We start from the raw sequence: 115,959 nt of genomic DNA on the forward strand, positions 1-115,959 counted from the left end.
ACAATGCATTAGCGTTCCAATTTTCCCACATCTTCTCCAACATGTATCATTTTCCTGTTTTGTCATGCGTTAGCCAATCTGATAGGTGTGATGTGGTACCTCAGAGTTGTTTTGGTTTGCATTTCTCTAATCAATAGTGATTTAGAGTATTTTTTCATATGACTATAGATGGCTTTAATTTCTTCATCTGAAAACTGCCTGTTCGTATCCTTTGACCATTTATCAATTGGGGAATGACTTGTATTCTTATAAATTTGAATAAGTTCTCTATATATTTTAGAAATGAGGCCCTTATCAGAGACTGGTTGTAAAAATTCTTTCCCATTTTCTGCTTCCTTCTAATCTTAGTTGCATTGGCTTTGTTTGTGCAAAAACTTTTCAATTTAATGTAATCAAAATTATCCATTTTGCATTTCGTCATGTTCTCTATCTCCTGTTTGGTCATAAATTCTTCTGTCCTCCATAAATCTGACAGGTAAACTATTCCTTGTTCTCCTAGTATGCTTATAGTATTAGTCTTCATATCTAAATCACGCACCCATTTTGACTGTATCTTGGTATAAGGAGTAAGATGCTGGTCTATGCCTAGTTTCTGCCATACTATTTTTCAGTTTTCCTCGAAGTTTTTGTCAAATAGTGAGTTCTCATCCCAGAAGCTAAAGTCTTTGGGTTTATCAAATAGTGGATTAGTATAATCATTGACTACTGTGTCTTGCATACTTAACCTATTCCACTGATCCATTACTCTACTGCTTAGCTAGTAGCAAGTAGTTTTGATGACTGCTGCTTTATAATACAATTTAAGACCATGGACGGCTAGGCCACCTTCCCCTGCATTTCTTTTCATTAGTTCCCTTGATATTCTGGACCTTTTGTTGTTCCAAATGAATCTTGTTATTAATTTTTCTAGCTCTATAAAATGATTTTTGGTAGTTTGATTGGTATGGCACTGAATAAGTAAATTAGCTTAGGTAGAATTATAATTTTTATTATATTAGCTCAGCCTACCCATGAGCAACTGATGTTTTCCCAATTATTTAGATCTGACTTTATTTGTGTGAAAAGTGTTTTGTAATTGTGTTCATAGAGTTCTTGGGCTTGTTTTGGGAGGTTATATCTACATTAACTTTAAATAGAATTTCTCTATCTCTTGCTGTTAGGCTTTTTGGGTAATATATATATAGAAATGCCAATGATTTCTGTGGGTTTATTTTATAGCCTGCAACTGTGCTAAAGTTGCTTATTATTTCAAGTAGTTTTTCACTTGATTCTCTAGGATTCACCATCATATCATGTGCAAAGAGTGATAGCTTTGCTTCTTCTTTACCTATTGTAATACTTTCAATTTCTTTTTCTTCTCTTATTAAGCTAGCATTTCCAGTACAATATTGAACAACAGTGATGATAATGGACATCCTTGTTTCATCCCCGATCTTTTTGGAAATGCTTCTAGCTTATCCCCATTACATATAATGCTTGCTGAAGGTTTTAGTTCGATGTTACTTATTACTTCAAGGAAGACTCCATTTATTCCAATGCTTTCTAGTGTTTTTAATAGTAATGGGTGTTGTATTTTGACAAAAGCTTTTTCTGCGTCTATTGAGATAATCATATGGCTTCCGTTAGTTTTGTTGTTGATATGATCAATTATGCTGATAGTTTTCCTAATATTGAACCAGCCCTGCATTCCTGGTATAAATCCTACCTGGTCATAGTGTATTATTCTTGTGATAAGTTGCTGTAATCTATTTGCTAATATTTTATTTAAAATTTTGCATCTATTTTCATTAGGGAAATTGGTCTATAATTTTCTTTCTCTGTTTTGACTCTTCCTGGTTTAGGTATCAGCACCATATTTGTATCATAAAAAGAATTTGGTAAGACTCCTTCTTCACCTATTTTCCCAAATAGTCTATATAGTATTGGAATTAATTGTTCTTTAAATGTTTGATAGAATTCACTTGTAAATCCATCTGGCCCTGGAGATTTTTTCCTAGGGAGTTCATCAATGACTTGTTCAATTTCTTTTTCTGAGATGGGGTTAAGTATTTTACTTCTTCTTATGTTAATCTGGGCAATTTATATTTTTGTAAATATATCCATTTCACTAAGATTGTCAAATTTGTTGGCATACAGTTGGGCAAAAATTCCTAATTATTGTTTTAATTTCCTCTTCTTGGTGGTATTCACCCTTTTCATTTTGATACTAGTAATTTGGTTTTCTTTTTTTTAATTAAATTAACCAAAGGTTTATCTATTTTATTGGTTTTTTCATAAAACCAGCTCTTAGTTTTATTTATTAGTTCAATAGTTTTCTTAATTTCAATTTTATTAATTTCCTTTGGTTTTCAATATTTCTAATTTGGTGTTTATTGAGGATTTTAAATTTGTTCTTTTTCTAGTTTTTTTTAGTTGCATGCCCAATTCATTGATCTCCTCTTTCTCTATTTTATTCATGTAAGCGTTTAGAAATATAAAACTTCCCCTAAGAACTGCTTTTACTGCATCCCATAAGTTTTGGTATGTTGTCTCATTATTGTCATTTTCTTGAATGAAGTTATTGTTTCTATGATTTGTTGTTTGACCAATTTATTCTTTAGGATTAGATTGTTTATTATTTATGATTAGGTTATTATTGTTTCCAATTAATTTTTAGTCTATCTTTCCATGGCCCTTTATTACATATAATTTTTATTACATCATGATCTGAAAAGGATGCATTTAATATTTCTGTATTGGATTGTGAGGTTTTTATGCCCTACCTAGTACATGGTCAATTTTAATACAAGGGATTCTATAAGGAAAAAACATTGCTTTCTTTGAGTCTAGGAGTCAGAAATTATTCCAAGATTGAGATCTAGAAGATGTTAGATTTGGAAGGATGTGCCATTTTGATGGGGGAAATTTGAGCTTTGCTTCTTGCCCCCCATGCTGGGGGAAGGCACAGCTGGAAGGAAAGTATGGAAGTTGTGGAAAGACAGATCAATGGAAGGAAAAACTTCTTAATGTGACACTTGTGGGCTGTGTGTTCACTTGGTGGATCCTTGGAGTGACACTTGGGGTGCTGTGGTAACGGCTTACATCAATTTCTAAACCTCCTTGGTTAAGTCTACAAAAAACCAGTGTACCATTAGATGAGTGTAATATCGGAATTGTCCAACAGGTGGCATTATATTCACTCCATCAGCCAACTGGTCTCATCAGAGTCTCTCTGGCTTGCTCGTGTGAGCTTCTCACCTCCTTGGAGATGCAGGGTTCCAGGTGGCTGAATAAATTAAAACCATTGCTAGCCACGTTCTGGATTTAGAATAAAGAATGATGAAATAATAGCTTTCCAATTTTAAAGTTTTTAAAATAATTTTTAAAACTTTAAAATTGGAAAGCTATTATTTCATCATTCTTTTTTAAGATTTTTAAAGATTTTCAGTTATAAATTTTCTCCCTCCCTCCCCAAGATGGCATGCAATCTGATATAGGCTATACATATACAATCATATTAAACATATTTCCACCTTAGTCATGTTGTGAAAGAAGAATCAAAACAAAAGAAAAACCACGAGAAAGAAAAAACAACCAAAAAAAAAGAGAGAGAATATAGTATACTTTGATCTGGATTCAGACTCCATAGTTCTTTCTCTAGATGTGGCTAGCATTTTCCATCATGAACCTTTTGGAACTGTCTTAGATTGTTGTCCTGCTGAGAAGAGCTAAGTCTATCAAAGTTGGTCATCGCCAAATGTTGCTGTTACTGTGTACAGTGTTCTCCCGCTTCTGCTCACTTCACTCAGCATCAGTTCTTGTAAGACTTTCCAGGTTTTTCTGAAATCTGCCTGTTCATCGTTTCTTATAGAACAATAACATTCCATTACATTCATATACTACAACTTGTTCAGCCATTCCCCAACTGATGGGCATGCCCTCAATTTCCAATTCTTGGCCACCACAAAAAGAGCTGCTATAAATATTTTTGTATATGTGGGTCCTTTTCCCATTTTTGTGATCTTTTTGGGATACAGACCTAGCAGTAGTATTGCTGGGTCAAAGGGTATGCACATTTTTATAGCCCTTTGGGCACAGTTCCAAATTGGTCTCCAGAATAGTTGGATCAGTTTACAACTTCACCAATAATGCATTTAGTGTTCCAATTTTCCCACATCTCCAACATTTATCATTTTCCTTTTTTGTCATATTAGCCAATCTAATAGTTGTGAGGTGGTACCTCAGAGTTGTTTTGATTTGTATTTCTCTAATCAATGGTGATTTAGAGCATTTTTTCATTTGCCTATAGATAGCTTTAATTTCTTCCTCTGAAAACTGTTCACATCCTTTGACCACTTATCACATAATTTTAAAGTACTAAATCTATGGTCTGAATATAGCTCTCTAAAACTGTGACCCCTTCCCTATATCTGACCTCTTCTTTCTTATCAAACCCCAACATTCAACAAACTCAGGCAATCAATATATTGTGGCTTCATAGTTTAAGTACTGAGAAAATAAAAAGAAAAATCGTTCTGTGCTCCCCACGGGGAGCCCTCTCTCTCTACTCAACCCTTGTAGTGACATGGTAGAGTACAAATGAAAACTCCTAGGAATATTATAGCGAAATTCCAGACCTCCTAGATTAAGGATAAAATACAGCAAGCAACCAAAAAGAAACAATTCAAATGTTATGGAGCCACATTCAGGATAACACAAGATTTAGCAGCTTCTACATTAAAGGATCAGAAGATTTGGAATATGATATTCTGGAGGCCAAAAGAGCTAGGATTACAACCAAAAATCACCAACCCTTCAAAACTGAGTATACTCCTTCAGGGGAAAAAAGTTGACATTCAATGAAATAAAAGGACTTTCAAGTATTCCTGATGAAAAGACCAGAACTAAATAGAAAAATTGTTTGTCAAATACAAGATGCAAAAGAAGCATAAAAAGGTAAACAGGAAAAAAATCATAAGGAATTTGATAAGGTTTAAACTGTTTATATTCCTACATGGGAAAATGATATTTATAACTCCTAAAAACTTTCTCATTAGTAGGGCAGTTAGGAGTACATATAGACAGAAAGCAGAGATGTGAGTTGAATGTGATGGTATGATAATTGAAAAAAAAAATTAAGGGTTGAGAAAAAAGAATGCACTGGGAGAATGGGAAAGGGAGATGTAGCATGGGATAAATTATCTGACATAAAAGAGGCCTGAAAGAGATTTTATGGTAGAGGGGGAAATGAGGGAAGCAGGGAGGAGAGCCCATGAACCTTATTCTCATCAGAATTGGATCAAAGAGGGAATAATATACACACTCGAGTACAGAAATCTATCTTAGCATACAGGAAAGTAGGAAGGGAAGGGGATAAAAGAAATGGGGTAGCTGACAGATGGGAGGACAGTTTGAGGGAAGTAAAAGTCAGAAGCAAAACACTTTTAGGACTGGACCAGGGTAAAAGGAGAGAGTAAGATAAACGGGGAAGATAGGATGTAATCATTACTGTGAAAAAAAATTTTTTACAGTGAGTTTCTCTGATAAATATTTCATTTCTCAAACATACAGAAAACGGAGTCAAATTTATAAAAATAAGAGCCATTCCTCAATTGATAAATGGTCAAAAGATATGAACACATAGTTTTCAGAGAAAGTAATCAAAGCTTTCTATAATCATACACAAAAATGCTCTAAATCACTACTGATGAGAGAAATGCAAACTAAAAAAACTCTGAGCTACTAACTCACATTGTCAGATTGGCTAATATGACAGAAAAGGAAAATGAAAAATGTTGGAGGGGATGAGAAAAAATTAAAACATTAATGTACTACTGGTGAAGTTGTATTGTGATTTGAACATTCTGGAGAGCAATTTGAAACTATGCCCAAAGGGCTATAAAACCATGCATATCCTTTGACCTAGCAATACCATTACTAGGTCTGTATCCCAAAAGAGATAAAAACAAAAAGGAAAAGGACCTATATGCACAAAAAATATTTATAGCAGCTCTTTTCTGGTGGCAAAGAATTGGAAGCATAGGGGATGTCTATTAATTGGGGAATGGCTGAATAAAGTGTGGTATATGATTATGATGGAATACTATTGTGCTGTAAGAAATGAAAAACCTGGAAAGATTTATATGAGCTGATGCAAAGTGAAATGCACTGTGTACAAAGTAACAGCAATATTGTAAGATGACAGCTGTGAATGACTTAGCTATTCTCAGCAATGTAACGATCCAAGACAACTCTGAAGGACTTAGGATGAAAAATGCTATCCATTCCCAGACAAAGAACTGACAGTGTCTGAATATAGATGGAAACATACTTTTTTTACTTTATTTTTCTTTAAGTTTTTTTTGGCTCTATGTTTTCTTTCACAACATGACTAATATGGAAATGTTTTGCATGACTACACATGTATAACCTACATGGAATTGCTTGCCTTCTCAACGAGGGAGGGTAGAGAGAAAGAGAATTTGGAACTCAAAGTTTTAAAAAATGAATGTTAAAAATCATTCTTACATGTAAATGGGGAAAAATAAAATAACAAAGAAAAAAAGGAAAAAAAAGAAACCAGTGCTAGAATGACCAGAATCTGAACTATTTACCCATTGTTGCCCTAACAAGATTGACGCATCATGGATGACTAGTTCTTCTGTCTCCCCTGGCCCCCTCCTCAGTTTGGGCAGGGGGAAGAAAGGAGGGAGAAGTTATAATATGGGACTGAGGGTGGGAGAGGCTAACAGGAATGTATCTGGTAGGAAGGTGTACCCGGATTGAAAGATTTTGTAACCTATGCCATCAGTACTTTGTACTTTTTTGTTGCTTTCCCCCATTAATTATGTAGCACCTGGGAACACCTCCCAACTTACAAAAGGATCCCCCAGACACGGTTACTCTGGGGTCAAGGTATCTGATGGGTCCCTATCCTCTCAAAACCATAACTCACACTAGTGTCCCTTTATTGTGTGCCAGAGGACACAATTAATTCAAAGACATTAGTTCAAAAATTAATGACGTTGCAAGAAAAGTAGTTGATTTTCCTATCACCCCCACATGTAATAGGCACATGGAAGGAACACACGTGGGGAATTAGCAAATACCATTTTGTAGTCTGGTGTTCACTTAGAATTTGCCTTTTATGCACAATCATATAAGGTAAAAATCCAGCCAAGAGATTTGAATAAACTCAGAGCGTGTTGTTATTTCAGTCTTTCTGCAGTGGTTATGCACGGGCTTGTCACTTTATAGGAGAATGTCGACTTGAATAAACTCAAGAAGAGGAAAAAATACTTTAAAGAGATAGTTCTGCTCACGCCCCACAAAAAAATGAATGGGAGAGGTAAGCATGTATGAAGGCTCTGTTATTCTCAATGACTCATGTGCCCCCATTTCATTGAAAAAAATCCCCATTTCCTCCTAGATCCTGCTGGTTGTTCACAAATCACTTAAAGCCACTGTTAAACAGTTCAATTAGATGTGTAAAAGCATGGTAATGGCAAAAAAACACTAGATAACTATATCATAGGATCCACTAACCCAGGAACTTCCCATTTCCAATGCTCCCTTTCAGACTATATAGTCCACTTTCACTCTCCTAAGCTGAGAAAAAGACAGCCTAGAAGAGTCGAGTCTTTTAATAAATTTCCCATCTCCAAGTATGCTTGCCATATATACTGGGATTGGAAAGTGCTACAAAGGCTTCTGGTTACTCTGTCGGTCAAGGCTGCATGGGAGAATGCGGTAGCCCATTCCGATTCCACGGTCCCAGTGGCTCCCAATTTCTGGAAACTCCCTGGCATATTGCTTTGGCTCAAGAGAGAGAGAGCATCTCTGCAACACCATCCCCAGAAAGAACTGCTTCTTATATACCTCATAGGCTAAAAATGCTATAGGAAGCCACTCATCAAAAATTTAACACACATAAATCGGGGAAGGGGAGAAGGCAGGAATAGCTGTGTGAAAGCCTTAGCCACCATTTTTTTTCTCTTCCCTTTCTTCAAGTTCCTCCTGCAACCCCTGATGTCTGGTGTCACATCTGCAGTCAAATGAATTTGGGTCATGCTGACACCAAAGCCAACTGTAAAGTGTCTTGGTACTGGCAGTCTCTGTGGAAACAGTGTACCTCAACAAACACACTACGTATTTGAAGAACTGTAAAAATGTAAGCTATGAGCTACACTTACTATTTTTGGATTATATGTCCCTGTTGGGCCAGTTCCAGGACTTTTACCTTCTCTGGCATGACACAGTACCTAGCACAGAGAAGGCACCAAATAAATATTTGATCAATAAAGTGGTAAAATAAAATTATCTTACCAAAACATACCTCGCCAGAAACATGCTTATTTGCAACATAAAATGGGAAGTGTGACTATAAGCTTCCTTTTTTTTATATCAGCTAATTTTTGCATGATTTAAAGTAGGGTCTGGGTCTTCTTTTAGAAGCTCCAAACTATAACTAGGGGAGCTCATGCAAAGTCAGTGAGGGCCCCCAAATCTACTTTCATTGCAAACCTTCCCCCACTGTGGTTCTTTCCCCTTTTCTTTCCTTCCCACCCTTCTTTCCCACTTCATCTCATTCATTTATTCAACATTTAGTGAGAGACACACTGCCCTTTTTTGTAAGGCCCTGACGGGAGCTGGGAGATGCAAAGATTACCTTGTCACTGTCCAAATGAGACTCAGAGTCTGGTAGGGAATACATAACATGTTTACAATTAGAATGTAAGAGAACATGTAATAAGATGCCATATAAACAGAGGCAACATGGGCAATGGAAAAAATGTTGCATTTGGAGTCAGGGGCCTGAGCTGCCAAGTCCAGCCCTGCCATTTACTAACACAATCAAAGCCATAACCTCTTGGGCCTCAGTTTCCTCATCTGTAAAATTGAGGAGTTAGAGCACTTCTAAGATCCCTTCCAACTCTAAATGTACGATCCTGTATAAGGAAAATGGTTCCACAGCTTGAGGAAGGGTGGTGGGTGTATATGTTCTGCCAATAACTCCCTGTGTGACCTTTCAAGCCCTCTCTGGACCTCCTGCATATGGTGGATGGGAAGGGTGAAGACCTGGACCAGGTGGTTTGAGGTCCTCTCCTCCTCTGACTTTTTGCACTTGATCAGGGAAGGCTTTGCAGAAGACTTATTTAATGATTTCTGAAAAAATTTTAAGCCCAGCCTTCATCAGCTGGTACCCTGGGAAGATGGGACGGAGGCTTTTCCCCCTGCTCCCACTGGAAAGGACCTCCAACTCTATCATTTACAGAGGAAGAAACTGGAGCAAGGAGAGCTGAAGCTACTTGTCCAGGGTCATACGGCTAATAAGAGACTGGGGAGGGATTTGAACCCTTGCCCTAGGAGCACCACAACACGCCTCCGGGTCAAATTTCTTCTGAGGGATTCCATGAGGTCACTGTGGGGATCCAGAGCAGCGCGCGGGGCCAAGCCGGGGGAAAGGTGGCGCGCGTGCGCGCCCATTGGCCCCAGCTCTCTCGCGGGCCGCGAGCCAGCCTCCCGCCCATCTCTGCCTCTTCACCTCCAGTGCACGTCGCTTCCCCGCCACCTGTCAGCACCCCTTCTACAACTAACCTTTACGCCCCACCCCCGTCTCCTTCCGTCTCCTGGGCTGCACCCAGTGCGCAGACTTACGCTTCCCGGCCCCGCCTCCTTCGTGCCCCGCCCCCTCCGTTCCTCCCTCCCTTCCGGGGCTAGGGAGCCTCCCATCCTGGAGCGGCGCTTGAAGCCAAGTTGCTGCGGCCTGGGATGTGCGAGCGCTCGGGTAAGTGAGGGGATGCCCGGGACGGTGGCCTGCGAGGGACACTCTCCAGGAGACTTCTTCCATTGCAGAGAGCAGGGAGGGGCCGTATTCCTCTCGGCTGGCCGCGGGGAGGGAGCGGGGGTGGGGCGGCGATGGGTCTGTGGGGGCTCCGGCCTACGTGGAGCCGGCTCGCGGCCCAGATCCGAGCTCGCGTGGGGGAAGAAAGAAACTCCTGGGCCGAGAGGAAGGACGGGGCTGGAGCCTCCGAGCAAAGGTCCCCCGAGGCGGCTATGGGGCCCTGAACCCGAGGACATCCACGCCCCTTTCCCCGGGCCACCCCCGCCTGCCTCATCCTCCCCTCCCTGGCTGCGTCCTCACCCTTCTACCCTCTTCTTCCCCTCCTTCCCTCTTTTCCCCTCTCCCCCACTTCCCCCTCCTTTCCCTTTCCCCCTTCTTTCCACCTCTCTTTTTCCCTATCTCTTTCCTTTCCCCTCCTCTCCCTCCTTTCCTTCTTCCTCTCCTCTCCCTCCCTTCCCCTTCTTTCCTTCTCCTTCCTTTCCCCTCCCCTCCCTCCTTTCCCCTTTTTTCCTTCTTCCTTTCCCCTCCCCTCCCTCCTTTCCCTCCTCTTTCCTTCTTCCTTTTCTCTCCTCTCCCCTTTTTCTCTTATTCTTTTCCCTCCTCTTTCCCTCCTTTCCACTTCTCCTTTCCCCCTCCACTCCCACATTCCTTTATCCTCATCCACATTCCCCAGCCTCTTCCTCTTTCCTTTATCTCTCTCTCTTCCCCAACCCCATCCACGGGGGTGCCCCAGCAGCTTCTTTCCACAGTGGGGACTTTGGTGCTCTTAGACTCCCAGGGAAGAGCTCAGGGTTTGGAATCAGGATCTGAGTTGAAATCCTGTCTTTTCTATGTGGCCATGAGCAAATCACTTTTTTCCTACTGTGGCCCCTAGTTTTCTGATCTGTAAAACAAAGTGACAGGTTGGAAGTGGTAGTCTTATTTGAGATTTCTTCCAGCTCTACATCCTGTTTTCCGTGAACAAACAGGGGCAACTCACTCCTCTTTGCTCTTTTCTGGGAATAAGAGTACCACATTGTTCTTGTCCTTGAGGATCTCACAGTCTGATAAGAGGTGAGGGTAGAAGATGAGGTATGTAGTCAAAATAAATACATTAAAACATAGTTACTGTTGTAGTAATAGGATAAAGGCAGAGGGAGGGCCAGGCAAGGTGCTATGAGAAATTTAAAGGATAATCCTTTTATTCCTGCACAGTGGTGTTGTGAAAGGGAAAAAACATTTTAAGCCTTAAAACCCTACAGAAATGTGATGCTATTATTCATGGTCCTAGAGTCAGGAAGCCTAAGTTCAGATCTATTCATCTAACTGCAGATCTTTGTCTGGACAATAGGCATATTCAATTGGTAGTTTCCCTTCCCCCTCCTGAAATTATTATATTTGTTCTATTTTTTCCATGTCTTTGGTATCCAGAGTACCTGGCACTTTTTTTTTTTAAGTAGGTAGGGAGAGTGGAGTATCTGGAACTATGATTTCTTCCCCACAGGGAATTGCCGGTGTGTGAAGCCAGTTTTCCATCTGCTACTCCAGAGTCTCTCTCTGTCCCCTCGCCCATCACAAAGCTCCCTCAAGGAGCTTACATTCAATAGAAATAATATGTCTGTATATTAGTATCTACAGAATAAATAGAAGGTAATTCCCACAAAGATCTCATGTAGGAGATGATCTTGATTTGAGCAGATCTTTGAAGAAATCTGGGGATTCTGGAGCATGGAAATGAGGAATTGCATTCCAGGCAAGGCTCAGAGATGAAAAGATGTCATGTCTTTTGAGGAACAGATAGAAATTTAGTCTGGCTGGACTGAAGAGGGTGTGAAGGGGAGTAATGTACAAGATTGGAAAGGTAAGTTAGCATTAGGCTGTGAAGGACAAAAATTGAACACAGGTCTTTCTGGCTCCCAGGAAGGAGCCTAGACTGAGCTGCCTCTCCTCTGGCACTTGGCAGTTTTGAATAAACGCTTGTTCAATGAGCGGTGACACTTAGTAGCTTTTGTGACCATCTTCAGATTACTTCATCTCTGTAAAAGTCAAGAGATAACTTGTAATATCTACCTTACAGATTTTTTGAGGGAATGGGGTAGGGTAGATAGGCAGTGCTATGTGGACCTTATGGTTTATTATTAATTGGGAGCCCAAACCCTAAGGGAGCCAGAAACATACATACTCAGTCCACTAAACCTGAATTTCCAGTATACTGCAATAGTTATTTTTCTTGCCAAAGTACTTAAAAACCCCCACCCCATTAATAGAGCTAGATAGTCTCTCTTCTCTTTCCTTTCTCTTTTTTTCATTTTCTTCCTTTTCTTTCCTCTCCTCTTTCTCCTTTTTCTCTTTTCTTTCCTTTTTTCTTTCTCCTCTCTTTCTCTTCTCTCTATATCTTTTCTCCATTATCTGTCTTTATCTCTCCAACTTCCTCCCTCCCTTCTCTACTCCCCCTTCCCCCATCAGTAAAAGGAATTTTTTCGCTTTGGAGTTCACTATGCTAATGAAATAATAGATCCAGTCCCTATCCATCTATATCTTTAAAGCTCTTCATTTTCTAAAACCATCTGCCTGGATCATCTGGATGGTCCCTGAACAAGACTATACTGTTTAGTTCCAATTAAACTATGTGTTTTCTAAAACTACATCAGATCATTTGCGTGTTTCCCTGAATAAAGGTATATTTGGTACAGTTTGAGGCTCCAGCGCCTATATACTTGAAAACCCAAGGATGTACATATATACTAACAGGTTCTATCTGCACAACCCTGGTCTGAGAACTGTTAGCTAATACAGAACTGTTACCAGAGAGGTGTGGCCCAGAACATGTCTGACTTTGCTATGAAGCAGGCCTCAGCATGGTGCCCATCCGTCTGCCTCGGGGCAGGATTGAGGAAAGCTTGCCTCCTGGTAACCATTCTGATGAGCTAACAATGCAGTGGCTGGCAGAGCAGTGCCCCAGTTAGGGTAGTTAGAGCCTTTTTAAAATAACAGCAAGATGGTACAGTGGATAGAGCACCGGCCCAGAAGTCGGGAGGATCTGAGTTCAAATACAGCCTCAGACCTAACACTTACTAACTGTGTGACCCTGGGCAAGTCACTTAACCCCAATTGCCTTAAAAAAAAATAATAACAGCAAGAGAGCTAGGAAGCCAGACCTGCCCCCCCCTTCTCTTCTGACCCCTAGTCAGGTAAATAGATAGAGCAGAGGTGGATGGGAGTAGGTAGGCAAGAGCTGGCACAATTGAGCATCCGAGGCAGAAGACCTGGATTCTCATCTCTGACTCTGCCACCAATATGCTCTATCATGTTGGACAAGTTACTTCACCTCTCATCTTTAGTTTCCTCATCTGTGAAGTGGGGATAATGATATCTCACAATCAAATTAGGTAATATATATGAAAATATGAAAAGTCACTGTAATATTGCAGCAGAAGTGCTGGATTTCAAGTCTGAGGACCTGGTTTTGAATCCTAACTCTGTTATTTTAATACATTCATGGCCTCCGGAAAATCACAAAATCCATTTGGGTCTCAGGTTCCTGTAAAATGAGAGGTTTTGGCCTAGATTGTCCTTTCCTACCTTAAATCCTATGTTAGTCTATACCAGGGTTCATCGGCAGCGAGGTGGTGCAGTGGATAGGGCACCAGCCTGGGAGTCAGGAGGATCTGAATTCAAATCTGGCTTCAGACACTTACTAGCTGTGTGACCCTGGACAAGTCACTCAACCCTGTTTACCTCAGTTTCCTCATCTGTAAAATGAACTAGAGAAGGAAATGGCAAACTACTCCGGCATAAGAATCACAGAAATTGGTTAGGATCTCAGAGATAATTTTGTACAATCTAAATACGATAACATGTGACCATATTATAACTATGAAGTATAGGCAAATGTAAGCTTATTATTATAACTTTACAGATGAAATTAAGAAAACAGGTCCATAGAGGTAAGATAGTATGCCCAAGGTCACAGAATCAGTCAACAAGCATTTTAAAATGTTGTGTATCAGACATTGTACTAAGTACTGGGGATATAAAGAGAGGCAAAAATATGATTCTGTGCTCTCAAGATGCTCACAATCTACTAGGGGAGACAACATGCCAATAATTGTGTGCCTACAAGATAAATATAGTATAAATGGAAGATACTTCCAGATGAGAGGGACTGGGGGATTGGGGGACAAATGGATAGGGAAGGGCCTCTTTGAGCTGGGTCTTGACACCAGGCAAACCAGGAAACACAGGTGAGGAGGGAGGGCATACCAGGCATGGGGCACAGCCAGGGCAAAAGCTCAGAGATGGGACATCTTGTATGAGGAACAGCAAGTAGGACAGTGCAGTTGGATCACAGAGTGGATGGAAGATAGTCAAGATCAGAAGACTGGGAACATAGGAAGGTACCAAGTTGTAAGGGCTTTAAATGCCCAAAAGAGGATTTCATATTTGATTGTAGAGGTAATAGGGAACCACTGGATTGGGGATGGGGTGTCGTGTGTGTGTGGTGGCATCATCAGACCAGAGCTGTAGGAAAATCACTTTGGCAGCTAAGTGAAAGATGGTTTAAAGTGGGGAAAGATAGGGCAGGGAGACCCAATAGGAGACTATTGTAGTAATCCAGGTAAGAAGTAATGAAGTTCTGAACTAAAATTGTAGCTAAGTGGAGAGAAGTGTGTGTGTATATGTGCTTGGTGATGAGTCCAACTCTCCACTTGAGGTTTTCTTGGCAAAGATACTGCAGTGGTTCGCCATTTCCTTCTCCAGCTTGTGTTACAGATGAGGAAACTGAGGCAAACAGAGTTAAATGACTTGTCCAGAGTCAAACAACCAATAAGTGTCTGAGGCCAGATTTGAACTTGGATCCTCCCAACTCCAGGGCTGGCCTTCTGTCCACTATACCACCTAGCTGCCCCATATATTTGAGAGATGTTGTGGAGGTAAAAATGTCAGTTTTTGACAGCAGACTAGATCTGTCCAATGAATGAATGAGTGAGTAAAATAGCAGACCTGAGGCCTTGGTCTCTGTGTTTCCTGCAGTCTGTCAGTTCTCTACCACCTACCCATTCTAAGCAGGAGTCCAAATGTAGAAAGGCTACACAACTTTGGGGATCATGGCTTTAGAGCTGAAGTGGACTTTGCAGCTCATCTGGTTCCACCTGCTTGCTCACTGTATGGCTGAGGCAGAGACAGAGGGAGCACAGTGGCCTCATGTCACACAGGTAGTGAAATCAGGGACTCCCACCCACTCCCACTCCCAATCCCAATCCAGTGCTGTCTCCACAGAAGATGAGTTAATACAAAAGCCCTTCTATAGGGTTGTTCGGTGGCTCGGTAGCCTCTGTAACTTTGTCTCTTGCCTGTTGTAGCAGGGGTGATGGCGGCCAGCTGGGAAAGCATTCTGCAGAATGAACAGCAGCTAGAAGAGCTGGCCCGGCAGGCCGTGGACAAGGCCTTGATGGAGGGAGTGCTTATGAGAACCAAGCAGGACCCCAGCTCCTCTAATGTAAGCTACACTGAGTCTTGTCCGGGGGAGGAGGGTGGTGGCCTGGAGTGAGAATGTTGGCTGCTTTGCTGGTGAAGCAGCCGCTGGAGGCTGGTAATATCATTGATCCAATTGCAAGGCCTGGGGCTTCTCTGAGCCACAAGCCGTGGCAGGACAAGACTTTTTCCTTCCTTTCATTCCTCCAGTCAGTCAGCAGACACCGATCTGCTGATGAAGGTCCTGTACTTGTCTCTGTGGAAAGTTAACTGACAGAGGGATAGGGGATGTGTGTGTATGCTTGTGCATGCCAGCATATCCATTTGTCCAGAGAGAGAGTATTGTCAGCAAGAGCACCTATATGTGGGAGTGCAGGAGGTGCAGGTCATGAGACTGTTGGATGTTGCTGGGGCCTGACAGGACACATTTGGGAACAGTGAGTTCCAGGTAGAATTTTAAAGAAGGGAAAGGACTGTGGAATTCTCATAAATCAGTGCTTATTCCAGAGTTAAACTCCCAAGCTGCCCTATAAACCTGTAGCACTTAGAAGTTCTTCCCTCATAAAATGCTTCAGCTTGAAGTTTCAAGACTGCTGCCAAATTCTTTACCCTCAAGTAACAGCTAACGTGCATTCACTCCAGTGCTAAAATCCTTCAGGTTGTGAATTACATGCTAAAGCCATATCAGTTTTTACCAGTTTCCTAAAACAGATAGCCCCAGGTTGTGAATATACTTTTCCAGAAGATTTTATAAACTTGCTGTTTGGAACTAGAACTATATTTTTGTATAGACATGATATTAATATTATAATTCAACTAATAATGGATTAAATATGAGCTTTTCTACATTGGCTTGAGCACCTAACCTGATCATTGATTCTCTTACCCATTCTGAGTTCCAACTCCCTGTCCTAGGTTTATGTTTCTCTTCTGAAGCTCTAACAGTGAGATCAAGGAGCTCTCCTACCCCCCCATTTCCCCCCCTTCCTCCTGGAGCACAAGAAGGCCTTGGGTCAGCATCATGGCCTGAAATTGGAAATTAGCATACAGAAGGTTAATTGGCTGTATAAGACTCTGGCTTCACAGGCTTGCCAGGTGGCTCCAGCAGGGAGCAGCAGTGGCCTGGCTGGGAAGAGCTTATTGCCCATGGACACCAGGACTAGGAGGGAGCTCTCAGTAAACCATAAGCACTCATGTTGGTTATAGCTACATGGGGTGAATGGGGTGAAAGGCAGGGCAGGGCCTGAAGCAGAATGATGGACAGCAGCATAATGATGATATAAGCTGGGAATTGAAAGGCTTGGGAAGCAGGTAGAGCACAGGGTCAACAAAACCAAGTGGATATGGGTGGAATCACAATCCATAGAATCAGAAAAAAAACCAGGAAGTTTGAGCAACAAATGGCAGAGGTGAATTACCCACTGACTGGGCTATTTGAACAAAGAGCCAAGGAGGATCTGTGTAGAATACTATCTTCCCTTTTAGGGGAGCTAGTGGTACAGTGGATAAGAGAGTGCCGGGCCTGGAATCAGGAAGACCCACGTTCAGACTCAGCCTCTTAAACTTACTGGTTGTATGATCCTGGGCAAGTCACTCTGCCTCAGTTTCTTCAACTCTGAAATGGGACTAATACTAGTTCCTGCTACGTAGGGTTGTTTAGAATCAAATGAGATAATATTTGGTAAAAAAATAAAAAGCATGCCTGGCGCATGGTCAGCAGTATATAAATTCTTATTCCCCCTCCCCTTGGGGTGGGATATTTTCTGGAAAATTGGGAATCAGCATTTGGTTGGGGAGTAGCCATGGAAAGCTTTTGGAAGCCTAGAAGCACAAATACCAGTTCTTATATGTAGTCCTCCAGATAATAGCCTGTCCAGGTCACTGTGATAGGTAACACATTACCCTATAAACAGGCACTTCATAAATATTTAGTGAATTAAATCATGGCAGCAGCAGGAGACCCTAATGGCCCAGGTCTTAATCTTATTCGTTTAATACTGGAGGGGCATCTTGGGAGCTATAGGATGGAGAGTTGGGTCAAGCCAGACCTGCCAGAGCAGACACTGGTAGAAAACAGGGTGGAGAGGTCATTTGATTTACCACTTATAGTATAGGAAGGGGTCCCTCTTAGAGGTCCTCTTTTTCTCTCTCACCCCATCTCCAATCTTTGCTGGCCAAGACCAGTCTTTCGTTCAGATTCTTGACTGGGCCCCCTGCTTTCCAGACTCCACTTCACTGGCTTAATAACCAGTCTATTCCCTGCTTCTCAACTTCGGGCTTGTGCCAGGGCCATTCTCCTACTCCCCTGACTTTGCCCTTTATATACCATCCCCCATCCCCACCCTCTCCTTTTCTCCCAACTTTCACTGAGCATCCCCTAGAAAAAGGAGCCCTGATCACTAAGGCCATGCTCAAGGCTTAGCAACACCTAAACAGGACCCAAATAGTCAGGGAATGGGAGAATGGGTTACCCCAACCTCACATATCTACTGACAACCATAAGCTAAGTCAACAGCAAATATTTGGTCTCTAGCCTGCATATGATCAAATTTATATAATCTATACCATGTGTCTAGGCATGAGAATCAACGGGCTGAGATACTCTCACACAAAACCAAATACAGGGAGCCATCATGCCCCACCCCCATGCAGGCACCCAAATAGAAGTTAGCAGAACTTCCTCCATCAGGGTTCACCAGCAAACAGCAAACCATACATAAGCCATGCTTACTGCTCTGCATGCTGGCTCGAAGCTGTCCAATGAAGAGGTTTCCATTTCATCAAGAGCCTCTGGTTATCAAGGACTTCTAGTGGCCTTGGGTCTGTCAGCTACTACATCAGCACATGCAAAGCCTGTGCCTCAGCAAAGGATCCATCCAGTCAGGAAAACAGAAGGCCTCTGAGAGTTCCTATCACCCCCTGGCACCTGCAGGCCACATTATCTCTCAACTTCATAATTCACTGTCTCCTAACTCACACCTATAACATTTTCTTCCTAGAAGACATTTTCACCAGAAGGGCCCATTTTTTCCTCTTGCTCTGATCCTCCCAGAATCCCAAGTCAGCTCACCCATTCTTCAAGAATGACCTGACTCATTTTCAGATGAAGAAATTAAAGCTATCACTGTTGATTAGAGAAATGTAAATCAAAACAACTCTGAGGTACCACATCACACCTATCAGACTGGCTAACATGACAAAATAGGAAAATTATAAATGTTGGAGAAGGTGTGGGAAAATTGGACACTAATGCGTTGTTGGTGGAGCTGTAACTGATCCAACCATTCTGGAGAGCAATTTGGAAATATACCCAAAGGGCTATAAAATTGTGCATATCCTTTGACCCAGTAATACCACTTCTAGGTCTGTATCCCAAAGAGTTCATAAAGATGGGAAAAGGACCCACATGTACAAAAATATTTCTAGCAGCTCTTTTTGTGGTGGCCAAGAATTGGAAATTAAGGGGATGCCCATCAATTGGGGAATGGCTGAACGAGGTGTGGTATATGAATGTGATGAAATACTATTGCGTTATAAGAAATGATGAGCAAACGGACTTTAAAAAAACCTGGAAAGACTTATATGACGTGAGGCTGAGTCAATCAGGAGCAGAACCAGGAGAACATTGTACACAGTAACAGCAACACTATGCAATGACTAACTTTGATAGACTCATCTCTTCTCAGCAATACAAGGATCTAAGACAACTCCAAAAGACTCAGGATGGAAAGTGCTACCCACATCCAGAGAAAGAACTATGGAGTCTGAATACAGATGGAAGCACACTATTTGCTTTCTCTCTCTTTTTTTTTCATTCTTTCTTGTGGTTTCTCCCATTGATTCTAATTCTTCTTACAACATGATTAATGTGAAAATATGTTTAATATGAATGTATATAGCCTATATCAAATTGCATGCCATCCTGGGGAGAAGGTCCTGTTTAGGTGTTGCTAGACCTTGAGCATGGCTTTAGTGATCAGGGCTCCTTTTTCTAGGGGATGCTCAGTGAAAGTTGGGAGAAGAGGAGAGGTTGGGGATGGGGGATGGTATATAAAGGGCAAAGTCAGGGGAGTAGGAGAATGGCCCTGGCACAAGCCTGAAGTTGAGAAGCAGGGAATAGACTGGTTATTAAGCCAGTGAAGTGGAGTCTGGAAAGCAGGGGGCCCAGTCAAGAATCTGAACGAAAGACTGGTCTTGGCCAGCAAAGATTGGAGATGGGGTGAGAGAGTGGAGGGACGAGGAGACATGGAAAAAGCCACACTTGGGAACCTGGATAATCAACCAGAGAAATGTTTGGTGTGCCCAAGACTGATAGGGAAGTTGGAACGAGGGTGGGAGGGAATGAGGGTTTGTGTCTGTTCATTGCTCTTTGCCCCTAAAAAATGGGAATCATGGATATTTGTGTGTTAGGGGCCAGGAAAAGGGCTTACAGGCTTCTGTGGTGAGAACTTGTCACTGTGGTAATGAGAGACAAGGGGAGTGGGGGGTGGGGTAGGGGGGTGCTAGAAATTTGCCTACACAGCTGCTGCTGGTGCCTATGTCTTGTTAGGGTATATTTTTTCCTATCATGAGGAGGCTATGTCTCTTGTAGCCAGTGCAGGCAAGCTATAGAAGCAGGCAGAGGGAAGGAGTATTGAACAGAGATGATATGATTGTGACCACAATTGGTTATGAGGAGAGGGAGGGTGGGATGTGACCTATCTTCCCTCCCTCGATTTGTTTACTATACCTTGGGATCAAGCCACTGTTCTCAATTTGAAGACCAGTGTAGGTGTGAAGGCTTAGGAGGATGTGGTCATCAATGCTATTTCAGGATCTTAAAGGGCCAGCACCTCAGTGGACCAGGGCCTGACAGTTCAGAAATGGAAGTCCAGAGATGTGGATATCATAGTTCATGGTTGGGTGGCAGTGGTTTTTAGTATATGTGAATTGTTTCTGAGTTTGGACTAACTGTAGCTGGAATACCTTGTTATAGAGCAAGACCCAAGAACAGTTTCTGTTGATCAGAAAACTAGAGCTTTGAGAGGTGTTGGCTTGCTGTGGGGGTCCTGCTTGTGCATGAGATACTTCTGCGACCTGCATCGTATCCATGTGTGTAGAAAGGCTTAATAAGCTGTTTTGTCTTCTGTCATCTTTTCCTATTTAGATTGTAAGTTACGCCCCCTTCACCTTGTTCCCCTCCGCAGTACCCAGAGAGCTTCTGGAGCAAGCTTACGAGGTACAGGTGGACTTCAACCTTCTCGTGGACACAGTCAGCCAAGACTCAGCCTTCTTGGAACAGACTCTTTCCAGGTACCAGGGCTTCCAGGTAGAAGACATAGAGGCCAGGGGAGGGAGATGTGCAGGGTGTCAGGACAGAGACTGTGACTTCACCAGTGCTACTGACTTCTCATTTTGAAGACTGGCATTCCCATTTGGAATCAAGCTGGGTGTGAGTGACGTAACCACTATTTTCAACTAGATTTGCCCGACTTCACCCCAGTTAAGAAATGCTCTGGTTTGTTGACTTCTGCTCTCCCTGCTACTACTTTACATAGCCTGCCCTGCTTTAGTACAACCAAGCCCATGCCTGCCCAATTCCAAGGTTCGTGTGTAATCTGTCACAACCCCAAGAGCATCTGACCTTTTTTCTCCTATGAGTCATTCTCTTTTTCTTCCAAGGGGCAGGAGGAAAGAACCTGTCTTCATTCCCCAAAGCTCAGGTGGTCTGACTTTGTATAGTTCATGACCTATGGCCTTTAAATAGATAGAAATGTATTTCCACCATTGTTAATGTGGGCCGTTCTTGTTGTAATGGTTTTCCTTTTCCCTACATGTTCCTGCTTCCCTAACCCACCCTTTCTACCACCTCAGCCCTCTTGTATTGTCCAGATTCCAGGACGATGAAATCTAGGCAGCACTAGGAGTTCATAGGAATAGAATAATGTCCCCTTGTTGAGGGAAAGTGTTACCTCTCTGTGCCTCTGAGGGCAGAGTAGTGCTTGGGACATTTTTATTTCCCTGAACTCTGGGATGGGATTTTTCTGTGAGAATGATCTGCAGGGGGCAGTGGGTTTCTAGTAGAAGATAACCCGGGTGATACGCTGCTCTGTTAGTCTGTCTCTTCTCCATCTCAACTGAGTCACCATGGAAGAACATGTGAGCTAGATCATTTGGAAAGGCTGTTTTGGCTCTGATGGTACAACAAACTTAGTTTTACCCACAGGTCCTTGTGAGGGGCAGCTAGGCGGTAAAGTGGCTAGAATGCTGGGCCTGGAATCAGGAAAAGACTTGAATTCAAATTTGGCCTCAGACACTTATTAGTTTTGTGACCCTGGGCAAGTCACTTAACCTCTCTGTCTACCTCAATTTCCTCAGCTGTATGTCTCACAGTTTTTGTGAGAGTTAAAGAAGATAGTATTTGTAAAGTGCTTTGAAAACCTTAAAGTGCTAGCTATTGTTATCATCATCATCATCCAGTGTAGTTCTTTCTGAGCCCTTTTTAAACTGTAACAGGACAGAGATAGCTTTTCCTTCTTACTGCCTCAGATACACATCCTGAGAATTAGATCCTTTATATGGAGAGCCCTTCTTCAGGGAAGGATTGTTGGTGGAAATAAGAAAAAGGCCACAGGTGGCGTCTGCTCTGTGGTGAGTGACTGCTTTCTGCTTCTTCTTCTAGCACCATTAAAATAGACGACTTCATCGCTCGGCTCTTTGGCATCTACAAACAAGTCCTAAAAGAGGGCGTTGCCCAGGTAACTCCCCTGCCTTGCCCTGACCCCACCACACCCACTGCCAGGTGTGGCCTAGGGGGCCGCTTTTCTCTTCCACTAAAGCCTTTTGTTGGGTGCTGGAGCTCATTTGAATTTATCTGGTAGAGGTGACAGGGAGGAACTGAAAAGCTGTCTCATTGGATTTGAAAAGTGTTAATGAGCTCCCATCGGATCTCTGGTAGATTCTCTGAAAGCTGTCCTGTAGTGATGCAGCCCCATGGAAACAGGTCCGAGTCCCTAGCTTACTGACAGTGCCCACACAGATCCCTGGTGACGGCCGTCCTTGGCATTTTGTTTTCCCTCCTGCAGACGGTGTTTCTAGGACTGAATCGCTCTGATTACATGTTTAACCGCAGTGCAGCTGGCCCCCCGGTCCTGAAACAAATCGAGATCAACACCATTTCTGCCAGCTTTGGGGGCCTCTCCTCCAAGACCCCAGCTGTGCATCGGTGAGCCCTTGATATGCAGCCACTTCTAGGCCAGACTTTCTAGGCCACAAGGCAGACCTAAGGTGTCTCCATTCACAAAGGGCTGTGAGACCCAACCTGTCATAGGCAGAGACCACTGGCTGTAAAGAGAGAATTTCAGTCACACCTGGGGAAAAAAAAAACCTTGGCTCACAAAGACAGGCCTGGGCTTCCATGCATCCCACTCCTTAGCCCCTCTTTATACCTCCGAGTGAAATTTTCAGGGTTCAGTTTGTTTCCACATCGGTGTTGAGAAGATCGCTGTGTGCCTAGCCCTGTTCAGCGTACTGTGTACAAGAGAACCCACCACCCCTGACCTCAGTGAGCTTTCGGTTTGCCTGGGGAAACTAAGCACAAACCAGATTTAAGAGATGCTGTGCAGTGGTGCGGCAAGGAGACCGATAGCCCTCCCAATCCCTGAAGGGGTGTTGTCCTGTAAGCACAGTAGCTCCACGCAGGAGGCGTGCACTTATTTCAACTCCTCCTTAGAAACTGCCTTCAGTGTCAGGTTACAAGCCCTCTAATGAGAGAATCAGCCTCATTACTTAAGTTATAAATGCAGCTGATATTTACAGAGCATTCTGAAGTTTGCAAAATACTTTGCTTGTGTTCTCTTGTTTGACTATTGTATAAACCGCAGCTTGTTTCTATGCCTAAATAGTAATGATTGATTCACCTTATTCGCTAGACTCCACTTGGCATAGTTTTTGGCTATTTCTGCCTTTGCAGGACAGAGATTTGCCACTGTTAAGGCTGTTCCAAAAGGAAGGGCTTTGGGCTTTCTCTGAAAGCAGCTTCCAAAGCAGCAGTGGCCTCAATGAAATCAGTTTGATGCTTCCCAGGGGATGTCTTTGCGTAATAACACTCATGTGGATGGATGAATTGACATAATTGGCTTTTTAAAAAAAATAAGTAAACTCATTATATTCTCGCTTCATATGAGATAGTGCCAAGGTGTGTGGTGCAGACAGTGAGGTAGGTCTCTCTTCAGCAGGAAGAGACCATGGGCTGGAATTGCCAAGGAAGACTCTCTGGACAAGGTGGAACTCCCAGTGGAGGATTGTGGTTCTAAAATGCTTTGAGTTACTTAGCAGCCTGCATGATTTAGCAGTGCTGTTAGGAGAGTGACTAGTTAGTAAGAAGCAGACCCTCAGGCACTCCCCTGGCCTGTATTATAACCCTTGTCTTTCCTCCTACAGGCACATCCTTGATGTCCTGGGCAAAACTAAGGAAGCTGCCAGTATTCTCCCCAACAATCCCAGCAAGGGAATGGCCCTGGGCATTGCCAAAGCATGGGAACTCTACGGTTCACCCAAGTAAGGATGAGGAAAGGAGGCAGTATCTTTATAGAGGTTTTGTGAAGATGGTGGTTACAGACAGCAGCACCTCATTTGTTCCACATCTCTAAGGAATAATTCTAGGACTAGGGAAGTAATAGTCCACTCACTGTACTCTGCTCTGGGTGGCAGATAATGGAATATCAGCTTCATTCCTGAGTACCACATTTTAGAAGGAACGTGGATGAGCAGAAAAGTGTCTAGAGAGGGTAACCAAAATGGTGGATAGCTTTGATATCGTGCCATGAAGATCATTGGAACGAAATGAGAACTTTTAGCCTGGAGAAGAGAAGACATAACTGTCTTCAGATATTTGAAGGGCTGGCCTGTAGAAGAGAGATTAGGTTTGTTCTGTTTAACCCCAGAGGGCAGAAACAGTGGGTGGAAGACACAGAGAGGCAGATTAAAGTTGTGGCTGAAGGAAAACTTTTTAACAGTGGGAGCTGTCCAAAGAAACACAGTGGGTTTCCCCTCCTTGAAGGTCTTTAAACTGGAGATATGGGCATTTGTGGAGTTTTTTGTAGAAATAATTCTCATTCAGATAGGATTGGACCAGATGACCTCTGAGGCCTCTGACTGAGGTTCTATGAACCGAATACTCCACTGAGCCAACAGTTAACTGGTATTTTCCCTCTAGTAGCCTGCTAGCAAACTCCCAAGTCCTGTCTCAATCTGTCTTGCCCCACTCCCACCCTGACCCCACATAATTGTGATTCAGAATCAGAGTCAAAGCAGAAAACCTGCCCTCTTTTCTTTTGTGGTGCGAGTGTTACTATTCAGGTCTAGTTGTCCCTGTTATGGCTTCTGGATTCCATAACATCTGGTTTTCTCTATAATAGTTCTGTTTGGCTATAACTGCATCTAGGATCCATGCCCTTAGAATTTGCTGCTTTTAATCTGCTGTGGCAAGCCAGAAATTCAAGTTCATTAGAATTATGTAGAAAGTAAGAGTAGAAGGATCCTGAATGAGGGCTGAAGGACTTCCCTAGGAGCTTTACTGCCTGAGCTTTTGATGTTTGTTTTGAGTACTTATTTTGCATTACTTTATTTGTTTTCATTTGGTTCTTACCTACCTTCCAGACCATTTGAGTTGTATACTACAGTTAGCATTATTATTGTTCATGAAGCCCTCTCTAACACTTGAGGAAATTCAGGCTCCTGTTGGTGAAGTGGTCTTTCAGAATAATCTGTCATATAAAAGAATTTGTTAAATCATATTTTTAGAGTTCTGGACAAGAGAAAGATGAGCTTGGGAGTTTGGAGGTTGTGTTATTTGTCCTTCTAATAAGAGGACAAGAGCAGCAGAAAACTTGAGTGAGGAGAGAAAATTTATTTGCGTAATCTCTCAGCTGTGGAGCAGCCCTAATTTGCATTATTCTTTGTCTGGTTTCAGGAAAGAGCAGTCACCTTTTGGGAGAGCAGTACTTTGTGAAGGGGAGGTAGGCAGCCTACTGCCCGCAGCAGGCTGTCTTCTCTCTTCCATTTGCCCCTCTTATCTTATTTCTCTCCTTGTTTCCCATTCATCTCTTTTTTTCCCTTCTGTTTTCCACTGCCTGCCAATGACCTCCACAGCTAGAACATTTTTCCTTGGTCAGATGAGAAGCCATGCTGGCTTGCACAACCTACATGTTTCCATTTTATAACCCATAAGGCCGCCAGCCTTTGCCTCCTCCTAAAAAGAGGGAAGCCCAGGGCCTTTCACCATGGCCAGAGAATGTACTGTTAAGCACGTCTACAGTTCCTCCTGGCTATCAGATAAATGCTGTGGCCTGTCTTTGGAACTGTCACAGGATCGAGTAGATAGTAACCTTGTTTTCATTTGTTTTCACCTGGGCCTATCATTAGGCTAACATTCCCAGTATTACACCAGGCCTTGGATAGTGACTAAATCAGGAAGGCCTAGATTTGAAGTCCAGGGGAACCAGCTAAGAAGAGTCCCATGAGGTTCAGGCAGGTAATGGGTCCATTTTCAGAAGTCAGGCAGTGGGCATCAGGAATTTGAGGAGACAAGGGAACCCAGGCCAAAGCACTGAGCATCCAAGGGGTCAGGATCTAGGCAAATGAACCAAGTATCACAAAGTCACACTGGAGCCCCTGGAGCTCCTGAGGCAGCTGGAAGACCCAGCCTCAGTCCATCTTCATTCCTATCTCACCCTGGGAAGAACCTGTCCCTAGGGAGCCCAAACTATAGGTGTTCCACCTGCCCCCCAACCCCATCCTTCCGTTCTTTTTTCCCCAGGTGATTTGCAAGTAACACAAGGGCCTAAGAAATGATCTGACTCCTGCCCAGCCTTCCCCATCTCTGCTGTGAAATAACTATATGGGTCTTAGCATCAGGACGTATTAGGAGGCTCCCAATGATGATATGTTGAAAAGCCTCATATATAGAACTTTGGATGAGTTGAAAGATGTGTCTCAGTTTGGGAAGTTAACTCACCTTTTAAGTATCGGGGAGGTATAACGAAAGGAAAATGGAATCTGTGAACTTCAGTGTCCTTTTTGTAGGGCCCTGGTTCTTATCATTGCTCAAAAAGTGGAAAGAAATGTTTTTGACCAACGCTACATAGAACATGACCTGTTAGCCAGGTAAGTGTGACCCCTTCTGACCTTGTCTGCAACAGCAGTCCAGAGCTTCTCCAGTGACCTGTGCCTTCTTTCAGGAACATCCGTGTGATTCGGCGACGTTTTGAAGATGTTGCTGACACGGGATCTTTGGCCCAAGACCGGAAGTTGTTTGTGTAAGTTCTTAGGTGGGCTACTTCCTAAGAGGGAAAGGTAAAGAGGACTCTGGAAAACCCACATCCCCTTCACCTTCCGTAGGAGAGAGTGTGCTAGCCACGTCGTCCAGTCGAGGAAAGTGTGTTTCTGATGGTTTGGACAACAGTGCTAACAACTGTGTTCTGGCCCATAAATGAGAACGTCCTTAGCACTGCCCTCCTTGACCCTGCCAAAGCCAGTATACACAGCACATGGGCTCCCACATTCTGTCTCTTGTCCTCCATGTCTCAGCAGTCATGCAAGAGGAAGGATCCAGTGGAGGATGTATCTGGTACTCTGAGTGTTGAAGCAAATCTTTTTGGGTTTTTTTGGTTAGACAGTTGGGGTTAAGTGACTTGCCCAGGGTCGCACAGCTAGTGTCAAGTGCTTGGTCTGAGGTCACATTTGAACTCAGGTCCTCCTGATTTCAGGGCCCATGCTCTCTGTACTGCGCCACCTAGCTGCCCCCTGGAGCATGTCTTTTAAGAGGCTACTTAGTTCCTTTCTGAACTCTGCCCTTCTCATTGGTGAACTAACTCAGCCACTTGTTTAAGTAGTGACCTTTAAGAGTGGGAAGCCGTGAATCCCTAAGGAAATCCCTCATCTCTAAGGATTTCCCTAATATAACCCTATACCAGAGTTTTTATACTAAGAAGACCCATTGATTGTAACAACTGTGAAACTAAAACTGATCTCTCCCTCTTTTAGTGTCCTTGGTGTGTTGTCTGGCTCTCTCCTTTGGTTTTTTTTCCCATTCTCCTTCATGTTATGCGTGTTTGTGTGCCCGTCTTCCATCATATTGGACCATAAGCTCATGGAAGATGTGGCCTGTGTTACTTTTCTTCTTTATTGCCATTGCCCATCTTAGCATCTCGTGTATGGGAAGCAGTTTGTTGAACTGAAGTTAATTCATGAATTATTTCTCTCATTTATCAACTTAAATAGATAAACCAAACAGTAGAGCAGAAGTAAAGGAGAAAAGGAGTCCTTCCAAGTGCAGAAGGTTATACTGTGTCTCTTTTAAGCGGGACCTCAGCCTAGTCCTGGGTACTTTAAGCATGAAGGTCCCAACACCCTGTCACCATCCTCACAACATGTTACTGTTCAGTCAGGAGTGGCACAGTACCTTGATTTACCTGACCTGTTTGTTTGGTTTTCCCCCCGTGGTTCTTGATGCATCCAGTTTCTTCTTTTCACTTCTTAGATGAGCTCGATTTCTGCACTAGCCTGAAACGAGCCTCCTTTCCCCAGTCTACCTGTGCCTTTTGTAGTGGGAGACATGTCATGTCATGAGGGTTTACCTAGACTGGTTCCACTTCACTCCTAGCCAGACTTTTGCTATGTAAATGACACTGCAGCCTAGCTTTCTTAAGGAGCCAGACTCTTTGATACATGAGACGTACGTTATATTTAATTCACTACCATTACTCATTAACATAAAAAGATTTCTTTACGTTGTGTTCCAGGGATGGCCAGGAGATTGCTGTGGTTTACTTCCGTGATGGCTATATGCCCAGTCAGTACAGCCCCCAGGTTGGTATTTTGGGTTTAAACCACTGTTTTGTTCCCAGGAATACACCACTGCATCCAGCCTCAGTTTGGCCTAGGGTTCTATCCCCTCCTCTTGAGGCTCTTCTACCACCACATCCTAATAGTCCCTTGGCCTTTATGTGCTTCCCCTCCCCACCCTGGCTCCTTGTCTTCCTCATCTAATAAAATCTATTTCCTTCCTTCTGCTTCCCTGAATATGAAGCGTGAGGGGTTCGCAGCACCTCATCCGTGCCCTTTTGGAGCAACTGGGCATCGATGTCCCTCTCTTCTTCAGCTTCTCTCTTCAGTCTTCTCAGAGGCCTTCTCTCCTCTTTTGTGGTCACTTGAGGCAATGGTGGGACTCATTTCTCCTCAGGCATGCGGTGGTTCATATTTATAGATATGCCACAGAATGGGTCAAGGATCACAGTGAATGTTAGATAGGCCCAGGCTAATAGCAGATAATACTTCATGTGACACACACAGACACAGAATCTAGGGCTTGTCATACAAAGGAGTTCAGGACCTGGGTTGTCACTTTAATTCTTCCACGAGCTTGCTGTTTGACACTAGGCAAATACCTTCCCCTTTCTAGGCATTGGTTTCCTCCTCTAAACTAGGGGGTTGGATTGTGGGGTCTTGAAAACCCCTTCCAACCCTGAAATTCTCTGAGTCCATGAAAAAGTTAGGAAACTCTGCCTCAGATTGGAGGCTGACAGGATCGGAGATGAGAAAGTCAGGATGACTGCAGCAGGCCTGCAGCTTGTCAGAGGGTTACCCAGGGCCTTCTGGATACATTGGATAAAGAGGTTGTTGGGGGATATATGGAGGGAGGGGAAAACCAAATGTGTAGTGTCTTTATCTGCACTTGTGACTGGATCACACTTCTAGAGAATGGGAAATAGGCTGGGCGGGAAGCCAGGGAGAGCCAGGCGTGTGCCTGGAGGGAAGAGCGTGCTGAAAAATTTTTTTTTGTCTAGTAAAGAAGGGCGATTCCTCAGGGAACTGACTGAGAAAGGGTGACTCCTTAAGGAACTACATACATTCCATGCCAAGGAAGCTGAGCACTTGGGGAGCTGGAGACACGTACAGTCTGAGTGATAGTCAGTGAGAAGCCTTCTCAAAGACTCTGTGTCTGGTCTGTGTGCCAGTGATTGCTTGTCTCCTAGATAGGCTGTGCCTATTGAAATACCAGTGTAATTGTGTTATATGCGAGAGGACTGACATGGAGAGGGTGTTGTTGCTGGGATAGCCCATGACACAGAGGAAGATAGGCATAGAGGAAAGACCAAATTAACTCTAGTATGTTCCTGCTAATTCTTACATTCTTGATTCTGTCAAAGCATCTCCAAGCCCTTGGTTGTAAAATTCCTGTCTTGTGTTGCTTGTGGAGACTGGAGCAGGCTCCTCGGTTGTCTTAGATGTGAAGCCAGAGCAGCTGCCCCATCACGGCAGTCTGGGATGGACAGTGGGGAGATTGGAACCCTCTTTTCCCTTTTTGCTGCAGAATTGGGAAGCTCGCTTGCTTCTGGAGAGGTCGTGTGCTGTTAAGTGCCCAGATGTAGCCACTCAGTTGGTTGGGACCAAGAAGGTCCAGCAGGAGCTGAGCCGCCCAGGGGTGCTGGAGGCCTTGATACCAGACCAGCCAGAAGCTGTGGCCCGCCTGCGGGCCACATTCGCAGGCCTCTACTCCTTGGACATGGTAAATAGTCACCCAGGGCATCTTATCTCCCGAGAGCCCTCCAGCCTATTCTCTCTCCTGAGATGGAATTGGCCCCCAAGAAGGAGGAAGATCTGGTGGGGAAAGCTGGGCTGTTTGGGGCAGGATTTGTGGCAAATTCCTTAGTAGAAACAGGGGGAACTCTAGTCAGGGTCAGGCCTGCTTTGTGCTGTAAATCAAGGCTGACTTCTTGGTGGGACAGCCCCAATGTGTGAGAAGGAGCCTGGGAGCTGTGGCCAGGGTCAGTCTGTGAGGGGGGCAGGGCTCAGTGAAGATGGTGAATTTCTGCAGCTGCTGCTATTTCTGTGCCCGTTGCATAAAGCAGTGGGCCCCTGCTAGTGCCAGTGCCAGGAGAGGAGGGGCTGTCCTCATGAAGCTCATTTTTCTGCCTTGTCTTAGGAAGGACGAGGGGCAGCCCTGAGTTAGCCCAAGGAACTAGCCCTGGCCTTCCTCTGTTCCTGGCCACTTAGTCTTTGGGTGGCCCAGTGCCAGTATCTTCTCTGGGCTCTTCTCCCAGCTCTGTTTGGTATTTGGTTTAGTGTTGGCCAGGCCCCCACCCCCACAGTAGATCCATATACCACAGCTGCCAATAATGGGTCCATTGCCTGCTGCCAGGGCGAAGAAGGTGACCGTGCTATCATGGAGGCCATCGCTGCCCCAGACCGATTTGTCCTGAAGCCCCAAAGAGAGGGTGGAGGTAGGTGACCCATTCTCTAGGATGTCCCAGTGAGGGAAGCAGGCAGTGGGACCTCAGGCCCTAACTATTGCTGACACCTTCCCCCTTCCCCAGCAGCACCCCCACACCATGCCTCAGGGATCCCCACCTGTCACCAGATCCTGGGGTCTTGTTTCCTCCTTCCTGTTGATACAAGGAGAGGCCAAACCTTGCCACATGTGTTCCCGAACACAGCTGTGTTCCAAAGAATGGAGGCTTTCTCTGGCTGCTAGGGACCAGAATTGTCCCTCTAGCCCAGGGGCAGGTCAGCATTCTCCTCCCCGATGTCAGTTGAAGTTTTGACATCACCCAGACATTCTAATTAGCCTTAATAGAACCCCTTATGTGTCTGCCATTTGGGGATTAATTTAAATGTTGCTTGGGCCTGTTTATACCTTCAGCCTAGACTGTCTCTTGGGGGAATGAGTTCCCTAGGATTTCAGCTCACTTGTACTTGTCCTACATTTGCTTTTGAGTTTCAAAGGGCTCTCCTCATGCCAGGGAACAAGCCCCGTCTGCCCTGCCCATCCATGGGATGATGTGGATGCTGGGCAGGTCCTCCCTTGTTCTTTAGGTAGGAGGGAACCACAAGCCCACCGTGTGCAAACAGCCACTAGAACAGCCGTGACCTTCAGCATCGTGTTCAGGGCTGTTGGGCCTCTGTCCTGGTGGTTTAATTAGTATTGACTCTAATGCTAGGGACCAGATTTTAAGGACACTGACAGTTAGATCCATGGCCAGAGGAAGGTAATCAGAAGGCTGAAGGTCCTGGAGACCATAGAGGAGAAGGAGGAAGAACAGTAGACCATGTAGAGCATTCTGAAGTTTGCCAAGTGTTTCACATCCTTATCTCATTAGAGCCTCACTATTAGGGCATGATCTCAGGTGTCCTCCACACTACAGATGAGGGACCTGTCAGAGGTGGAGTTACATAAAGGAGAATGAAAAGGATTGGTTGGTTTTATACCTGGAAAAGACTTAGGAGGACTGTGATCACTGTCTTCAAGCATCTAAGGGTTTGTTGGGTGAGAAATTGTCCTAGAGAGAGGATGGTGGAAGTTACAGGACATTAAGAATTTTTAAATAATTAGAATTGTTTTGCACTGGAAAGAACTGCCCTAGGAGATGCTGAGCTGATCAGGAGTGTTTAAGCAAAGGTTGGATGACCATGTGTCAAGGATACTATTGAAGGGTCTTTCTCATCCCCCCTCTCTCTCTCTGTCGCCATAAGTAGGGAAGTAGCTCCTGTCATCATTCCCGCTCCCAGTGACAGCCATTAGGATAGCCTTCTTAGACTGAACTGATAGGATGCCCAGCCCCAATGATCTAAGCACTCAGGTAGGGGCTGAGCTTGCTCAAAATTGAGTCAGCTTGGCCCCATGCAGCAGCTGGAGAATACTTGATAGGGCCTGAGGCCCCAGCAGTGTGGGGACAGGGTAATGGAGCCATTGAGGTCCCCAGAGTAACTGGCTTTGGGGCGCTCTGTTTCAGGAAACAACCTGTATGGGGAGGAGATAGCACAAACCCTGGAGCAGCTGAAGGCCAGTGAGAAGAGAGCTTCCTACATTCTCATGGAGAAGATTGAGCCTGAGCCCTTTGGGAACTGTCTCTTGCAAGCTGGGGTCCCTGCACAGATGACCCAGTGCATTTCAGAGCTGGGCATCTTTGGTGTTTATGTCAGGTGAGCCAGTATGGAGGCTTCCCCCTACATACCGCAGCTTCCTTCCACGTGGACATAGGAAGACCAAAGTTGGAACCTAGTCTCTTGTACAGTGGTACATCGTGGGTGCACAATTTATTATGTCCTGCTGGTTAGTCAGGAGTCATTCTGTTTCTTCATAGGTGCCTATGGCAGGCCCAGGTCACCAGCAGGTGGGTAGGGGTGGCATGAATGGGGATGAAAGGTATAGTAAGCTGCTTCTCAGAGAGTCCTTGGTCTGCCCCCTCCAGAGAGTCAGCCATCAGTCAGTCAGGCAGTCAGTCAACATCTATTTAATTTGTAGTATATACCAGGCACTGAGGTTACAAAGAATAGCAAAGAAAGAGACCCAGCTCTCAAGAAGCTCACAGTCTAATGGAGGGAGACATCCTGAAAACAACTGTGTAGAAACAGCTATATACAGTAAGGGGGAACAGGAAAGGCTTCTCTCAGAAGAAGGGATTTTGGCTGGGACTTCCAGGGAAGTCAAAGGGTGGAGGATAAGGAGGGCGAGGATCCTAGGCGTGGGGGAGAGCCAGTGAAAATGCCTGGAATTTGGAGGTGGAGCAGTTGGTACGAGGAGCAAGGTGGCCGGCGTCACTGGATCACAGACTGTGTGGAAGGGACAAGTGTAAGAAGCCCAGAGAAGTAAGATGGGGTCAGGTTGTGAACGGCTCTGAACCCCAAACCCAGGATTTTATATTTGATCCTGCAGCTGATAAGGAGCCACTGGAGTTTATTGAATGGAGGGGAGAGGAAAGTGATAGCCAGATTTGAGCTTTAGGAGGATTAATTTGACAACAGAGTGGAGGAGAGACTGGAGGCAGGCAGACCCACCAGCAGCTTTTGCAATAGTCTGGGCATGAGGTGAGGAGGGACTGCACCAGGGCAGTGGCAGTGTCAGAAGAGGAGAACATCTTCCAGAGATGTTGGAATGGTAAAATTTTGATAGCACTTGGCAACAGATTGGATGTGGGGGAGGGGAGTGAGGAGTCAGGATGACACATTGGGTGAATGGGAGGATGGTGGGGACGTTCAGAAAGGGGAGAAATTAGGGGGAAAGATGATAAGTTCAGTTTTAGATGTATTGAGTTTAAAACAGGACATCCAGTTTGAGGTGCCTAATAGGTAGTTGGAGATATGAGCCTAGAGGTCAACAGAGAGGTTAGAGCTTGATAATTCTGAGAATCATCAGCATAGAGATGATCATTGATTCCATGGGTGTTGATGATGTCACCAAGTGAAATAGTATATAGGAGGAGAGAAGAAGAGGGCCCAGGGGGACACCCATCGTTATCAGGTGTGACATGGACAGAAATCCAGCAGAGGAGACAGAGAAGGAGCAGTCAGATAGGCAAGAGAACCAGGAGAGAGGGGTGTCATAAGAAGAGGAGGATCACCAGTGTCAAAGGCTGCAGAGAGGGCAAGAAGGAGTAGGCTTGAAAAAAGGCCACTGCACTTGGCATTTAAGAGGTCATTAATAATTTTGGAGAGAACAGTTTGGGTTGAATGATGAGGTCAGAAGCCAGAATGTAGAGAGCTGAAGAGAGTGAGAGGAGAGGAAGTGGAGACACCCACTGCAGACGGCCTTCTCAAGGAGTTTGGCCAAAAAAGGAAGCAGAGATGTGGCATGATGGCTAGTGGAGATGAACAAATCAAATGAAGGTTTTCTGTGGTTGGGAGACAAGGGCATGTTTGTTTCTAGGCAGTAGGGGAGCAGCCAACAGACAAGGAGAGACTGAAGGTAAGTGAGAGTAGGGATGATGGAGGGGACAATCAGCTGGAGAAGATGGGATGGAATGGGATCATTTGTGCACATAAAGAGGAGGCCTTGGAAGAAGACCCACCTCTTCCTGTGAGCCAGGGGCGAAAGGGCAGGGAGTGGCAGGAGTCTTCTGGGTGATTTGAGATGAGGAGGTAGGGGAGAGGACAGAGCTCTTGATGAGTGGCCTTCCAATTTTTTTTTTTTTTAGTAAAACATGAGGCAAAGTTCTCAGGTGAGAAGGTTGGGGAAGGGGGAGCCATACCAGGTTTGAGGAGGGAATCTTAAGAGAGTAGGTGAAAGGAAGGCCTTTACTATTCTCAGGTGATTAAAGGCACTGTGGAAAGCTGAGGACTTTTACCAGAGGCAAAGAACAAGAACCTGGTGTCTTTACTCCTGATGTTACTACTCCCTCTGGAACCTGCCTCTTCCTCCTTTCCCCCTCCCCCAGCACACATTCCCCCATCCCTCATCCTACGACAGTTGGTTTCCTGCCAACAAGTATTTCTTCCTCTCCCTTTGCAGGCAAGGGAAGACGCTGCTGCTGAACCAGCATGTGGGGCACCTTCTCCGTACCAAATCCACGAAGTATGCAGATGGCGGGGTGGCCGCTGGGGTAGCTGTCCTAGACAACCCCTACCTAGTGTGAGCCCTGTGTGTATGCAGGGTGGGGTAGGGCCTGCCTAGTGAACGGCCTTGGATTCTCCCCGCTTTCTTCAGATTTCCCCTCCCTTTCTCTCTCCTTCTCACAGCTTAGATTGCCTTCAGATGACCAGAAAAGCAGCAGGAAACTTTTTTTCCTGACTCTTAGGTCCTTGAAACCCAGTGGGATCAGAGGCCTGACCTGCCCCTCCCTCCCCAGAGGTCAAAGCTCAGCCTGGAATGGATTAGCTCCCCACCTCTCAAATAAAGATGCATTGATTAAAGCTGTGTTCCTGGTGTAATACTGTTCATGCAGATTCTGTCCAGCCCAGGTTCAAAGCAGACATTTTCTTGCTTCCATGTGAGCCTGAGTAGCAGGCACCATTCTTCGGTCCAAGAGGATCAACCCTCATGGCCAGGGCCTCCCAAGAGGTGAGTGGGCCCTGCCCACAGGCTAGGTCTTTTTGGTGTCAAGGATCCCTTCTCAGTGTTTTAAATGCTTAGATTACAAAGGAAACCAAATATAGTGAAACAGGGCAGCTAGGTGGCGCAGTGGATAGAGCATGGGGCTTCCTGAGTTCAAACCCAGCCTTGGACACTTGCTAGCTGTGTGACCCCGGGGCAAGTCACTGAACCCTGTTGGCCTTCATCTGTGAAGTAAGCCAGAGAAGGAAAGAGCAAACCATTCTAGTATCTTTGCCAAGAAAACCCCAAATGGGGTCACAGAGAGGCAGACACAACTGGAATCACTGAACAACAAAAATAGTGAAACAAAGATAGAATTATTTATTCCCATCCAGATTCGCAGACCCTCTAAAGTTTATCTATAAATCCCTTGAGGAGGATCTGTGAACCCCAGGTTAAGAGTCACTGCTTTTTGGAAGGCCCTGAGCAGACTCACTCACTGGTGTGCGGTAGAGTTACACTTAAAGGACTTTTGAGGTCTACAAGAAAGAATGTCCATTCCCTCCATTTTAAAGAGACTTTATTCCTACAACCATAGGGCTTGAGGGATTTTTCAGCCCCCATGACAGTGGGATGGAGGCAGGAACGAAACCTGAGACCAGCACAAATTCTAGCAATGGCCCCTCACTTTTCCTGACCTGGACATCATGGGGTCCTGAGTTTTGTTGTTCCAGGGAGAAAACACCAATGGGGTCCAAGAAAATGGAAGAGTTGCAATCCTTCCAGGTGGTGAAACTAATAGGTTTCTGGTCAGTGCCCTCTGGAATTTGTGGACATGCTTTCCCTCTCCTGATGCCTCCACCAGTAAAGGGAGCAGGATTTTGTTTTTGTTCTTCTTTAAAATCACCTTTTGCAAACTGTCAATAAGGAGCAGTTTCTAAAGAGGGATCTAAGGTAGGTGCTGAGGCAAGTGCTGGTGCTCCTGAGGAAGGGCCTGTGACCCAGTCCAGCTGAACACGGACCAAGCAGGGCTTCAGCTCCCTTTCCACCCCCAACTCCCCTCCATCACCTGACTCTGGCAAAGGCTCCAGCTCCTGGCAAGGCCTAGAGGAAGGGGTCCAGCCTGTCCTGTGCCCTGGCTGTCAAGGACAGAAGGCACTAGGCCCTGCCCCACATCTTCTGGCCCTGAGGGTAAAAGCTACATCTCCTGTCAATACTCCTAGTAGGTGAGGGTTGGCAAGGGGTGCCGAGTTAGACACAACTTTGAACAGTCAAGCAGGGGTGCCTGGAGAAGGAGCTGTGGGTGGAACCTTGGCTCATAGGACCGTCTGGCAGCGGTGGCTGAAAAGATGGCTGATGACAGACTGGTCAGCCACAGTGGACGTATCCCCCAGGTCATGGTCATTCTGTGCGATCTTCTTCAGTACCCGCCTCATGATCTTCCCTGTGGTACATGATAGGACTGTGGTTACACCAGGCTCCCCCTCCTTGACTGCCCCCTTCCACAGCTCCCACTAGCATTGGTCAGCACCAGTCAACCCACAGGAACGAGGACGAGTGCCTACCTGACCGTGTTTTGGGCAAGCCCAGTGCATTCTGGATGTAATCCGGGGTGGCGATAGGGCTGATTTTTTCTCTAACTGTAATCAAGCAGCAAACCTTTATTGAGAATTTGTGCTAGGCACCAATACTAAAAGAAAAGGCTTTCAGGGGAGGAAGGTCCTTGCTTTTGCTGGACCAAAGCCCACACTCTCTGTCCCCAGTGGATGAGAGGGATGCTCACCCTGCTTCTTGAGCTCCTCAATGAGGGCAGGGGTGAAGCTCTGGCCCTCCCGGAGAGTGACAAAGCAGTAGAGACACTCGCCCTTTATGGGGTGGGGGTGGCTGACCACGGCTGCCTCAGCAATGGCCTTGTGCTCCACCAGTGCTGACTCGACTTCTGCTGTGCTTAGCAGGTGACCTGGCAAGGATAGGCATTGTGAGAAGGCAGTCTTGCTCCAAGCCTCAGAGCAAAGCCCCTCAGCTGCTCACACTGATCCTGTACTTGCATCCACTCTGCCTCACTTAACAAAGGCCATCATGATTGTCCAAGGCTGCTTAAATCTCAGAAGGCACCTGGTGCAACCTCCTTCCCAGGCCTGACATCCCCAACGAGTGGTTATCCGGTCTCAGCTGGGACACCATTAGTGGCAGCAGGCTGCTCATTTGCTCCTAAGGCAGCCCACTCCACTTCTGAGTAGTTCTCAGTGTTAGAAGTTTTCCCCAGGCTTAGCCAAAATCTGCCTCCCTTTAACCTCTACCCTTATACTAGTTCTGCCTAGTGAGTCTAAGCCAAGCAGGTCTAATCCCAGCTCTACAGACAGCTATCTGCCCAAAGTTCACTCTTCTCCAAGCTGAGTATCCCTAGTTTCTTTTTATCAGTCATGATTTCTCTCCTTATCCTTGTTATTTTCTTGTGGTTGTTCCATCTTGTCAATATCCCTCCTAAAATATGGTCCCAGACTTGAGGCTAGGGTGTGAAAAAGGTGTGAAAAAGGACTGATCAAATGAGACAAGTCAGCATCCCTCACCAGACACATTGAGCATATCATCAATCCGGCCTGTGATCCAGTAATAGCCATCTTCATCCCGCCGACAACCTTAGGAAGCACACGGAAGCACACCGGGTCACACCCCTTTCTTGGAATGGAAACCCTCCCCAGGCAGGGCCCCAGACCCAAGGAAGAAAATGGAAGATGGTCCTGCAACTAAGCAGCTCAAGAGAGGTATACTACCTGACCCGGAGGGTAGAGCCCTGCCTTTTCTGGGTGATTTGACCATAAGACGTCAGAGGCTGGGAAAATAGGAGAGCTCACCATCCCCTGTTACATAATAGCCTGGAAACTTCCGGAAATAGGTGGTCTCAAAGCGCTCATGGTTCCCATAGACGGTACGCATGATCCCAGGCCAGGGCTGCTTGAACACCTGAAGGGCAGGGAAGGAATATCTGGCATGCCTGTTAAGTGTCATACTCGCCCAACTTACCCATTATATTGTAAGATATTACCTGTGTGACCTGTCTCATGAGTCACATACAATCTATCCCCTTTCCATGCCACACTGTCACATATCATCCAAAAGAACCATGTCACCTGTCACACATCACAGATATCACCCAAGTCCCATTTCCTATGGACTCAGTCACGTTGTCCTACACACTACCCCGTCACCCCAGGCCTCAGTTGCAGCCTTACCAGGTAACCTTCTGCTTCTCCTTCCAGCTCCTCTCCAGACTCATTCAAGATCGCTGGTGCCACGCCAAAGAATGGGAAGGTCTGGGGGTGCAGGGAGATCCAGTGTAGGCAAAGGGTAGACACTGATAAGGGGATCCTCAGTTTCCCATTGAAGCCTAGGAACCCAGGGCCCACAGAATTCATGGAGGCAACCACTCCTTAACCTTTCACTCCCCCCTTAATCATTATCTTCCTTGGGGGTGGGGTGAAGGGGGAAGGCTGGCCTCACTCACCGCAGAGCCTGGCTTCATAGGTGTGGCACCAGGGAGAGGGGTCAACATATGGCCACCCTGTTGGAGGTCACAGGTCAATCCTGACATCAAATCCCAGCCCCCCCCCCCAACTTCCCAGGCATCTCTGTACTTACTGTCTCCGTCTGCCAGAAGGTATCCACAATAGGGCACTGCTGGGCTCCCACCACACGGTAGTACCATAGCCAGGCCTCTGGATTGATGGGTTCACCCACTGTCCCTAATACCCTCAGGGACGCCCGACTATATCTGTGAGGATAAGAGCAAGGATTTGGGCACCAGGGACACTAACGAGTTCCCCTGTTGCCCAGTGGGAAGAGCCCTGAATTGAGAGTCAGGAGATGTGGGCCCTAGCTGGTGGCTGTGTTATGACTTGATAGTTTCCCCTTCTATAACACAAGGAAAGTGGCCTTGACGGTCTTCAAAGCCTCTAACTTTGCACCTCTGTGATGGAGTCAGGGCAGGGGCTTATTTCTCTCCCCTTTCACAGCAAAGTGACTAGCCTCAGCGTCTCCATCTCTACAACGAGGAATATTGATTCCACTGCCTCAGAGTCACTGCAGGGGTGCCAAGGAGGAAGGCAAAGGTGACATGAGGGACTGGGCCTTACTTGGTGACGGGCTCATTCCCAAACTTCATGAGCAGGCGGATAGCTGTGGGTGCTGTGTAGAACTTAGTCACCTTGTATTTGTCCACAATGTTCCACAAGCGGCTCACATCAGGGTACGTGGGAATCCCCTCAAACTGCACACAACCAAGATGTTACCCCATGTTCCCTCAACCATCCCCAGGGCCTACCCCCTGGAACACCTTATCCCACCAGAGCCTCTGCCCCTCTCCCTGTCCAAAACCGTCCAGGCCCAATTCCCTGGAATCCTTGGGGCCTGACCCTTGTCCCAGGCTGGACAGCCCACCCTGTCTCACCAGGACACTTGTAGCCCCATTAGCCAGAGGCCCATAGGTGACATAGGAGTGCCCAGTGATCCAGCCGATGTCTGCTGTGCACCAAAACACATCATCCTCATGGAAGTCAAAGACATACTTGAAGGAAGTAGCAGTGTAGAGCATGTATCCCCCTACTGTGTGTACCACTCCCTGTGGCAGGAGTGGGAAGCAAAGGGTTAGGGCACATCAGAGTCCCTTCCTATTGACATGTCCCCCCAACCCTCACCCTGCCAAGCACTGACCTTGGGCTTGCCAGTGGAGCCACTGGTGTAGAGGATGAAGAGGGGGTCCTCTGCGTCGCACCACTCGGGCTCACACTCCTCCCCTGCATCCCCCAGGATCTCATGCCACCACAGGTCAACCCCCTGATTCCAGGGGATCTGGAGGGACAGGAGGAGGGGAGGGAGGACGAGAAATATGTCCAGCGCAGCTTTGGACAGATGCCCTAAGGACATGCCTGAGTCACCAGGTAAGAGGAATTCCCAAGGCGTGGGCTCCCCAAATGGCCATAGCACCAGTCCCCTTCATGGTCTACCTGGGATTGGTACACAAATCCCACAGATGCATAGTCAGGACTTTGTCTGAATCCTTCTGTTGAGTCCTGGATGGGCCTCACTCAACTTGTCACACAAAATCCCAACTATGGCCTGAGGGGGGTCCCAGCCACTGGGCCTAGCTAGTTCTTGAGTGTCTTTCACATCTCATTTCTCTCCCTTTGTGCCACTACCATCCTGTGTTTGGCCCTTAACCAACTTTCTGGATTGCCATCATAGTTTCCTCCTTGATGGTCTCCCCCATTTTCAGGCCTTGCCCCTATGATCCACGGCCTTCATACTACCAGATTAACCCTCCCAAAGCACAGATTTAGAGCCAAAAGGCCCTTAGCGGTCACCAATAGCTCCTTCATTTGGCAGATGGGGAAACAGGCCCAGATGTCCTTTCCCTGCCCATGAACCTAGGGTGACTCCAAGCATCTCTGCTTGATACTCAATGCCCTCTATACCCCAGCCCCACTCTCCTGCTCCAATCTTTGACGAAACCCTCCACTCCAGCCAAATTGGTTTCCCCCCTTTCTGACTGATCCCCATTTCCTCTTACACCGACCCACCAGGGTTATTACAACTTCCCCTTTCTCCCATGACCACACCCCTGCCATCCAAAACCTGTTCACCCTTCAAGTTCCCCTTCTTTGGGAAGCAATCTCTGATCACCTCAGCTACTCTGATCTCCCTCCTCAGAGTTCCTACAGTGCTTGGAGACTAAACAACAGTCCTAAATTCCTTCCTCTGGTATAGTTCCATGTATAAGTCACATCTCCCCAACCATAATGAGCTCAAGAGCTGAAACTACATTTCTTTCTTCCCCCTAGAAAGTACTGTAATGCAGTGGCCACAGGGCACATAGTAGGTGCTCCATAAAATCATGGGGACTTGAAAATGGGAAGAACCCCCAACAAAGACCATGGAATTGACAGCGTTCCCAAGAGTCAAAGTGAGCAGGGTCAGAATTTTCACTGGTTAACAGTGTGGGGTATGGCACTAGCCCCCCCCGGCCCTTATCTCACCTTCCCAACCCAGAACCACTTCACTCAGGGGCAGTGGTCCATGCCAGGAGGTTCTGCCAGGCTCCCCAGGGATCAGCTCCCAAGGCTGCAGTAATATGCTCTCAACACACTCACACACATACACATACATAATGTAGGCAGACAAACATGTTGATGCGTGAGTGTCCACAGCTTAGGAGCAGGAATGCATGTGCACAAACACTAGAAGCAGCATCCAGTCAGCACCCAAAGGCCCAGATGCCACTCAGTCTTGTTAGCTCTGCGGTAGCTTCTGTGTGAGTCTCTAGTTCCTTGTATCCTAAGGCTCAAAGCCCAAGCCCCGAGTCCACAAGGAGGATGTCATTCCTACTACCTGGAGTAGGCAGGACCTCCCTCACCTCCCCGTGAAGAGCTTAGGAGGACTTTGTGCACACATGCTGCTTGTGAGCCTGGGCATCTGTGTCTGAAGCCCCCTGTCCCAGGCCAGGATGCCTACAGAGACTTCTGTTTATAGGGTCAGGCTTTGGAAATGGATCAGTTCCAGAGACAGCCCAGAAGACAGTCACTGATGGTGTCCCTCACAATAGCCGTCCTCCCATAATGTCCCCGAACATCCAAATTTCTCAGCCTTGTGTATCTTCTGTCCAGCAATCTATCAAAAACCTCCCTAAATCTGCTTATACTTTCAAACTATGTCACCTCTCGGGGAAATTAGTTTATACGCTGGGTGAGGGTCTGAGGGCCTCAAGTTTGTCCTAAAATGGCCTTTTGGGGGCAGGAAAAGTGATGCAACTCCACTGTCCAGTGCTAGTGAATAGCATCCTCTGCTCACCCCCATGGCTTCTACTTGTCTCCCCTCCCTGTATGCCTCCCCACACACACAGCTTAGCCGTTCATTTAATCTGGACTGAGGTCAGGTAGTAGTCTCTGCATACCATGATATATCGAGGGCCAGCCTCAAGGCCAGTATCCGGGAATGGCTAATCTGAGACCCACCTGCAGGGAAACAGGCCAAGTTCAGGATTCAGGGTTTGAAAGGACTGTGGGACATATGAAACCAAAGCAGCCAGGGCTTCTGGTTTTCTACCCCACCAACACCAACACTGCTACCAAAAGAGCCTTCAGGGAGATCCCTTAAAGTAACAGCCCTAGTTTTATCATCATTCAAGTTCCTCCTCCAAAAAGGATTTCTCAAATGCTGTAGCTCACAAAGTCCATTCTTCTCTGATTTTGAATCTCTCTTAAATATGAACTATTGAACTATGCAGGGACCTCTACCCCATCTAGGACTTGATTCCATATGCCTGTGGGCATGCACACCCTGCCCTCCCAGCAGACTCTCCTCTGGTCCTATGTCTCCAGCAGGACTGCCCGCCTCGCACAGGTCTGGAACAGCCCCAGAGTTCTGGCTCTGCCACAAACCCATGGTGCAGCTTTGGGCAGCTCACTGCCACTCCTTGCCTCCTCTGTAAAAGAGGCGGCCTCTACGTTCTTTTCAAGCTCTAATTCCTGTAACTAAATTCCACCTCCTTAGCTTGCTTACAGATGAGCAAACCGAGGCTCAGAAGAATGTAAGCACCTGCAGGGGAGGGATTTCCATTTCTGTCTTTGTATCCCCAGAACCTCGCTCAGGACACTGTATACAGCAAGCACTAGACAAATGCGTGTTGAATTGAAAAGATTTGTGCAAGGGCACATAGCCAATGACGGACTGTATCAGAGTTAGAACCCAGGCCTCCTTAACCCCTCCCACTGTATTGGTTTTTTTGTTTTTTCTGTTTTTGTTTTATTTTTTTACCAATTACCGGGCTCCCTTCCCAGAGAGATGTGCCTCATTTTGTTATCCTGCCCGGTCAGTCAGAATCCAACAGCATTTTTTGACCTCCTACTATGTGCCAAGTACTGTGCTAAGCCCTAGAAGCAGATGCACAGTGTAGTGGCTGATGACCAGACTAAGGTCAGCAGGGGTCTCAGGGACCACGAAGCAAGCTCAAATCCACATGAACAAGGCAAGCAGGTGCAAAGCAGATGGACACACAGATAATGGCACAGTGAAGCAGTGCCTGGGACAGTGGATACCTGGGGCCTCTTGGACATGGGTTTCGCTTTCGTTTTGTCCTGTTAAAAGCCCATGGAGAGGCTGGTGAGTAGGGGAGGGAAGTAACAAAGGGATGGAACTAAGATCCCCAACCCAAGCCACCACCCAGGGGTTCCTCAGCCACTCCTCTGACTGCCCCCCCCAAGATCTCTGATCTCCCACCTCAGGAACCCTGTGACCTCAGAGCTGCCCCAAACTTAGCTCTTAGGTCTATAGGCCCAAACCTAATCTCTATCATTTTCCAGCCAAAAGCGGGTGAACAAAGAACCACTGAGTTTCCAAGATTCTTTTCTGGAGGACCTTCTAATAAAGGGGGCGGGGCATCCCCCAACCTCCACACATGGGCTCACCACAAGGGCCAACTACAAAGCAGACCTTGCCAAGAGGGTCAGTCCCCAATCTCATAGGTCAATACTGCCCAGATGAAGCCAAAAGCTCACAAAGAATGGATACTGCCCCCCTAGAGATTTCATGCCAACTAGAACCCCCAGGGAGCTGGAGGCTCCCAAATGGTACTTCAATGCTGCTGCCTCCCCCCATCCCCAATCAATATATACATACTACAGCCTCCCAAGCCAGGCTATCTCCTTGCTGTGGACACTGTCCATTCTCCCTCACTACATTCCTCTCCTTGCCTGAGTTGCCCCAGGAGTAATTATGATAATACTGTGATAGTCAGAGACATAGATGAGGGCAGGTGGGAAAGAGGGGCCTACCTGCAGGTCCTGGCAGGCCCTCTTCAAGGGTGGGGACTGGCTGGGAGAATCACCCGTGCCCAGCTCTGCTCGGCCAAGGTGCTTGACTACAATGCAGCTCTTCACAGGGAAGCCCCTAGAGAACAAAGAAGACCCAGTGAGGTAGGATAGTGGGGAGAACCCAAGGAGAACCTAAGGGAACCCAGAGTAGAACACTTACTTCTCCCGGCACTTGTGCAGGGCCTCATCCACAAGCTCCTTCAAGTTCACTAGTTTCTCTCCTCTGTAGAAGGCATCTGTGGGAAGAGTGGGCATTATGCTCCCAGCTCCCTCCCTAATTGCCAGAGGCACAAGAAGGCCTCAGCCAATGGGGCCAGTGCCAGAGGAGGGACAGGTGAGGGGGGAAGCACTTGGAAGGGGGCCCTCCTGAACAGCTACTGGTCTTCCCATCAGAGTGTCCATATAGGAGTTTCACTTATAACCTTCCAAGATTCAGTGCAGCCCTGCTCCTCCTCCTCCTCCCCCTCCTCCCTTGTTCCCACCCCAACGTGGGAAGAGCCAACCAGGAGCTGGAAGGTTGCCTAGAAGAGCCAGCCTAGCCTAGCTAGGGAGGAGCCAGTCACCTGCTGTAATAAGGAGGCTACAGCTTGAGTCCAGGATCCGCTCACATAGGGAATCAGCTGAAAAGCCTGCAAACTGAGGGAGTAAGGGGAAACTGAGCGTGGGGTCTTGGGGTAAGGAAATGAGCTGTATTGAGGTCCCAGAGCTTCTAGCATCCCCCACCCAACACTTTCTGTCCCCTAAGACCCCTACCACAATAGAATGCAACGCGCCAAGACGAGCACAGGCAAGCATGGCCACCACCAGCTCCAGAATCATGGGCATGTAGATGGATACACGGTCACCCTTCCGAATGCCTGCAATCAGGAGACATGGCCTGTGGGCTTCTGGATCTCCCCACTCTCCAGCTAGCTGTCCCCGCTGGCTTACTCTCTCCCAGTCTTATGCCCCTCTCCAGTCTCCTGGGCCCATGAGTGTGTCACAATGAGTTCTGTCTGAGGCCTTTCACTTGGTAATACCATCAGCTCTCACGGATTCAATTATCATCTCTATGCTGATGATAGAAAGATCTCACATCTACTTATCCAGCCTTAACCTCTCTGCTGACCTCCAGTCTTGAATCTCCAACTGCCCACGGAACATCTTTACCTGGATATTCTGAAGACACCTTAAATTCAACATATACAAACTAAATTCATTGTTTTCCCCCTAAACCCTCCCTCTTCCTAACTTCCCTATTACCATGAACCTCCCAGCGTCCCAGGCTCAAAACCTAAGTGTCATCCTCAACTCATCACTCTTCTTCACCCCCCATATCCAATCTGTTGCCAAGTCCTCTTCTCTGACACTGCCACCACTCTGGTGTAGGCCCATATCACCTCAGGCCTGGACCATAGCAATAGCCTGCTAGTTGTTCTCCCTGCCTCAAGTCTTTCCCCACTCCAGTCCATCCTCCACTCAGCTTCCAAATTTAATGTCCCTAAAGTACAGATAGAATCATGTCACCCCACCCACCTCCTCCCACTCAATAAACTCCTAACATAAAATCTTGTTTGATCTCTAAAGCCCTTCATAAATGTGGCCCCTTCTTAAACTTTCCAGTCTTCTTACACCCCACATCTTTAACCCTAACATTTAACCTTAGCATTTTCACTGACTGTCCTCCATGCCTGACACTTCTCTCTCCTCATCTCCATCTTCTGGCTTCTTTCTTCAAGATGCTTTCCCTAATGCTCTTTAATCTTAGGACTTTCTCTCTGAGATCACTTTCATTTTTTCCTCTCTATACTTTGTTTGTACATAGTTGTTTGCATGCTCTCTGTCCCATCAGATCATGAACTGCTTGCAAGGGGGAGCTGCTTTCTTTTTCTCTGTTTGCCTTTCCTTGCGTCCCCAGTGCTTAGCATAATGCCTGGAACACCACAGGCACCACCAAATGCTTTCTGATTTGCCTTGCCTTATGCAACCATCAGTACTTACCCTGCTTCCGGAGGGCATTGGCGCACCGACACACCTGGGTCAGGAGCTCTTGGTAAGTGATCTGGGTGGCTTCCCCAGGCTCATTGCCTTCCCTGAGAGACACCAGAGGAACTTGTGTCAACAGAGATACTTTGGAAATCTCCAAGGAAAACCACAAAGCTAAATCCCTGTATTCAACCTGCTGGCAGGCAAGTTGACCTCCAAGATCTCCTCTGTCAGGGCTATTGCTCACACTCCTGTGCTCCAGATGGTTACACTTGTTGTGTGACTTTGGGAAAGACATTATCCCTCTCTGAGCCTCAGTAAGACAGGGTGATTATCCCTCCCTCTTCTTTCCTCCCTGCCAGGGCTGTTCAGAAGAGGGACTGGGACAGTGGGAAAGCCAGGACGAAAACTCCTCAGGGCCTCCAAACTTAGGACTTTTTCACATGGAGACAGGTACAACAAGCACCTGAGGTGGTGGAGTAAAAAGGGGGAGAAGCAAGGCCCAGGAATGTGCTCTCTCCCATCTGATGAGGATGAGACTGTCCTAACCTCATCAAGGGCTTCAGAAGCTAAAGCACTGCTGGGCTGAGCAAGTCATCACACTCCTCACTTCTTCTACTTTTTTTTTTTTGCATATTTTATTAATTTATTTTGATTTATCAACAATCACTTCTGCATGCTTTTGAGTTTAAAATTTTTCTCCCGCTTCCTCCCCACCATCCTCCCCAAAACGGTGCACAATCTGATACAGGCTATACATTTACATTCCTATTAAACATATTTTCACATTAGTGAAGGTGTAAGTAAAAATTAAAACCAATAGGAGGAATAATCAGAAAGAGGAAACAAAACTCAACAGAAGAGGAAAAAAAAGACAGCGATTCAACTTTCACAGTTATGATTACTATCTGTGTCTTTTTCTCCATCCTTTTTCCCCCTGTTTATGCTTTTCTTTCTCCTCTCTCCCTTCCCCCTCACCAGTACTTTGCTTTTGACCACCACCTCCTTCAGTCTCTCCTTCCTTCTATTATCCTCCTCCCCCCTCTTCCCCTTCACTCCCACTGCTTCTTCCCTCCCTTTTCTTTCCCCTTTTCTCTCCTACTGCCTATAGGGCAAGTTAGATTTCCATACCTAACTGATTATGTTATTCCCTTCTTGAGCCAAATCTGATGAAGCAAGGTTCAAACATGCTCACCCCTCCCTTCTTTCCCTCTGCTGTAATAGGATTTTCTGTCTTTTCCTGTAATGTAATTTACCCTTGTCTGCCTCCTCCTTTCTCAGTACATTTTCTAAGATCAGACTAATCCACTTACTTGGATCCATTTAACCCACTTGATTAGATTTTTTTTATCATTACATCAAAGTCAACTAATATCCACCCCCTTTATGTATACTCCTTTAACATGGTGTAATAACAATACAGTTCTCAAGAGTTGCAAGTGTCATCTTCCCTTGTAGGGATGCAAACAGTCCGCCCTTATTAACATTTTGTATCTTTCTGTCCCATTTACCTTTTTTATGTCTTTCTTGAATCTTGGACTTGAAGATCAAATTTTTTGTTGAGCTCTGGTCTTTTTATGAGGAAGGTTTGGAAGTCCCCTATTTTTTGAATATCCATCTCTCCCTTGAAGAATCATGCTCATTTCTGCAGGGTAGTTGATCCTTGGCTGCAATCCAAGCTCCTTTGCCTTAAAGGAATATCATGTTCCATGCCCTGCGGTCTTTTAATGTAGAAGCTGCAAGGTCCTGTGTAATCCTGACTGTGGTTCCATGATATTTAAATTATTTCATTCTGGCTGCTTGCAGTACCTTCTCTTTCATCTGGTAATTTTGGAATTTTGCTACTATACTCCTTGGCGTTGTCAATTCTGGTGGTGAGTGGTGTATTCTTTGTCTGGTTCTAGGACTTCAGGGCAGTTTTCCTTTATGTTTTCCTGAAAGATACTGTCCAGGTTCTTTTTTTCATCATGATTTTCAGGTAGTCCAGTGATTTTTAAATTGTCTCTCCTGGATTGATTTTCCAGGTCAGCTGTTTTACCAATGAGGTATTTTAAGTTTTCATCCATTTTTTCATTTTTTAATTTCCGTTTGACTGATTCTTGCTCTCTCATAGAGTCATTAGTTTCCATTTGTCCAATTCTAGTTTTTAACAGATTGTTTTCTTCTGTTAGTTTTTGTACTTCCTTCTTCAATTGGCCAATTGTATTTTTAAGGGATTTGTTTTCTTCAGTGTACTTTTTTTCCAATTGGCCAATTGTATTTTTTAAGGACTCTTCTACCTCTCTCATTAGACTTTTAAAATCCTTCTTGAGCTCTTCTAAGAAGGCTTTTTGGGCTTCAGACCAGTTCATATTCCCTTTTGATGTTCCAGATGTGGGTTTGTTGACAATGCTGTCCTCTTCAGAATTTCTGCCTTGTTCTTCACTCTTCTCATAATATGAATCTATGGTACATTTCTTTTTACTCATGGTGTTTCTTTATTCCCTGGCCTTTAAAGAGATTGAGCTCTCCTGCTGGGGAACAGAGGACACTGACCCAAGCTTCTTGTATTGGGAGCCTAGGTCTTGGTTACTGGCTTTGCATGCTGGGGCCTCTTATGTTGGCAGTTGGAGGCTGTAGAGTTCTGGCAGCTTACCTCGTGTTGAGCTGGAATCAGCAAGCCTGGAACTTTCAGGCAATTCTAGGTTGCCTGCTTTTCCTTTCCTTTAGCTTTCTTCAGCTCCTTTTAGATGGGTGCTGCAGGGTGTTTATCTGCCTGGGGCCCCTTGCAATGCTGCCTCCCTCGTTTTTTGCTAATGCATTGGGAGATTCCTTTGTGGTAGTGTGCCGAGGCACCTGGTGGTTTTCTGAGCTAGTTTCCACCGGTTTCCCCACCCCCACTGAGGCACTTGGAGGTCCAGGTGTTGGTGTTTGCCTGCTATAACACCTGGGCTTCAGGATCTCCTTCTGGTTGACAGTTGGAGTTATTGGGTTGGAATCAGCAAGGCTAGGACTTTACAAAGACTCAAGGTTGTTTTCTTCAGCTCCTTTCAGATGAATGCTGTGGGGTGCTTATCTGCCAGGGGCCTTTTGTAGTGCTGCTTCCCTTATTTTTGCTGAAGCACTGGGAGACTGGTTTCCTGGGTTGCTGCACTGCTGCTCCCCGTCCTTCTTCTAGTTCAGCTGTTCCAGGTTTTTTTTTTTTCTCCCTAGGGTGATATTTTCTGGGTTATCAGAGGTTGATAGGGGAGGGTGAGAGTGACTACCTTTTCACTCCACCATCTTGGCTCATGGAAGCGGAAGTCCACACTCCTCACTTCAATCCAAACCTGGAACACTGAGGAGGCTTTTTAGGAATCAGGAAACAACTTGAATTCCCAGGCCAAATACATGGAGCTTAGATCCATGAACCAGTGCCTAAAGTGTTCAGGGTAGAAAGACCATATCCTGGCCAAATACATGGTAGCAGAGAGCCTTGGGAAAGTCTCTTCAAGGCATCAATTAGGGTACTTTTCAAAAAGCAGTACCTCCCATTCCACACACCCATGCTCACCTGAATGCACATGAACTAACATGTGTGCATGCTCCCTCCACACGAACCAGCATGTATATGAGGACATATTAAAAAATTCCTTTTTGGGGCAGCTAGGTGGTGCAGTGTGATAGAGCACTGGCCCTGAAGTCAGGAGGACCTGAGTTCAAATCTGGCCTCAGACTAAACACTTGACATGTACTAGCTGTGTGACCTTGGGCAAGTCACTTAACCCTGATTGCCTCACTAAAAAAAAAATCCTTTTTTTGGCTTCTTTAGAAAAATTAAGAAATAATATTTTATATGGATTAAGAGTAGTACCAAACTTTTTAATAAAGAAGAACTCATCTTGTTCACAACATTGCCTTTCCCCCCGCTAACATGATTTGGTTATTGACCTATCTAAGGGCAGTCTGCTCTTTACCTGTCCACAGAAGTGATTGAGGGCTAGCACTCACCCTCCTCCATTGAGAAAGGAGTAAGACAGAAGGAAGGAGGCCCCTTTGTTTAACTCCAGGAGTGAGGGAAATGGTCCTGGAGACATGAGATGGTGACTTGATCACTCACTTATGAAATGTTAATCCAAAGGGAATTTTAAAACATCTTTTCTTGGTTCCAGATTCTTATAAATGTTAACTGAAATCTTGAGGCAGAGAGTCATGTCAGAGGATATGGGGAACTATGTCAGTTTGGACATCTCTCTAAGTTAGGAATGACTTGGATATAGATTAATGATAAATAACTTCTGGCAAGCTGGTGCTTAAACACATAGTATATTATTAGTATTAATTTTTTTACTTCAACACCAGCCTGCATGAAACAGTCATACCTTATGCATAAACCTACCCAAATGTGCACAGATGAAAAGGCATACACAAACATACTTGCATGTATGAAACACATGTACAGCCATTTCCTTTCATGCTCATAAGGGATGCCAATCCATTCTTATCCTGAATTACTGATATGGTCATCCCATTTCTCCTAGTGTTAACTTTCTCTGAGAAAATGCAGCTCTAGGCCAGCCATAAACACTATTCCTCTAGCAGGGGTCAAAACATATGTCCCAAAGCCCAGCCTAAGGGGTAGACAGATTTCCAACCTTGCCTAGGAAAGGAAGGAAACAGGCATTTAAAGTGCTTACTATGTGTCAGGCACTATGCTAAGTTCTTTGACAAATACTGACGTTTACCCGGGGAGGTAAGTGCTTTTATTGTTTCCATTTTACAGATAAGGCCCTGAGGCAGACAGAGGGTAAATGATTTGCTTAAGATTACACAGCTAGTAACTAAGTGTCTGAAGCTGGATTTTAACTGGGGTCTTCCTGAATGCGGGGCCCAATGTTGTTTAAGATACCTAGCTGCCCAGGTGGCAGCTTTAACCTATAATCCAAGCAAAACAGGCTCACAAGGAGGCTCAATTCCCATCAGCAGGGCTAAAATGGCCCTCGGACAGAAGATTCCCCAAGTTTTAATCAAGCTTCAAATCGTACCTCTTACATGAAGCCTTCCACAATTACTTTAGCCCATAATGATCACTGACCTTTCTGAGTTTCTATAGCAATTGTGAGCCTAAACCATGCACCTAATTCTATCCTGTCTGATCTTATTTTCTGACTGTACCATGTATGAGTCCTGTTTCTCTAACCAGGCACTACATAGGAACAGGTTTCATCCTTTTGTCTCCCCTCCTGCCACACAACACAAACCCCAGAGTTTGCAGCGTGAAGGAACTACTCTGGGAAAATTCCTAACACCCATTAGATAATTGTTTCTTTTATTTTTTCTTTTTTTTTTTTAGTGAGGCAATTGGGGTTAAGTGACTTGCCCAGAGTCACACAGCTAGTGCGTGTTATGTTTCTGAGGCCAGATTTGAACTCAGGTCCTCCTCACACCAGGGCTGGTACTCCATCCACCTAGTTGCCCCCCTAATTGTTTCTTTTCAAAGGACGGCAATAACCTTGATGCCTCCTACCCTCAGAATCTGGATTAGGGTTTGGCTCAGGAGGACAGGGAAGAACAGTCAGTGGGCAAGGTGAAGCTGGGCAAGCTCTGAGCTTCTTAACCTACCTCACATCTCATCTAAATGGCCTCTTTCAAATGAGGAAGTGAAAGCCCTGACTCTCATAACCAGTAAAGAAAGGGCCCAGGTGACCCACACATAAAATAATCCTTTTATTACCAGTAGAAATGGTCTGCCTTACTACTGTAGATTTAATCATTTGTCCTATTATGCTATGAGATTGTGGAAAGTTATATGGGGTGGAGCAGAGAAAGGCACCTGAGTCATGAGTTATCACAAATAGACCTGAGGAAGCAGGTGGAGCTGAGAAGCTGGTCCTGAAGATGTCTATCATTCAAGCTCTGTGAACGGGCAGCTGAAAATGGGAACTTGGATGAGGAGGTATAGTGAGGAAATAAAAAGTACTGGGTTCATAACAGAGATTTGCTGTTTTGTATATAATCCTATTTTTCAGTTCTTCTTGGGGTATGGAAATGTTTGTGTTAATTGGTATTTGTCAGGTACAAAATAACAAAAATTAAACAATTTCTAAAAAAGAGTCCTAGACTAGGAGCCAGGTGACCTGGCTCTGCCATTTTCTGGCTGTGACCTTAGTTTCTTCCCCTTCAAATAAAGGGTTTGCACAGTCTAGTGGAAAGAGCGCTGGATGTCTGTTCAAATCCTTGCTCTGCTGATTTCTAGCTCCTGGATCTTGCACAAGATGAACTCTAAGGTCACTCCCTGCTCTAAGTCATATGACTACCTCAAGAGAGGTACTTTACTAAACCTACTGCATCACAGAGATGAGAAGGAAGGGTCCCTGCCCCATCTATGGAGTTCAGTCTTGGCCAGCTGGTGTCACACTGTCCTTTTCTACTGCTTTGCCCTGGTGTCTCATTCCTGCCCCAACACCACCCCACCCCTCCTCAGGCTATTTCAGTCCTAGACCCAGAGCTCTCTTGCCTACCCCTCAGGCCTCCTGCCAAGAGAGCTCAGGTACCTGTCTGCCCTGGCCCTCAGAGAGACAGCATGGCATATCGAAAGGAACACCATAGCTTGTTTGTACACAGTCGTTTGCAAGCTGACCTACCCCTCCACCCCACCTCAGCCACACACAAAGATGATCATACCCTTGATCTTGCCATCACTGCCATGTGTACCACCTCCACATTCCAGAATTCTCAAATCTCCTTATCTAACCATAATCTATTGGCTTTCTGCCTCTCTGCCTTCTCATACCAAATCTTGCTCTTCCACACCATGACCTCCAATGCTTTGACTCTCAATTTTCTTCCAGGCTGTCAGCCCTTCACTAGCCACTCTCTCCTCTTTTCTCCATCTTGAAACTTTGGTTGCCCAGCTCAACTCTACACTGTCCTCTTCTCTTGAGTCCTCGGACCCCTTAACACACTGCCAACTGCACCCTGCCAACCCTCAGCCTTGGATAACCCCCACCATCTGCTGCCTTCACTCCTACACAAGTACTACTAAATGAAGGTGGAGAAAATCAAGAAATTGTTCTGACTGGGTCCACTATAAATATATGGTATGTCACCTCAATTGGGCCCTCACTGCTGCTAGGCAATCCTACTATACCTTCTTTACCAACTCACTATTCCACTCTCCAGTGGCTCTTCCAAACCTTTTCATCCCTCTTCAAATTTCCCATGGCTCCCCCTCCTCCTACTCTCTCAGCTGAGAACCTTGCTTCATATTTTACATAAAAAATTGAGGCCATCCACCAAATGCTCCCTCTCCTGTTCCTCATCTCACATCACTCAGATGCCTTCTGCTGCTATCTCCTCCTTCAACCCTATCTCAATGAGGCAGTCCCACTTCTTGTCAAGACAAACCCTTTTACCTATACAGGCAATCCCATTCCATCCTGTCTTCTCCAACAGACTATTCCCTCTGTCATCCTCACTGTCACTTATCTTCAATCTCTGTCTACTAGTTCCTTCCCTACTGCCTATAAACATGCCTATATTACTTTCAGTCTCAAAAACAAAACAAAAAAAAAACCTGTCCCCTGATCTTTCCATCCTGTTATCCTGTATCTCTCCTGCCCTTTGTAGCAGATCTCCTGGAAAAGCTCATCTACAATAGGTGCCTCCACTTCCTCTCCTCTCACTCTCTTCTTAACCCCTAAAAATTCAGCTTCAACCTCATCATTCCACCAAAACTGCTCTCTCCAAAGTTACTCATGGTCTCTTGGTAGCCAAATCCAATAGTCTTTTCTCAGTCCTCGTTCTCCTTGAAGTCTCTGCAGCCTCTGACACTGTTGATCACTCGCTCCTCCTTGATACTTTCTTCTCTCTAGGTTTTCTGGACCCTACTCTCTTCTGGTTCTCCTCCTAGCTGTCTGATCATTCCTTCTCAGTCTCTTACTGAATCTTCATCCAGATCACGCCCTCTTGCCATAGGCATCCCTCAGGGCTCTGTCCTAGGCCCTCTTCTCTTCTCCCTCTATACTTCTTCACTTGGTGATCTTATCAGCCCCCATGGATTTAATTAACCTCTCTATGCTGATGATTCTCAAAACTGCCTACTCTGTCCTAACCTCTCTGCTGATGTCCAATCTCATATATCCAACTACCTTTTAAACATCTCAAAATGGATATCCAATAGAAATCTTAAACTCAACATGTTCAAAACTGAACTCATTATCTTTTCCCCTAAACCCTTCCTCTTTTAACTTTCTTATTATTGCGAAGGCAACATCATCCTCCTGGTCTCTTAGCCTCACAACCTAATTGTCGATTAAGTTCAGAGGTAGAGCCAACATGGTGAAGTGAAAGCAGTGACTTACATGAGCTCTCCCCCAAAGCCTTCCAAATACCTGTAAAAAAATGGCTCTAAACAAATTCTAGAGCAGCAGAACCCACAAAAAGACAGAGTGAAACAAATTTCCAGCCCAAGACAACCTGGATGGTTGATTGGAAAGGTGTATTGTGCTGGGCTGGAAGAGGAACACAGGGCAGCATGGGCATGCAGGCAAAGACCAGGCCTCAGACAACCTGGAGCAGCTCTCAGAGGACTGAATCACCAGCAGCTGTGGTGGTTTCCAGATTTCACAACCTAAGTGTCATCCTTGACTCCAAATTATCTCTCCCTCCCCATATGCAACTTGTCAATTTCACCTTTGCAACATCATTCAGATATGCCCCCTTCTCTCCTCTGATATTGGCAGCACTCTAGTATAGACCCTCATCATCTCACACCTAGATTACTGCAGTAGCCTGCTGGTGGGTCTGCCTGCCTCAAGTCTCTCCTCTCTAGTCCATTCTCCTTTCAGTTGTCAACGTGATTTTCCTAAAATGCAGGTCCAATCATGTCACCCTCATACTCAATAAACTCCATTGGCTCCCTATAATTTCCAGAATCAAATACAAAAGCCTCTGTTTGGCATTCAGAGCTCTTCATGACCTTCCCCTCTCCCGTCTCCTTCCCTACCCCCAAGTACTCTTCAAGCCAGTGACACGGGCCTCCTTGCTGTTACATGCACAAGATATTCCATCTCTTGGCACTGGGCATTCACTCTGTGGCCATCCTCCATTCTTGGAATGCTCTCCCTCCTCATCTCCACCTCCTGGTTTTTCTTGCTTCCTTTAAGTCCCAACCAAAATCCTACCTTCTACTGGAAGCCTATCCCAATCTCTCTTAATTCTGTTAATTATTTCCAATTTATCCTGTATATAGCTGGTTTGTACATATTTGTTTGCTTGTTGTCTCCTCTGCTAGACTGTGAGCTCCTTGAGGGCGGGGGCTGTCTTTTGCCTTTCTTTGTATCCCTAGAGCTTAGCACAATGCTTGGCACATAGTAAGCACTTAAAAAACGTTTGACTGACCGACATTTGGAATTGAGATCTGAATTCTATGTGACAAATAATGTACCTCCTTAGGGTCTAAGTTTCCTCATCTGTAAAATGGATACGGGGTAATATGAGAACCAAATGAAATAATGGAGGGCACTTCAAATCCTGCAAGAATGTTCTACATGGAATGGTTAATGATTGATAGACAACAGTCTGGATGTCTTCCAAATAGCCTACAAGGAACAGTTCATAGGCCTGGGGATTTTAGCTTAAAAAAAGATTTAGAAGGAATATGCCCACTCTGCTCAACTATCTGTCACAGTAAAGAATGACTGGGCTTATTCTGTGTGGCTTCATAGGGAGGAACACGTCAGCTGGAGTTATAGTAAGGCAGACATCAGCTTAATATAAGGAAGAACTTCCCCATAATCAGGGCACTGCAGTAATGAGGTACTTTCTGGGGTAATGAAGTTTTTATTACTGGAGGAATTAAAACAGAATCTGCATAACTCCTTAGGGATGTTATTATAAATGGGATTCAGAGAAGCTGAGTGAAACAAACAGAACCAAGAGAACAATTTACACAACAGCTAACAACGTATAGGAAAAGATCACCAAAAGATAACCTGTGTAACAGGAGAAAAAAAAACCTAAGAGGTCAGAAAAGAGAGACAGACCTATTTCCTCTCTCACAGAAGGTGGGGGTCTCCTAGGCCAAAGTATTGTATACACTGTCAGCCATGGTCAAACACCAACTAGTTAAGGCTGGAAGAAAGGGGAAGAGAACAAAGAGGCAGGAAAGTAAAGCAAAGACAATTATGGACATGGAACAGATTTCCATGGGAGCTTGACAAGAGGCCTAAGTGGCTAGAGAAGGGATCGCAAAGGATGGGAAAGAGATTCAGATCTAGTCAAGAAGCCAGTGAGAAAGAATGTTCAAGGCTTGATGCTTAATCTACTCTGCGCTACGGATGTAAACCTGACTCACTTATAGAGCCAGGGGATGTTGCAACTGAAAGGATCTTAAAGATAGATGATCCTATCTATGTATCCAACACCTTCCTCTTGCAGATGGGCACCTTGAGGCCCAGAAAGGGGAAATGACTTCCCAAAGACCACACATGTTAAATGTGTAGTATAATGGAAAGACAACTGGATTCAAAGGGCCTAGGCTCTGCTACTTGCCATTTATAACACTTTGGTTTTTCCCCTCTAGGCCTCAGTTTACTTATCCGCAAAATATGGAGGTGACACTAGATGACTTCTGAGGTCTTTCCAGCTCCAAATCTATGATCCTAGGATCATGAATCTTGGTGGCAGAACTGGAACAAGCCACACAGCTACTTACTGGTAGAAACCAGCAAACTCATGTGTGACCCTATATAAGTCATTTAGCCTCTCTGAGACTCTATTTCCTCATTTGTAAGACATAGGGGTTAGATGAGATGATCTCTAAGGGCTCTCCTAGTAGCATTATGTGAAAAGGACACTCTGAAAACAGCAACCCGAGGCTCTGAGAAGGATCCGATTTCTTCCTTCACAGAGACTGGCAATGCTCAGGTGACAGCTGGAACAAGGGAACAGGGAAGCACCAGCACCTGGGGAAGAATCCCACCCCCTTCACCTGCTGTGATGCAAGGAAAAACACAATTCCCTCCCCTCCCTGAACCAAATATCCCCTTCCCAAGTTAAACTCAGGCCTGGAGGTCAAAACTCTGTTTTAATCATAGAGCAGAAAAATCCTTGGATGGGGAGTTAGGCTAAGTGGGTTTCCTTCCTAGCTCTGCTATGAAGTTGTTGTGACCTCTAGCAGGTCACTTCTCTTTTCAGGGCCACTATTTCTTTCTCTGAAAAATTAAGCTAGGCTACAGTCTACCTTTTGAAGCCTTTTTCCCATTGTATACCTCCTTGTGCATTCTATGTTCTAGCCAGCCTAGCCTATTCCTTGCTCCTGCCTCTAACTTCAGACAAGGCATCCCCCCAAGAATGGGACCTTCTCCTGAAGGGTCAGCTCAAGTGTCACCTCTTATGCCCTGGACTCTTTAATTATTAGTGCTCTACTCCCCTAAAAAGCTACATTGTAAATAATTTGTTTCTTTCTCTGTGTATATATCATAGCCACCAAGCGGAAGATAAACTCAAGGGCAGAGACCGCTTCACTTTTGCCTTTGAATTCCCTACCACCTAGCACAATGCTTTGCACACAGTTAAGTACTTAATAAATGCATGTTGGGTGAATAAAAAAAAAACTTGAAGATTGTCAAATAGAAGAGGGGAGCCATATTATTCTACAGACCACAGAATTAGGTGCTAATACAGAGGGCAGATCTCAGTTTAATATAAAGAAGGATTTTCCAACAATTAGAGCCTTCCACCAATAAGATAGGCTGCCTTAGAAGGTCGTGTTTTCTCCACCAGTGGAAATCTTCAAGCAGAGAGGCAGAATGGGTGGGTGGTTGGATGGCTGAATCTGGAGTCAGGATGACAATGACTCCAATCTTGCCTCCAATACTGAATAGGTAAGGTAGGTGATGCTTTGCCAATCACTTAGTTTCTCTGAGGCTGTAAAATGAGGTTAATACCTATAGTACCTAGCTCCAAGACTGCTGTGAGGAAAGCATTTCACAGACATTTAAGCACTATATAAATGTCATTTATTATTACTGTGTTGTAAAGAGGACTCATGCATTGGGTAGGGCTTGGATTGGAGAACCTCTGAGATCTGTTTCCAGCACTAACATCCTATGATAGGCACCTTTAGGAGAGAAGTACTAGGGCAATTTTACCTCTTTCTGCAATAGGCACATGTGCCCAATCTCTCCCAAAGCACAAGTGGGAAAAGGATAGGGCATCTCCAGCTCCATGGCTAGTATTTTGTGAGCCACTTCGGTGGGTGGTTAGGGGGCAGGGGAAATCCAACCTCAGTGAGGAGAATGGGACATTCCCCTATGGCATTCATCCAAATATATTTCCCAAATGCCTATTCAATCACACCATAGAAGCATGCAGGTAGGGGCTACCCCCAGAACTGGGGAACCAAATCAGAAAATATCACCTGATGAAATAAGCCCTAAGAAGAATACAGAATGGATGAGAAGTCAGTAAGGAGATGGTTTGTAAATGGTTTCTGGTTGAGACAAGTGTCTCTTCATATCAGTTGAAAAAGCTGTCACCTAATTAATTATAATTTGTCCTTCATAAGCTAAGGCTGTTATGGCAGAAGAAATTGATCTACGTGGTACCTGGAGAACCCAAGAGGAAGAAAACACTGCCCTGGGGAAAAGTTACTCTGGTTCTAGGTGACACCCAGCTTCTTTAATCAGAAATATCCTTAAGACTAGAGAAAGAAAGTTTACCAACCTGTTCTAGCTTGACAGAAATAATCCCTTAATACCACTCAGTTTCCTTCTGCTCTGATTCTACACTTACCAAGAAAACTTTCTGACAAGTTGGATTTCCTGAGTAGATAGACTTACCCACTAAAGTGAGGGCACCTTACAGACAGGTAAGAATATTTCTGGAGCCAGGAATATTCCTACTGTAAATTAATACACTGGCATCTGGTTAATCAATCTCTGGTTTGTGTGATTAATAGGAAGCAGGTTCCTGTAGCCTGATCACCTTTAAGAAGAAGGATAAGATCAAATTACGGAGCCTCTTGAGCTAAGGCTCAGACCCTGGGGCCTGAAGTGACCCCCAGGGTACTACCACCCTGTGAAGCTTGCTGCCTCTCTTTATCTTCATTATCTGTTAACTGAAATACCTACTTGAGTCCAGGGAGATATGAAAAGGAGATGTGACTCTTCTCACACAGCTCCCCAAAGGTTGCAAAAGAACTCCTGAAAACCACTTCCTTCCTCCTACTGAGACAGAGTCATAGAACCATTGGATATCAGAGGTAGAAAGGATTTTGCCCAACTCTCTCGTTGTGCAGCAGAAGAAAATGAGGCCTAAAGAGGCAAAGTAGCTTTCCAGAGTTCACCCTAATCATTCTCAAATGTTTATGGAATTGATGACACCCAGAAGAGGAAGCCACTCAGCACAGCTGCAGGACATGAATGTAACTACCCACAGCCTACCCACCCCACTTAGCCTTGCCTTCTCAGGGGTAGATTCTAAAAATACCAAGGGTCCACCATGGAGGGAGAAAGTCACCACCTACAAAAGGCAACTGGGATGAATGGTGGTGACAAAGGTAAATCCATTAGATACAGAACCAGGAAAAAGAAGAATGATGCTGGAACAGAGGGGAAAACTCCTTCCCTTTCTCTCAAATCTGGAACCCCATCCCTTGGTAGCAAGAGTAGAGAAATGACAAAGCCAGGACACTTGAGGAGACTGTGGCATCTTGAAAAGGGGGCACAGGAAAAGGATGTACTTTTTGAGCAAGGTCCTGTGGTCTTAGGGTTAGTGATTCTTTGCCTAGAGGTGCCATGGACACTGGGTCAAGACAAAGTCTCTCTCTCTCTCTGACCCTCTAGACACACACAGCCCTAGAACACAGACACAAGGCACACTTCCGCACTCTCCCCAATCCAAATACACACAGGGACTATACCCCAAATATGCAGAACCCCGCTAGAACCTCATTGTCCTATCATGACCAACACCTGCTTCTTTCTTCTCTATGGGTTTTTTCACCATCACCCCACTCTAACCAGGATCCTAAATCTCACATTCTGAAACCCAAAACTCAGGGCCATCTGGAAGAGCTCAGCCCTCTCTGGTGCTTAAGGTCAGAGCAAGCAAGAAGCAGAGCCTTCAAGGTTACCCACAAGGTCATCAGTTCCTCAGCATCTCTAGTTTCAAAGGGAAGGTTTGAAATAGGTCCAGGAGCTGGCAAAAGGGAGAAAAGTGATTTCAGCTGACCTTGTTCAACCAGGAAAGGAGGGAGACCTTTCAATAGGATCTTAGCCCCCTATCCTAGCTGCAATACCAGATTCCTTGACTAATGGCAATGGCTGCAGGGGACTCAGGATGACGGCAGGCCACTGAAAGCAAGGGCAGGGGGGTGGTCCACAAGAAATGGCAAGTAGGAGTTTAGACTAGGGGTTTTCCCCAGCCATCCTAAGGCCATGCAGTCAGAGGCAGTGATGCAAAAATTACTAAAGGATCAGTGATGGCCCTTTATCCACAGTCCCTCTCAAAACTCAGCACTATTCCTCTAATACCGACCCATCCTCAGATGCTCCTATCCTGACCTCCATCCCAGTCTCCAAATGCCCCCATTGTCTCCTCCCCTTCCTACCTCCTTTCAACAAACACACAAACACCCTGTCCTACTTTTGAAGCCCAACTGCTGTGAAGAGTTACTGGCTAGGGTTATTGACTAGTTTTAGGGGAGAATATATGAGGCTAATACCTTTTCAAAACTAAAAGTTCTAGATACAAATTTCTCAAGGCCCTATAAAGCCTATTTTGTAAAACCTCTCAAATCTATCCCCATTTCTTCATTTTTACTACTCCCACCCTAGACTAGACCCTCATTACTCATTTCATGGACTATTTCAAGACCCTAATTGTTCTCTTTGTCTTCTCCTATCCCTCCTGTACAGGCTGCTAGACTAATTTTCCTAATAAACAAATCTAACTGTGTCATTCCTTTGCCCCCAAATCCTTCAGCTGCTCATGGATAATTTCCAGATTTTTCAGGTTAGCATTCAAGGTTTTCACCATCTAGCTAACCTACCCTTCAGCCTAAGCCCCAGCTGCTCTCCTTCACGTACTCTCTAGCCAGGCCAGTACCCTAACCCCTCACATATCCCATAGTCATGCTGGCCTCTGAATCTTAGCTCACCCAAATCCTCTCATCTACAAGACACCTTCTGTCCCACCATCCAAATTCTACATATTCTTCAAGGCCCAGCTCAACTCCTTTTTGTCCTATGAAGCCTTCCCTGATCACTTAATTTCTCTGAAATAGCATTTAATTGTTCTCTTGAATTTGTTTCCTGGGTAGGTTTCATTTCCCCAATTAGACTGTGAGACACTTAGGAGTAACAATCAGGTCTTCTTCCTCTCCATCATGATATAGCTTAGCCTGGGCTGGGTACCCCAAAAGGTTCAATAGGGATGTTTATTGACTGACTAGCTGATATTTGGTCTCTTCCCATCTGCCTTCCTGTCTCCTAGATCCTTTCTTGCCTTGTGAATAAATAACCTCGTCTCTTCTAGTCTGTCTCCATACAGCATCTCACCCATGGGGTAGAAACGGGGCTTCAGGGTGGACACAAGATTTCAGAGCTCCAGTCAAATAACAATAATAGCAGCTAACACTTATATAGCACTATAAAGTATCCAGCAATAGTGCCCAAGTAAAGTCTCCTGGGTCCTGGCAGTTAAATATTCATTCCTGGCTGGCCTTTAACAGTCTTTGATGTCCCCAAAATGCTCAGGAGGTAGCCTGAGCCCACAGGAAAGGACTCCAAGCTGGAAGCTGAGCAGTGTCCAAGAGAAGACAGTTGAGTGGTGCTGGAGACAAGACTGGAGCAATAATAAATATAAGATAACCATAACAGCCCATCATACTTAGAGAGCACTAATAACTTTTCAAAGTATTTTCATGTCCACAATTTCATTTCACAGGACCACAGACTTAGAGCTGGAAAGGATCTTAAAGAACATCTAATTCAAACTTCTTATTTTACAGATAAGGGATTTACCCAAGGTCACAAAGGCTCTGAGTGAGTGGCAAGGCCAGGATTTGAAATGAGGCCCTCTGATTCTAAACCCAATGTTATGCCTTTTGTGATTCTCACAATCAGACCTTGGTGCAGGCAAAGAAGGTATTACTATCCCCATTTTAAAAATAAGGAAACTCAGGCCCAGAGAGTTTAAGTGACTGACCTAAAGTCACTGGAACCCAGGTTTCCTGATGACTGCCAGAGCTCTTTCCAGCATACCACACTACAGAAGGCTAAGCAACCAGCACTGTTACTCACCCTAACCTCCAGCACTTTCCTAGGGTGCCTGCTGAGGAAGGCAGAAAAAAACCCAGAATACAATATTAGCAAGGTCCTATCCATGTTCAAGTGCATGATACCCACAAAGGGGCACCGGGAGTAGAGACTCTCCAGTGGGGATGGGAGCAGATTGCAGAAGGGAAGAACAGAGACAGCCTGGTCCCCTTGTACATGCAGGAATAAGAGAGAAGACAGAGTTGCCTTCTTCCAGTTTCCACCCTAGCTTTTACTCTGGCTCATGTTGCCTAAGGAGCTATTCCCTGGGACTAGGAACTGTTTGTTTTTACCAATAAAAGGCCACTCGGTCTCCAAGTTTCTTCTCATTAACATTTCGGTCTAGCACATTGTAGCAGATGTTGGTGGTTGCTCCCTTCATCCATTCAATGAAGATCTTCCCTTTAGTCACATCAAAATTATACTGAAGGAAAGGGCCAGAACATGGGGTCTTCCAATAAAATTCCTTAGCAATATCTCCCCAAAACTCTGTATAGAAAAAGAAAGCCAGATCATTACTCAGCTTCCCAGAAATCCTGATTTTTTTGATCACTTCCAACTGCCTAGGGACCAAGTCCAAACAGCTCCCTTCCTGTCTGACCCCATCTACCCTCTCTCATCTCCCTAAAGTTCCACCACCTGCAACTGGCACTGGGTTCCTCCCTATTCCCTACACAAACTAGACTCTAATTTCTCCTCTTAGCTCCTATTGCTCCCTTTCCACAACTCCCTCTCCCTTTCTTCACCTATCCCACTCCTGCCCTTCAACGGAATAGGGACAGGGACTCAACCCTGTGGTTTCATTTGTTATGGATAACTCCTGAGTGGGGAAATTTCCTCTTCCTATACAAGTCTTCATCTCCTTTGCAACTTATAGTCTTAAAGAGCTGCCTAGAGTACTGAGAGGTTAGTAACCTGTCCAAGACTACACAGCCAGTTTGTGTTTGAGACAGGTCCTGAACCCAAGTCTTCCTGGTTCCAAGGCCAGCTTTCTATCCACTGTGACACACTGCCTCTTTACTGTTCAAGGCTTAGCTCAAATCCAGCTTTCTCTAGGCCCTCTCTCTTCTCTGAACTGCTGCTGCCTTTGTAACAAGACAGAATCATATCAAGAACTAGGCTGTTTGGTACAGATTGTAAATGCTGTAGGAATTCAGGCAGGGGAAATAAAGGGGACAGCAGAGAGTATTAGGAAATGGGCCTTGGTCCCTAGGCAGCTCTTTCTAGCTGAGAGACCTCGGGTAAGCCATTTCACCTCTCTGAGATTCAGTTTCCACATCTATAAAATGGGGATAACACTTGAGTTATCTACTTCACAGGGCTGTTTTGAGGCTCCAATGAGACTGTGTATATAAAATCAATTTGTAAACCATAAAACACTATAAGAATGGGCACTATTAATTATTATTACCATTAAATCAGTGTGGACTTTGGAGGTCAAGGGAGGTTTCCTGAAAGAGGCTGGGTTTAAATAGGCAAACAAAGGATGGCATGGTCTAGAGCAGTAAAAGGAAGTGGAAATAAGTTCAAAAAGGGAACAGAAGCAATGCCAACCACTGTAGATTTGACATGTACAGAGGCATGGAGACAATAAGCACGGTATGTGAGGCACTGAGAAGACTGGCTTGTGGCAGGTCTTGAGCGCCAGGTTAAGCTTCAGAGACACAGAATATTTTTGAACAGGAAAGTATCTTAATCATAGCTGCATATAAGGAAGATTAAACTGGCAGAAAGTATAGGATGGAGAGGAGGGTGGTTAGGAGGCTATTGCAATAGTCCAGGGGAGAGGCAACAGGGATCTGAATCAGGGTGTTGGCAATAGTAACAGAAAAGAAGGGAAAATTTGAAACACATTTTGAAGAAAGAATAAACAGCACTGGGTGACTGACTGGATGTACATCAGTGAGAGAGGGAGTAGTCAAAGATGACTGTCGATGAAAGTTTCAAGTCTGAATGACTTGGGGAGATGACAACATCACTAATAGACACAGGAAAGTCAGTCAGAAGAGACAAGTTGAGTGAGGGAAAATGATCAATTCAGCTATAGACAAGGTTAAGCCTGAGATACTGGAGTATCATGGAGGTAGAAACTCCCAAAAAGAAGTTGGAAATTAAAGAACTAAAGTAGAGAAGGAAGCTGAAATGGGAAAGGAGAGAAGTAGACCATAGAACTGGAAGGAAACTTAAGAGATCATTTAGCTTAACTCATTTTATGAATAAGGAAAATGAAGTTCAAAGAAATGGGGTAATAAAGATTAGAACTTAGGTTTCCTGACTCCTAATTCAATTCAATACACATTTATTGTCCACTATGTACAGGCATTGTACCAGGGAATCGGGGACAAGGACAAAAAAACAACAAATGGTCCCTGCCCTCAAGCAGCTTACTTTCATTGGGGTAACATACCTTGCAGCCTAGATAAGTAAGCAAGACTGGGGAAGCAAGAAAGTAAGAGGATGCTTGAGGTGAGGAGGAAAAGAGCTAAGGAAGAGAAGCCCTTTCATACTCAGGTGGAACAGAACCCTCCATCCTTTTCCTTCCATCTCTCACCTTTTCTGCCCCTTCCTCTAATTCTTGTCCCCTTAATATCCCACCTTGGCAAATCTCTTTTCCCCTCATTCACACTCCAAATCAAACTTTCTCTATCACCTCCACTGGGATCCCCCATACTTCCTTCCCATCAACTACCCCCCAAACGTCTGTTCACTGACTCCTACCGAACCCTACCTTTGTACAGACCCCAAATGATCACCTGCCCCCCCACCAGACTCCCCCTTCCACTCCACTCTCCCCGACAGAAACCCCCACACACAGACCTCCCCTCCATTCTCCTCCCTTACAGTCCCCAGTCCCCCTCTCCGCATCTCCCCGCTCCAGAACCGCCCCCCCCACCCTCTGGGGCGCGGAGGCGCAGGCGCAGACGGGCACACTCACCCCGAGGCTCGAGCACCGAGCGCCCGTGCAGCTCCCGGTAGCGCGCCATGGAAGGGACGTGCGCGGTGCGGCTGAGCTCCGGTGGCGGGGACCAGCTCCGCGTCCGCTCCCCACTCCCGCTCCCGCTCCCATTCCCGGTACCACTCCTTTCCTCAGGCAGCCCCATCTCGCCTAGTGCTAGCCCGCCGCTGTCACTGTCCGGCCGCCCGACGCCCTCTCGCCAGTCACAGCTTCTACCTCACCCTGACAAGCTCTGGGGGAAAACAGCCCCGCCCATCAGGTCGGGGGCGGGGCCATAAGGAAGGGGAGTGACCTACAAGGGGCGGGGTTCGATTGACGAGGGGTGGGGCGGGGCCATGCCAGGGTGGAGCCCAAATGAGAAAGAGAAGGAAGGACATAGGTCTGAGAGAGAGGCAGGGAGGGGGGCCAAATCGCGTAGGAGGGGCCTGGGATAGAAGGGTTACCAATGGGCGGAAGTTGAGCTCCCTCTTCGGGACACCGCCCCGTGGTGTGATAACGCTGGAAGAGGTGACTATCACCCCACCCTGATGGAGGCGGAGAAGGGGGTCCCAGGCAAGGATCTGACCATCCTCCAGCTCAAAGGACAGAGACCACCCCCACCAGCTCCTGAAAACAAATAACGACTAACCCCGTCCTCCAGGTCTGGAAATGGAACCTCCTCCAACCTCAAATAGACGTAGACATTCCCCACCACCACCTTCAGCCTCCAAAAGTGATTCCTTAAGCCTGGGGGCAGAATGCAACTCCGACCTGGGGACAGAGCTCACCACCCCCAACCCTAATTATAGAGACCTCCTTCCCCCTCTCCACTCTGGAGATAGACACCACCCCAGGAAGAAACCTTCAACCCTCAGGACTGAAATACCTCTACCTGAGAGAAAGGGATGCCCTCGACCCTAAACCCCGGCCCCGCCCAAGCCCTTACCTTCTCAAACCTACCTAGCCAATTTACTCCCCGTCAGACTCATAAATTGTAACAGCCGGGAAGAGGATTAGAGATCACCTAGTCCAACTCCTTCCTTCTATGAACAGAGGAACTGAGGTTCGGGGAGGGGGAGGGGATGTCTAAAATCACCCAGTGAGTTACCAAATGGGACTAAAATTATCATCTCACATTCAGAATACCAAAACAGAACTCATTATTTTTGCCTTCACACATCCCAAACCCAACCGCTCCTCCAAACTTCCTTATTCTTGTTGAGGTCACCATCATATTTCCTATCACCACCATGTGTAACCTTGACTTGCATCATTGACTCTTCTTCCCTTTCCTTTATTCCCATATCCATTTACTTTAGAAGCCCTGTTTATTCTACTCCCATATTCTTTGAATCTGTTTCCTCTTGGTTCACACAACCACTACCCTGGTTTAGAACTTCATTGTCTCTCACCCGGACAATTGTACTCCCCTCCCAATTGATCTCTCCACTTCCAATGCTGCCCCACTCTGACCTGACATCCATACAGATGCCCAAAAATTTTTCCTCAGGCCCAGGTCTGAGTATGTCCCTCTCCAGCCCCAAAACCTTTAGTGGCTCCCTATTGCTTCTCAGAAGAAAATACTGTAAATTCCTGGGCCTGTCATTTAAAGCCCTCTATTATCTGGCTCTAAAATATTTCATTATTTCATATTAGCCCCCTTCTTGCACTTTGTATTCCAGTCCAACTGGCCTGTTAACTGCCTTACAAACTGACATCCCAGGAAATGATCAATGCTGTCCATCTCCAGACAGAGAACTGATGGACTCAATGCAAATAGAAGCATTTTTTTCTCTTTTCTTTTTTTGTTTTTTATTTTGTGTGTGTGTGAACATGGCTAATGTAGAAATATGTTTTGCATTACTTCATATTTGTAATAGGTATTGTATTTCTTGCCTTCCATAGGTGGTGGAGGGCGGGAGAGAATTTGGAACTTAAAATAAAATTGAAAAAAATATTCCATTTCCTATCTCTACAAATGTCTCTGGCTTTCCTTCATGTCTAGAATTTACTCCCTCCTTACTTTCATTTCCATTAGCTTCCCTCAAGGTCCAGTTCAATTGAAACTTCCTATGCAAAGTCTTTTCTGATCTACCCATTAATTAAAAATGTTTTTCAAAAATATCATGACTGAATCATAAGTGAGAAAATCACTTAACAGCTGAGTGGCAGAGCTATGGTTCAAGTTTTTTACTTCAGTATCCAGAATTAGTTTTGGAGACTGGATTCATGCTGTAGTGGAAAGGACATTAGCCTTTGGAATTAGGAGGCCTGCTAGATGGATTAGATTATTCCTACCATTATTGGGGCAGCATGGCCTCAAAGTCAGGAGGACTTGGGGTCAAGTCCCACTTCTAATATAAATTGGCTATGTGACCCTGAGCAAGTCATTGCTCAATGCTGTAAGAAACAATCTAAGCCGAGAAGGTGCATGCCTGTAATGTGTAGAGGGAGTTTTCTCACCAAAGAGGTCCCTACTAATGAAATCATAGGTCCAGTCCCTTCCTTTAAAAAAAAATTTTTTTCTATTCCAAATTCTCTCCCTCCCTTTACCCCTTATCTTAAAAAAGAAAGAAAGAAAGAAAAAGAACACTGTATCTGGTGTCAGACAACCTGAGTTCAAATCCTAGCACTGTCACTACCTGGGTGACCTGAATTTTTCTGGGTCTCAGCTTTCTCATTTGTAAAATGAGGAGGTAGGCCTAAGTAAACCCTGAGGTCTCTTCTATTATTTGCCTTCAGAACTTTTGGGTCCAGCCAAATTGGTTTTGTCCTTTACACAAAACGCTCATCTCCTGTCTATATGCATGCCTTTGCACAGGCCTACCCTAATGCCTGGAATTCACTCCCTTCTTACATCTGCCTTTTAGCATCCCTAGTTTCCTTCAAAGTTCAGTTCAATCAGCACTATCTACATAAGGCCTTTCCCAAAACTTACAACCTGGCAGTGCCTACCACAAAAAAAAAATTACCTTGTATATATATTTTTTTTAAGGTAATCAGGATTAAGTGACTTGTCCAGGGTCACACAGCTAGTAAGTATCTGAGAGCAGATTTGAACTCAGGTCCTCATGACTCCAGAACCAGCGCTCTATCCACTGTACCACCTTGCTATCCCTGTAAATTCTTATTTTGCTTATACTAATGTGTGTACATGTCTCATAGAATGTCTTCCTGGAGAGCATGTATTTTTGTTGTTGTATCTCTAGTTCCCATTACAGTGCCAGGCACATAGTAGGCACTTAAATGTTTGTTGATTGATAGACTGGTTAAATTCTAAATCTATAATCCTAAAATTCAATTTTTAATGCTCTCTCCCCATCATCAAAATATCACGTGTTTCCTTGTCTGTATATGTTACATCCCCCAGCAGAGTGTAATCTTTAGGTCAGAAGCTGTTTTGTTTTTGTCTTTGTACCCTCAATGCCTTGTGCCTAGTAGGCACTTAAATAAAATAATAAAAAGTATATCTGCATCCATTGCCTCTCCTCTCAGGCTTTTACTCTTTGCAATCTGGCTTCTGACCCCACTAGTCAATAGAAACTGCCTTCTGCCAAGTTGCTAATGATCTCAACTGCCACATCTTAGGGCCTGTTCTCCATTATCATTCTTGACCTCTCTTGCCTTTGACACTGTTGACCAACCAGATACCCTGCTGAATAATTTCTTCCCTCTGGGTTTTTGTGGCACTGTTTGTTCTTTCTTAGTTGCACTCTTTCCTGTCTAACCAATCCTTCTCTTTTTGTGAATCATTATCCACGGTTATTCCTACCTTGGGTACTCCCTGAAGGCTCTAACCTAGGTCCTCTTCTCTTTTTTTCTCTATACACTCTCACTTGGTGATCTCATCAGCTCCCACAGATTTCAATATAATGACAATGGAGATGACTCCTTAATCTATAGATCCAGCCCAAGTCTCTCTTCTAAGCATTAAAGGCTCAGGAGAGTCCCCACATCACCAACTACCTATTGGATACTTTGAACTGTATTTCCTTCCAATAGTCATCTCAACCTTAATGTGTTCAAAATGGAACTCAATAGCTTTTTCCTCAAACCCCACCATTCTCCCAGACTTCCCTATCACTGTCACAGGGCATCTTTTCATTTCTTCTTCTACATCTCATTCCTCCAATCCCTTCTCTCCACACACACAGCAACCACCCTAGTTCAGGGCCTCATTAGCTTTCACCTGGACTTTTACTATAGCCTCCTAATTGGTCTTCTATCTCCTCTTTCTCCAAGCCAAGCCATCCTCCACATATATGCCAAAGCGATTTCCCAAAAGCATAGATCTGACCATGTCACAACCCTCCTGAATAAATGCCAGTATCTCCCTATTGGCCTCTAGGATAAAATATAAACAACTTGGCATTTAAACCATGCCATGTGGGTCTTCTTGTTGATTTTCATATTTGACCCTTCATTTCCTGTTTTTGTGTCTTTGCTTTGGTCGAATTTCCTGTCCACAATCAATTAGTCAATCATCAGGCATTTTTTTACATTTAATTCTTATTAGTCTTTTTTCAATTATTTTATTCTTTTTAAAATATTCTTTTATTTCAATTTTCAATTATATGTAAACAAAAATTTTTAAAGTTTGTTTTTTAAAATTTTGAGTTCCAAACTCTCTTTTCTCTCTGTTCCCCCTCCTTGAGATAGCAAGCAATTTGATATGTTATACATGTGCAATCAGGCAAAACATTTCCACGTTAGCTATGTTGCAAAAGAAAATGCAGACCAAAAAAAATCCAAGAATAATAACGTAAAAAAGTATGCAATCTGCAATCAGACTCCATCAGTTCTTTCTCTGAAGGTGGATAGTATTTTTCAATCATAAGTCCTTCAGCATTATCTTGGATCCTGTATTGCTGAGAATATTTAACTCATTCACACTTGATCATCATATATTACAGTTTCTATGTATGATGCTCTCCTGCTTCTGCTCACTTCACTTTGCATCAGTTCACATAAATCTTCCCAAGTTTTTCTAAAAGCATCCTGCTCATCATTTCTTACAGCACAATAGCATTCCATCACAATCATATACCACTTGTTCAGCCATTCCCCAAATGATGGGCATCTCTTCAATGTCCAATTCTTTGCTACCACAAAAAGAGCTCCTATAAATATTGTCCATATAGGTCCTTTTCCTTTCTCTTTAATGTCTTTGGGGTACAGAACTAGTAGTGGTGTTGCTGGTCAAACGATATGCATCATTTTATAGGCCTTTGCCCTCTAGAATGGTTGGACCAGTTCCCAACTCCACTCATATTACATTAGTGTCCCTATTTTTCTACATCCCCTCTAGCATTTGACATTTTGCTTTTCTGTCATGCTAGCCAATATGATAGGTGCAAGGTGGTACCTCAGAGTTGTTTTAATTTGTATTTCTTTAATCAATAGTGATTTAGAGCATTTTTAAAATATTACTATAGATAGCTTTGACTTCTGAAAATTGCCTTCAACAAGCATTTATTAAGCACTAGGTATGTATTTGACATTCTTCTGGGCACTGTGGACACAAATACAATAAATATAACAATTTCTACTCTCAATGAGTTTACATTATATTTTAAAATTATATATTTTTAATTTATTTAAACAATATAGTTATTAATTTTTAGTTTTCAAAATATACTTCCGTTAAGATTTTGAGTTTTAAATTTTCTCACTCTCCCCAAGATAGCATACAATCTGATATAGGCTCTACTTACATATTTATACATATTAACCATATAAAATTATATTTTATTTCAGATGATCTGCCTTCTCTCTTTTCCATCCCCCTCCCCTCACATTAAGAAAGCAAGGAAAAAAAAAACAACCACCCTGTTACAAACCTATATAGTCAAGCAAAAAATTCCTTCATTAGACGTGTCTAGAAAAATATGTCCTAATCTGCTTTCTGTAGTCCATTATCTATTAGCAAATAGCATGTTTCATCATACGTCTTCTGGAATTATGGTAGGTGTTATTGTGTTGATCAGAGTTCCCAAGTCTTTTAAAGTTCTTTGTCTTTATAATATAATTGTCATGGTATAACTTGTTTTCCTGGCTCTGCTTACCTCTTTCTACGTCAATTCATACAAGTTTTCCCAGGTTTCTCTGAAAGTGTCCCTTTCATCATTTCTTACAGCACAATACTATTCCATCACATTCATATTCATAGACTATAACTTGTTCAGCCATGCTCCAATTGATAGGTACTCCTTCACTTTCCAATTCTTTGTCAAAAAGAGCTGATATATACATATATTTTTAAAAGTTTACATGTAGGTCCTTTTCGTCTTTCTCTGATCCCTTAAGGGGTAAAGACCTAGTAGTGGTATCTCTGTATCAAAGGGTTTATTAATTTCTGGGTCATAGTTCCAAATTGCTTTCCAGAGTGGTTAGACTAGTTCACACCTCCAACATGCTTGTTTTCTTATAGCCCCTCCAGCATTTGTCATTTTTTATGGTCAACTTTGCTAATCTGATATGTGTGAGATAGAACTTCAGAGTTGTTTTAATTTGCATTTCTCTAATTATTAGTGATTTAGAGCTGCTTTTCTTATGGCTTTTTGATAATTTGAATTTCTTCCTCTCACAACTGCCTCTTCATATTCTTTGACCATTTATCAATTGGGAAATGTTGCTTGTTCTTATAAATTTCAATTAGTTCCCTACACATATCTTAGAAATGAGACTTTTATCAGAGAAACACGCTGCAAAGATGTTTCCCACTTACCTGCTTCTCTTCTAATTTTGGTTGTGTTTGTTTTGTTTGTATGAAAACTTTTTAAATTGTATGTGCTAATGATTGTCTGTTTTACTTCCCTGTAATCCTCTCTACTTTTTGTTTGGTCATGAACTCTTCCCCTATCCATATATCTTACAAATAATTTCTTCCTTACTCCTCTAATGCTTTTATGATGTCACCCTTTATGTCTAAATCATATATTCATTTGGAACTAATTTTGGTAGATGATGTGAGGTACCTAAGTTTCTACTAGACTGAATTCTCAGTTTGCCTAACATAGAGTTCACTTCCCTTTCATAGATGGAGGTAGCTTCATTTGTTTGGATGCCTACTTCAAATTGGGGAGACAACCACCTGCCATCTCTTTTTCTTTTTTTTTTTTGTCATCCCTTTTTCTGCTGTGTTCTTTTCAACCACTCTTATCTGCTGCATCCAGAGTTCATCTACAGTATGGGTGAAATGAATTGTAGCAGTGAGAAGGGAAGGACTTTTTTTCCCTTGTATCCTCTCTTTTACCCAGTTACAAGAAATGGGACTGGGGATGTTGGTTTTCTATGTTGTTGGAGGTGATCTTCATGTGACCTGAAAAGTCAAGCCATGGAGACCTTGGATCAAGGATTGCAGGCAGGATGGGGCAGCCAGCTCACCTGACATGGAATCCCTGAAAAGCTAAGGTGCCTAGACTCAAGCCCTGGGGGTTTTGGACTTGAAACTCGGACTGTGTTCTGTAAAATCTAAACTAAACTATGAACCTAATCTCCTTCCCCTCCTCAGAGTCTGAGTGGGGGGGGGGAGAGTTCGGGGGAAAGGGGCAGGTAGAAGAAGATTGTGTGTCTCATGTCTCATGTGTTGGAGGAGAAAGTTTGTACTTTTGTGATTTTACCTTTGGAAGTAAATATTTCTGTGTAAAAGCTAATCTGACTGTTCTTGGCTAAATGGAATTGGGTGTAGGAGACCATCCCCTACAATTAAGGGAGCAATATTGGAGGTGGCTAGAGCTATTTGTAGAGATCCTAAAAACCTCCCAAATCCCCTTGAGGATCCTGGAGAACCCTGGGAGTGGGAGGAAAGTAAAAAAAAAAATCTAACCCACCTGGCTTTAATGCAGTGGGGAACCAAGGTAGTCTGTGTTTAGACACACACACACACACACACACACACATACACAGAGTAGGGATTGCTCCAAATATTTACACTATATAGCATAACTGTTACAAGGCTACTATTCCACATGTAATAATGAATAGGAGATAAATAGAGGCAAGGAAGGAAACTGAGGCGTGCTCTCCTTAAATGTTTCCAGAGGAAGACTACTTCTATCTCTCTAAATGCCAGACACCTGGCTCACAACAACAATATCTTATAACTTGCTTCAAATTAGGAATCTCTCTCTTTACTTTTATTTCTCCTGCTTATCACCTTGACCTGGTTTAGAAAGCTGTCACAGGTAGTACCTTTGGGCTTGGGAGTTTTCAGGGAGAGCCCATTGCTTGGCTAACACTGCCCACTCTCCACCCCCTATCCCACGCGTGCCTCTGGAGTGGACCTGCTGGATGAGTTTACTATATTATCCCAGATTTCACTGGCTTATCAAATGCTATCACTCACATTACATCACACAAACAAATGTTAGTGGTCACTAATATAGTTTATACACCATTAGAATAAATAGTAACAAAGGAAAGCATAGAAATCACAGAGGTAAAAGAGGAATCTCTGTGAATATATGCTAACTGGGTATAGCCACACAGAATAAGTGAATCATAAACTCTGGAGGAGTGTCATATTTAATAGCATTTGAATTCTCTCTGACTTAGGAGAAGGAAATTGCTTTTAGGAGCAGCAGGGATAATCTCACCCAATCTAGGCTATAAAGTTAAGTGCTCAATGGTCAATGTTATTCTTACTGTGCCTCAGATGCTTTATTAACCTGGGTGCCTGCTGCTGAGCTAGCAATAGCTGCTTCTTTCCATCTCTGACAAAAAGAGCAGAGAAGCACGAATCTAGTAAGTGCCTGACTCTACAAAAATCTGCATGATTTTAAGATGGAGGTAAGTCAAACTTCTGCCCCTAGGTCTTAATATACTCCTTCTACTTTTGGCATCTTTTTCTCAGAACTCTCCCTCTAAAATACATCTTCATATAACCTCATGTGTCGTGACCTCAGCTGTCAATTAATATCGTGGAAGTTTCTTTGGTTACATTAATCCAGGATCACATTTCTATAGGAGATGATGTACCTTCTGAGGAGCAGAAATTTTTTAGTCTCTTGCAAAAATCAACTAGGATCTGTTTGGAAACTAACTATATAGCACAAATAGAGACCTCAATACTTTAAAAGAATAAGGAGTATTTTCCCTGCTTCCTAGGTAACCATTCTGAAGAACCTTTGAAAACAAACACTGATTAACCCCACATGAGACAGATATAGCACTATACAAGGCATTACTTAATGGGCTACTTCAAAGACAAAATGTCTGGGTTACAGGTAAGACATAGTACCTACACATCTCAAGAGTATATTCACATCCATAGTACATAGGAAATAATCATAAATAGTAAAAAATTAAAAAGCAATAATCATTAGTATGTACACAAATAAACAATGAGCAAAACAACAGATACTAAACTACAAACAACACACTTACATAAGCAAATAAGCATAACAGCAAAAGAATAAAATAAGAATAACTTATCCATTCAGTAATTAACATATATAATAATAAACATGTGCCATTAAATTCAAGGTACACTTCACATGAGCAATCTCTAGTAATATCAGTCAACAAACACTAGTTAAGCACCTACAAAGTGGCGGGTGCTGTACTAAGCATAGGAGATACAAATATGAAAAAGAAAAATGGTCTTTGCTTTCAAGGAGCTTACAATCTAACAGAGAAAGACAACCGACTAACTATCTCCTCAGATTCACCTACAACATCATTAGATAGTTTAAATGACTGGACACATGGTGTAAAGTTCAGCTGTCACTTGTTGACCTCTTAACTCCCATTTAAAGAGATTAAATACAAATAAATATATTGTAGTTAATTACAAGATAGTTTGAAAGGGAGGACACTAACAGTTGAGATTGGAAAGGCTCCATGTAGGAAGTGGTACTTGAATTTGTTCTGGAAGAGAGAAGGATTCTTTAAGGCAGAAGTGAGGAGATAGTGCATTCCAGGCACGAGGGATAGCCAGTGCCAAGGCACAGAGGCCAAAGATGGAGTGTCACATGTGAAGAACAGAGGAAAGGCCATTTTGACTATATTGAAAGTGCAGAAGGGAGAGTAATGCCCAGTTGTGCTGAAAAGATAGTTTGGGGCAAAATTGTGAAATGCTTTAAAAGCTAAACAGAGGAATTTGTTGCAAGAATTGTCAGGGTCCTTCCTAGCTACTGCACAGATAAGCTAGCACATGATATAGACAGACAGGGACACTGTAGTTTATTCACTCAAGAATGTAACACACGCCATCGGTTGGTGACGGACACATGAGCCTCACAACTTCGCAGATGACATATATGACATGTCTATGACACATAAATTGACATTCTCTTCTGAATGAAGTGATCCAGAGAAAGTAACAAAAGAGATGTTTCTTACAAGGCAATTTTGGCAAGATCAGGTAGAGCATAATAGGCAGGAAAAGACATTTTTATTAAAACAAAAAGAGGATGCATAAATTGTTACAAAGGAAAGACTGCGTCCTAGTTAGAATAACTGCGCACCAAAGAAAATAGTACCTTCTTTATCAGTCGATAAGAATTTGTTAAGGGCCTACTAAGTATTTTATCAGATAAGACAAAAAAAAAGGGACAACTTCCCTGAACTACTGAGGTCCTGTTAGTTTTCTTAGGTTATCTTAAATCGCTTAGGGAAAATGAGGTATTGAAAGAGATATTCAGTACAAGTCAAAGAGGCATTGTATAGAAAGATTTTAAGATAGGCAAATATGGGACAAAATGGAGTCAGTTGTATTTTCCCCAAAATCCACTTTCAATAAGCTTTTATTTTATTCTAGGGGTTTATTGAGTAGAAAGTGACACAGTCAGATCTGTACTTGCAGAAAATCATTTTGGCAGTAGCAATTTGGAGAATGGACTGAAGAGAGGAGGCAAAAGATTAATTAAGAGGCCATGGCAATGATCTAGGCATTGTCTCCTCACCTCTGCCTCTTTAAATCCAAGGCTCAGTTTAAGCACCCCCTTCTACATGAAACTTTTCTTGATCCACTCTCTGCTTTCTACCCCCCAAAATTACTTTGTATATTTTGGGTTTTTTTTCAATATACAAATTTTACAAAATACTGATTTTGCAATATATAAAAATATAAATATATACATATGTATGTATCATCCCCCTTGGTGGAATGCACACCTCTCAATGACAGGAACTATTTTATTTCTGCTTTGGCTCCCAAGTGCCTAGCACAATGCTTGGCATCTAGAGAGTTGGTACTTTTATAAATGTGGATTGATTGAACTGAAGCCAAGGCTCCTGGCTACTAGCCCAGGGCTCTTTCCCTTACATTCTGTCCTAACTATGTGGCAAACTCCTGGGATGTTGGGGCAGTCTGACCCACACTCCCCAGGCCTAGCTTGAGATTTCACCTCTAATCCAGAGGCCCTTTGCTCTCTAGCCTGAGGGGTGGAGCTGGCTCCCTCCCACCAGGGTTGATCAGTCTTGGCCAACTGTGTGGCCTGGAGAGAGCTACACCTGCCCTATCTCTAGTTCCCTCCCTTTTGTTCTGCCCCACCCCATCCTCACCAGGCTGGAGCTCCTCCCCTCCCTGCAGGGCTGTACAGCTCCCTTCCATTCCCCTTCTAGCTCTTGGTTCAACCCACACCCAGCTTCTCCTCCCTACTGCCAGACTGATATACCTGGATGCTCTCCAGGTTACTAAGAAGACACCAACCCTGCTCAACAGATATAGACTTGACTGAGGGGGCACAGATTTCACACACTATTGAGATGACAGATATCACACAAAAGGGAACACTGATGCCGCAGAGTAGGCCCAGAATATGTTAAGAGGACACTACAGAGGGGAGGGGGATGAGGATGACAATGATGACAGAGACCTCACTGAGGAGGGCCCCACTTAGTTGACATAGATCCTAATGAGAGAGGACCAAGGGAACCCAGAACTCAGTGAATGGGCCAAGACTCCACTGAGGGGAACACAAACCTCCCAGAGGAGGCTAAAGATCCCATTGAGGAAATACCCTAACCGTAATGCTGAGGGGATATTGATCCCACTGACAGAACAGAGACACTCTTAAGGGAGACACAGATCACAGTGAGAGAGATAAGGGCCTCACTGATTTGAACAAAGAGTCGACTGAAAGGAGGAGAATCCTAACAAAGAGGCAAAACTTGGGCACCTTACCAAGGAAATGTGGACCCCAACTGAGGAAGGCACAGTAAAGGAAAGGGAATAAGCAAGTATTAAGTACCTACTTTGTACCAGACACTGTGCTAAGCACTTTAACAAATATCTCATTTAATACAACAAAGCTGTGAGGTAGCTATTATGGTCCCTTTTTTACAATTAAAGAAACTGAGGCAGCAGTTAGTGACTTGCCCAAAATCACACAGCTGAATTTGAACCCAGAAAATCCTGAATCTAGGTCCAGCTAGCTGTCTCTCCACTGTAATAGAGTATGAGCCCAAGCTGAGACCTTTGCCCCTCACCCCCCAAAAAATTTGGGTCCCATTTGTCTATGGCCCCAGAAAACCCTTGAACCTTCCTTGAACTCACTTACTTTGTCAAGGAAGTCTCTAGCAGTTGCCTGAGGCTATAATCCACTCAACTGGCCTTTCCTTATCCTCTCTGCCCAATTTCCTAATTCTTTGTTAGCCCAATGAAGCCTAGCCCTTCATTTTCCCAGTCACTCACATCCAGATCCTCCCTAGACCCTCCAGTCACCCCAGCTTACTGACTACTCCTATCAGGATACCCCTTCTCCCAGCCCCTCCTCCAGTCACCCCAAACTACTTGGCCACTCCTAGATCTCTCCCATAATCTTTCTGTATATGAGATCCATCCTGGTTGCCATTTAGGGGCTGAGATTTCCTCATGCCAGCTCCTCCTTACGAGTGTCACAAATGTTCAGATTCCTTAAGAGTCTGGCCTGTGTGGCTCATCTTTAATAAACCTTGTCTTTGGCTGAAAGAAGGCTTGGGTCAAATTCTTTCAGACAGGACCCGCGTATTGTGGTTTTGGGGTCCCAGCACCCCTAACATCTAACCCTCAACAACTGCACCATTCAGCCACCTCGCTAAAGGAACACAGACCCCACTTAGGAGACATACAACCCACTAAGAAGGACGCAAAATCCTGTGACTTCACTGAGAGGCCACAGACTCCACTGAAGGGATCTACATCCATGAGGACAGACAAGGACACATATGGAGATAAGCCCCACTGAGGGAAATAAAGGTTCCACTGAGAGGACATAGACTCCAGTAAAAGAGATAGAATTCATTGAAAGGACTTAGATCCTCCTAAGGGGACACAGAATACATTGAAGGAGTCACAGACAAGTCTTAAGGAGACTTAGACCCTACTGAAGGTGCAGAGACAGTATTCTTAGTTATGGGACTCAGCCCTTATGGGTGGAGGAGGAGGGGAAATGTGACCCAAAGCCCATATAAGGGCACAGACAATATTAGGAAGACATAGACCTCACTGAAGATGGCAGAGACCTTGAGAAAATGACACAGAACCAACAAAAGACCCTACTAAGGGGCATAGATCCCACTGGTAAGGACTACACACAAGAGTATGCTGGAACCAGCATGGAGTTCGAGAGTTCAGCTGATTGTGAAATTTTAAACACTAGCATTTATACCTCAGAAATGAGCAAGGCTACAGATCAGGGCTTGACATCATTTAGTGATTGCCTAGATTTAAGAAAATATTAACAATGCAGATTAAACTAAAAAAATGTGTCAAGTTGACATTTCTTCTGTCTCCCCCACCCCCCACCTCCTGGCCCAATTGTTAAATATTTACCAGTATAATTTTGGCTACACGGCTGAGCTGGGGAAAGCTGGGTTTCCTCAGTACCGTGCTGCTTCCCTGCCAAGGACAGAATGAATGAAATAAATGAGAAAGTATTCATTAAGCACCTACTATGTTCAAAGTACTAATTGTGCTTTAGCACAAAGTGCTAATTGTTGTGGGGTACAAATAGAAAATCAAGACAGTCCCCCTGGTCTCAAGGAGTTCACACTGTAACAGAGTGAAATAACACACACAGGAGAGGCTTCAGCATCAAGTCAGATGGAAAGACCCCAAGGTCCTTAGGGTAAAGTGGACACAATGCAGTAGTAATGCAGATTCTTTACCGTTATTTCTTTGAATAAAACTGTGTCAGTTTCAGATGTTGAACCATTTGATGATGCCAAGGACTTTGGCATGAAATCTCTTTTCTGGTTCTTCAGTAGCAGGGGCTGATAAGGAAGAGCAGGGTGAGTAAGTACTGAAGCCCCTGCAGAGTTAGTTGTGGGGTCACATCTCCAGAGAACTGTTTCTTCCATAGACAAGAACTTCAAGAACAGACTAAGATCAGGGCTGGTGGAATGCTGGTAGGAGTGTGTGACTGCTATTCCTCTGGGCTTCTTGGGCTTACCTGTCCTACAATGGCAGAGGGTTGGCAGTTGGCATAGGTGAGGGCAGGAGGCTGGCCCTTTCTCTATAGGAACTGCTCCCCTAGATGATGGCTGTGGTAACTAGGCTGGAAGCAGAGCCAATGGTGGGGAGGGATACCTCTGCTCCCAGCCTGGTATATCATCAATTAATTCAGTCAGCATTTATTAAGCACCTACTATGTACAGAATGAATTAAAAAAGCATTTATTAAGCACCTTCTATGTGTCAGGTACTATGCAAAGTGCTACATACAAATATAAGCAAGCAAGAAATTTATATTCTCATAGGGAAAACAACACATATAGGGTAGCCAGGAAGGAATGTTTTATCCTGCAGGTTATCATAGGGATGGGTGATTGGAGTTGTAGGGTAATTGATGGACGTGTCACTTCTAGTTGTGTGTCACTCCTAGATTACTGTTGGTTGTGTTGATTTGGTTACTGTTCTCAGAGTTGGGAGAGAGGGAAGTGGTGTGCTGAGTTTGGGTCTGGGCTGTGACCTGGTGAATGCTCACCAATCATGAGCCCACGGTCCCAGGATGGAAGCTTGAGTTCCAGGCTGGAGATGAAGTCTAGGCTATAGAAACAAGGCAGCTTGAAGATGACTAGGAACTTGGCCTTGGTCTTTATCCAAAAGTCAGATAAAACACAGTCACTGCACTTATGGAATTTATAGTTCATCAGAAGGATGAAACACACACAGAGCTGACTATAGAATATTATTACATGATGAGTATATTAAAGCAGTGCACATATGGTGCTATTGTTGAGGTTCAGGGGTTTAGGGGTGCTGGGACCCCAAAACCACAACACATAGGTCCTGTCCAAAAGAATTCGATCCAAGCCTTTTTTCAGCCAAAGACAAAGTTTATTAGAACATCTTCCATATTGGCCAGACTCTTAAGGAGTCTGAACATTACTGAGCTATTGGCTAGATTGTAAGAATCTGTGCAGTGGCTAGATTTTAAGAATCTGAGCACCTTAATGGAGACAAGATGGGCCTTATATACAGAAAGACTGTGGGAGAGATCTAGGAGTGGCCAAGTAGTCTGTGGGGACTGTAAGGTAATAGAATGCCAGGGATATGGACCAAGTGTCCAAGAGAGAATGGAGCCTAGCTAGGATTAAGGGTGGGAAGTGGGGGTGGGGAGTCATAGGGAGGTAAGAAAATGGAGGGCTGGGCTAGATTAAGGGTAACAGAGAATTGGGAGATTGGGCACAGGCGATAACAAAAGGCCAGTTGATGTGATTATAGCCTCAGGGAAAGCCATAGATTTGGCCGTGTGGGAAAGTCCAGGGTTTTTCCTTTCTGGGGTCCAGATCCCAACCCCATCACTATGTGAAGTAGGATCTTAGGATCACCAGAAGTTTTGAAACTGGAAGGGATCTCATAGAATCTTAGATCTAGAACTGGAAGGGACCTTAGAAGTCATTGAGTCAAACCCTCTCATTTCATTTTTTAAAAACTTTTTTTCCCCAACTGACAAGCATCTATTTTCTAGCCCTCTCACCTCTCCACCTCAAATGAAAAAAGAAGAAAAATAAAGCTCTGGTAGCTAGATGGTGCGGTAGATACAGTACAGGGCCTGAAATCAGGAAGACCTGAGTTCAGATCTGACCTCAGACACTTACTAGCTGTGTGACTCTAGACAAGTCACTTAACCCTGTTTGCTTTAGTTCCTTATCTATAAAATGAACTGGAGAAGGAATTGACAAACCACTCCAGTATCCTTGCCAAGAAAACCCCAAATGGGGTCCTAAAGAGTCAGACACGACTGAAATGACTGAACCACAACAACAGCACAATAAGCATAGTCAGGTAAAACAGATCCCCATATTGGCCTTGTCTGAAAACGGGCGTCCCATTCTCCATCTTGAGTTCGTCACCTCTCTGACAAAGGGGGGTAGGAGGCTTCATCTGGAGCCTCTGCAATCATGATTGGCCACTGCATTGATCCTAGTTCTTGAGTCTTTCAAAGTGGTTTGTCTTTACAATGTTATTGTTATTCTATAAATTGTTCTCTGGTCCTGCTCACTTCACTCTGCATCAGGTCAAACAAGCTGTTGTAAATCCTTCTGAAAACATCATTTCTTATGATGAGGATGGGATCTGCACCCCCAAAACAAGAAAAACCCTGGACTTTCCCATATGGCCAAATCTCTGGCTTTCTCTGAGGCTGTAATCCCATCAACTGGCCTTTCAATGTGGCTACACCCAGTCTCCCAATTCTCTGTTACCCTTAATCCAGCCAGGCCCTCCATTGTCTTATCTCCCTATGGTGCCCCCTCCCCCTCCCACCCTTAATCCTAGCTAGGCTCCATTCTCCTTTGGACACTTGGTCCAGAACCCTGGCATTCTATTACCTCACAGACCCCACAGACTACTTGGTCACTCCTATATCTCTCCCACAGTCTTTCTGTATATAAGGTCCATCCTGTCTCCATTAAGGTGCTCAGATTCTTAAAATCTAGCCAATAGTTCAATAATGTTCAGACTCCTTAAGAGTCTGGCCAATATGGAAGATGTTCTAATAAACCCTGTCTTTAGCTGAAAGAAGCCTTTGGGTCAAATTCTTTCAGTCAGGACCTGCATGTTGTAATTTTGGAGTCCCAGCACCCCAAAACTCCTAAACCTCAACACTAATATTCCATTATATTCTTATACCATATTTTGTTTGGCCATTTCCCAGTTGTTGGGTACCCTCTTAGAAATCATTTCTTTGCCACCAAAAAAAGAGCTGCTGTATAACGTTTGTGTACACATAGATTTATTTTCCTCTTTCATGTTCTTAGGATTCAGGTTTATTATAGTATCAGTGGGTCAAAGGATATACAGTTTAGTAACTTTTGGAGCATGGTCCAAATTGCTTTTCAGGGTAACCGAACCAATTCACAGTTCTTATTTTCCCATAGTCCCTCTAAATTTATCATTTTCCTATTTTGTTATATTTGCCAATATGATTGATATGAGGTAGAACCTTGGAGTTGCTTTAATTTAATTTTTTCTAATTAACAGTGACCTGAAGGAATTTTTTTTCCATTATGGCTGTTGATAGATTGAATTTCTTCCTTTGAAAACTGCCTATTCATATAATTTGATCATTTATCATCTGGATAATCTCTTATTATTATATATTTGAGTCAGTTCCTTGTATATCTTAGAAGAGATCTTTATCAGAGAATCTTGCTGCCAAGACTTTTTCCCAGTTAACTGTTTACCTTTCTAATTTTAACTGCATTGACTTTGTTCATCTAAAACCTTAACTTTATGTAATCAAAATTATCTACTTTATCTTCTTTAATCCTTTCTATTTCCTATTAGCTCATGAACTCTTCTATTTATACCTTAAAGGTAATTTCTTTCTTGCTTTGTTAATATGTTTATGATGTGACCTTTATATCTAAGTCATATTTCCATTTCAAGCTTATCTTATATGTGGTATGAAGTACTGATCTAATTTGTTACGGATTTCTTTCCAGGTATCTCAACCGTTTTTGTTGAATGGTGAATTCTTGCCAAGTTACTGGGATCTCTGATTTATCAAACAATAGACTGAGAAGTTCTTGGGCTTCTACAATGCTATGCCTCTTCTCTTTGAGAGCTGATACTGCTAAGTCCCCATCCTTCGCACTCTTTTTTCATTATTTCCCTTGAGATTTTTCACCTTTTGTGCCTCCAGATGAAGTTCATTGTTTTTTTTTTCCTAGCTCTATTAAGCAATCTTTTGGTAGTTTGATAGGTGTGGTATTGTACAAAGTAAGTTAATTTAGGTAGTATTGCCATTTTTGTTATATTGGCTCAGTCTATCTCTGAGTGATTAATATTTCTCCAATTGTTTAGGTCTGTCTTCATTTCTATAAAGAATGTTTTGTTTCTTTTCTTTTTTTTGGTGAAGCAATCAGGGTTAAGTGACTTGCCCAGGGTCACAGAGCTAGTAAATATCAAGTATCTGAGGCTGGATTTGAACTCCTGACCCCAAGGCTAGAGCTCTATTCATTGCTCCACCTAGCTGCCCCTAGTGTTTTCTTTCTTTAACCCTCCTTCATGATCCACCTTCAAATGAGAGGCTGGGGTTTGTTGTACTTATGACTAATCTCTCCCTAAATATGCCATTCCTTTTATTCTGCCCTCTCCCTTTTCCATTTCATCTTATTTCCCTGATGAGTTGAGTATATGCCTATACCAGACTGGGTTTTTTTATCCTCCTTTGACTGCTTCAGATGAAAGTGAGATTCAAGTGATGCCTGCTACCCTTCTCCTTACCCCTTGTTTGTATAGTCTTCTACCTACACATACATATTTATATGAGATAGCACAGTTAAACTTTCCTTCCATGCCTTTCTTATCTCATATATTCATTTTCCCCTCCATTTTCTCTCTTCTTTTAAGATCAACAAAGCCACTTCCAGTCCTTTTGTTAACTTCTCCTATGACCCCTGATGACTTTAGGGTTCTGAGGGAACATTTGTTTCTTCTTCCCCATTAGAATTCAATCCTTGAATAATCCCTTCTAATTACTCAGATGTATTTACTTTTTTCTCTTGATGACTATATTTGTATTTCATAATTTCTTTTCAGCTCGGGTCTCTTTTTTTCCTCTCTGGAAATTCTCTATTTCATTAAAGATACATTTTTTTTGAGAAGAGGAACTGGGTAAATTATTGTTGGTTATAAGCTTATGCTTTTGCCCTTTGGAATATTGTATTTTAAGCTCTCCTTTTCTTTTTGGTGCTAGTTACCAAATCTTATGTAATCTTGACTACAGCACTTTAGTACTTGAACTCTTTCTTTTTGGATACTTGAAATATTTTTTTTCTTTGACCTCAAAGCTATGGGTTTTGGCTATGGTATTCCTGGGAATTTTCATTTTGGAGTCTCTTTCTGGAGGTAGCCAGTGGATTCTTTCTATTTTTACTTTTCCTTCTAGTTCTAAAAGGTGTGAGTTTCATTCATAATTTGGCATCCAGTCTCTTTTTTTGGTCAATACTTTCAGGTAGTCTATTGATTTTTTTTTTTTAAGTTTTAGGCAATTGGGGTTAAGTGACCTGCCCAGGGAAACACAGCTAGTAAGTGTCAAGTGTTTGGTCTGAAGCTGGATTTGAACTCAGGTCCTCCTGACTTCAGGGCCAGTGCTCTATCCACTGTGCCACCTAGCTGCCCCCTAGTCCATTGATTCTGAAATTATCTCCGCTTGACCTGTTTTCCAGATCAGTTTTTTTTTTTATGAATTGCCTTATATTTTCTTCTGGTTTTTTTCCCACTCTTTTGACTTTGTTTTAATATTTTTTGTCTTGTACAGTCATTAAATTCTGCTTGGTTCATTTTAATTTTTAGGGAGTTTATTACTTGGGTGAGATTTTGTATAATTTCTACTAAGCTGTTAATTTTCCTTTCAAGTCTTTCCTGTAGTGTTCTCATTTCCATTTTAATTATTTCCATGAGAGACTACATATAATTTATAATATGACTTTTAAACTCTTCATTTTTTTCCAAGAATTCTAGTTGACTTTGCAGTTTAGCTATATTTTCCTTTGAGGCTTTTCTTATAGATATTGTGGAGTTATTTTCGTCTTCTGGTTGTGTGTCTTGGGCATTCTTACAGCTCTTTTTCATAGTTGTTGCTTTTTGTTTACTTGTTTTTCCAGCCTGAATTTGGACTTTATGTTAGGGCTAAGTAAGCTCCATACACTGTGGAAGTAATATTGGAGCCTTGCTTGGTTCTAATCTGTATTCTCTGAGATCCTACTATTGCTTTCTTCAGGTAGTGACTACTGTGTTCTTCAAGGATCTCAGGGGTGGTTCAGATCTGGGACTTATAAACTTTCAGTGCTTCCCAAGTGGTCTGATCTAGGGCAAAATCTGATGGCTGCCTACCTTTTCTGAGTTTTCAAGCCCCACCCTCCCCACCCTGGTGCCAATTGGGATCTGGTAGACATAACTGCAAGCTTGTCCTTGGTTGGAGTTGCAATAGATTACTGCTGGCCCCAGACCCTGTCAGCTAGATATGATATTCCTGCAGATTCAAGCAACAAAAGTATAGATTCACATTTGGTCTGAGCTCCTTGCCCAGGTTACTCAGCTGCGCATGCCATCCCAGGTCTGTGGGCTGAATTCGCAGCTCCAGCCCAAGGTCAGAGCCACACAGCTACGGATCAGGCCCAACCATTCCTCCTACACAGACCTAAAGGATGGTCAGAGACCCAGGTCCAGGATCAAGATGATATAGCTACCTGCTATTGAGGTAGCTAGTGGTGCAATGGAGAGACTGAGGGGCCTGAAGCTAGGAAGACCTGGGTTCACATCTGGCCTTACTAGTTGTGTGAGCTTGGGCAAGTCACTTAACCTCTGCCTCAGTTTCCCCAATTGTATAATCGTAGCACTTACCTCCCAGGGTTGTTGTACAGATCAAATGAGGTAATATTTGTAAAAAGCACTTAACACAATGCCTAGCACATAGTAGGAGCTATGTAAAAGCTTATTTTCTTCCTAGCTAGCTCTATTCCTGCTCCTTGCACGGAACATGGCTTCACACTCCATTAGTTCTGCGACCCTGCTCCTTGCTCTGTAACTAGTCCTGGCCCAGTCTCCATGCTAGAAAGGCTCTGCACAGGACTTCGAGGCTAGACCCCCTCTATCCAGTGCCCGCAGGTCTCTGGCTGCCTCCCTGTGCTTCCTGGGCCAGAAAAAGGGCTCACTATGATTTCTCTTTGGATTTCCTGATCACTGCTTGATCTAGTGTTCTTCCTTGATATGTGTTAGAGCAATTGTGGGAAAGAGCTGGGCTGTACTGCTTCCTCTTATTCTGACATCTTTGCTGTCCTCCTCCCTTCAGTTTGCAGATGAGACAAATGGCACCCAGGCTAGTGAAGTGACTCCCCAAAGTCACACAAGTAGCAGGCATCAATTTGGTTTGAACTGAGGTCCTCTGACCCCAGAGCCAATGTCTTTTCTACTGTATCACGTTGTCATAGAATGTCTGCATTGGGAGGAACCTCAGATAGCACCAAATGATCACCTTAAAGATGGACGAAATTGCGGCCTAGATAGGGGACGGGACTGGCCCAAGATCACACAGATAGCAGGTCGTATTAATCAGAGTCTGAGAAGGAGGGTCTTTAGTAACAGTTGGGATGAGGGAAGGCTTGATGGAGGTGGTTACAAATATACTGAGCTCTACACACACGAAGGCAACTCAGTGGAGGGCACCAGGGCTGGAGTCAGGAAGATCTGAGTTCAAATCTGGCTTCAGACACTTGCTAGGTATGTGACCCTGGGTAAGTCACTTAACCTCAGTTGGCCTTAATGCACTGGAGAAGGAAATGTCAAACCACTCCAGTGTCTCTGCAAAGAAAACCCTACAGACAGCATTGGTGTGCTACGGTCCATGGGGTCGTGAAGAGTCGTACGTGACTGGACAATAACACACACATGGACAGGAGGGGTGGGCTAGACAAAGTCCTGTGATCCATATGAATAGCTGTTTATATTCTTGCTCATACTCATTCACATGTGTGCGTAGTTGCATGTGTACGTAAGAGATAAACATCTATATTAATTTACCTGTTCATATACACGTTTGTGTTTACACATATATACGCAGCAGTGTACCGGATGAGGATCAATTGTAAAATTTTCGGGGTGAGCATTTACACCTCCTCATCACCAAGGCTTGGTTTATTGTTTTGTCTGTTGTCTAGACTTAAGAAAGTGCTGGAGAAAATTTTAATAATGTATATTAAACTTTAAAATGCGTCATATTACATTTTCTCCCCAGAGAGCTGATTGTTATACATTTACCAGCACATCCCTGTAATACGGACAAAACCACTTGAACAGAGACATGGAACATACACTCACAGCCATAAGAATGCACACACTCATGTGCACACAATAATCTGGTGCGCTCATTCCCTTTCTTCTGCTTTTAACATTGTTACCTTCTCAACTGCCAACCCTATACTGCAGAGTTCTGATCCTGTGCTGCTCCCTGCTGTCTATTGGGAGCTTTGCAGGAGCTGACAGTCTGACCCTGGGTTGATTTTTCAAATCATATAATCTTTTCCCTGAGACCTTTCCCCTAAAAGCGAGACAGTGTGGCTTAGAGGACGAAGTCGTTCACTCAACAAGCATTTTTAAGGACTTACGGTGTGCCAGTAACTGTGCTAAGCACCAGGGATATGTAAAAAGAAAACAAAAAACTGGGTCATTGACCCAAGAAGCTCCTGTTCTAATGTAGGAGATAACACGCAAACAACTATGTACATACAACACATATACAGTATAAGAGGAAAGTGATTTCAGAGGGAAGGCACTAGTATATGTGGAGAAAGAGAGAGAGTAAAAGAGAGTGAATACATAGTATATAGAGAGTATATAGTATCCCACTATTGGTGGGATTGATTTTGTTTTTTTAAGGATTTGAGACACATGAGTATGTTTGTAGGTAGCAGAAAAGCATCTAGTAGAAAAGATTGGTGAGAAAGTAGGGATGGGAAAGCGGGTAATCTGCTAGAGAAGTCAGGATGGAAATAGGATTATTCTGGGGACCCATTTGGAACTAAGCCCAAAGAGCTGTGAAACTGTATACCCTTTGATCCAGCAATACCATTGCTAGGTCTATGTTCCAAAGACCAAAAAGAGGGAAAAAGAACTATTTGTACAAAAAATATTTATAGCAACTCTTTTTGTAGTGGCTAAGAACTGGAAATTGAAGGGATACCCATCAGCTGGGGGGGGGGCCATACTTAATAGCAGGAAGAAGCAGGTAGAGTTAAAACCTGGGAGAGTCTGGACAGGAGGTAAGAGTTGGCAATTCAGGGTGGGTGTGATCTGAGAAAGGCCTCTGGAGCACTACAGAAGGCTCTGGGGGAAGACAGGCCCCATTAGGTGATCTGGATCTAGGGCTAGCATCGGGTACCCTGGGAAGTCTCAGAATAGAGTTCTGGACAAGAAGTCACTGCAACTGAGTTGTGGTCAAAGCTCTATGGGTAAAATCACCATATGATCTTGGACAAGCTCCTTGCCCTCTCTGGAACTTATTTTCCTCATCTGGTCAGTCAGACTAGAATTCATTATTTGGTCTCTATGGTTCCTTCTAGTTTTGACATTCTATGGTTATATGTCAATGCACACTGTCATTTTTAAAAAGTTTTAAACAAAAATTTAATTGTGAAGATGAAAAATCCACAGAAGCATGTAAAGACTTATATGAACCAATGCAGTATGAAAAAAAACAGTAAGGAAAACAATATATACAAGCCTGTGATAATATAAATGGAAAGAACATGGAAAAATGAAAATTCTTGTTGAACAATTAAAATAACCAAAACTAGTGGGACACTGTATGTGTCTTCAGACTTCTTCAATGTATTGATTGATTTTGCAGATTTTTTTCCCCTTCTTCCTCTTTTTTTTTTTCCTTTACAAAATGTTTTGTTACATGAGATGGCTCTCTGGGAAGGGACAGCTGGGAGAAATTCTGGTGACACAAAAAAAAAAAGAAAGAGAGAAAGCAATAAAAATTTCTTTTAAAAATAAATGTTTCCAATGAAAAGTAAAATAACTAATTAGAAATCAGAAAATATACCTAACTCCTTTTTTTTTTCCACAGATGTAGGGGGATCCTGGGCGTGGGCTATATTACATATACTATCTGATTTGGTTAATGTGTTGTCTAATTTTGCCAAACTACTTTTCTTTCTCTTTTTAAAATTTGTTGTTAGAAGGGATGAGAAAAGAGAGAGATAAATTTGTAAATGAAAATTGTATAGAATATCAATAAAATTTTTAATAATAAAAATATTTTGACTAACATGGAAATATGTGAAGGAGAAAAATTTGGAATTCAAAGTCTTATAAAAAATGAATGTTGAAAATTGTCTTTACATGTAATTGGGACAAAATAAAATATCATTTACATTAAAAAGAAAGAAAGAATAAAATGTTTTATTGATGCTCTTTTCTTTTCTTATCATTGATACTTTCCAACGACTGCTACCCCCTCCCCCTTGTAACAAATAAGCACAGGCAAACAGAACAAATAAACACATTGGCTACAACTACACCTATAGTCCCTCTCCTCAGAGTCTTTTCAAACTTGGACAATGGTTTGCCAGTGTTCTTAAGTCTTTCAATGTCATTTTCCTTCATATTCTTGTGGTCGTTGTGTAAATTGTTCTCCTGATTCTACTCACTTCATTCTGTATCAGTTCAGTCAAGTCTGCCCAAATTTCTCTAAAATATTCATATTTGTTATTTCTTTTCCTTTTTTTTTCTGAGGCAATTGGGGTCAAGTGACTTGCCAAGGGTCACAAAGCTAGTAAGTATCTGAGGCTGGATTCGAACGCAGGTCCTCCTGATTCCAGGGCTGGTGCTCTGCCCATATTTATTCATTCAGCATGATGTGGTGGATAGAGAGCCGCCCTTGAAGCCAGGAAGATCTAGGTTCAAGTCCTATCTCTGTCACATATTAGCTACACAACCTGGTTTTGTGAGACGTTTAACCTCTCAGCATTCCAGATAACTCTAAAATTACAAGGTATAGAAAAGAGGTCAACTTGCACTAGTAGAAGGAGCTTCCTCACCCAGGAGTCCCCTACACCAGTGAAATTACAAGTTCAATCTCTATCCCTTTCCCAAGATAAATAGAACATTTATTTTATTATTATTATTATTATTATCATTATTTTGCGAGGCAGTTGGGGTTAAGTGACTTGCCCAGAGTCACACAGCTAGTAAGTATCAGGTGATCAAGTGTCAGAGGCCGAATTTGAACTCAGGTCTTCCTGACTCCAAAGCCGGTCCTCTATCTACTGCGCCACCTAGCTGCCCCTAGAACATTTATTAAATACTTCCTATGTGCTAGGCACATTGCTAAGCACATGTGGATACAATTACAAGCCAAAGAAAAAGACAGTTTCTACCCTCAAGCAGCTTACATGACACAAGATAAAGCTGAAAAGTGGGGAGGTATCATGTGGGAGCAAGATGGAGAAGTGGCCCCTGGAGTAGAAGGTGAGAAGTAGTCTAGGGAGTCGTTGGCTGAGCTGGCTTGTGGCCCACAATCCCAGAGCCAGGGCAGCTACAGCTCCTGCTCTGGGCCCTAGGTTACCCTGAAGAGTTGGCCTGTCTCTTCCCTAATTTTATCAGCTCTAGCCCTGACCAGTTCCGTTTTTGCCACTGCTAGCTGCCACCAGGTAGTACCCATGTTCTATTGAACCATCTAATGTCAATTAGCTTTTTATTGTTGTTGTTCAATGGTGTCCAACTCTTCATGACTTCATAGACCAGGCCCTTCTATGCTCCACTATCTCCAGAAATCTGTCTAAGCTCATGTTCAATCCATCTCTTTCTCTGCTGTCCCCTTCTCCTTTTGCCTTCAATCTTTCTCAATATCAGGGTACTTTACAATAAGTTCTTTCTTCTCATCATGTGGCCAAAGTGCTTCAGCTTCAGCTTCAGTATTTGTCCTTCCAATGAACAGTCTGAATTAATTTCTTTAAGTATTGACTGATTTGATCTCCTTGCTGTCCAAGGCAGTCTCAAAAGTTTCTACCACCATAACTTGAAAGTGTTGATTCTTCAGCATTCAGCTTTACTTATAGTCCTAATCTCACAGCCATTCGTTACTACTAGAAAAACCAAAGCTTATGGCTTTATCAACAAGGTCATATCTCTTCTTTTTAGTGTGCTGTCCAGATTTGCCGTAGCTTTTCTTCCAAGGAGCAAGCATCTTTTTTTTTATAGTTAGAAAAATTATTGTGCTTTTGTTTATTTTTATTAATTAATTTTAATTTATTTAATTTTAGTTTTCAACAATTACTTCCATAAACTTGAGTTTTAAATTTTTCTCTCTGTCTACCTCCCCACCTTCCTCCCCAAGATGGCATGCAATCTGATATAGGCTCTACATATACATTCCTATTACACATATTTTCACATTAGTCATGTTGTGAAGAAGAATTAGAACCAATAGGAGGAACCAGAAGAAAGAGGAAACAAAACAAAATGGGGGAGGGGAAGAAGAGTAAATAGTATGCTTTGATCTGCATTCAAATTCCATAGCTCTTTCTCTGGATGTGGATAGCATTTTCCATCATGAGACTTTTGGAGATGTCTTAGATCCTTGCATTGCTAGGAAGAGCTAAGTCTATCAAGGTTAGTCATCGCACAGCGTGGCTGTTACTGTGTATAATGTTCTGCTGGTTCTGCTCACTTCACTCAGTATCAGTCCATACAAGTCTTTCCAGGTTTTTCTGAGGTCTGCAGAGCAAGCATCTTTTCATTTTAATTAATTAACTTTCACTAATTTCATGGCTTCAGTTGCTGTTTACAGTGATCTTTGAGCCCAAGAATATAAAATCTGACACTGCTTCCGTTCCTTTTTCCTCTATTTGCCAGGAATTAATGGGACCAGTTGCCATAATCCTAGTTTTTTAATGTTAAGCTTCAAGCCTGTTTTTACACTCTCCTCTTTCACCCTCATCAAGAGGCTTCTTAATTCTTCATTTTCTGCCATCAGAATGGTATCATCTCTATATCTTGTTCATATTTCTCCTGGCAACCTTAATTCTGGCTTTTGATTTGTCCACCTTGGCATTTCACACAATATACTCTGCATTTAAATTAAATAAATAAGACGACAGTGTACAGCCTTGTTGTACTCTTTTCCAAATCTTAAACCAATCAGTTGTTTCATGTTCAGTTCTAACTATTACTTCTTAGTTTCCACTTGCCCAATTCTAATTTTTACCAAATTGTTTTCTTCAGTTAGCTTTTGTACCTCCTTTTCCATTTGGCCAATTCTACTTTTTAAGGAGTTGTTTTCTTCAGTGTACTTCCCCCCCCCCCCATTTTGTCAATTGCATTTTTAAAGGAATTGTTCAATTTTTCTTCTACCTCTCTTATTTGACTTTTTAAATCCTTCTTGAGCTCTTTCAAGAAGGCTTTTTGGGCTGGAGACCAGTTCATATTCCCCTTTGAGGTTTCAGATGTTGGTATATTGACAATGTCGTCCTCTCCTAAATTTGTGTTTTGTTCTTCCCTGTCACCAAGATATTTCTCTGTGGTCACTGTTTTTCTTTGTTGCCTCTTGTTCATGGTGTTTGCCTTTTTTTCTGGCTTTTAAAGTTGATCTCTGCTTCTGGAGAACAGGGGACACTGTCCTAGGCTTCTTGTGCTAGGAGCTAGGGCCTGGTTACTGGTTTTGAGTGCTGGGGCCTCAGATGTTAGCAGCTGAAGGCTGTAGGTGTCTGGTAGTTTACCTGGTGGTGGCTGGGGTGTGCCTAGTGTTGGCACGTGCTTGCTCCACCACCCTGGGGCTCAGGATCTCCCCCTGGTTTGCTAAGGTGAGGCTTGCAGCTGGCTTGTCAGGATGCCTCCTATCCTGTACTGGTCCTTTTCAGTCTCAGCAAGAGGGACCTTTTCCATTAATCTCTCTAGCCTCCTAAGGTAAAAGACTACTGTACCTCATCTTTCTGCTGGCTCCACTATTCCAGAATTTCTCCTAGGGCAATATTCTCTGACTTTTTCAAGGTCAGTAAGGAGGGTGAGAGCGACTTAGTGCTTGCTCTGCCATCTTGGCTCCCAGAAGCCGAAATAGGTGACTCTCAAACATTCTGTCTGTTGTGTGATAGCTCCAGGAACAGCTGCTGCTGCTGCCAATTCAGTCACTCCCATGGCCTGCTCCTGATCTCCTGGGGCCAGGACTGTTTTGGCTTCTCTCTCGCCCAGTTCTGACAGACCCCCCTCTTGCTGACCTTCTAAATTGTCTCTGGCATCTGTGGGCCACTTGCCCAGCCTGTGCTAGTCTGGCCTCCTCTCTTAGCCTGGTGCAACAAACTGTTCCTGTCGACATTCCAGGTTGTCTTGGGCTGGAAATCTGCCTCACTCTGTCTCTGTGTGGGTTCTGCCACTCCAGAATTTGTTCAGAGTCACTTTTTAAAGGTATTTGAAGGGGTTTGAGGGGGAGCTCAGAAGAATCCTTGCTTTCACTCTACCATCTTGGCTCCACCCCTAACTATTGCTTCTTGACCCACATATGGGTTCCTCAGGAAACAATTAAGATGATTTGGTACTCCCATCTCTTTGAGGACTTGTCACATTTTGTTGTGGTCTACTGAGTCAAGGGCTTTAATGCAATCAATGAAGAAGAAGTAGGTGTTTGTTTGTTTGTTTGTTTGTTTTTTTCTGGAACTCCCTTGCTTTCTCCATAATCCAGCCAATGTTGGCAATTTGATCTCTAGTTCTTCTGCCTCTTCAAAAACCAAATTACCTGTTCAAATTGCCTGTTCTGGTAATTCTCACTTCACATATTGCTGAAGCCTAGCTTACAGAATCGTAAGCATAACCTTGCTGGCATGTGAAATGAACACATTTGTTCAGTAATTTGAACATTCTTTGACATTGCCCTTCTTTAGGATTGGGATGTAAACTGACTTTTTCGGTGACTACTGTTGAGTTTTCCAAATTTGCTGGCATATTAAGTGCAGTACTTTAACAGCATCATCTTTTAGGATTTTAAGTAGCTCATCTGGAATGCCATCAATTCCTCTAGCCTTGTTGTTGGCAATTCTTCCTAAGGCCCACCTGACTCCATTCTCCAGGATGTATGGCTTTAGATTTAGATAGTACCACACCATCATGGTTATCGGTGATATTAAGATTTTTCTTATGCAGTTCTTCTGTATATTTTTGCCACCTCTTCTTAGTCTCTTCTGCTTATGTTAAGTTCCTACCATGTTTGTCTTTTATCATGCTCATTTTTTCATGAAACATTCCTTTGACATCTATAATTTTCTTGAAGAGATCTCTTGTCTCTCCCATTCTATTATTTTCTTCTATTTCTTTGCATTGCTCCTTTAAGAAATCCTTGTTTCTCCTTGCTGTTTCCCTTTCTCCTTTCTCTTTCCCTGTTCTTTCCTTAGCTATTTGTAAAGCCAGGGTGTATGGGGATTTAGGGGAGGACTTGCACCTCTGGTGTGAGGGCTTGCCAAGCCCTTTTCAGAGCTGCTTGACCACAGATGGTGTCCAACCCATTCACTCAACTCTCACCTGTCACTCCAAGAAGCTGTAGCAAGTACATCCGGGTAAACCATCTCAGCAGATGGGCAAAACCAGGTCGAGGGTAACTAGCAGTTTTCAAACTAGTTGGTGAGTTAGGGAGATGTATACCCCAAGCATGTAAAGACTTCTTCCTGGCAGAATGAGCAGATAAGAATAACTTGTTCAAATAGCCACAAAGGCTGCTGAAGCAGGCTCTGTGGAGCACTTGGAGCTTGGTCAGACATCAAAGATGCTAAGGCCATCCACTGCATCCCAGGCCATCACCAATTGTCCTGGCTTTTTTCTTGCCTTTGGACTTTGATAACTCTGAAAGAGAGAATGAGGCTGACAACTTTGTGCAACTCTGCCTCTCTTAAATCCATTTCACACACAAGTCAAGACATTGCCCCATGATGTCATTGGTTCTCTTCGAAAACCAAAAAACAAACATTTGTAAAGCCTCAACAGAGAGCCATTTTTCTTTCTTGCTGTTCTTTTTCTTTGGGATTTTTTTGTTGCTGCCTTTTGCATAATATTAAGACCTTCATCCATAGCTCTTTAGGCATTCTGACTACTAGATCTAAGCCCTTAAATCTCTCCATCACCTCCATTCATAAGGAATGATATTTAGGTCATACCTATATGGTCTGAAGGATTTCCCTACTTTCTTTAAGTCTTTTTGCAATAAGAAGCTCATGATCTGAGCTACAGTCAGCTCCAGGTCTCATTTTAACTGACTGTTTAGAGCTTTTCCACCTTGGGTTACAAAGTATATAATCAATCTGATTTCAATATTGAGCACCTAGGGATTTCCATGTTTAGAGTCGCCTTTGGGTTGTTGAAAAAGAGTGCTTGCTATGACCAGTGAGTTATCTTGACAAAACTCTACTGGTCTCTGCTCTGCTTCATTTTCTACTCCAAGGCCAAATTTGCCTGTTATTCCAATTAGCATTCCAATCCCCTATCATCTTTTTGGGGTGTTATTTCTAGAAGATGATATAGGTCTTCATATAATTGAGCAACTTTGGCCTCTTCAGCATCAGTGGTTAGAGCATGGACTTGTATTACTATGATGTTGAATGGTTTGTCTTGGATTTGAACAGATATCATTATGTCATTTTAAAAATAATACCCCAGTAATGCTTTTCTCATTCTTATATTGACTAGGAGGGCTACTCCGTTTCTCCTAAGGGATCCTTGCCCACAGTAGGATATGTAATGATAACCTGAATTAAATCCACCATCCATTTAAGTTCACTGCCATCCAAGGTGTCACTATTTAAACTTTTCATCTCCTATTTGACCACATCCAGCTTGCCTTGGTTCATAGAGCTTACATTCCAGGTTACTATGCAATATTGATCTTTATAGCATTGGGCTTTCCTTTTATTACTGGACATATCCATAGATGAGCACAGAGGAGCGTCTGGGCTTTAGCTCAGCGGCTTCATTGGTACTGGAGTTACTTGTAGTGGTCCTTTACTCTTCCCCAGTAAAGTGGTAGACACTTTCTGACCTGAGGGGCTCATCTTCTGGTGTCATCTCTTTCATCATTTTAATACTGTCCGTGGAGTTATCTTGGCAAAGATACTGGAGTGGTTTGCCATGTCCTTCTCCAGTGGATCACCTTCTGTCAAAATGCTTCTCTACAACCTGTTCATCTTGGGTAACCCTGCACAGTATAGCTCATAGTTTCATTGAGCTATGCAAGCCCCTCCGCCATGACAAGGCAGTGATCCAGGAGGAGAATTGGCTTTGACAAAGGGATATTTACTCTGAAGGTATACAGCAAGACTATAATTATAGATATTTCCCCTCAACACTTTGGGGTCACACTTTCCCCTATACCACCTTGTTTTCTGGAGACAGTGGGCTCAGATTTAGCTCAGTTCCTAAATAGCATTGTTGCTACCAGATTTACAACTAAATATGGCATAAGTGCTAGGTGAGTCCTTTTCTGAGCCACCATTAGGCTGGGTCCAGAAGCTCACTCCTTTCTCCTTGGGACATTAATGCTGAACTACTGCAAAACCCATCATAGACACCAATAATGGATTCCCAAACTCCCATGCCCAGTTAGCTTGATCTCTTGACCTTTTGGGAACTCACAAGATCATAGTATCCAATCCCTTTAGGTAAAACAAAAGAATAAATGTTAAGGCAAAGGACCTTGTCTGTTAGGGCCTTTTGAAGTTAACCTCAGTTCTAGCTACAAAGCCAATCAAAGAGGCTGCCATTCATCAAGTGGTTAGAAGACCACAACCAGTTACAGAATGCCTATGCATGCTCCAAATTCTTTCCAAAGCACTTCCATCACACATCACCAAGAGTCTTCCAGAAGCAGGCTCCCCAGAACAAAGTAAAAAGTCCACAGCAAAGAACAAAAGAAAACTTTGCAAGGAAGCAAAGAGAAGATAGACAGCTCTGAACACAATGTGTAGTATTTATTATATAGACTTTATTGAGATGGAAATTTATCACTCTGTATTTTGAATCTTCTTTTACGTTCTGCTGTGCACATGGCAATGCTTTTTTTTTCTTTTCTTAGTTTGTATTGAAGTTTATAATGTTTCTTTTTCTTATTGTGTATTTAAGTTTAAAGTAAATTAATAAAAAAAATTAGAACGGGCCAAGTGGAAGCTAATGACTCCATGAGACATCAAGAATCAATCAAACAAAATCAAAAGAATGAAAAAATAGAAGAAAACGTGAAATGTCTCTTTGGAAAAACAACTGATGTGGAAAATAGATCCAGGAAGATGTAATTTTGGTGAGGTTTTTTTTTTTTTGGTTAGGCAGTTGGGATTAAGTGACTTGCCCAGGGTCACACAGCTAGTAAGTGTCGTCTTTGGTCTGAGGCTGGATTTGAACTCAGGTCCTCCTGACTTCAGGGTCAGTGCTCTATCCACTGCACCACCTAGCTGCCCCCCAGGAAGATATAATTTAAGAATTATTGAATTACCATGATCAAAAAAACAGCCTGGACATGATAATTCAAGAATTTTCAAGGAACACTGCCCCAATATCCTAGAACCAGTAAATAAAATAAAAATTGAAAAAAAAATCCACCAATCATCTCCAAAATGAAAACTTCTAGTAATATTTTGGCCAAATTCCAGAACTCCCAGGTCAAGGAGAAAATACTGCAAGCAGTCAGAAAGAAATAATTCAAATATCATGGAGCCACAGTCAGGATTACACAGGATTTAGCAACTTCTACATTTGGATTGGAGGGCTTGAAATATGATATTCCAAAAGGCAAAGGAGCTAGGATTACAACCAAGAATCATTCACCCAGTGAAAATTAAGCATAATCCTTCAGGGGGAAAAATAGAAATTCAATGAAATAGAGGATTTTCAAACATTCTTGATGAAAAGACCAGAGCTGAACAAAAAATCTGATTTTCAAATACAAGACACAAGAGAAGCATAAAAAGGTAAACAGGAAAGAGAAAACATAATGCATTCAGTAAGGTTAAACTGTTTATATCCCTGCACAGGAAGATGATACTTGTCTTTTTTTTATTTTAAGACAATCAGAGTTAAGTGACTTGCCCAGGGTCACACAGTTAGTAAGTGTCAAGTGTCTGGTCTGAGGCTGGATTTGAACTCAAGTCCTCTTGACTCCAAGGCCAGAGCTCTATCCACTGCACCCCCAAAGATGATACTTGTAACTCTTAAGATCTGTATCCCTATTAGTGCAGTTAGGAGTATGCACAGACAGAAGGTGCAGGTGTAAATTGATTTTGATGGGATGATATCCAAAAAAGAATTAAGGGATGGAAAAGAGGATTGCACTAGGAGAAGAGGGAAGGGAGAAGTAGAATGGGGTAAATTATCTCACGTGAAGAGGCATGAAAGGCTTATTACAATGGAGAGAAAGATTGAGGCAGGGGGGTGCCTCACTTGAACCTTACTGTCATCAGAATTGGCCTAAAGAGGCAATAACATACACACTCAGTTGGGTATAGATATCTATCTTACCCTATAGAGAAGTAGGAGGGGAGGGGGAAGAAGAAAGGAGGTAACTGATAAAAGGGAGGACAGAGTGTAGGAAGCAGTGATCAGAAGCAAAAGGGTGAAAAGGAGGAGGGACAGGGTAAAATGTGTGTGAGAGAGAGAGAAAGAGAGAGAAGGATAAACAAGGAGAAGATAGGATGGAGGGAAATACACAATTAGTAATCATAACTGTTAATGTGAATGGGATGAACTCACCCATAAGACGAAAGAAAGTGGATAGCAGAGTGGATTAAAAATGAGAATCCTACAATATGTTATGTTTACAAGAAACACACTTGAAACACACAGAGTAAAGGTAAGAGGCTGGAACAGACACTATTATGCTTCAGCTAAAGCAAAAAAAAAAAAAAGCAGAAGTAGCAATCGTGATCTCAGACAAAGCCAAATCAAAAATAGATCTAATTAAAAGAGATAAGCAAGGAAACCATGTCTTGTTAAAATATACCATAGACAATGAAATAATATCAATACTAAACATATATGCACCAAATGGTATAGCATCCAAATTTTTAAAGAAGTTAAATGAGTTACAGAAGGAAATAGACAGTAAAACTATACTAGTGGGAAACCTCCACTTTCCCCTCTCAGAACTAGATAAATCCAACCATAAGATAAACAAGAAAGAAGTTAAGGAGGTGAATAGAATTTTAGAAAAGTTAGATATGATAAACCTCTGAAGAAAATTGAATAGAGATAGAAAGGAATATACATTTTTCTCAATGGTCCATAGTACCTACACAAAAATTGACCACGTATTAGGGCATAAAAACCTCATAATGAAAGGCAGAAATATTAAATGTATGCTTTTCAGATCATAATGCAATAAAATTACATTCAATAAAGGGCCATGGAAAGAGAGATTAAAAATTAATTGGAAACTAAATAATCTAACCCTAAAGAATGAGTGAGTCAAAGAACAAATAGAAACAATCAACGATTTTATTGAAGAGAATAACAATGAGACAGCATACCAAAATGTATGGGATATAGCCAAAGTGGTGTGTATGGGAAATTTTATATCTCTAACCTCTTACATCAATAAAATAGAGAAAGAGCAGATCAATAAATTGGGCATAAAAAAAACTAGAAAAAGAACATATTTTAAATATATTTTAAATCCCCAATTAAATATCAAATTGGAAATCCTGAAAATCAAAGATAAATTTGAATCAATACATTTGAAAGTTAGAAAAACATCGAACTAATAAATAAACTAGGAGCTGGTTTTATGAAAAAAAGATAAAATAGATAAACCCATGATCAATTTGATTAAAAAGAAAGAAAACCAAATTATCAGTATCAAAAATGAAAAAGGCAAATTCACCATCAATGGAGATGAAATTAAAACAATTTTTATAAGCCATTTTGCCCAATTACATGCCAATAAATCTGACAGTCTAAGCAAAATGGATAAAGATGTACAAAAATATAAGTTGCAGGTTAACAGAAGAGGAAATACAATACTTAAATGACTCCATCTTTGAAAAAGAAATTGAACAAGCCATCAATGAGCTCCCTAAGAAAAAATCCCCAGGGCCAGATGGGTTCACAAGTGAATTCTACCAAACAATTAAAGAACAATTAATTCTAATACTATATAAACTATTTGGGGAAATAAGTGAAGATGGAATCTTACCAAATGCCTTTTATGATACAAATATGTTGCTGATATCTAAACCAGGAAGAGCAAAAACAGAGAAAGAAAACTATAGACCAATTTCCCTAATGAATATTAATGCAGAAAAAAGCTTTCAACAAAATACAACATCCATTCCTATTAGAAACACCAGCAAACATAAGAATGAATAGAGCTTTTCTTAAAATGATAAAAAATATCTATCTGAAAAAGCATCAGCATGCATTATCTATGATGGAGATAAGCCAGAAGCCTTCCCAATAAGATCAGAGGTGAAGCAAGGATGTGCATTATCACCACTATTATTCAATATTATACTAGAAATGTTAGCCATAACAATAAGAGAAGAAAAAGAAATTGAAACAATGAGAATAGGCAATGAGAAAACAAAACTATTACTCTTTGCAAATGATGTGATGGTATACTTAGAAAATCAACTAAAAAAATTACCTGAAATAGTTGAAGGGAAGAACCTATGACCAAAGAAGAAATAGAGAGCATTACAAGATGTAAAATGGATCATTTTGATTATATTAAATTTAAAAGTTTGCACAAACAACCAATGCAACTAAGACTAGAATGAAAGCAAAAGGCTAGGAAACAATTTTGCAGCAAGTGTTTCTGATAAAGGCTTCATTTCCCAAATATAGAGTTAAGTCAAATTTATAAGAATACAAGTCATTCTCCAATTGATAGCTGGGCAAAAGATACGAACAGGCAGTTTTCAGATGAAGAAATCAAAGCTATCTATAGTCATATTTTAAAAATGCTCTAAATCAAACGCAAATTAAAACAAACCCCATACCTATCAGATTGACTAACGTGACAAAAAGGGAAAATGACAAATGTTGGAAGGGTTGTGGGAAAATTGGGACACTGATACACTACTGCTGGAGTTTTGAACTGATTCAGCCATTCTGGAGAAAAATTTTGGAGCTATGCCCAAAGGGTGATAAAACCATGTGTACCCTTTGATCCAGCAATACCACTAGTAGGTCTATATTCAAAAGAGATTTTAAAAATTAAGAAGGACCTATTTGTACAAAAATACTTATAACAGCTCTTTTTGTGGTGGCAAAGAATTAGAAATTGAGGGGATGCCCATGAATTGGGAAATGGCTGAACAAGTTGTGGTATATGATTATAATGGAATATTGTTTTGCTATAAGACATGATAAGCAGACTGATTTCAGAAAAACCTGAAAAGACTTACATGAACTGATGCAAAATGCAGTTACAGAACTAGGAGAACATTGTACATAGTAACAGCAATATCATATAATGATCAACTGTGAATGCCTTAGCTATTCTCAGCAATACAATGATTCAAGACAATTCCAAAGGACTGATGATGAAAAATGCTATCCACCTCCAGAGAAAGAACTGGTAGAGTCTGAATGCAGATCAAAGCATACTATCTTTCACTTTATGTGCGTTTGTGTGTGTCTTTGTGCCTGTGTGTGTGTGTGTGTGTGTGTGTGTGTTTGCTTTGGGTCTGTGTCTTTCACAATATGATGATTATGGAAATATGTTTTGCATGAATGCATGTGTATAACATATCAAATTGCTTACCATCTCAGGGAGGGGGGAGTTGAAGGAGGGTAAGAGAAAATTTGGAACTTAAAATTTTCTTTAAATGAATGTTAAAAATTGTCTTTACATGTAATTGGGGAAAAAGAAAATGTTATTTAAAAACAAAAAAATAGAAATACCTTCCCTCTCAGGTAGTTCTGAAATGAAAGGCTATTAGCAACAAAGAAACAAAGTATTAGTGGTTTTAGCCTTTACCATGTCACTATTATTTTATGCTAAATTAAGTTGATCTTCAGGGTTGAGTTTCCATTTCTTCCTTTTGAAGATCTCAAAATTAAATTAATCTATTGTAACCCTTCACTGCTTTAGCATCTCACTGAATTTCTAATGTAGTCTGAGGTCACCCTGATTCTGGGCAGACTCTAGTAACTGCTTCATCTCATAGTGGCAAAGGCTGAGCTGCTGCTGCTGCTGCTGCTGCTGCTGCCTAATTGGGTTCTCTGGGGCTCCCGGTAAGTAATGTCAGACCTTTCAGGCTAAGTATTACTCTTATCACTGAAGACACTAGTAATGACACAACCGAGAAGGTTCCCAGTAGCTGAGCCTCCTGCTAACTCCTGCTGTGGTGGTAGTCATTTGGGCCATCAGACTTGGCTGCCTAACTATGGTAGGAGGAGGTACCACTGCAGATGTTGGGGCTGCAGGTGCTAGCTGAGCTATGGCTTGTCACCAGTGGCTAGGACCAATCAGGAGGTCTGACTCCTGCTTCCTTGGGGCATCTCAGCTCTTGGTGATAGTGATATCATAGGTAAGATAAGTATAATAAATGAAGGGTAGGATTAAGGAAGGGAATTAGGTTGTGAATTAGGAGAGTGGATGGATCAGGGATTGGAGAATTTAACAAGGATGGAGTTGAATATTTGGGGTTTTTAAAAATTTTGTTTTAGGCAATTGGGGTTAAGTGACTTGCCCAGGGTCACACAGCTAGTAAGTGTCAAGTGTTTGGTCTAGGCCGGATTTGAATTCAGGTCCTCTTGACTTCAGGGCTGGTGCCTCTATCCACTGCGCCACCTAGCTTCCCCAGGATTGAATATTTGGATGTGGATATGATTGAGGATTCAGTTTGGTACAGGAAGGACATAAAGGCTGGATTGGAGATGAACATCTGTATAGATATTGGAATGCTGTTGGAGATGGAGATGAAGTTAGAGGTGAGGATAGTTGGGTCTGTGAAGGAGGATGGTTTTTACATGCAACTAAGAAATAAGATACACAGGCAAAGGGGTATAGAAATCCATCCTGCCCGACAGGAAAATAGAATGAGAAGGGGATAAGAGACAGAGGGGGTGATAGAAGGGAGGGTAGATTGGGGGAAGGGATATTCAGAATGCACACTGTCTTGGGGTGGGAGGAGGAGAGAGATGGGGAGAAAATTTGGAACTCAAAATCTTTTGGAAGTGAATGTTGAAAGCTAAAAACAAATAAATTAATTAATTAAACAAAACAAAAAATAAAACTAAAAACCAGCCCTGTGGAAGATATTTGATTGTTGCTCTGTCTCTCCACCCTTCCCAAGGACCTCCTCACCTCCAACCCATTGAGTTCTTTCTCTCTTAATTATTTCCCATTTATCTTGTATATACTTGTTTGCATGTTGTCTCCCAAATTGGATTGTATGCTCCTTGAGGGCAGGGACTGTCTTTTGCCTCTTTCTGTATACCCAGTACTTAGTTCAGTACCTGACACACAGTAGGTACTCAATAAATGTTTATTGCTTGATTGAGAAAAAAAAAGAATAAGTCATGCAAAGTTCTTGAACTATCGATTCCTTTTGATCCTACAGTCCCATTACTGGGTGTTTGAACCAAAAAAAGAAAAATCAAAGACAGAAGAAAAGGTCTCATATATGCCAAAATATTCATAGCAGCACTTTTTTGTGGCATCAAAAAACTAAAAACAAAGTGGATACCTAGTGTGCTGGGGAATTACGGGACAAATTGTGGTATATCAATTCATGGTATATTATTGCTCTGTAAGAAACTATGAATATGACTAACTATAATGCCAGAGGACTGATAATGATCCATGCTACCTACCTCCAGAAGGAGAGGTGTTGGATTCAGAGTGCAAATCGAGACATATTTTTTTGGACATGGCCAACGTGGAAATCTGTTTTGCTTAATTATACCCATTTATAAGAGGAGTATATAAAAGCTGGCTTAAAGCTTAATGTTAAAAAAAATAATAATAACTAAGATCTTAGGAAGTGGTCCCATCACTTCCTGGCAAATAAAAGAAGAAATGGAAGTAGTGTCAGATTTTATATTCTTGGGTTCAAAGATCACTGCAGATAGTGACTGCAGCCATGAATTAAAAGATGCTTGCTCCTTGGAAGGAAAGCTATGGCAAATCTGGACAGCATACTAAAAAGTAGAGACATCACCTTGCTGACAAAGGTCTGTATAGTGTAATGTATGTCAGTAAGAGTTGGACCATAAGGAAAGCTGAGCACTGCTGAATCAACACTTTCAAATTGTGGTGGTAGAGAAGACATTTGAGAATCCCTTAAACAGCAAGGAGATCAAATCAGTCAGTACTTAAGAATTAGTTCAGGCTATTCATTGGAAGGTCAAATACTGAAGCTAAAGCTTAAATACTTTGGTCACATGATAGGACTCATTGGAAAATACCTTGATGTTGTGAAAGATTGAGGGCAAAAGGAAAAGGGGAAGGCAGAGAATGAGATGGATAGATAGTGTAATGGAAACATCAACTTGGACAGACTTTGAGAGATGGTGGAGGATAGAAGGGCCTGGCATGCAATGGTCCACGGACATGACTGAACAACAAAACCATTTCTAATGGGGGTTTTGTTTTTCTTTCTTTCTCACTTGGGATAGAGCAGGTAGGAGAGAAAGGAGGACTTTCATTGATTAAAAACAATTTTTTTAAACACACAGAAGAGAACAGAAGGCAAAAGGAAACACAGAAACAGCCTTGAAAATGCCATATTGAATTTATCATTTACTTAGAAGGCAAAACAAAATGTACATCAGAGAGACTCACAGCTTCATTTACAATCCTCTTTTTCTGTTCTACTTTGTATATAAAAATGCTCTTTTTATTTGATGTTCCTTAAGTTCAGAATTTAAAACATTAAAAAGGAAAAAAGAAACTCTGAATATGAGAAATTCAGAGAAACATGGGAAGAATTGCATGAACTGATTTGAAGTGAAGTAAGCAGAACCAGTAGAACAATAAACACCAATTAACACAATAGTGTAAATGAAAAGAACGACTAAAACATAGCTGAATGCTATGTAATTGTAATGATCCACCCTGACCCCACAGAACAAAGAGAAAATGAACTTTCCTCCTTTCCTTAGAGAGACCCAGCAATGTGAAATGTTGAAAACTATAGTAAACATGGTTCCTTTGTTAATTGGCTTAATTACTTTTCTTTGTCCCATGATGTTCCTCACACACCACCCTCCATCTCTGTCTCGGTGCATTTGCACTGGAATTCCCTCCGGCCTGCCCTCCTCAAGTCTGTCTCCTAGCTTTCCTGACTCCAGGAGTCAGCTAAAAGCCCACCCTTGTGTTTTTCTAATGCTATCAGCTTGAGCCCCCTTTCTAGTGTGTTTGCCTCAGTGTCAAATACCAGTGATTAATGTCCCAGTATAATTTGTCATTCATATCTCCTCATTAGCATCAATAGCAGGGATTGACACTCCATTGCCAATTTAGCCCATTGTTACCTTCTTGAAGTCAATGATATAACCACTTAATGTTAATGTGCTTTTATAAAGGGATATTTGCTGAGCAGATATAATAAAAACGGAAGTACACCAAATCCAAGGCGAACTCTCCACTCTACCACCTTGGCCCCTGGGAAGAGTGGGTTCAAATTTAAAATGGCTCCTACAAACGTTGAACTCATTAAGTTCACATCTAAATGCAGCAAGTCGAATGGATGGAGTCCCTTACTCACTTGCAGGATACAACTTCTCGGCTGCTGGAACTGATCCACTGGAAGGCTGAGTAAAACAAATCATTCCAAAGTAATATGTTCACTCCTGGCTCACTAAGTTCAGTTGTCACCAAAGTCTGGTATGGACTCCAATTCCTGGATCTCTAGCGGCTCTTCAGAGCCTTCCAGGCCCCCTTGGCTGTAGCTGAATCCATTCCATCCTCTATACTCTTTCAGCTAAGTGTAGGAAATAATGAAACGTGAGATAGGAAACCAATATGACCATATATTCAAAGGCACACAGTAGCCCAGGCAGAGAGATAAAAATGTGAGGCTTCTCAGTGAATATTGGATCGGAGAATGGGAAGAGCACAGAGTTGAGGATTTGGTTAGTGTTAGAAAGGAGTTAGAAATGGAAAGGAGCCAGTCTTGTTGACTTGTTTTTCCAAAGGAGACGGTTTTATGGCAGAAGAGACTGGAGTAAGAGAGCAACTTGAGGTCAATAAGGAGAAGGAAATTATAAAGGATTTGTGAAGAAAGCGATTGGATAGAGAGAGGAGAAATTTGTAAGAACATGACAGAAAATTGAAGGCAATTAACTCAAGCAGAAGGAACGGAAAGAGGATAGCTCAATCTGAAAGAGGAAAAGAATTGAGGAAAAGGAATATTAGATGAGGGAGAGGAGGAGGAGGAGAACAAGGAGGAAAAATCAAGAGTAGGTAGTTGGCAAGGTAAGGCAAGAAAAGTTAAGAATTTTGGTAACATGAAGTTAAGAATTTAGTGAGAAAAGAGAAAGGAAGTTAAGTGTGCCTGTTAAATCATTAAGATAAAAGGGTACAGAGCTATAAAAGGGTGAATATATATATATAATATACACACACACGCACACACACATATATTACACACACACACACACACACACACACACACACACACACAACACACATATATATATATATATAAAACCAGTAAGAGCAGGGGGAATTTTGCAATGACTTGCACCAAATGTTCCCTATTTGTATTTCTGCCTTGGTCAACTGACTGCTGATTATTTTACTAATTATGAAAAGTGCAGGCTCATTTCCTACTTAGGAAAAAAGCTGAAAGGGCTTGAGAAATATCATTCCATGTTCCAGGTTTTCAAGGATAATGAAGTATTCCTAAAATTAAAAACAATAACAATAAAAGGTTTGGGGTGTGAAGACCAAGAAGAAAAGGATCTCAAGAGTTAGAAGGGAATCTTGACTTTTGCCAGGAAGTTTGAGAGTGGAAGAATGTGATATAGAGAAGGGATAGAAGAAGAGGGACCACTGAACACTTGCAGCTAGGAAGAAAATTTGAAGGGGATAGAGCTGGATTCCATTAAGGAAGAAGAAGGTTCTTGTCTTCCAAAGAATGGTGATACAGATCTGCAGGTGCTGCCATGTTGGACATCATCCATTAAGGGTCAGAGAAGAAAGAGAACAGAATGGGTCATTCTTTGCTGAAGGGAACTGAGGAAGCTATTTATTAACTTGACATCAACAACAAAGAAATCTGTTGCTTTTTTAGGGCATGTATCCAAGATAACAGAGAACCTCCCAAGAGTTATAAAAATGAGTGACTCCTACATACTTTGGGTGATTCACAAGAACACAAATAATACTGCCAGAAAGAACCTAGAAGGCATTGCCAAAAATTATGCATACAGGGCCAAGAAATTAAAGATGCTAGGGGCAATGGTAGTGTTTTCATAATTGCTTCCCATTGCACACAAGGAGGGTAGAACAGGTAATCAGATTTGATAGGGGAACAGTTTGTTAAACAGTTAGTATATGAGAAAAGGATTTAGATTTCTGGACCACAATTTAAAATAGGAGAGAAAGACTCCTGGCCAGGGATGGAGTATAGCTAGCAAAGTCTGATAAGAATGTCTTTTCCCAGTGTCTTGAAAATCAAATAAAAAAACTTTTTTAAAAAAGTTTTTACAGTGATATTTACTTAACATGTGGCAAGAACAGAAGAGTAAACATTTCCCCCCAATACCTCAGGGGGCATACTCCTACACCATCTTGGTCTCTAAATAGAGTAAGCTCAAACTTAGCTCAATTTGAACTAAGTGGCCGTGAGTCCTAACAAGTCCACGTCCAAATGAGGAATGAGTGTTCATCTCAGCTATCCCTGGCCTGAGTCCCAAAGGTCATTTCTGAAAGTCACTTCTCCGGATGTTGATGCTAAGCTGGCTACAAAACCCAGAAGGTGGAACAACACTAGGATGCCACTCTTCCTTCACCTAAAACCCAAAGGACAAATGCAAAGGTAGGCAAAGAGACTGGGCCTGTATTCACAGGGTCACATGGCCTTGCAGGGGAAAAGGTCCAAATTCCTCCCTCCTTATAGCATTGTCTCTCTCTAGACTCTGTCAGTGAAGGAGTGAAATAAGCAATTTTCTCCCTTCACTATAATTTTTAGTTTAAAGTTCTCTTGACTGCCCTTCATTTGTGTTCTGGTGGTTTTAATCCTTCACTGAAAAATGACATCAGATTTGGAAATTAAGAAATAATTAGCAGCTGTGGAAAGAGGAATTTCATTTGAAAGATGAGGCTGAAACCCAGATTGCAAAGAGTTGAGAAATAAAAGAAGTCAGTATAGATGGTGTTTTCTAAGGGGTTAGCCTAGTTTTATAAAGCAGTAATCCTCAAAACCACCTGGTACTGGCTAAGAGATAGAGTGGTGGATCAGTGGAATAGACTGGGTAAACAATGCACAGTAGGTAATGACCATAGTAATATAGTGTTTGATAAATGCAAAGATCTAAGCTTTTGGGCAAGAACTCATTATTTGACAAAAATTGCTGGGAAAACTGGAAAGGAGTTTGTCGCAGAAACTAGATATAGACTAACATCTCACATCATATACTAAGATAAGGTCAAAATGGATATATGATTTAGACATAAAAGGTAATACCATAAACAAATTAGCAGAGCAAGGAATAAACTATGGATAGGGGAAGAATTTATGACCAAACAAGAGATAGAGAATATTACGGGATGTAAAATATATAATTTTGATTACATTAACTCAAAAAACATTTTTGCACAAACAAAACCAATGTAATCAAGATTAGAAGGAAAGCAGAAAGCTGGAAAAAAATTTTTTACAGCAAGTGTCTCTGATAAAGGCCTTATTTCTCAAATATACAGAGAACTGAGTCAAATTTATAAGAATACAAGTCATTTCCCAATTGATATGGTCAAAGGATATGAACAGGCACTTTTCAGATGAAGAAATGAAAGCTGTCTATAGTCATATGAAAAAAATGCTCTAAATCAAATGCAAATTAAAACAATTCTGAGGTACCCCCCATTCCTATCAGATTGGCTAATATGACAGAAAAGGAATACGACAAATGTTGGAGGGGATGTGGGAAAATTGGGACACCAATGCATTGTTGGTGGAGTTGTGAACTGATCCAAGCATTCTGAAGAACAATTTGTATCTATGCGCAAAGGGCAATAACACTATGCATACCCTTTGACCCAGTAATACTACTACTAGGTCTATATCAAAAAGAGATTTTTTTTAAAAGGGAAAACACATACACATACATATACAATACACATACACACGCACACACACATATATGCTAATATTTATAACAGCTCTTTTTGTGATGGTAAAGAATTGAAAATTGAGGGAATGTCCATCAATTTGGGAATGGCTGAAAAAGTTGTGGTAAATGATTGTAATGGAATATTACTATGCTATAAGAAATGATAAGCAGGCTGATTTCAGAAAAACCTGGAAAGACTTACATGAATTGGTGCAAAGTGAAGTAAGCAAAACCAGAAGAACATTGCACACATTAATAGCAGTATTGTACAATGATCCACTGTGAATGACTTAGCTATCCTCAGCAACACAATGATGCGAGACAATTCCAAAGGACTCATGATGAAAAATGCTATCCGCCTCCAGAGAAAGAACTAATAGAGTCTGAATGCATATTGAAGCATACTATTTTTCACTTTTTGTATTTTTTTCATGTCTTTTTTCTTTTGGGTCCGCATCATCTTTCACCACATGACCCATATGGTAATATGTTTTGCATGTTTTAATGTGTATAACATATATCAAATTGCTTATTCTCTCAAGGTGGAAGAAGGTGAGGGAAGGAGAAGAAAAAAGAATGTTAAAAATTGTCTTTATATGTAAATGGAGAAAAATAACATTATTTAAGAAAAAAAAAAGAAGAGATAACGAGCAGGATGTTTTCATAAAAGCCTGGAAAGACTTACATGAATTGGTGCAAAGACAAGTGAGTAAAACCAAAGGAACATGTTACTGTGTAACATCAATATTGTACAATGATCCATCGTGAAGGACTTACGTATTCACAGCAATACAACGATCAAGACAATTCCAAAGGACTCAGGATAAAAAAATATATTGAAAATATATCAAAAAATATGCATTTTTCACTTTCCCTATTTTTGTGCCTTTTTTGAGTCTGTGTTTTCTTTTATAACATGATTAATATAGAAATACATTTTATATGATTGCACATGTATAACTTATATCAAATTGCTCAAAGTCCCAGGGAGGGGAAGCGGTGAGAGAGAGATAAAGAATTTGGAATTCAAAATTTTTTAAAAATGAATGTTAAAATTTGTTTTTACATGCAATTGGAAAAAATAGGATATTTTAAGAAGAATTTAGTGATTTTTGAAGCAAGTTTCTCTAATAAGCTTCTTAAACATACAGAGAACTAAGTCAAATTTATAAAAATAAGAGCCATTCCCCAATTGATAAATGATCAAAAGATATGATCAGTTCTCAGATGAAGTAACCAAAGCTATCTATAGACACACAAAAAAATACTCTAACTCACTATTGATTGGAGAAATACAAATTAAAACAATTCTGAGGTACTACCTCATACCTATTAGATTAGCTAATAGGACAGAAAAGGTGAATGACAAATGTTGGAGGGGATGTGGGAAAAGTGAGACATTAGTGCACTGTTGGTGGAGCTATGACCCGATTCAACCATTTTGTAGAACAATTTGGAACTATGCCCAAAGGGATCTAAAACCATGCATACCCTTTGAGCTAGCAATATCACTATTAGACCTTTATTCCAAAAGAGATAAAAAACAAAAAGGAAAAGAATCTTTATGTACAAAAATATTTATAGCAGCTCTTTTTGGGGGCAGAGAATTAGAAATTGAGGGGATGTCCATCAATTGGGGAATGGCTGAAGAAGTTGTGATATGTGATTATGATGGTGTACTATTGTACCATAAGAAATGATGACCAGGATTCTCTCAGAAAAACCTGGAAAGACTTGCATGGGCTGATGCAAAGTGAAATGTACCGTGTACAAGATAACAGCAATATTGTAAGATAATTATATGTGAATGACTTAGCTGTTCTCAGCAATACAATGATCCAAGATAACTCTCAAGGACTTATGATGAAAAATGCCATCCATCCCCAGAGATAGAACTGATGGTGTCTGAATACAGATTGAAGCATATTTTTTTAACTTTCTTTATTTTTCTTGAGTTTTTTTTGGTCTATGTTTTCTTTCACACAGTGATCATTATGGAAATGTTTTTCATGAGTACACATGTATAACCTATATGGAATTGATTGCCTTCTCAATGGCGGGGAGAAAGGGAGAGAATTTGGAATTCAGAGTTTTGAAAACAAATTTGAAAACAAATGTTAAAATTGTTTTTACATGTAACTGGGGAAAAATAAAATACTAAATTAAAAACAAATAAATAAAATAGTTTAGTGGCAAAAAAAGCAACAGCTTGTGGAAGTGGTAGAATCCAGGGAGAAGTTTTTTTTTTTAAGGATGGGGGAGACTTGGGCCTGTTTGTAGGTAGGGAAAGAGCCAATAGACAGATAGAGATTGAAAATTACAGAGTGCAAGCTGCTGAAAAAGATGGGAGGAGATGGAATTGGAACAGTATAAATAAAGGTGCTGATCTTTGTGAGAAGAACCACCTTTTCATCAGAGATCAGTGCAAAAGAGAATGGGGGATAATAATAAGCAGTTATGAGATATAGGATAGGGGAAAAGAAAAAACTCAGAGCAAATGGCTTCTCTTTTCTAAGTGTGAAATGAGGTTCTCTGCTGAGGAGGGGAGAGTGTAGCTTGAGAAGAGAAGAAAAGGTTCAGAATAGAAGTTATGAGAACCACAATAGTCAAAGAAGAGTAAAAGGATTGTCTTGAAGCAATGAGTACCTAACTGAGCTTACCTAACTTAAATTTGTAGTAGACACAGGCAACACAGTTTGACTTCTTCCAGCAATTCAGAAGCAGTTGAGTAAGATAGGGTAGAATGATGGGGACAATCTGGGGCTGAGATCTGGCAAGCCATGAGTGATGATACAACAAGAGGGCAAGAGATTCTAGCAGAGAGTACAGTGTATAGTTGCACTGGCTCATTATGAGGTCAGGATTGGGAAGGGGGAAAAGGGAAACCAAAGCAATAGTGATAGCCTGGAAAAGCATTGAGAGATGGAGGGACTGGGAGGAAAAGTGAGGCCACAGAATAGGTTTAAAAGTGAGGCCCAAGGAGAGGTGGAAGGATAGGAGATGATGATCAGATGAAGAAACTTCAGAGCTCTTGATCATAGAAATGGAATACTTGTGGGTGATGGTGAGTTCAGTGGCGTGACTATGTCCATGTATGGTTGAAGTGGAGTTGATGTGAATGTCATGAAACCTAAGGAGGTTGGTGAACTTGGAGGTTAGGATATTTGAGGGGATATCAGAATGTATATTGAAGTCTCCAAGTATAAGGGCAGAAGTGGGATGGAAAGGAAAACTGAATCAGGTATTGAATTTAAGAAAAGAGAATCACCTGAGGGCTGATAGATACCTGCTACCAAGATCTAGATAGGGTAATATATTTGTATAGGGTGAACCTCAAAGGAGAAGTTTCTGAGTAATGTCAGCAGAAGGAGGGACTGGAAGTGAAAGTGAGGGGAAAAGGAGTGTTCCCATTCCTCCTCTTGGTCCAATATCACAAGAAATATAAAAGTAGATGCATCCAGTGATGGAGAAGATAGACCAGGGGTAGGGAACCTGAGGCTTAGAGGCCTTCTAGGTCCTTGGGTGCAATCTTTTGACTGAGTCCAAGTTTTATAGAAAAATCCTTTTATTAAGGGGATTTGTTCCATGAAGTTTAGATTCAGTCAAAGGGCGGCCACACTTGAGGACCTAGAGGGCCATACGTGGCCTCAAGGCCACAGGTTCCCCACTCCTGAGATAGACAAAGATGCAATATTTTCTGAAGAGATCCAGGAGTGCCAGAAGATGGAAGGAGTATAGGAGGAAAGGAAGGGAACTTTGTTTATGTTTGAACAGGGTTTCCAGAGTGTACAATTGAAGAAGAAAGAACTGGGTGGGAAGTTGGTATGGCATGGGGCTGAGAGAATGTGGAATGGTATTGGAGAAAAGGGGTGTAGTTCACTTAGGCTGGCTAACCTAGACAAAGAGAATAAAAGGTGGAAGTTTGCTAGCCATAGGATAGGAATGAAGAACAAATATTTCTACTTTCAAGAGCCCTATAAATGGCAGAAGATAAAATGAGTTCACTTTTAAGCACTAGGGAAGAAGGGAGATTGGATGCTGGCTTCAGAGATCCTATTTGTAATTGAGGAAAAGACAGTAAAATGTTTGGTGCCAGAGTCTATGGTCTTGCACTGGTTTCTAGAGATAAGGGGCCTAGTGTACGAGGTTCAAGTACTGGCTTTGGTGCTAGAGGTGAAAGGTGTGTTCTTAAAGGCACTGATCCTGTGGAATAGATTAGGTACACAATACACAGTAGTGAATGACCACAATAATCTAGTATTTGATAAACCCAAAGATCCAAGCTTTTGGGGCAAGAACTCACTATTTGACAAAAATTGCTGGGAAAACTGAGAAGTAGTTAGTTTGGCAGAAACTAGGCAGAGATCAACATCTTATATCATATGCCAAGAAAAGGTCAAAATGAGTACATGATTTAAACATAGAGGGTGATATAAGCAAATTAGGGAAGCATGAGAAATTTTACCTTGTCAGATCTATGGATAAGGGAAGAGTTTGTGACTAAACAAGAGACAGAGAAGATCATGGGAGGTATAATGGATAATTTTAATCATATGAAATCAAAAAGCTTTTCACAAACAAAACCAATGCAGCCAAAATTAGAAGGAAAACAAGACTGGTAAAGAATTTTTATGACATTTCTTTGATAAAGGCCTCATTTCTCAAACATATAAGTAACAGTAAAATTTGTTAAAAAATAAGTCATTCCCCAATTGATAGTTGGTCAAAAGATATAAATAAACAGTTTTCAGAAGGAGAAACCAAGCTATCTATAGTCTTATGAAAAAAAAATGCTCTAAATCACTATCGATTAAAGAAATGCAAATTAAAACAACTCTGAGGTAACACCTCACACCTATAAGATTGGCTAACATGACAGAAAAAGAAAGGGACAAAGGTTGGAGGGGATGTGGAGAAACAGAGAGGCTAACATACTATTGGTGTGAACTGATTCAACCTTTCTGGAGAACAATTTGGAATTATGGCAAAAGGGCAATAAAACCGTACATATCCTTTGACGCAGCAATACCACTACTAGGTCTGTACTCCAAAGAGATCGAGGAAAAGGGAAGCAATATTTACAGCAACTCTCTTTGGGGTGGCAAAGAATTAGACATTGAGGGGATGCTCATCAGTTGGAGAATGGCTGACCAAATGGTGGTATATGATAATGATGGAATATTATTGTGCTCTAAGAAATGACATGGGAGATAGTTTAAGAAAAACTTAGGAAGACTTATATGAACTGATGCAAAGTAAAGTGAGCAGAACCAGAAGAACATTGTACACAATAACAACAACATTGTAACAATGATCAACTGTGAAAGACTTAGCTACTCTGATCAAGACAATGATCCAAGACAATTTCAAAGGACCCATGATGAAAAATGCTATTCACCTCCAGAGAGGGAACTGATGAATTCTGAGTGCAAACTGAAGTATAGTTTTTTCACTTTCTTTATTTTTCTTGCTTTTTTTTTGCAACATGGCTAATATGGAGCTATATTTTTGCATGATTTTACATGTATAATTGATATCATATTGCTTGCCTCTTCACTGGGTGGAGGATGGCCTAAAAGAAGGGAGCAAATTTGGAACTCAAAATTTAAAAAACCAGCTGATCCTGTGTTGACTTCAGATCTACAATTACATGCTAGATACTAGGTTCAGAATTGATTAAATAAGCAGATTATGGTTTCATGTGAATTTGTTTTGGTTTTTTGTTAATTCAGTTTTATTTTATTTTCAGTTTCAAGTTCTTTCCCTCTCCTTTCCCCTTTCCCCACCCATTGAAAAGGCAAGAAAAATAAAATTCATTACCAATATGCATAGATATACAAAACAGATTTCCATATTAGCCATGTTCCAAGAAAAAAAAGAGAAATAGAAGAAAATATGCCTCAGTCTGAGTCTAAATCCATCACTTCTCTACCCGAAGCTAGATAGCATGTATCATCATGAGTTCTTTGGAATTATGGTTGGTCATTATTTTGATCAGAGTTACTAACTCTTTTAAAGTTGATTATCTTTGTAATATTATTATTATTGCATAAATTGTTCTGGTTCTGCTCATTTCACTTCGCATCAGTTCATACAAGTCTTCCCAAGTTTTTTTGAAACCATCCTTTCATTATTTCTTTCAGCACAATAGTATTCCATTCCATGTGAATTTGGAAGGTGCTCTCCAGTGGAGCACTCCAGGAATCTGTATTTGGTCCTATGCTATTTAACCTATTTATCAATGACTTTAGAGACTACCTGGTATAGTGAACATTAAGCCAGCTTCAGGGTACAGAAAATTCACATCAAGAACCTCTTTTGATACATACAGGCAGTGTGTGGCAAGTCATGTAGTCTCTCTCTAGGTAAGTCACTCAATGTCCACCAACTAGAGAGTTAAGCTGAGGTCTATCTGTCCTTGGTAAAGGAAGGTCCTCACTCAAAGGTTCTTATAACAAATGAAATCACAGGTCTGGGTCCCTTCTCCCCCCTCCCACTGCCAAATCTATGTCTCAGATAAAGGCATAGAGAGGATCCTCATCAAAATTACAGATGCCACCAGACTGGGAGGGATAGCTGATACACTGAATGACAGAGTCAGGATCCAAAAAAGATCTTGACAGGCTCTTAGAACCTAATAGAATCCAATAATGAAA

At 42.8% G+C, this 115,959-nt stretch overlaps 2 protein-coding genes across 5 annotated transcripts; one reads left to right on the top strand and one right to left on the bottom strand.

Annotated features, from left to right (window-relative positions):
* Nucleotides 1-9,550: 9,550 nt before the first annotated feature.
* GSS (glutathione synthetase) lies at nt 9,551-34,945 on the top strand. 2 transcript variants are annotated; one of them, XM_020998776.2, is made up of 13 exons: nt 9,551-9,766; nt 15,169-15,302; nt 20,424-20,569; nt 21,939-22,014; nt 22,342-22,481; nt 23,699-23,815; nt 26,342-26,422; nt 26,497-26,574; nt 28,060-28,126; nt 29,631-29,825; nt 30,459-30,540; nt 32,050-32,239; nt 34,545-34,945. In XM_020998776.2, the coding sequence occupies exons 1-13, from the start codon at nt 9,751-9,753 to the stop codon at nt 34,666-34,668; spliced, it is 1,446 nt and encodes a 481-aa protein (XP_020854435.1). In that variant the 5' UTR covers nt 9,551-9,750; the 3' UTR covers nt 34,669-34,945. The 2 variants fall into 2 exon arrangements, with proteins under 2 accessions (XP_020854435.1, XP_020854434.1); XM_020998775.2 differs by having other exon boundaries at nt 9,552-9,766; nt 15,166-15,302.
* A 684-nt stretch (nt 34,946-35,629) lies between these two features.
* Nucleotides 35,630-65,386, bottom strand: ACSS2 (acyl-CoA synthetase short chain family member 2). Of its 3 annotated transcripts, none has more exons than XM_020998740.2 (19): nt 65,114-65,386; nt 62,472-62,667; nt 45,911-46,002; nt 44,684-44,787; nt 44,494-44,566; nt 44,091-44,166; nt 43,892-44,006; nt 43,157-43,195; nt 39,777-39,914; nt 39,514-39,684; nt 39,200-39,333; nt 38,706-38,838; nt 38,572-38,628; nt 38,300-38,380; nt 37,922-38,030; nt 37,637-37,705; nt 36,850-37,026; nt 36,632-36,706; nt 35,630-36,510 (listed from the first exon to the last, which is right to left on the bottom strand). In XM_020998740.2, exons 1-19 carry the CDS (start codon nt 65,277-65,279, stop codon nt 36,383-36,385), a joined length of 2,133 nt encoding a protein of 710 aa, XP_020854399.1. In that variant the 5' UTR covers nt 65,280-65,386; the 3' UTR covers nt 35,630-36,382. The 3 variants fall into 3 exon arrangements, with proteins under 3 accessions (XP_020854399.1, XP_078006390.1, XP_020854400.1); XM_078150264.1 differs by lacking the exon at nt 65,114-65,386 and adding an exon at nt 64,996-65,012; XM_020998741.2 differs by lacking the exon at nt 43,157-43,195.
* Between the last annotated feature and the right edge of the window lie 50,573 nt (nt 65,387-115,959).

This window comes from Phascolarctos cinereus, unplaced genomic scaffold, assembly GCF_003287225.1.
Source record: "Phascolarctos cinereus isolate Bilbo 61053 unplaced genomic scaffold, phaCin_HiC Scaffold_2;HRSCAF=192, whole genome shotgun sequence".
NCBI classification, from domain to species: domain Eukaryota; kingdom Metazoa; phylum Chordata; class Mammalia; order Diprotodontia; family Phascolarctidae; genus Phascolarctos; species Phascolarctos cinereus.

Excerpts from the sequence above, each read along its gene's own strand:
- GSS (XM_020998775.2), top strand. Across the intron at positions 28,127-29,630 it reads CCAGTCAGTACAGCCCCCAG|AATTGGGAAGCTCGCTTGCT; the intron begins GTTGGTATTTTG and ends TTTTTGCTGCAG. Across the intron at positions 29,826-30,458 it reads GCCTCTACTCCTTGGACATG|GGCGAAGAAGGTGACCGTGC; the intron begins GTAAATAGTCAC and ends GCCTGCTGCCAG.
- ACSS2 (XM_020998740.2), bottom strand. The coding sequence starts at position 65,279 with ATGGGGCTGCCTGAGGAAAGGAGTGGTACCGGGAATGGGAGCGGGAGC. Across the intron at positions 62,668-65,113 it reads CTCGGTGCTCGAGCCTCGGG|AGTTTTGGGGAGATATTGCT; the intron begins GTGAGTGTGCCC and ends TTTTCTATACAG. Across the intron at positions 38,629-38,705 it reads CCTTCTGGCAGACGGAGACA|GGTGGCCATATGTTGACCCC; the intron begins GTAAGTACAGAG and ends GACCTCCAACAG.